The sequence below is a fragment of the Tamandua tetradactyla genome, chromosome 2, assembly GCF_023851605.1.
Source record: "Tamandua tetradactyla isolate mTamTet1 chromosome 2, mTamTet1.pri, whole genome shotgun sequence".
Taxonomy (NCBI): domain Eukaryota; kingdom Metazoa; phylum Chordata; class Mammalia; order Pilosa; family Myrmecophagidae; genus Tamandua; species Tamandua tetradactyla.
In genome coordinates, this window is record NC_135328.1 from 57,584,485 (window position 1) to 57,728,663 (window position 144,179).

The 144,179-nt window shown below is 40.9% G+C and overlaps 2 protein-coding genes across 9 annotated transcripts; one reads left to right on the forward strand and one right to left on the reverse strand.

Moving 5' to 3' along the window:
- The first annotated feature begins 415 nt into the window (after nucleotides 1-415).
- On the forward strand, nucleotides 416-98,196 carry FBXO10 (F-box protein 10). 6 transcript variants are annotated; one of them, XM_077147663.1, is made up of 12 exons: nucleotides 416-628; nucleotides 3,679-3,797; nucleotides 66,722-67,312; nucleotides 70,509-71,342; nucleotides 77,192-77,341; nucleotides 80,000-80,136; nucleotides 84,506-84,576; nucleotides 88,536-88,688; nucleotides 89,675-89,944; nucleotides 91,987-92,300; nucleotides 93,737-93,918; nucleotides 96,204-98,196. In XM_077147663.1, exons 2-12 carry the CDS (start codon nucleotides 3,723-3,725, stop codon nucleotides 96,376-96,378), a joined length of 2,952 nt encoding a protein of 983 aa, XP_077003778.1. In that variant the 5' UTR covers nucleotides 416-628; nucleotides 3,679-3,722; the 3' UTR covers nucleotides 96,379-98,196. The 6 variants fall into 6 exon arrangements, 5 of the variants coding, with proteins under 5 accessions (XP_077003778.1, XP_077003781.1, XP_077003782.1 ...); XM_077147666.1 differs by having other exon boundaries at nucleotides 70,509-71,054; XR_013170329.1 differs by lacking the exon at nucleotides 96,204-98,196 and having other exon boundaries at nucleotides 91,987-92,658; nucleotides 93,737-93,841.
- A 6,226-nt stretch (nucleotides 98,197-104,422) lies between these two features.
- On the reverse strand, nucleotides 104,423-139,108 carry POLR1E (RNA polymerase I subunit E). 3 transcript variants are annotated; one of them, XM_077147668.1, is made up of 12 exons: nucleotides 138,908-139,108; nucleotides 138,265-138,368; nucleotides 133,434-133,510; nucleotides 132,164-132,249; nucleotides 127,900-127,958; nucleotides 127,126-127,270; nucleotides 125,152-125,259; nucleotides 116,668-116,764; nucleotides 108,503-108,636; nucleotides 107,465-107,546; nucleotides 106,180-106,311; nucleotides 104,423-104,847 (listed from the first exon to the last, which is right to left on the reverse strand). In XM_077147668.1, the coding sequence occupies exons 1-12, from the start codon at nucleotides 138,981-138,983 to the stop codon at nucleotides 104,691-104,693; spliced, it is 1,257 nt and encodes a 418-aa protein (XP_077003783.1). In that variant the 5' UTR covers nucleotides 138,984-139,108; the 3' UTR covers nucleotides 104,423-104,690. The 3 variants fall into 3 exon arrangements, with proteins under 3 accessions (XP_077003783.1, XP_077003784.1, XP_077003785.1); XM_077147669.1 differs by lacking the exon at nucleotides 132,164-132,249 and having other exon boundaries at nucleotides 138,908-139,093; XM_077147670.1 differs by lacking the exons at nucleotides 132,164-132,249; nucleotides 133,434-133,510; nucleotides 138,265-138,368; nucleotides 138,908-139,108 and adding an exon at nucleotides 128,246-129,239.
- Between the last annotated feature and the right edge of the window lie 5,071 nt (nucleotides 139,109-144,179).

A 144,179-nucleotide genomic window follows, 5' to 3' on the forward strand; every position in this document is an offset into this window, starting at 1 on the left:
CCCATTTTGTAATTGGGTTGGCTGTCTTTTTGTTGTTGAGTTGGACAATCTCTTTATAAATTCTGGATACTAGACCTTTATCTGATATGTCCTTTCCAAACCTCCCTGCAATTTCCACCCACGGTTTCTATTTCTGCCGCTTCTTGGTCACACAATACAAGCCTTATTGGTCCATCCACAAGCTCGCCTTTACAGTATCTGAAGGCTGACCCGCCCCCGGGGCGTCTCCCCTGGTCCTCTCGGCTGCAGGACTGCCCCGTTAGCGTCTCTCCCGGTCCCCTCGGCTGCGGGACCGTCCCCCACTGGGGTTCCTTTTCCCCCGCGCAGTGCTATGAAGGCAGCACCGGTCCGCAAGCTCGTTTGGTAGGCGCGCGCCCGCCGCTCCCGACATCCCCCGCCCCGCGCGTCACGTGACGGCGCGCGTCCCCCACGAGCCCCCGGCAACTGTCCGTCCCCAGGGCGGGCGGGGCGGCGCTCTAGGTGAGTTCGCGGGTTCCGTGTCCCGGAGCCGCAGTCCCCTCAGCTCGGCAGCCGTTTCGCGGTGGCGGCGTGAGTAGCGGGCAGTTCTAGGATATCCGCGGCCGCCGCGGCCCGGACGCTGCTGCGAACGAGCGCGACCCCGTTCGAGGTAAGAGGCGGTCGGGCCCGCGGAGGTTGCGGGCGAACTTATTACGCCCGCCTCCCGGAGATGCCCGGGGTTCCGAGCACGGGGCGGGCCAGGAGGACGGGGCTTGAGCGCCTTGGGGCCGCCTCCCGAGGAGGTGCCCCTTGGTCCTGGCAAGGCATGAGCATCTGGTCCGGCTTCTGGAATGAGGATCCTGGCAGGACCGTGGGTGGTGGGGGTGGGGTGCCCTCAGGCCGCCCGCGACACCGAGCTCCCCTCGTTTGCTGGCACCTGGAGGGTTAGCCACTCTGTAGAACAGCCTGTGCCTTGGTTTCCCCTCTTGTAAAACCACCGGGCCGAGAGAGTGGAATTCCGCAGTTGCCTACAGTTCTGCGGTTTTGCGCTTAAGTGAAGTCGAAGAGGAAGAAGCAGATCTTTGGGATGAGATGAGTCTTCACCTGGGAATCCAGGAGTGAGTTGGGTCTGGTTTCCTTACCTGCTGAGTGTCTTGTGTATTTTGAACAAATCACAAGCCTCTGGGAGAATCAGTTTCTACGTCTTTAAAGATGTTAAGCCCTGCCTACCTCCCTCGTATGTCTACCGATGGGGAAGCCATTTGAAGAGCCAGAACTCTGGAGTCTTTAACAGACCTGGGTTCAAGTTATGATTTGGCTGCATACTAGCTTTATGACCTTGAACCTGATAGATTCCTCATCTGTTAAAAAGAGATAATAATAGTACTTAGCGTATGAGGTTGCTGTGAGGATTGAAGTATAAAGGGCTTAGCACGGTGTCAAGCACAGAAGTGCTCAATAAATAGTGCTGTTAATATTATAAGTATTTTTAAATTAACAGACTTGGCAGTGCTCCACATGAGGGTCTTTTAGTCAATAATAACATTTCAGCTTCTCTATATTTGGTTCTAAAAATAGTGCTGTTTAGGTTTTCTAAGATAGGGACCATAGGGCACCCTTCCCCCTTTTCTCTTTCTGGTCCCCCTTTGCCTTTTAAAATTGGCATGTGAACCTGTTGTTCCTAACAAATGAGTCAGGCAGGATAGGAACATTAATTTATTTGAGCAGATGGGTATCAGATTCCCTCTGAGGGAAAAGAAAAGTCCCAGGCATGTGCTGCAACCAAAAAAAGCACAGTACAGTGATTGACTGTCAGAGCTGGAAGATGCCTAGGAAACCATCTAATCCAACTACCTCCTTTTGCAAATGGAGAAAAATGGGCCCAGAATGAGAATGGGACTTTGATTTTGTCAGAACCCAACGAGGGTTGCAAGGGTAGTTCAGTGGTAGAATTATCACGTATCAAGCCAGAGACCCGGGTTTGATTCCCAGCCCATGCGCTTTCCAGAAACAAACAAGCAGAACCCAACAAAGCTTTGGTACTGGATAATGGAGAGAACACACATTTTACCAGGCACTGTGCTTTCCCTGAGTGCTGAGCTTAATTCTTCGTTTATTCAACATATCTTTATGGAGTACCTACTATGTGCTTGCACACCTACTAGGAGCTGGAGATAGACCTGTGAACAAGAAACACATGGTCCCTGCCCCATGTGGCTTTTCCCATAGCTAACTATGTTAGTTTGAGATTATATAACATATACATAATTACTCTGCTGATCCTCAGTACCTTTTTAATTTTTTTTGTATGCTGTATGGCAGAGTCATATTTCATTTTTTTTCATGTGAGTATCCCATTATTGTAGCATAATGTTAATTTTTTGTTTTTGTAGGTTTCTTTGTTTGTTTGTTTATGAAGTGCATGGGCCAGGAATTAAACCTGGGTCTCCCGCAAGGCAGGCGTGAATTCTACCACTAAACTACCCTGGCACCCCATTCAGTACATTTTATAATAACCATAAATTCCAGCTCCCAGTGAGGTTGCTGCATAACACCTGGCCCCAAGAAACAGAAACACACATAGAGACCTGAATTGTTTCAGAATCCTTCACAGCAGTTCCAGAACCTAGCTGAAGCCTAGTAAGATTTTAGAGACTGGAGAAAATGTTACTTTGTCAGGAGTTTTAGTAAAGGATTAACCTCTGGCCTAGAGCACTTGGATTCCTCAGTCTGGCTTCAGGTCTTTCATTGTTTTTAGATTTCTGAAAAAAGCTTCCCTCTCCCTAGTGCCTTCATTTTGGTTCCATGGTTATCAGGGAAATGGTATTTTTACTAGTACAAAGTAGCTGTTAATCAATAAGTGGTCATTCACATACCAGTTTGCTATGGATTTCTGTTTCCTGATAGTATTTTTCTTTCTTTTCAATTGCATTACAATGACATTGTCCTTCCTTCCTTCTTCCTTTCCTCCTTTCTTCCTTCCCTGCATTGGTACAAGCATTGGTAGAACCAAATATAGACTCTGGCCTTAAGGACCTCAGAATCCTTGAGGGGATAAAACAGAGGGCACGAACACATCTTTACTATGTACAAGAAGCACATCATTAGGGGCTTTAATGAAGGTGTACCTAGCCAGCCAGCAAGAGATCTCAGAGGTAGGAGAGATGGTGTCCTGTACAATCAAGATATCACATACCTTGCAAGATGCTTTTCAGAGATGTGGAAGAAACAAATTCCTTTTACATTTCTCAGTCACATAATAATTGGATGGAACAAGAAGCATTTTATTCCTTAAGTTTGCCTTAATGAATGAACCTTCTCAAGTTATACATCATGGGCTTTGTTTGAAATGTCTGCTAATTTTTCTCTTATTACCTTCTTTGTGATTTATTAGTTTCCTACTCAAATCTAAAGTATTTGATATTTGTGTGCCTAAAGGTACATATATAGAGACATTTGATTTAAGATTTTGTCAATTTCAGTTTAGATGTTTAACTTATGTGTCTCATTTCACAGGTTGGGTTCTAATATAGTCACATATTTCTTCCTTGTAACCTCCCAAGTCCCCTAATGCTCTTATTAGTGAGAATTCTGATACTTCCCTCTTCCAAGCCCCTAGAGACTTATACAGTCCAAAGGGGTCAGTCTTAATTCCACTCTCCAGAGGAGAGAGAACTGCGGAGTTTGAGTGGTCCACCCACATTGTTATTTCTGACACAGCTACATGGTATCACTGTTGAAGAGCTGGCCTGTATGGTTCAAGGATGTGTGGTCACTGCTGCTCAACGCCCTTGTTGGACCAGATCCCTGCCGGCATGATGCCATGCTTGGATTCCAAGGTTAGAGCTTTTTTAGTTTATTCTCCTATGCTTAGCAGTTTTTCCCAGACACCACACACTAGACCTTGTGTTGAACCTGTCACCAGATTGGGTTCCCGAGACTCCTGGTGAGTTCCCTCTTGAGGCATCCCTTTCCTCCTAGCCTTGGTCATAGTCCCTTCAGATTACCCAAAGTGTTTCCCTGTTTTCAACTCTTTTATCAGAATTTGGTGGCTCAATGCCTTTTCTCCTTTCTAACCCTAACGAAGTTTCTTTAATAAATTGGTTCCACTTCCTCTCCAGGATTTGCCTACCATGGATTCTCAGGAATGGCAGCTTTCAACAGCTACCTACTGTGGGACTTTGGATGCCTATTCCTTATGTTTCCATATGTAAGAGGAGTCTCCTCAGTGCCTCTTGGCAAAGCATAGATCTGCTCCCAGACTTTTTCTCCACCTGTGTTAGTCCCAAGTCCTAAGAGAAGTCCTTTTTTATTGTGAAATATAAGATATGTATATACAAATTCCAAGTACATTTTAACAGATGGTTATAGAGCAGATTTTAAAGTTTGGTATGGGTTACAGTTCCACAATTTTTCATTTTTTCTTCTAGCTGCTCCACAACACTGGAGACCATAAGAAATAGCAATATAATGATTCAGCAATCATACTCACTTTTAAATCCTGTCTTCTCTGGTATACTCCTCCTTCTCTTTTTTTTTTTCGTGAAATATAACATATATACAAAAAAGCAATATTTCAAAGTACATTGCAACATTTAGTTGTAGAACAGATTTCAGAGTTTGGTATGGGTTACGGTTCACACACATATAGCCCACACATGGTATACAGTCAGTGGCTAGCAGTATCATCACATAGTTGTGTATCTATCCACATGATCATTTTTAGAACATTTGCCGCATTCCAGAAAAAGAAGTAAAAAAGAAGAAACTTTGAATAGGGCATGAGATTTTTTCGGTTTGTCTAGGTTAGTGTGATGCCCTGATAAATCCCAGAGTGATTTGAACAGTGAATAAAGAAGTATTTGCAAAGTCCCCTTTTGCAAATACCGGGGGAATGGGGAGGAGGGGGGAAAGTTCAGCTTCTCCATTTGGAGAGTTCCAGATATTCACACAAACAGTGGGGACAACCAAATCAATAGGCCAAGGCTTCAATGTTGAGCTTTGCCCCTATGAAACTTATTCCTACAAAGGACAGGCTAAGCCAACTAAAAATTAGGCCCAAGAGTCACCCCGAGAGAACCTCTTTTGTTGCTCAGATTTGGCCTCTCTCTCTCTAAGCCAACTCCACATGTGAACTTACTGTCTTCCCCCCTACATGGGACGTGACTCCCAGGGCTACAAGTCTCCCTGGCAATGTGGGACAGAAAGGCTGGGATAAGCCAGCACATTGGTGTCAAGAAAGAGAAAGCCTTCTTGACCAAAAGGGGGAAGAGAGAAATGAGACAAAACAAAGTTTCAGTGACTGAGAGATTTCAAACAGAGTCCAGAGGTTATCCTGGAGGTTATTCTTATGCACTATATAGCTATCCCTTTTTAGTTTATGGTGTATTGGAGTGGCTAGGGGAAAATACCTGAAACTGTTGAGCTGTGTTCCAGTAGCCTAGATTCTTAAAGACAACTGTATAAAGATAAAATGTTTACAGTGTAACTGTGTGATTGTGAGAACCTTGTGTCTGATGCTCCTTGTATCCAGGGTATGGACAGGTGAATAAAAAATATGGATAAAAACAAATAAATAAATAATAGGAGGGACAAAGGATAAAATAAATTGGGTAGATGGAAACACTAGTGGTCAATGAGAGGGAGGGGTAAGGGGTATGGTAGGTATGAGTTTTTTCTTTTTATTTCTTTTGTTGGAGTGATACAAATGTTCAAAAAATGATCATGGTGATGAATATACAACTATGTGATGCTATTGCGAGCCATTGGTTGTACACATGTATGGAATGTTTTTATGTCAAGAATATAGTTTGTATGTTAAGTTTTTACAGTAAAAAATATTTTTAATGTTTTTGCATGAGGAAAGACAAAGGAATGTCATTACTGCAGGGTACTGAAAATAGATGGTAATTCATATTTAAAAATTTCAACTTATGTGTGAGACTAAAGCAAAAAATGGTTATTTGTTACAAAATTTTTAATTTGACTAGTGCATTTCCTAATATAAGTTATGTAGATAGCTTAATTGAACACCATAAGTACATGGAACCTTGAGTAGGACATGAGATTTTGTGGGTTTGTCCAGAGTGATGCCCCGATAAATCCCAGAGTGATTCAATCAGTGAGTGGAAAAGTATTTTCCAAATCCCCCTTTGGGGAATGGTGAGAATGGGGAGAAATTCAACTTCCCCAAGTTGAATTCTTGATATTCTCACAAGCAGTGTGGACAGTCAGAGTTGTAGGTTGAGCCCCCAGTCTTGGGGTTCGTTCATATGAAACTTAACCCTGCAAAGGATAGGTCAAGTCTACTTAAAATTTAGGCCTAAGAGTCACCTCCAAGAGCCTCTTTTGTTGCTCAGATGTGGCCTCTCTCTCCAGCCAACGCAACGAGCAATCTTACCACCCTCCCCCTGTCTACGTGGGACATGACTCCCAGGGGTGTGGACCTTCCTGGCAACGTGGGGCAGAAATCCTAGAATGAGCTGACACTCAGCATCAAGGGATTGAGAAAACCTTCTTGACCAAAAGGGGCAAGAGTGAAACGAGACAAAGTGTCAATGGCTGAGAGATTCCAAACAGAGTCTTCAAGAGGTTATCCTGGAGGTTATTCTTACACTTTAAATAGGTATCACCTTGTTAGTCAAGATGTAATGGAGAGGCTGGAGGAACTGCCTAAAAATGTAGAGCTGTGTTCCAGTAGCCATGTTTCTTGAAGATGATTATATAATGATAGAGCTTTCAGAATGTGACTGTGTGATTGTGAAAACCTTGTGTCTGATGCTCCTTTTATCTACTTTCTCAACAGATGAGTAGAACATATGGAATAAAAATAAATAATAGGGGGAACAAATGTTAAAATAAATTTAGTTTGAAATGCTAGTGATCAATGAAAGGGAGGGGTATGGGGTATGGTATGTATAATATTTTTGTGTGTGTTTTTGTTTTATTTCTTTTTCTGTTGTCTTTTTATTTCTTTTTCTGAATTGATGCAAATGTTCTAAGAAATGATCATGATGATGAATATGCAACTATGTGATGATATTGTGAATTACTGATTATGTATATAGAACGGAATGATCATATGTTAAGAATGTTTGTGTTTCTTTCTTGTCATTTTTTTAAAAAAATTTAAAAATTAATTAAAAATTTTTTTAAAGTTTTAGTCACGTATCATAAAAAATGTATGTATGTTAAAAAAAAGACTTAATTGTAAAAAAAAGGAAAAACTCATATATCCCATATCCCTTACCCTTCCCTCTCATTGACCACCAGATTTCAATCTACCCAATTTCTTACCCTTTACCCCCCCATTATTAATTTTATTTGTGTTTTTATCTTTTTACTCATCTGTTCATACCCTGCATAAAAGGAGCATTAGACACATGGTTTTCACAATCACACAGTCACATTGTAAAAGCTATATTATACAGTTGTCTTCAAGAATCAAGGCTGCTGATTCTTGAAGGATAACCTCTCAATTCTGTTGAAGTCTCTCAGCCACTGAAACTTTATTTTGTCTCATTTGTTTCTTTCCCCTTTTGGTCCGAACGCTTTCTCAATCCCATGATGCCAGGTTCTGGCTCATCCTGGAAACTCTGTTCCACATTGCCAGGGAGATTTACACCCCTGGGAGTCATGTCCCATGTAGTGGGGAGGGCAGTGAGTACACCTATTGAGTTTTCCCTTTTTTTTATTTGCCCTTTTTTTTGGAGGTGGGTGGGGTGGGGGTGGGGTGCCTGGTCCAGGAATTGAACCTGGATCTCTCACATGAAAGGTGAGCATTCTATCTTTTGCCCAATTTTAAACTGGATTCTTTCATCTTTTTGTTGTTGAGTTGTAGGATTTCTTTATATATTCTGGATATTAAATCTTTTTCAGATATATGGTCTCCAAATATTTTTTCCCATTCTGTAGGTTGTCTTTTTACTTTCATGACATAGTCCTTTGATAGACAAAAGTTTTTGTAATTTTGATAAGGTCCTTTTATCTAATTTTCCTATTGGTGCTTGAGCTTTGGGTATAAAGTCTAAGAAATCATTGCCTAACATAAGGTCCTGAAAGTACTTCCCTATATTTTTGTCTAGGAATTTTATAGTTCTGCTTCTTATATTTAGGTTTTTTATGAATTTTGAGCTGATTTTGTTTACGTTGTGATGTTGAGGTCCACCTTCATTCTCTTGCATATGGACATCCAGCTTTGCCAGCACCATTTGTGGAAGACACTTGTTGTAGTTTGCTAGCTGCCAGAATACAATATACCAGAAACAGAATGGCTTTTAAAACAGGAAATTTAATCAGATGCTAGTTTACAGTTCCAAGGCTGAGAAAAATGTTCCAATTAAAACAAATCTGTAGAAATGTACAATCTAAGGCATCCAGGGAAAAGATGCTTTGGTTCAAAAGGCCGATGAAGTTCAGGGTTTCTCTCTCAAGTGAGAAGGCACATGGAGAACACAGTCAGAGTTTCTCTCTCATCTGGAAAGGCACATGGTGAACACAGCCAGGGTTCCTCTCTCGTCTGGAAGGACACATGGTAAACATGACATCATCTGCTAGCTTCTTCTCCAGGCTTCCTGTTACATAAAGCTCCCCGGGAGATATTTTCCTTCATCTCCCAAGGTCGCTGGCTGGTGGACTCTGCTTCTTGTGGCTATGTTGTTCTGCTCTGCTCTCTGAATCTCTTCCATTCTCCAAAATGTTTCCTCTTTTATAGGACTCCAGAAACTTGTCAAGATCCACCCAAATGGGTGGAGACACACTGTCACCTAATCCAGTTTAACAACCACTCTTGATTAAATCACATCTCCAGGAAGATGATCTGATTATAGTTTCAAACATACAGTATTGAAAATGGATTATTCTGCCTTTATGAAATGGGATTTAGATTAAAAAATGGCTTTTGTAGGGGACATACCAGCACAACACTGTTCTTTTCCGATTGAGTGGACTTGACACCTTTGTCAAAAATCAGTTGGCCATAGATGTAAGGCTTTATTTCTGAGCTCAGTTTGTTTCCATTGGTCTATATGTCTTTGTGCCAGTACCATGCTGTTTTGTTTACTGTGGCTTTGTAGTAAGTTTTAAGATTGAGAAGTGTAAGTCCTCCAACTTTGTTTTTCTTTTTCGAGATGGCTTTGGCTGTTGAGAGCCCCTTACCCTTCCATGTAAATTTGATTATTGGCTTTTCCATTTCTGCAAAGAAGGCTGTTGGATTTTTTATTGAAATTGTGTTGAGTCTATAAATCACTTTCACTTGAATTAACATCTTAACAATATTTAGTCTTCCAGTCCATGAACATGGAATGTCCATTAATTTAGGTCTTTGATTTTTTTTTTCTTGTAATGTTTTGGAGTTTTCTGTGTATAAGTCCTATATATACCTAATTAGATTTATTCCTGGATATTTAATTTTCTTGGTTGCTATTTTAAATGGGATTTGTTTCTTAGTTTCCCTTTCTGATTGTTCATTACTAGTATATAGAAACACTACTTATTTTTGCATGTTAGGCTTATACCCCGCCACTTTGCTAAATTCATTTAATAGTTCTAGTAGCTTTTGTGGATTTTGCAGGATTATCTATATATGGGATCATGTCAACTACAAATAGGCAGAGCCTTACTTCTTCCTTTCCCATGTGGGTATCTTTTATTTCCTTTTCTCGCCTAATTGCTTTGGCTAGAAATTCCAGCACAATATTGAATCCTTGTTCCTAATCTTAGAGAGAATGTGAAGTGCAGGGTCCTCTTTATCTTATCTGAGCCAGTCCCCTTTTCCTGAACTTGGGCTTGGCTTGCTAGTGGCCTTAGGACTTCCCCTTGTACAGTTTACAGGAGTTGGAATGCCCCCTCTCCTCGCTGTGAAATAGACTTTAATATCATCCGGGGTGCTCTATTTTATAACTTAATTCAGGTAGCCCTTTGCCCCAGGCCATTTCCACCTAATTATTTCTTCTTACACTGCCTTGGCTGACTGTAAGCTATTTCTCTGCCCTCAGGACAGATTCTGGGAGGACAAGCCAGAGGAAGGTTTCCTAGTTCAGTCTTTCTGACTTGCACAGAATAGATTGGTTCTGACATATAGGTAGACATGCAGTGCACATAGGGGTTGCTTGCTCCCTGAAGGAAATGCTAAATCTATTTCTAAAAATTAAAAAGAAATTCTGTACCCTTTATCATATCTGCTATTATTTATTAGTATTTGATATTAAAGTCAGGATTAAATGGCAAGGTGCTTTTCCTAAAATAATAGGATGCTCAGTTTTTCCTATTCAGATTTTCAAAGGATAAGAAAGCAAAATTATTGTTATTCATGATATTGAGCCCTCCCAAATTTTCTGTTATGTGAAGACTCTACCAAGCAAATAAGAAAATCCCAGGGGATTAAAATTAATATATAGGTTTCTTCTGGTTTATTCATGCCCTGAGGGAGAGGGAGAGGGAGAGGGAGAGAACAAATTTATGCTAATAAACTAGACAATGTAGATGAAATGGATGACTTCCTAGAAAGGCGTGAATAACCAACATTACCTTGAGAAGAAACAGATGACCTCAACAAACCAATCACAAGTGAAGAAATTGAATTAGTCATTAAGAGGCTCACAAAAAAGAAAAGTCCAGGTCCAGATGGCTTCACATGTGAACTCTACCAAACATTCAAGAAAGAATTAGTGCCAATCTTGCTCAAACTCTTCAAAAAAACTGAAGAGGAGGGAAGGCTCCCTAACTCATTCTGTGAAGCCAACATCAGCCTCATAACAAAGCCAGACAAAGAAACTAAGAGAAAGGAAAATTGCAGACCAATCTGTCTAATGAATACAGATGCAAAAGTCCTCAACAAAACCTTGCAAATCAAATCCAGCAGCACATTAAAAGAATTATACACCATACCCAAGTAGGATTCATCCCAGGTATGCAAGGATGGTTCAATATAAGCAAATCAATTAATGTAGTACACCATATCAACAAATCAAAGCAGAAAAACTACATGATCATCTTGATTGATGCAGAAGAGGCTTTTGACAAAATTCAACATCCTTTCTTGTTGAGAACACTTCAAAGGATAGAAATAAAAGGGAATTTCCTCAACATAATAAAGGGAATATATGAAAAACCCACAGCTAACGTCATCTTCAATGGGGAAAAACTGAAAACGTTCTCACTAAGATCAGGAACAAGACAAGGACATCCACTGTCACTGCTGTTCTTCGACATTGCATTGGAAGTTCTAGCCAGAGCAATTAGACAAGAAAAAAATAATAAAAGGCATCAAAATTGGAAAGGAAGAAGCAAAACTCTCATTGTTTGCAGATGATGTGATACTATATGTTGAAAACCCTGGAAAATCCACAGCAAAACTCCTAGAGCTAATAAATGAGTACAGCAGAGTGGCGGGTACAAGATCAACACTCAAAAATCTGTAGTGCTTTTACACTAGTAATGAGCAATCTGAGGGTGAAATCAAGAAAAAAAATTCCATTTGTAATTACAACCAAAAGAATAAAATATTTAGGAATAAATTTAACTGAGGGTACAGAAGACCTATTCAAAGAAAACTATCAGAAATTGCTAAAAGAAATCACAGAAGACTTAAATAAATGGAAGGACATACCGTGTTCATGGATTGAAAGATTAAATATAGTTAAGATGTCAGTTCTACCTAAATTGATTTATAGATCCAATGCCATACCAATTGTTCTAGTTTGCTGGCTGCTGGAATGCAATATACCAGAAACAGAATGGCTTCTAAAAAGGGAAATTGAATAAGTTGCTCATTTATAGTTCTAAGGCTGAGATAATGTCCCAACTGCAGCAAGTCTATAGAAATGTCCAATCAAAGGTATCCAGGGAAAGATACTTTGGTTCAAGAAGACTGATGAAGTTCATGGTTTCTCTCTCAAGTGAGAAGGCACATGGTGAACACAGTTAGGGCTTCTCTCTCATCTGGAAGGGCACACATGGCAAGCACGGCATCATCTCCTAGCTTTCTGTCCTGGCTTCCGGTTTCATGAAGTTCCCTGGGAGGCGTTTTCCTTCTTTATCTCCAAAGGTCACTGGCCTGTGGACTCTGCTTAGTGGTGCTGCAGCATTCCTGCTCTCACCGAATCTCCCATTCTCCAAAATATTTCCTCTTTTATAGTACTCCAGTAAACCAATCAAGACCCACCCAAATGGGTGGAGACATGTCATCACCTAATCCAGTTAAACACTCTTGACTAAATCACATCATCCAGGGAGATTATCTGATTATGGTTTCAAACATACAGTATTTTATAAGGATTATTCTACCTTTATGAAATGGGACTTTGATTAAAACATGGCTTTCCTAGCAGGCATAAATCCTTTCAAGCCAGCACACCAATTAAAATCCTAAAAACTTACTTTGCAGAAACAGAAAATCCAATAACCAAAATTATCTGGAAGGGCAGTGTGCCCCGAATAGCTAAAAATATCCTAAGGAAGAAAAATGAAGTCGGAGGTCTCATACTACCTGACTTTAAGGTGTATTACGAAGCTACACTGGTCAAAAAAGCAAAAAAAAAAAAAAAAAATGGATATACTGACCAATGGAATTGAATAGAGTGTTCAGATATTGACCCTCTCATCTATGGACAATTGATCTTTGATAAGGCAGTCAAGCCGACTCACCTGAGACAGAGCAGTCTCTTCAATAAATGGTGCCTAGAGAACTGGATATCCACATGCAAAAGACTGAAAGAGGACCCATATCTCACACCCTATACAAAAATTAACTCAGAATGGGTCAAAAACCTAAACATTAGATCTACGACTATAAAACTTTTAGAAAAACATGTAGGGAAATGTCTAATAAATCTTATAAAAGGAGGCAGTTTCCTAGATCTTACATTCAAAGCACGAGCATTGAAGAAAGAAATAGATGAATGGAAACTCTTCAGAATTAAACACTTTTGTTTCAAATAACTTGTCAAGAAAGTAAAAAGACAGCCTACACAATGAGAGTCAATAATGGAAACGATATATCAGATAAGGGTCTAGTATCCAGAATATGTAGAGATTCTTCAACTCAACAACAAAAGGACAAACAAACCCATTTACAAAATGGGCAAAAGACATGAACAGACACTTCTTAGAAGAGGAAATACAAATAGCTAAAAGGCACATGAAAAGATGCTCAACTTCCCCGGCTATTAGGGAAATGCAGATCAAAACCACAATGAAATACCATGTCACATCCAACAGAATGGCCATTATCAATAAAACAGAAAATGTCAAGTGCTGGAGAGGATGTGGAGAAAGAGGCACAATTATCCACTGTTGGTGGGAATGTAAAATGGCACAATTGCTGTGGAAGGCAGTTTGGTGGTTCCTCAGGAAGCTAAATAGAGAATTGCCATATGATCCAGCAATACCATTGCTAGGTATCTACTCAGGGACATGAGGGCAAGGACACAAACAGAAACTTGCACACCAATGTTTATAACAGCATTATTTAGAGATGCCAAGAGATGGAAACAGCCCAAATGTCCATCAACAGACAAGTGGTTAAACAAACTGGTATATACATATGATGGAATATTATGCAGCTGTAAAGTAGAATAAAGTTATGAAGTAATGTAACAACGTGGATGGACCTTGAGGACATTATGCTGAGTGAGATTAGCCAGAAACTAAAGAACTAATACTGTTTGGTCTCTTATATGAACTAACATGAATGAATGAATGTGGGGAATTGCAGTCAAGAACAGAGACCTACAGGAGATAGAAATAGGGTAGATAGTGGTTAATTGGAGCTGAAAGGGATACAGATTTTGGAACAGGACTGATTGTAAAAATTCAGGAATGGATAGCACAGTACTACTTAACTGTAGTATAATAATGTTAGTACACTGTATGAAGCCGAATGTGAGAATGATGGAGGAGGTGTGGGGGTACAAATGAAATCAGAAGGAAAGCTGGATGATAAAGACTGGGATGGTATAATCTAGGAATGCCTAGAGTGTATAATGATAGTGACTAAATGTGCAAATTTAAAAATGTTTTTGAATGAGGAAGAACAAAGGGTTATCAGTACTGCAGGGTGTTGAAAATAGACGGTAATTAATATTTTAAAACTGGCTTATGTGTGAGACTAAAGCAAGAAATGTTTATTTGGGACTTCCTGGAAGATGGCGGCTTAGTAAGACGCGCGGATCTTAGTTTCTTCTCCAGGACACCTACTAGGGGAGTAGAAACGATACAGAAAGCGCCCAAAGCCACAACAGAGATAAAACAGACAGCGTACCCCATCCTGGAACGGCTGGCTGGCTGAGAGAAGCAGCTCGGGTGAGATCGCCGAGGCGCGCGGGCCTTACCGGGCGGGGTGGCAAGCGGCCGGAGTTACTCCCTTCCCCCTTCCCGGGCCGGCTGGGAGAATTGGAGAGGCGGTCCCCTGAAACAAAGACGGCTGGCGCCCACACCACGCACAGCCCCCGGACCAACTGAGAGAATTGGATCGGAAACCCCCAGGCCGCGGAGAACGGTGACGGGTGGGGGAGGCCCCTTCCAAACCCGTGACTCCCGGGGAACGTGCACTCTCTTGGGCGGGCCGCTGCCGCTGGCGCCCTCCCGCCACGCTTGTTGCCCAGGGCCGACTAGGAAATTCGGACGGGCTCTTTCCCTGGCTGCGGCGACCAGCAACCCTCCCTGCGTTCGGACCCCGGGCCGGCTCAAGCCGTTTCGGCTAGCGAACCCCCAGGAAGGCGAGAGTTTTCCAAAGTTTAAGGTCCCACAGCACCTTTTACTGGTGGGACCCGCAGACAAACGTGTGCCACGAGCGCCACCTACTGGGCAGGATAAGAAAAACAGAACCCAGAGATTTCACAGAAAAATATTACAACCTTGCTGGGTCCAACACCAAGAGAAATCTGAATAAATGCCCAGACGCCAGCAGCAGAAGATAACTGTCCACGCTCAAAAGATTGAGAATATGGCCCAGTCAAAGGAACAAACCAATAGCTCAAATGAGACACAAGAGCTGAGACAACTAATGCTGAATATACGAACAGAAATGGAAAACCTCTTCAAAAATGAAATCGATAAATTGAGGGAGGACATGAAGAGGACATGGGCTGAACATAAAGAAGAAATAGAAAAACTGAAAAAACAAATCGCAGAACTTATGGAAGTGAAGGATAAAGTAGCAAACATAGAAAAAATAATGGATAGCTACAATGATAGATTTAAAGAGACAGAAGATAGAATTAGTGATTTGGAGGATGGAACATCTGAATTCCAAAAAGAAACAGAAACTATCGGGAAAAGAATGGAAAAATTTGAACAGGGTATCAGGGAACTCAAGGACAATATGAACCGCACAAATATACGTGTTGTGGGTGTCCCAGAAGGAGAAGAGAAGGGAAAAGGAGGAGAAAAACTAATGGAAGAAATTATCACTGAAAATTTCCCAACTCTTATGAAAGACCTAAAATTACAGATCCAAGAAGTGCAGCGCACCCCAAAGAGATTAGACCCAAATAGGCGTTCTCCAAGACACTTACTAGTTAGAATGTCAGAGGTCAAAGAGAAAGAGAAGATCTTGAAAGCAGCAAGAGAAAAACAATCCATTACATACAAGGGAAACCCAATAAGACTTTGTGTAGATTTCTCAGCAGAAACCATGGAAGCTAGAAGACAGTGGGATGATATATTTAAAATACTAAAAGAGAAAAACTGCCAACCAAGACTCCTATATCCAGCAAAATTATCCTTCAAAAATGAGGGAGAAATTAAAACATTCTCAGACAAAAAGTCACTGAAAGAATTTGTGACCAAGAGACCAGCTCTGCAAGAAATACTAAAGGGAGCACTAGAGTCAGATACAAAAAGACAGAAGAGAGAGATATGGAAAAGAGTGTAGAAAGAAGGAAAATCAGATATGATATATATAATACAAAAGGCAAAATGTTAGAGGAAAATATTATCCAAACAGTAATAACACTAAATGTCAATGGACTGAATTCCCCAATCAAAAGACATAGATTGGCAGAATGGATTAAAAAACAGGATCCTTCTATATGCTGTCTACAGGAAACACATCTTAGACCCAAAGATAAACATAGGTTGAAAGTGAAAGGTTGGGAAAAGATATTTCATGCAAATAACAACCAGAAAAGAGCAGGAGTGGCTATACTAATATCCAACAAATTAGACTTCAAATGTAAAACAGTTAAAAGAGACAAAGAAGGACACTATATACTAATAAAAGGAACAATTAAACAAGAAGACATAACAATCATAAATATTTACGCACCGAATCAGAATGCCCCAAAATACGTGAGGAATATACTGCAAACACTGAAAAGGGAAATAGACTCATATACCATAATAGTTGGAGACTTCAACTCACCACTCTGATCAAGGGACAGAACATCTAGACAGAGGATCAACAAAGAAATAGAGAATCTGAATATTACTATAAATGAACTAGACTTAATAGACATTTATAGGACATTACATCCCACAACAGCAGGATACACCTTTTTCTCAAGTGCTCATGGATCATTCTCAAAGATAGACCATATGCTGGGTCACAAAGCAAGTCTTAACAAATTTAAAAAGATTGAAATCTTACACAACACTTTCTCGGACCATAAAGGAATGATGTTGGAAATCAATAATAGGCAGAGTGCCAGAAAATTCACAAATACGTGGAGGCTCAACAACACACTCCTAAACAACGACTGGGTCAAAGAAGAAATTGCAAGAGAAATTAGCAAATACCTCGAGGCGAATGAAAATGAAAACACAACATATCAAAACTTATGGGACGCAGCAAAGGCAGTGCTAAGAGGGAAATTTATTGCTCTAAATGCCTATATCAGAAAAGAAGAAAAGGCAAAAATTCAGGAATTAACTATCCATTTGGAAGAACTGGAGAAAGAACAGCAAGCTAACCCCAAAGCAAGCAAAAGGAAAGAAATAACAAAGATCAGAGCAGAAATAAATGAAATTGAAAACATGAAAACAATAGAGAAAATCAATAAGGCCAGAAGTTGGTTCTATGAGAAAATCAATAAGATTGATGGGCCCTTAGCAAGATTGACAAAAAGAAGAAGAGAGAGGATGCAAATAAATAAGATCAGAAATGGAAGAGGAGACATAACTACTGACCTCACAGAAATAAAGGAGGTAATAACAGGATACTATGAACAACTTTACGCTAATAAATACAACAATTTAGAGGAAATGGACGGGTTCCTGGAAAGACATGAACAACCAACTTTGACTCAAGAAGACATAGATGACCTCAACAAACCAATCACAAGTAAAGAAATTGAATTAGTCATTCAAAAGCTTCCTAAAAAGAAAAGTCCAGGACCAGACGGCTTCACATGTGAATTCTACCAAACGTTCCAGAAAGAATTAGTACCAATTCTCTTCAAACTCTTCAAAAAAATCGAAGTGGAGGGAAAACTACCTAATTCATTCTATGAAGCCAACATCACCCTCATACCAAAACCAGGCAAAGATATTACAAAAAAAGAAAACTACAGACCAATCTCTCTAATGAATACAGATGCAAAAATCCTCAATAAAATTCTAGCAAATTGTATCCAACAACACATTAAAAGAATTATACATCATGACCAAGTAGGATTCATCCCAGGTATGCAAGGATGGTTCAACATAAGAAAATCAATTAATGTAATACACCATATCAACAAATCAAAGCAGAAAAATCACATGATCATCTCAATTGATGCAGAGAAGGTATTCGACAAGATTCAACATCCTTTCCTGTTGAAAACACTTCAAAAGATAGGAATACAAGGGAACTTCCTTAAAATGATAGAGGGAATATATGAAAAACCCACAGCTAATATCATCCTCAATGGGGAAAAATTGAAAACTTTCCCTCTAAGATCAGGAACAAGACAAGGATGTCCACTATCACCACTATTATTCAACATTGTGTTGGAGGTTCTAGCCAGAGCAATTAGACAAGAAAAAGAAATACAAGGCATCAAAATTGGAAAGGAAGAAGTAAAACTATCACTGTTTGCAGACGATATGATACTATACGTCGAAAACCCGGAAAAATCCACAACAAAACTACTAGAGCTAATAAATGAGTACAGCAAAGTAGCAGGTTACAAGATCAACATTCAAAAATCTGTAGCATTTCTATACACTAGTAAGGAACAAGCTGAGGGGGAAATCAAGAAACGAATCCCATTCACAATTGCAACTAAAAGAATAAAATACCTAGGAATAAATTTAACTAAAGAGACAAAAAACCTATATAAAGAAAACTACAAAAAACTGCTAAAAGAAATCACAGAAGACCTAAATAGATGGAAGGGCATACCGTGTTCATGGATTGGAAGACTAAATATAGTTAAGATGTCAATCCTACCTAAATTGATTTACAGATTCAATGCAATACCAATCAAAATCCCAACAACTTATTTTTCAGAAATAGAAAAACCAATAAGCAAATTTATCTGGAAGGGCAGGGTGCCCCGAATTGCTAAAAACATCTTGAGGAAAAAAAACGAAGCTGGAGGTCTCGCGCTGCCTGACTTTAAGGCATATTATGAAGCCACAGTGGTCAAAACAGCATGGTATTGGCATAAAGATAGATATATCGACCAATGGAATCGAATAGAGTGCTCAGATATAGACCCTCTCATCTATGGACATTTGATCTTTGATAAGGCAGTCAAGCCAACTCACCTGGGACAGAACAGTCTCTTCAATAAATGGTGCCTAGAGAACTGGATATCCATATGCAAAAGAATGAAAGAAGACCCATCTCTCACACCCTATACAAAAGTTAACTCAAAATGGATCAAAGATCTAAACATTAGGTCTAAGACCATAAAACAGTTAGAGGAAAATGTAGGGAGATATCTTATGGATCTTACAACTGGAGGCGGTTTTATGGACCTTAAACCTAAAGCAAGAGCACTGAAGAAGTAAATAAATAAATGGGAACTCCTCAAAATTAAACACTTTTGTGCATCAAAGAACTTCATCAAGAAAGTAGAAAGACAGCCTACACAATGGGAATCAATATTTGGAAACGACATATCAGATAAAGGTCTAGTATCCAGAATTTATAATGAGATTGTTCATCTCAACAACAAAAAGACAGCCAACCCAATTACAAAATGGGAAAAAGACTTGAATAGACACCTCTCAGAAGAGGAAATACAAATGGCCAAAAGGCACATGAAGAGATGCTCAATGTCCCTGGCCATTAGAGAAATGCAAATCAAAACCACAATGAGATATCATCTCACACCCACCAGAATGGCCATTATCAACAAAACAGAAAATGACAAGTGCTGGAGAGGATGCGGAGAAAGAGGCACACTTATCCACTGTTGGTGGGAATGTCAAAGGGTGCAACCACTGTGGAAGGCAGTTTGGCGGTTCCTCAAAAAGCTGAATATAGAATTGCCATACGACCCAGCAATACCATTGCTAGGTATCTACTCAAAGGACTTAAGGGCAAAGACACAAACGGACATTTGCACACCAATGTTTATAGCAGCATTATTTACAATTGCAAAGAGGTGGAAACAGCCAAAATCTCCATCAACAGAAGAGTGGCTAAACAAACTGTGGTATATACATACGATGGAATATTATGCAGCTTTAAGACAAGATAAACTTATGAACCATGTAATAACATGGATGGACCTAGAGAATATTATGCTGAGTGAATCCAGCCAAAAACTAAAGGACAAATACTGTATGGTCCCACTGATGTGAACGGACATTCGAGAATAAACTTGAAATATGTCATTGGTAACAGAGTTCAGCAGGAGTTAGAAACAGGGTAAGACAATGGGTAATTGAAGCTGAAGGGATACAGACTGTGCAACAGAACTAGATACAAAAACTCAAAAATGGACAGCACAATAATACCTAATTGTAAAGTAATCATGTTAAAACACTGAATGAAGCTGCATCTGAGCTATAGGTTTTTGTTTTGTTTTGTGTTGTTTTGTTTTGATTTTACTATTATTACTTTTATTTTTTTCTCTATATTAACATTCTATATCTTTTTCGGTTATGTTGCTAGTTCTTCTAAACCAATGCAAATGTACTAAGAAATGATGATCATGCAGCTATGTGATGATGTTAAGAATTAATGATTGCATGTGTAGAATGGTATGATCTCTAAATGTTGGGTTAATTTCTTTTTTTCTGTTAATTAAAAAAAAAAAAAGAGAAGGGATAATTGGAGATGAAGGGATACAGACTGTACAACAGGACTGGATATAAAAACTCAGAAATGGACAGCACAATACTACCCAATTGTAATGCAATTATGTTAAAACACTGAATGAAGCTGCATGTAAGGTATAGGTTTTTTGTTTTTGTTTTTTTTTTTCTTTCTATTATTGTTTTAATTCTTATTCTGTTGTCTTTTTATTTCTTTTTCTAAATCGAAGCAAATGTACTAAGAAATGATGAATATGCAACTATGTGATGTTATTAAGAATTACTGATTGTACATGTACATTGAAATGATTTCTAATTGTTTTGTTAATTCTTTTTTTAATTAATAAAAAAAAAAAAAGAAATGTTTATTTGGTACAAAATTTGTATTTTGACTAGTACATTTCCTCATATAACTTATTAAACAGCTTAATCGAACACCATAGTGCACTTGGAGCCTTGAGTAGGGCCTGAAATTTTGTAGGTTTGTACAGAGTGATGCTCCAATAAATCCCAGAATGATGTGAACAGTGAATAAAAAAGTATTTGCAAAGTCCTCTTGGGGGAATGATGAGAAAGGGGGAAAATTCAACTCTCCCCAGTGGAGAATTCTTGATATTCTCTGAAGCAGTGGGGACAACCAAAGCAATAAGCTGAGCCCCCAATCTTGGGGTTTGTTCATATGAAACTTAACCCTGCAAAGGATAGGCTAAGTCTACTTAAAATTAGGCCTAAGAGTCACCCCCAAGAGAACCTCTTTTGTTATCAGATGTGGCCTCGCTTTCCAGCCAACACATAAACCTTCCTGGCAGTGTGGGACAAAAGTTCCAGAATGATCTGGGACTCAGCATCAAGGGATTGATAAAACCTTCTTGACCGAAAGGGGGAAGAGCGAAATAAGACAAAATAAAGTATCAATGTCTGAGAGATTCCAAACAGAGTCAAGAGGTTATCCAGGAGGTTATTCTTACACTTTAAATAGGTATCACCTTGTTAGTCAAGATGTAATGGAGAGGCTGGCGGAAACTGCCTGAAAATGTAGAACTGTGTTTCAGTAGCCATGTTTCTTGAAGATGATTGTATAATGATATAGCTTTCACAGTGTGACTGTGTGATTGTGAAAACCTTGTGTCTGATGCTCCTTTTATCTACCTTATCAACAGACGAGTAAAACATATGGCATAAAAATAAATAATGGGGGAACAAATGTTAAAATAAATTTAGATTGAAATGCTAGTGATCAATGAAAGAGTGGGAAAAGGGGTATGGTATGTATGAGTTTTTTTCTGTTGTCTTTTTATTTCTTTTTCTGAATTGATGCAAATGTTCTAAGAAGTGATCATGATGGTGAATATGCAACTGTGATGATATTGTGAATTACTGATTATATATGTAGAACGGAATGATCAAAAGTTAAGAATGTTTGCGTTTGTTTGTTGTTATATTTTTCTAAAAATTAAAAAATTAATAAAAAAGAAACCCATTCTACAGAGGAAGATAGCAAGACAAATTGTCTATTTAACTATGTCTCTGATAGTGGAGGGGTAAAATGAAATGTAGAACGAAATGATCGTAAGTTAAGAATATTTGAGTTTGTTGTCATATTTTTTTTAATTTAACAATTAATAGAAAAAAAAATAAAATTAAAAAAAATTCCCTTGAGGGAATGGTGAGAAAGGGGGAAAATTCAACTCTTCCAAGTGGAGAATATTGATATTCTCACAAGCAGTGGGGACAACCAAAGCAATAGGCTGATTCCCCAATCTTGCAGTTTGTTCATATGAAACTTAACCCCACAAAGGATAGGCTAACCCTACTTAAAATTAGGCCTAAGAGTTACCCCCAAGAGAACCTCTTTTGTTGTTCAGATGTGGCCTTTCTCTCTCAGCCAACACAAGCAAACTCACTGCACTCCCCGTCTCTACATGGAACATGACTCCCAGGAGTGTGGACCTTCCTGGCAACATGGGACAGAAATCCTAGAATGAGCTCGGACTCAGCACCAAGGAATTGAGAAAACCTTCTTGACCAAAAGGGGGAAGAGCAAAATGGAACAAAATAAGGTGTCAATGTCTGAGAGATTCCAAACAGAGTTGAGAGGTTATCCTGGAGGTTATTCTTATGCATTAAATAGATTATCACCTGTTTAGTGAGGGTATAAAGTAGAGGCTGGAGGGAACTGTCTGAAAATGTAGAGCTGTGCTCCAGTAGCCATGTATCTTGAAGATGATCATATAATGATATAGCTTTCGCAATGTGATTGTGAAAACCTTGCGTCTGATGCTCCTTTTAACTATTTTTTTGACAGCTGAGTAAAACATATGGATTAAAAATAAATAAATTATAGGGTGAACAAATATAAAATAAATTTAGTAGATTGAAATGCTGGTGATCAGTGAAAGGGAGGGGTAAGTAGTATGGTATGTATGAATTTTTTTCTGTTTTCTTTTTATTTCTTTTTCTGAATTGATGCAAATATTCTAGGAAATGATCATGATGATGAATATACAACTATATCATGATATTGTGAGTTATTGATTATACAACAAGAACAGAAAGATCATATAGTAAGAATGTTTATGTTTGTATGTAGTTATGTTTCATAAATTAAAAAAAAGAAATTAATAAGGCAGCCTACACAATGGGAGACAATATTTGGAAACGACATATCAGACAAGGGTCTAGTATCCAGGATATAGAAAGGGATTCTTCAACTCAACAACAAAAAGATCAACAACCCAATTAAAAAATGGGCAAATGGGTGGGCAACAGTGGCTCAGTTGCAGAGTTCTTGCCTGCCATGCCAGAGACCTGGGTTCGGTTCCTGGTGCCTGCCCATGTGAAAAAACATAAAAAGGGCAAAAGGCATGAACAGACACTTCTCAGAAGAGGAAACACAAATTTCTAAAAGGCATATGAAAAGATGCTCAACTTCCCTGGCTATTAGGGAAATGCAAATCAAAACCACAATGAAAGATCATCTCACTCCCACCATAATGGTCATTATTAATAAAACAGAAAATGACAAGTGCTGGAGAGGATGTGGAGAAAGAGGCACACTTATCCACTGTTGGTGGGAATGTAAAATAGTACAACCACTGTAGAAGGCAGTTTGGTGGTTCCTCAGGAAGCTAAACATAGAATTGCCATATAGGGCAGGCAGTGGTGGCACAGTGGCAGGGTTCTCACCTGCCATACCAGAGACCAGGGTTCAATTCCCGGTGCCTGCCATGCAAAGAAAAAAAACAAACAAACAAACAAAAAGAATTCCCATATGATTCAGCAATACCATTGCTAGGTGTCTGTTCAGAGGATATGAGGGCAGGGACAGAAACGGACATTTGTGCACCAATGTTTATAGCCAAGAAATGGAAACAGCCCAAATGTCCATCAACAGATGAGTGGCTAAACAAGTGTGGTATATACGTAGGATGGAATATTACACAGCTGTAAGACTGAATGAAGTCAGGAAGCATGTAACAATATGGGTGGTCCTTGAGGAAATTATAGTGAGATTAGCCAGAAACAAAAGGAGAAATGCTGTATGGCCTCGCTGATATGAACTAACATTAATGAATGAACGTGGAGAATTTCAGTTTAAAACAGAGGTCATCAGGAGGTAGAAATAGGATAGAGATTGGGTAATTAGAGCTGAAGGAATACAGATTGTGCAACAGGGGTGATTGTAAAAGTTCAGAAATAGATAACACAATACTACCTGTTGTAGCACAAAAATGTAAGTATGCTGAATGAAGCTGAATGTGAGAATGATAGAGGGAAGAGGGCTGGGGGCACATATGAAATCAGAAGGAAAGGTAGATGATAAAGACTGAGATGGTATAATCTAGGAATGCTTAGAGTGTACAATGAGAGTTACTAAATGTATAAATTTAAAGATGTTTTTTCATGAGGAAGAGCAAAGGAATGTCAATACAGTGGGGTGTTTGTATTTAAAACTTCAACTTCTGTGTGAGACTAAAATAAATGTTTATTTGATCAAAATTTATATTTTGACTAGTGCATTTCCTAATTTAACATATATGGACAGTTTAATTAAACACTATAAGTATATGGAAACTTTTTAAAAAAAATTTTATTAAAAAAATTACAAGAGACAAACATTCTCAACACATACACTCAGCAATTCACAATATCATCACATAGTTGCATATTCATCATCATGATCATTACCCAGAACATTAGCATCAATTCAGAAAAAGAAATAAAAAGACAACAGAAAAATAAAACAAACAGAAAAAAAAATTTTTTTACAGGCCATACCCCTTACTGATCCCTTTCATTGATCACTAGCATTTCAAACTAAATCTATTTTAACATTTGTTTCCCCTATTATTTATTTTTATTCCATATGTTCCTCTCATCTGTTGACAAGTTAGATAAAAGGAGCATCAGACACAAGGTTTTCACAATCACACAGTCACAGTCACATTGTGAAAGTTATATCATTATACAATCATCATCAAGAAACATGGCTACTGCAACACAGCTCCACATTTTCAGGCAGTTGCTTCCAGCCTCTCCATTACATCTTGGATAACAAGGTGGTATCTACTTAATGCATAAGTATAACCTCCAGGATAACCTCTCGACTCTGTTTGGAATCTCTCAGCCATTGACACTTTGTCTCATTTTACTCTTCCCCCTTTTGGTCGAGAAGGTTTTCTCAATCTCTTGATACTGGGTCTCAGCTCATTCTAGAGGTTTTCTCAAACCCTTGATACTGAATCTCAGTTCATTCTGGGGTTTCTGTCCCACGCTGCCAGGAAGATCCACACCCCTGGAAGTCATGTCCCACGTAGATGGGGTGAGGTGGTGAGTCTGCTTGCTGTGTTGGCTGGAGAGAGAGGTGACATCTGAGCAACAAAAGAGGTTCTCTTGGGGGTGACTCTTAGGCTTAATTTTAAGTAGGCTTGACCTATCCTTTGTGGGGTTAAGTTTCATATCAACAAACCCCAAGACTGGGGGCTCAGCCTATAGCTTTGGTTGTCCACACACTGCTTGTGAGAATATCAAGAATTCAACTTGGGGAAGTTGAGTTTTCCCCCATTCTCACCATTCCCCGAAGGGGACTTTGCAAATACTTTTCCACTCACTGATCAAATCACTCTGGGATTCATCAGGGCATCACCTGGACAAACCAACAAAATCTCATGTCCTATACAAAGTTCCATGTACTTAAGATGTTCAGTCAACTATCTACATAAGTTTTATTAGGAGATGCACTAGTCAAAGTATAGATTTGTAACAAATAAACATTTTTTGCTTTAGCCTCACACATTAGTTGAAATTTTAAAATATTAAAATAGTACCATCTATTTTCAGCACACCTGCAGTAATGACATTCTTTTGTTCTTCCTCATGCAAAAACATTTTTTAAATTTGTACATTTAGTCACTATCATTATACACTCTAGGCATTCCTACATTACACCATCTCAATCTTTATCGTCTATCTTTCTTTGTGATTTCATTTATGCCCGAGCCCTCCTCCCTCTATCATTCTCATATGTAGCTTCATTCAGTGTTTTAACATAATTGCATTACAGTTAGGTAATATTGTGCTGTCCATTTCTGAGTTTTTATATTCAGTCCTGTTGCACAATTGGTATCCCTTCAGCTCCAATTACCTAATATCTTACCCTATTTCTATCTCCTGATGGTCTTTGTTACCAAGGAAATATTCCAAGTTTGTTCTCTAATGTCAGTTCATTCACTGAGACCATACAGTATTTGTCCTTTTGTTTCTGGCTAATCACACTCAGCATAATGTCCTTAAGGTCCATTCATGTTACATATTTCATAACTTTATTCTGTCTTACAGCTGCATAATATTCCATCTTATGTAAATGTCACAGTTTGTTTAGCCAACTGTCTATTGATGGACATTTTGGCTGTTTCCATCTCTTGGTAATTGTTAATAATGCTGCTATAAACATTGGTGTGTAAATGTCCATTTGTGTCCTTGACCTCGTGTCCTTTGAGTAGAGACAGCATATAGATGGGTCCTGTTTTTTAATCCATTCTGCCAGACTATGTCTTTTGATTGGAGAGTTTAATCCATTAACATTCAGTGTTATTACTGCATGGGTAGTACTTTCTTCTACTATTGTGGCTTCTGGATTTTATCTGTCATATCTAATTTTCCTTCTTTTTACCTTTACTCTTAGTCTTCCTTTCTACACTCTTCTCCACACCTCTCTCTTCTGTCTTCATATCTGTCTCTAGTGTTCCCTTTAGTATTTCTTGCAGAGCTGGTCTCTTGGTCACAAATTCTCTCAGTGATTTTTTTGTCTGAAAATGTTTTAATTTCTCCCTCATTTTTGAAGGACAATTTTGCTGGATATAGAATTCTTGGTTGGCAGTTTTTCTCCTTTAATACTTTAAATATATCATCCCGCTGTCTTCTCGCCTCCATGGTTTCTGCCGAGGGATCTGCGCATAGTCTTATTGGACTTCCCTTGTATGTGATGGATTGTTTTTCTCTTGCTGCTTTCAAGATCCTCTCTTTCTCTTTGACCTCTGACATTCTGATTATTAAATGTCTTGGAGTATGTCTATTTGGATCTATTCTCTTTGGGGTATGCTGCACTTCTTGGATCTGTAATTTTAAGTCTTTCATAAGAGTTGGGAAATTTTCAGTGATAATTTCCTCCATTAGTTTTTCTCCTCCTTTTCCCTTCTCTTCTCTTCTGGGACACCCACAACACGTATATTTGTGTGCTTCATATTGTCTCTCAATTCCCTGAGTCCCTGCTCATATTTTTCCATTTTTTTTCCTATAGTTTCTGTTTCTTGTTGGATTTCAGATGTTCCGTCCTCCAGTTCATAAATCCTATGTTCTGTCTCTCGAAATCTACCATTGTAGGTTTCCATTGTTTTTTCCATCTCTTCTACTGTGTCTTTCATTCCCATAAGTTCTGTGATTTGTTTTTTCAGGCTTTCAGTTTGTTCTTTTTGTTCTTTACTTGCTTTCTTTATATCCTCCCTCCATTCAGTGATTTGGTTTTTGATGAGGTTTTCCATGTCTTTTCGTACATTCTGAATTAATTGTTTCAGCTCCTGTATCTCATTTGAATTGTTGGTTTGTTCCTTTGACTGGGCCATATCTTCAGTTTTCCTAGTGTGATTTGTTATTTTTTGTTGGCTTCTAGGCATTTAATTACCTTAATTAGTTTATTCTGGAGATTGCTTTCACTTCTTTTATCTTGCTGGATGAATTTGTTGTCTATCTGTTCTTTGATATTCCCTTCAGCTTTATCTGGACCTTTAGCTTAAGTTTTGTTTAACAGAGGAGAATTTTTCAGTTCTTGTTTTCTTGTTTCTTGCCCTGCTTGTGTGGTGCCTTTCCCCCACACACACTTAGGAGGGTCTACTTAGATATTATAGACCCCAGCCTTATTTTCCCAGACCAAACTGGCCTCCTATCAGGAGGAAAGAGTCACCTTCGTCGGTTTTCCCTGAGGTTGAGACCCAGCAGGTTGAAAGACTTTCCTGTGAAGTCTCTGGACTCTGTTTTTCTTATCCTGCCCAGTATGTGGTGCTTGTCTGCCTGCAGGTCCCACCAGCATAAGATGATATGGTACCTTTAACTTTGGCAGACTCCCTGCTGGGGGTGGGGGGGGGGTGTGGAGACAGAGGAGAGGTTGTAGGCTGATTTTAATGGCTTCAAATTACCAAGCCCTGGTGTCTGAATTCCTTGATGGAGGGATTCCACCTGGGTGGGGCTTCATCCCGCCCCTGGGGAAGGCACAAGCTCCAGATAAGCTCCCAAAAGAGCTCACTTCTGCCTATGCCTGGGGCATTTGCAGCCTGAAAAGTCCTACCACTGTATCTAGAGGCAGTCAAGCCTTTGTAGATACACAGCCACAAAAACCTCTGTTTCCTTCTTTTTTTTTTCCCCCCCTTTTTCTGTCAGTCCTGACCCCTTGGCACTGGGGCAAAAATGAGCAACCTCTGCTTTGATCAGGTTCACCTAAGCTGAGGGCCTATTTTTAGTAGTCAGAATTTGTTAATTAGTTCCACAATTGGCGTTTGATTGTGCCCAGTCCCTGCTGCTGGTAAAGTCCTTTCCTTTCCCCTCTGGGAAGTGGCCTGTGGAGGAGGGGCGCTGGCCACTGCAGCTTTGGGAACTCACTGTTCTGGGGGGTGCTTGCAGCCGGTCCAGCTGGTCCAGACTGGGGTATGCTGTGTGTCTGGTCAGTATCATGGCTCCGGGAGCCATTCTGTACTGTTTCTGGTTATTTAGTAGTTGTTCTGGAGGATGAACTAAAATGCGCATGTTGTTAAGCCACCATCTTGACCCGGAAGTCCAGTATATGGAACCTTGAATAGGGCATGAGATTTTGTAGGTTTGTCCAGGTTAATGTGATGCCCCGATAAATCCCAGAGTGATCTGAATGTGAATGAAGAAGTATTTGCAAAGTCCCCCAGGAAGAAGAAGGGAAAATTCAACTTCCCCATTTGGAGAATTCCTGATATTCTTGCAAGCAGTGGGGACAACCAGATCAATAGGCCAAGCACTCAGTCTTGGGGTTTGCCCTTATGAAATTTATTCCTGCAAAGGATAGGCTAAGCCTACTAAAAATTAGGTCTAAGAGTCACCCCCAGAGAATCTCTTTTGTTGCTCAGATGTGGCCTCTCTCTCTAAGCCAGCTCAGCATGTGAACTCACTACCTTCCCCCCCATGTGGGACATGACTCCTAGAGATGTAAATCTCCCTAGAAAGTGGGACAGAAAGCCTGGGATAAGCCAGGACATGGCATCAAGAGATCAAGAAAGTCTTCTTGACCGAAAAGGGGAAGAGAGAAATGAGACAAAGTCAAGTTTCAGTGGCTGAGAGATTTCAAACACAGTTGAGAGATTATCCTGGAGGTTATTATTATTTTTTAAATTTGTATTAATAAAACCAATCAAAACATATATGAACATTCTTTTTTTCATCACATAGTTGTATATTCATCATCATGATCATTTCTTAGAATATTGACATCAATTCAGAAAAAGAAATAAAAAGAAAAAAGAAAAACACTCATTCGTACCGTATCCCTTACCCCTCCCTTTCATTGATCACGAGTATTTCAATCTACTAAATTTATTTTAATATTTGTTCCCCCTATTATTTATTTATTTTTAATCCATAAATTTTACCCATCTGTCCATAAGGTAGATAAAAGAAGCATCAGACACAAGGTTTTCACAATCACACAGTCACATTGAGAAAGCTGTGTCATTATACAATCATCTTCAAGAAACGTGGCTGCTGGAACACAGCTCTATGTTTTCAGGCAGTTCCCTCCAGCCTCTCTGTTATGTCTTAACTAAGAAGGTAATATAAATAGATATTTAATGGATATTTAATGCGTAAGAATAACCTCCAGGATAACTTCCTGACTTTGTTTGGAATCTCAGCCATTGACACTTTATTTTGTCTCATTTCTCTCTTCCCCCTTTTGGTCGAGAAAGTTTTCTCAATTCCTTGGTGCTGAGTCCCAGCTCATTCTAGGATTTCTGTCCCACGTTACCAGGAAGGTCCACACCACTAGGAGTCATGTCCCACATAGAGAGGGGGAGGGTGGTGAGTTTGCTTGTTGTGTTGGCTGAAAGAGAGAGAGGCCACATCTGAGCAACAAAAGAGGTTCTCTTGGGGTGACTCTTAGGCCTAATTTTAAGTAGGGTTAGCCTTTCTTTTGCAGAGTTCAATTTCATATGAACAAACCCCAAGATTGGGGCTCAGCCTATTGCTTTGGTTATCCCCACTGCTTGTGAGAATATCACAAATTCCTGGAGGTTATTCTTATGCACTTATATAGATATCCCTTTTTAGTTCATAGTGTACTGGAGTGGCTAGGGGGAAATACCTGAAAGTCTTGAACAGTGTTCCAATAGTCTAGATTCTTAAAGACAAGTGTATAAAGATATAATATTTACAGTTGACTGTGTGATTGTGAGAACCTTGTGTCTGATGCTCCTTATATCCAGTGTATGGACAGGTGAGTAAAAAACATGGATAAAAACAAATAAATAATAAGGGGGACAAAGGATAAAATTAATTGGGTGGATGGAAACACCAGTAGTCAATGAATGGGAGGGGTGAGGGGTATTGTAGGTATAAGTTTTATTTCTTTTGCTGGAGTGATGCAGATATTCTAAGAAATGATCATTATGATGAATGTACAACTTTGTTATGATATTGTGAGCCGTTGATTGTACACCAAGTATGGAATGTCCGTATGTTAAGAATATTTGTATTTGTATGTTGTTTTTCAATAAAAATATATATTTTTTAAATAAAGTGCCAGCATGGCTCGAGGAGGCAAAATTTAAAACTTACTGGAGGGCGGGCCACTGTGGCTCAGCAGGCAGAGTTCTCACCTGCCATGCTGGAGACCCGAATTTGATTCCCGGTTCCTGCCCATGCAAAAAAAAAAAAACTTACTGGACCAAAGTTGGACATTACATCCAAGAACAGCCAATTCATAGGCCAATCACTGAACAGAGTTGTGACCCAGTCAGGAAAAAAATGCATAGCTCTCTCAGAAATTTGAGCTGAGGACTGCAGAAGGACTCTAAGCAACAGAAATTGAAGTGGAAATGAAGTGGAGAGAGAAGCCATGAGGTAGAGTCAGGGCTTTTGGCAATCTGGTATTAGGAGGAAGCCTGAACAATGAGAGAGCGAAAAGTTTGTGCGGACTCCGGGTATGGGAGAATGGAGCTGGCCCATGGAGAGTCCCTGAGATATGTAACGAGTGAAGGCCCTCAAACTCCAGCTGCTGAGGGCTGTGTGGCTGCTGTGGATCCATACCTCCCCTTCCAGACTCTGGGCAACCCCTTCGAATCTATGATCCTATTTGTGGATTTCTGTAAGATCCCATCATCTTTAAAAGCTCACATATCCGTTATGATAAGCCCTCCCTTGTTTGCACTTGTAATCCAAAAACCCACTAGAACAAAAAAGCTTAGAGCTTGTGGGTAGTTCCCGTGTGGGTCAATTTCTGTTGCTGCCTATACAGTCTTCATCATCCTGTTCTGAATAACTTACTCTCTGCTGTTGGATGGTCAGTACCTACAAACCTTGTTGGCTTAGTCGTAGTAAAGACCTCTACAACCTTTAGTTGGCCTAGTCCTCAGTTTTTGCAAGGGGTGTGGAGGGTAGGGGGATGGGCCATGAGTTCTACTCCCTCTGTGGTCTCCTTGTTTCCTACCTCAAAACAACAAAACCCTAATTTATTCACTATAATTAGTAATTTTTCCAGGATATGGAAAGTGTTGGTTCAAAATGGAAAAAAGAGAAAGAAAGAAATCTAGGAAAAGAAGAGAGACTAGGAGAGAAGGAATTCATTACCATTTATTGTTGTTTTTCTTTGTGTTAAGTCCTTTCCATTCAGTCTCTCATCCTCAAAACAACTCCCTGAAGTATTATTATCCCCAGTTTTATAGATGAGGAAGCTGAGACAAAGGATGATCTCACTCCGTTAAATATGTAATTTCTCATGTTAAATAACAGTCTGTTGGTGTGGTGCCTCAAGCTGAATCTGATTAAAGGAAAATGGTTAGGCAATATGTGGCCAAGTGGGAGGCAGAAGGTGGTGGGAAAGAGACCCTGATTATGATAGTTGCCTCTTCAGACCAGAAGGAGGAGGTCATAACTTCTGGATTGGTTGGGATCCACTTGAGGTCTGCATTTATTTTTGACTCAGGGTGATTGCTGTTCAACTGTTCCCTGCTGGCCAAGAGGTCTACTATCTGGTGGAGATGCCCTTGATTTTCACAATTCTGACTTGGAGTTCTGAATCTTTGGGCCAGACTTCTAACAGAGTACTGCTTTGTCATATCCAACTCAGTCATTGTGTGTTACTGTAGTGCATAATAATTGCAGAATAATTTTCATTCTTATTTCATCTGTCTATCTGTGACAATGAAATTAGAAGGCCCTACACAGTCATTTCAAAAGTGAGAAACCCCAGAACCCTGGGAAAGGAACAAGGAGACAGGTTGTTATAGTGGAAAGAGTAGAATTTGGGTTTAGCCCAGGTTAGGAAGCTCATCTGTGCTGCTTACTAAGTAAAAAAAACTAAACAATGTTTATTCCTGGAAAATGGGGGATAAGAATACTACTACCTCATACAGTGTGTGCATGGTGTGGTTGAGTGGTAGAATGCTTGCCTGCCATGTGGGAACCCGGGTTTGATTCCTGGCCCTTACACCAAAAAAAAAAAAAGAAGAGAAAAAAAGACTACTGCTATCTTATACAAATGGCTGATAAGCATATGGAAAGATGCTCAACATAACCCATTAGAGAAATGTGAATCAATACCATAAGATGCCACTTCACACCCACTAAAATAGTTATTTATTTATTTATTTTTATTTTGCATGGGCAGGCACCAGGAATCAAACCTGAGTCTCCGGCATGGCAGGTGAGAACTCTACCTGCTGAGCCACTGTGGCCCGCCCTAAGATAGTTATTATTTTTAAAGTAGAAAATAACAGGTGTCAATGAGGATGTGTAGAAATGGGAACCCTAATACATTGTTGGTGGAAACGTAAAATACTGCAGCAACTTTGAAAGATTGTTTGGCAATTCTTCAAAAAGTTAAAAATAGAATTACCATAGGGCAGCCCACGGTGGTTCAGCAGGCAGAGTTCTCGCCTGCCATGCAGGAGACCCAGATTTGATACACTAGTGTTCATGGCATCATTATTCACAATAGCCAGAAGATGGGAGCAATTCAAGTATCTATCCACAAATGAATGAATAAACAAAATTTGGTTATCCCTACAATGGAATATTATTCACTGTAAAAAACAATGAAGTGCTGATACATGCTACAAAGTGGATGAGCCTTGGAGCCATCATGTTAAGTAAAATAAGCCAGACACAAAAGGACAGATATGATTTCACTTGTATGAAATAACTAGATTATGGAAATTCATATAGATAGAGTAGATTACAGGTTACCTGGGGGCAGGGGGAAAATGGGAGTTTCTTCTTACTGGGTATGGAGTTTCTGTTTGGGGTTTCAGTACAAAAGTTTTTGGTAATGGATGGTGGCGATGATAGCACAATGTTTTGAATGCCACTGAATTGTATTCTTGAAATGGTTAAAATGGGAAATTTTGTTAAATATATTACCACAATTTAAAAAAATTAAATGGACTATAAAATGTAAAAAAAAAAAAAAAAAAAAGACTACTGCTACCTATTGGTTGTTGTAAGTGCTCATTGAAATGACATATAAAAAGCACCTAACAGTTACAAAATAAGCCTTCAGCACACCTACTCCACCCCCTCAAGGTCACCTAGTGAATTAGTGTTAATATCAGGACCAGAATTTAGGTCTTGGGATTCCCAGCCTTGTGCTCTCTCTTAAATGAACCACAGTGAAAGGGCACTGTATGGAAAGAGGGCATGTTCTGGCTTATGTCATCAAATTTCAAGGCTGGAAGTAAACAGATTTAAAAGAGCCATTTGAAGAAATGATGGAAAATCCAACTGAGAGTTTTTTCTTCTTCATAGTTTTAAGGTTCATCTCATTTCCAGCAGTGTACACATGTGTGTGTAGGTGTGCATTCATGGCTGTTTGCAGTTCACAATATTTCACTCTCTGTGCACTTTGGAATAATTTCAAAATAAAATCCGTTAAACTCTAGGGACGTTTACCAGAAAAATAATTTTTTCCTCTATCAGCACTAAATAGAGTTCTGAGCTGCTCTAGATCCTTTTATCCCTTTTTTATTAGGAAAAAATCCCTACCACTTTGATACTGATATGGCCTCCCTAAGAAGAAAATAAGTGTAATTTCTTCATTAATACATTGTATGTGAAAGGAGAGATGTTAAGTTCACCTCCTCTAACAATTGCCTACTAAAGGAGAGACAGAGCCCAAACTGGAATGCAAAGCCTGTTAGGTCCCCTTTGTCTGAATCATTTTGTCAAAAGTTTGGACCTTTTGTGGCTGGGACTCAAGGAACCTCCCCACTGCCTCCAAAATTAACTGGAAACTTTTCACCCTTGACTAAGAATGTTCCATGTGAACTGATCCAGCTAGCCTTTCTCACTGATCTCTTCAGACTCCCAGAGCTGTCGCCAGAATGAACTACTTACAGTGTCCCAAGCCCTGCTGGAGGTTTCCCACCTATGGGCTTTTGATGACACTTTCCTCTGCCTACAATCTCCTGTCCTCCCTTCTGTGGATGCCCAAATCCTCATCATGTTTCAGAGTCCAGCTCAGACGCCAACCCTTTACAAAGCTTGCCTTAATAGTTAAAAACACAGCCTTTGGAATCAGATTTAGCTTCTGAAGGTGGCTCTTCTGCTCTGTAGCAGAGTGATTTATGGCAACTGATTTGCAGGTAAGTTCTCTCAGGCTTTGTTTCTTCATCTGTAAAATGTAGACAATAATTCTTTAATGCTTTAAATCAGTGCTTCTCAAACATACTGTGCATACATGTTCCCTAGTGATAAAACGCTGATTCTGATCCAGCAGGTATGGCTGGTACCCAAGATTCGGCATTTCTGATAGGCTCCTTGGTCCTGGAAACACATTTTGAATTGCAAGTCATTGAAGAGTTGTTGAGATAATAAAATAATGTATGGTAAGTGCTTAATATTGTGCCTTTCAGATCGTAGTGCTAAATGAACAGTGGTGGCTGCTGTTTTTTGTTGCCTGCTATTGTTATTGGCTGATTTCCTAGTTGGAGGTCATATCTTTATTCTTTAAAGAGGGGCTTTCCCTCTTTTGTGGCACTGTTTTTCATGTTACACTGTGTTTTTTTGGCAGATATCTTTGTTTCTTACTAGACTTGATGGTAGGTCTTTGATTCCCCACTGATTCCCTTGCAGTACTTACCACACAGTCTTATGCAGAGTAAGTGTTGAATATATAAGTTAATGTTATTTGTTTTGTTTTTGGTCACAGGGATCTGTATTCTGTAGTTAATGATTTGAATATTTTTAGCTCTACTAATATATCAGATAATGATAATGGTGACTATTCATTCAGCAAATATTTATTGAGGATCTATTATGTACCAGGCATAGTTCTGGGTATGACACAAAGCAATGACAAAGGGCCCAGACAATAAATAAGGTAAAACAAATTATATAGAGAATCATAAGCTCCCCGAGACCAGTGGATGTGTGCAAATAATCAAAGTGAATTTGCTCAAAGTAGGTGTTCAGGCTCTGTTCCAGCTGACTCCTCTGCACTTGATCTTAGGAAAAAGACCGAGAAGCAATGCACCTGGCCCCTTAGCATCTATCTGCTGTCTCCCTTTTTGCATGCTTGGTCTGCATGTGTAACTCAGTACTTCCTCATGACCCTTTCACCCACCCCCTAAATCCATTCACACAAAATTATTAGTGGGCTATTTAGATGTTACTAGAGATATTCTGGGGGAGCCCAAGAAAAGGCTTCGCTTTACACCCCATAGGAAACAAAAGTCTGTATTAGATATTCCCTAAGTCCCTATTTGAGCATGTCAATCCCAAGGATTTCTCCTTCCAACGTACAGCTCTCGCAGCTGCTTAGGTCCCTACATTCCCTTCATCTTGACTCCCAACTTCATATTCTTTAGGAATCCTATTCCTGACCTTCAACTTACTTATGATGCTCAGCAAATTAAATAGCCCAAAGAACACACCCTTCTCATAAGCAGCGAGAGTATAGCCAGCAAAACAGAACAAAGCAGAAACTTGAATTTCAATGCCTTACATTTATTAGCATTTCTTACAGTTTTCTAAGGGTGTTCATTCCCATTTTCTTCCTTAATGAATCCTTTTCCATTTTATGCCCTTTAAATGTTAGACTGCCCTAGGGACTCGGTCATCATATCATTTCTGTCTCTCTACTCACTCACTAGATGATCTCATCCCATTCCATGACTTTAAATGTCATTCTGGTCTCTGTTCAAATGTCCCTTCCTCAGAGATCTCCCTTGTTTACCCTATCCAAAGTAGTGGATGCGTGCGTGTACATACACATGCACACACCTTAGACTGCTTTGTTTTTCTTCACATCATTTATGTTATTTTTTGTTTTTAAATTTATTGCCTGTCCCTGAAGGTGAGGACTTTGTCTTGTTCACTGCTTTTTGGTACTTATAGTAGTTGTGCTGGTGTGAAAGGATTTATGTACCTGTTCTAGTTTGCTAGCTGCTGGAATGCAACACACCAGAGTCACATTGGTTTTTAATAAAAGGGGGTTTATTTCATTAATTCTTCAGAGGAAGGGCAGCTAACTTTCAACTGAGGTTCTTTCTTACACAGGAAGGCACAGTGTGATCTCTGCTGGCCTTCTCTCCAGGCCTCTGGGTTCCAACAACTTTCCCCAGGGTGATTCCTTTCTGTATCTCCAAAGGCCTGGGTTGAGCTGCGGGTGCTGAGATGAGGTATGCTGAGCTGCTTGGGCTGTGCTATGTTGCGCTCTCACATTTAAACACCAGCAAATTAAGTCAGACATCATTCATTGCAGAAGGCACGCCTCCGAACCAACTGCAGATGTAATCAGCAGCAGGTGAGGTTCAAGTACCTTTGGCTCATGTCCACAGCAACAGAACTAGGTGCCTTCACCTGGCGAAGTTGACAGCTGAATCTAACTATTACAGTACTCTTGAAAAGCCATGTTTTGATCTTGATTTCAGTCTTGTGGAAGCAGCCATTTTTTTCATCCTGATTCAATAGTGTAGGTTGGAAACTTATTTAGATTATCTCAGTGGAGATTCGACACACCCAATTGCAGGTATTAACTTTTGATTAGATGGAGATGTGACTCCACCTATTCCAAATGGGTCTTGATTGGTTTCCTGGAATCTTTAGAAGAGGAAACCTTTTGGAGAGAGCTGTGAGAGAGAGCCACGCAGTCAGAGACCTTTGGAGATGAAGAAGGAATACGTCCCCAGGGGAACTTCATGAAACAGGAAGCCTAGGAAGAAAGCTAGCAGACGTCGCCATGTTTACCATGTGCCTTTCCAGTTGAGAGAGAAACCTTGAACTTCATTGGCCTTTCTTGAGTGAAGGTAACCTCTTGTTGATACCTTAGTTTGAATATATATTTTTTTATTTTTAGTTTTTGCATGGGCAGGCACTGGGAATCTAACCTGGGTCTCTGGCATGACAGGCGAGAATTCTGCCACTGAGCCACCGTTGCCCACCCAATTTGAAAATTTTTGTAGACTTACTTTAATTTGAACATTCTCATGGCCTTAGAACTGTAAATGTGCAACTTAATAATTCCTCCTTTTTGTTCCATTTCTAGTATGTCACATTCCGGCAGCTAGCAAACTAGAACAATAGTGAATTGAATAAATGAATTTTTCTCTTCAGAAATTCTCAAAATCTTCATGAAGTATACTATGATAGCCATCATTAGCCTCTGCTTACAGATGAGGAAATAGGCTCAGAGAGGTTAAAATATTTGCCTGAAGTCACAGGACTATAGGAAGCAGAGAGCCTACTTCTTGAGAGCCAAATCGTATTGGACTCATCTCCCAAGTGGGTGACTTCTACTTGTCCCACTGAGGCTGGGGACACCAGGTGGCCTAGAGGCATGTGGATATTACTTGTGGGAGTTGAGGAAGGTGCCGCATAGAAACCTGAGTTCTCACACCCTTGGGAACACATGAAAAATGAATCACTTGGGACCTACCTCGGGACCTCTCCCTCCAGTCTCGCCCATCCCAAACAAGTTCCCACTATTGTTTTTCCAGTTCTTCACAAGCATCACACTCCAGGTGCACAGGCCCTGGGGGACATGCATTACTTTTCATCTTAATTCCACTGCTCAGAGGCCCTAATGGCAAAAAAAGGGCCAAAACTTGAATACGTAAAAGTGTTACCTGGTTATAGAAATCCCTGTTGCTGCAAAGATCCCCATGGATTAACATGAAGAAGTAGTAAATAAAGCCAAACTGAAGAACAGGAAATTCAAATAAGAGGAAATTCTCATCTAATCTCAGAGAGGTGTTCTAAGTGGAGAATTGTCAACCTCATTCTAGATTCAGACTGCTAGGCTAGTGTTGCCTAGGGTTGGGAACATAGACGTGTCTGGAGAAAGGTAAGTGTTGAAGGATGGAAGATACCTTACTGGGAAATTCTCAGAATGAAAGCATCTTCCCCTGAGAACCCAGAGCCAGTGCCTTTCATTATGGCTTGGGATGCTTGTAAGCCCAAGAAAAGTGAAGCCCCTATAGTTGCTGCATCAGTCACAAACAATAGATGCCTTTGCCCCAAATCCCCTGAGAAACTCCCACATCATCCTGTGGGGAAGAAACTCCTATGCCATCCTGTAGGAAACTCCTACATCATCTTGAGGGAGAGAAATATTTAACATTTGTAAAATCATGAGTTTCTTCCCACACTCTCCCACCTAACATACCTCTTCTGGATCGCTCTCCTTAAAATATAGCTCTGGCCAGGCCTCTCCGCTCCTCAGAAACCCATAATAAATAGAACACAAGCATCTGAGCCTGGTATTCAAGGCCTTTACCCACTTGCTCAGAGGACCATCATGCATAAGTAGGCAGAACTCCAGTGTAAGTAGGCAGAACTCCAGTTCAGCAGAACAGAACTGAGACCAGCTGGTGGGGTAACTATGAGCTAGACCTCAGTTCAGGATTAGGAAGAATACTGAAATCCCTGCAGACCAGCCATAGAATGGGCAATCTCAGGGTGTCCAGGGGCTTAATAATAGTGCCATCCAGGTTTTCACAGTCTATGCTATAGTAACAAACAGTCCCCACATTCTTAGTGCCTTAACCCAAAAGAAAGGTTTGTTTTTTATTCGTGGTGTATGTCCATTTTGGATTGGCAGGGACACTCCCTTTATCCTAATCACTCCAGCACCAGGCTGACAGAGGTGCCACAATCACAAATGTAGAAGTTGCTGTGCTGGAGAAAAAAGAGAGCTCTGAAAGATCTTGCCTCAGCAGTTGAATGCTCCTGTCAAGAAGTAATACTTCTCTTTACTCCAACCCATTGGCTAGCATTAGTCATGTGGGAAGTCGTGGTTTGCCAGGGCTGCTATGATAAATACCACAAACTGGCTGGCTTAAACAATAGGACTTTGTGGTCTCATAGTTTTGGAGGTTAGAAGATTAGGCTGGCTTGCCTAAGTCCTTGGGGTTCCTTGGCTTGTGGATAGATATATCTTTGCCTTCAGCACATATAATACCTCTCTCCTTCTCTTGTTTCTTCTTCCTTGTTTAATTTTCTTTGCTTGTAAGGTCTTCAGCCATGTTGGATTAAGGCCCACTCTCGTTCAGTTTGGCCACACCTTAACTAATAACATTTTCTGAGGTCCTATTTACAAATAGGTTCACAACCATGTGTGGGGGACGTGTTCAATCCTGTACATGGTCCCACTCAGCAACAGGAGGAACCAGAGAGTGCAATCCTATGCCCAGAAGGAGGGAAAACTGGAAATGTTTGAAGAGTATTAATTACCAACACAATATGCAATAGACGTTTTAATCCTCACACAAATCTTTGGGCAGATATCAAGATCTCTAGTTCATATATGAGCAAACAGAGGCTTAGAGAGGTTACGTGACTTGCCCAAGGTCACCTATAATTTGAATCCAGTTTTTCTGACTTTGAGTTTATTAGTCTTTCTATGATACAGGGGCAGCCACATCACTGAAAGTGTTGAAGCAGGGAAGAGCCACTTATTGAGTATGTTGCATCAAAGTATGGTAGAGGCCATTTTCATCCCAGTCACCAGGAAGTTTGTTAAAAATGATAATTGATTCTACTCTAGAGATTCTGATTCTGGAGGTCTAAAGTGGAGCTAGGCTCTGGGTGATTCTGATATAGATGGTCAAAAGTCATATTTTGGACGGGCCACGGTGGCTCAGCAGGCAGAGTTCCGCCTTGCCATGCCGGAGACCCGAGTTTGATTCCCGGTGTCTGCCCATGCAAAAAAAAAAAAAAGAATCATGTTTTAAGAACCATGGCTGTAAGGGTGCACAGGTGGTTCAGTGGTAGAATGCTTGCTTTCCATGCAGAAGACACAGGTTTGATTCCTGTATCATGCACCCTCAAAAAAAAAGGAACCACTGTTATGGAAAATCCTACCAAATATGGATTAAAGATTTAAAAGATTTTCTTTCTTTTCAGTTCTGTAAGCTGCAATAGTGCTTAATTCCTTCTGTCCCATGTTAGGTTTAGCTGTGTCCATTTCCTATCACCTTTTTTCTTACCTCAGTATCTCCCACAGTCCCTAGAGGCTCAGTGTTTACAAAACAAATGAATTGAGAGAAGTAAAGATTTTTTTTTTCCCTTTAATTTCTTATTCATAATGGGACTTAGGAAGTCCTTTTAGATGCAGCTGTCTCGTGGTGAGGAAGGGGTTCCTTGAAGCTATGTTTATATAGTAAATTTACATGATGTGGAGGAAACATCAATTCTTCTAAACATTGGGGTGGGGGCATCATGGGGTTTCACCTCTGCACTATTATTAAAAACTTAGTTTGTGCTAGGTATGTTTGATTCTTGCTCTATTCTTTGAATTGTGGTGACCCAGGTATTCCTTATTGATGGGCTGCTATGGTAACTGGGAAACCCATCTGGGACAGAAATTGGCAGTGCTGGGTGCAGTGGGATATCACATGGCATGCACAGAGGTTTGGCTGGCTTTGCATCCTGTTATATAATGAACTAGGCTTGAGTTGGCTGTGAGGAAAGATGCAGTTGTCAGGTTGGTGGTTGTAATTTGGGTTGTGATTTGGGTCTCTTTTATACTCCTCCTGAGAATCGGAATAGTAACCATTAGCAACAGGTCTTAGGGAGGACGCTGACAGACTGTCACATGGAAGCCTCTCACCTGAAACTTAGACTGGGTTCCTTTAGGGTTAGCTGATTCACTCTTGCAATGCCTATCAGAGTTGTCCCTTGTAGAAGGAAGGCACATCATGAGTAAAGCATTTCAGAAAGTACACTGTAAGTAGTGCTCTCGGGAATAATCAGAGGAGTTAATAAATGGAAAAGCGGAAGGTGGGGACAAGGAGAACAAGGATTCTAAGAAGTGGGTCAAAGCTCTTAATGATGATCAAAAGATACTCTTTCCAGCTATAGCTGTTGGTCTTGTTTAAGATGAGATCACTCTCTGGAAAGACACATTTGATTAGTTGATAATTTGTATATTTTCATATGGGAAATTGTTAAAATGGTAGTAACTGTTCTTTTGGTGGTTTAAAATTGCAGTAGCAAAATAATACGGAAAAAGAAACAAAGACAGCTAGAAAAGTATTGTAAATGAGCTCCTTTTAGAGGTAGATAAAAATAGTTAGAAAGATAAATGTGCACTGTGTTGATCAGAGGAGCTGTCTGTTACGTGGGAGGAAGCTATGACTGAACTAGTTAGCAGAGAACTGTACTGGTCACCAAGACATTAAAGAAAGAAAGCAAAATCATGTTTTTTTTAATTATCTCATAAGCGAGGTGAGCCAAGAATAAAATTGGAGGAGAGGGTCTAACCAAGGCTGAACTGCATCTGCCCCCGCTCACAGTGACCCCAGCATCAGGGCTCCTTCCCTGTTCTCGTTTGCTAGCTGCTGGAATGCAACACACCAGAGACGGATTGGCTTTTAATGGAAGGAGGATTTATTTTGTTAGTTCTTCAGAAGAAAGGCAACTAACTTTCATCTGCGGTTCTTTCATCTGAGATTCTTTCTTATATGGGAAGGCTCCGCGTAATCTCTGCTGACCTTCTCTCCAGCCCTCTGGGTTCCAACAACTTTCCCTGGGATGATTCCTTTCTGCATCTCCAGAGGCCTGGGCTGAGCTGCAAGTGCTGAGACGAGGTATGCCGAGCTACGTTGTGCGCTCTCATTTAAGCACCTGCCAGTTAAGTTAAACGTCATTCATTGCAGCAGGCATGCCTCCTAGCGGACTGCAGATGTAATTAGCAGCAGATGAGGTTCACGTACCATTGGCTCATGTCCGAAACAACAGAACTAGGTGCCTTCACCTGGCCAAGTTGACAACTGAATTTAACTACCACATTCCCCATGTGAAAACATTGTGATGATAAAAGAAGCATTCAAATTAGGAAAAGGGTAGTTAGAGGCAGAGCCATCCATGGCCTGCAGAAAGGTCTGGGGAGAAGTTTGGGAAGGATTTTGAGTGCAACGGGATGCCTGGGACAAATGGACCTGGTATTAGAGTAAAATAGGTACCCCATGGTTTAGAATGTTCTCCCCATGGTCTGTTCTGAAGAGTTGAAGTGGAGAAATGGAGGTAGTGCCAGGTATTGAGTCTTCAGAGATAGAAATATCCAATTTCTACCCTAAAGGAGCCATTGCCTCGTGGAGGAGACAGAAGTAAACAAAGAGAATAAGTGTCAGAATGTGGTGATAGTATTGTGCTGACATAAGAATTGGCATATAGATAAATGAATCAGAAAAAAGAGCCTAGAAATAGACTCAGCTGTCATCGTTTCATTGTTGACAAAGGCACTAAAGCAATCCAATAGGGAAAGAAGAGTCTTTTAACAAATGGTGCTAAAATAATTGGATATCCACATAAAAAGAAATGAACCCCTACCTTACGTTTTAACAAAAATTAATTCAAGATGGACCATAGAATGAAACATAAAGGTTAAAACCACAAATCTTGTAGAAGAAAACATAGAATATCTTCATGTGTTGGGGAATAACAAAGGTTTCTCAGATAACCAAAAGCAGTAATCATAAAAGAAAAAAATTGGTAAATTAGACTTCATCAAAGTTGAAAATTTTCATCAAAAGATACCTTAAGATACTTTCATTAACAGTTAGCAAAGATACCATACCAATACTATCGGTCAGTGGGCAGGTGGGTGGGGGATAAGGGGTGTGGGAGGATTTAGGTTTTATTTTTTATTTTTATTTCCTTTCTGGAGTAATGAAAATATTCCAAAATTGATCATGGGATGTATGCACAACTGTGTGATCATACTGTGAGCCAGTGATTGTATACTTTTGGTCTGTATGATGTGTGAGTATGTCCCAATAAAACTGTATTTAACAAAAAAAAAGGAAAGATACCATTAAGAAAATGAAAAGGCAAGCCATAGACTGGGAGGAAATATTCACAGAATGTATGTCTTCCAAAGGAGAAAGAAAGAATTCCTACAATTTAATAACAAAAACATCCCAACTAAAAATGGACAAAATATTTCAACACAGAAATAAATGAATGGCTAATAAGCATATGAAAAGTGCTTATCATAGGCTATGAGGGAAATACAAATCAAAACCAAAATGAAAGATTTACAGAAGGGTTGCCACTGTCAAGCCAACACTTCCTGGCAGTCCAAGCACTTTTTTTGCCGCCTTGTTTGTATACCTACTGTCATGGTCAGGTTCATGCGTCAACTTGGCCAGGTGGTGGTCTTTGTTTGTCTGATTGGGCAAGTGCTGGCCTGTCTGTTGTGATGACGACATTTCATAGAATTAAATCATGATCATGTCAGCTGCATCCATGGCTGATTCCATTTGTAATCAGCCAAAGGGGAGTGTCTTCTGCAATGAGTTATGCTTAATCTAATCACTGGAAGCCTTTTAAGGAGGATTCAGAAGAACAGTCTTCCTTCCTGCTTCGGCTGGAGAGCCTCTCCTGTGGAGTTCGTTCAGACCCTCCATCAGAATTGTTGGCTTCACAGCCTACCCTGCGGATTTTGGACTCTGTTCCCGCAGTCACGTGAGACACTTTTATAAATTTTATATTTGCGAGTGTTCCCTGTTGATTCTGTTTCTCTAGAGAATCCTAACTAATATACCTATCATCTAGCCACCTTGATAAGTGCCATCTGAACTGCAGCCTTCTGGACTTCCACAGCCATCCGCCACCAGGATGACTTGAATGGCCTCAGCCATGAGGCTTTTAGAATTATTTCAAAGCAGAACTATGCATCAGAAGCAATCAAGGGAGCAGTTGTTGGTGTTGATTTGGGTACTACCAACTCCTGTGTGGCAGTTAAGGCAGTAAGCAATATGGAGAACGCTAAAGGTGCAAGAACCATGCCTCCAGTTATGGCCTTTACAGCAAATGGTGAGTATCTTGTTGGCATGCTGGCCAAGAGACAGACTGTCACCAACCCACACAACATATTCTATGCCACTAAGCATCTTACTGGTTGGTAATATGATGACCCTAAAGCACAGAAAAATATTGAACATGTTCGCTTCGAAATTGTCCATGCCTCCAATGGTGATGCCTGGGTTGAAGCTCATAGAAAACGCTGTTCTTCAAGTCAGATTGGAGCGTTTGTGTTGATGAAGATGAAGGAGACTGCAGAAAATTACTTGGGGCATACAGCAAAAAATGCTGTGATCACAATACCAGCTTATTTCAGTGACTCTCAGAGACAAGCCATTAAGGATGCATGTCAGATATCTGGACTAAATGTTCTTTGAGTGATTAATGAACCCACAGCTGCTGCTCGGGCCCATCGTCTAGACAAATCAGAAGATAAAATCATTGTTGTATGTGATTTAGGTAGTGGAACTTTCAATATTTCTATTCAGAAAGTACTGTTTTGAGGTAAAATCCACCAATGGAGGTGACTTTGACAAGGCCTTGCCAATTCTCAGAAGAATTCTTCTTCTGAGAAGAATTCAAGAGGGAGACGGGTTAATTTGACCAGAGACAATATGGCACAATATGCAGGAACCTGCTGAGAAGGCCATGTGTGAACTCTCTTCATCTGTACAGACTGACATCAACTTCCTTGGTGTCAGTGGATGCTTCTGGACCCAAGCATTTAAACATGAAGCTGACTGGGCTCAGTTTGAGGGAATTGTCACTGATCTAATCAAGATAACTATTGCTCCATGCCAAAAAGCCATGCAAGATACAGAAGTCAGCAAGAGCGACATAGAATAGATTCTTGTTGGTGGCGTGATAGGCTGCCCAAGGTTTAGCAGACAGTGCAGGATCTCTTTGGCCAAGCCCCAAGTAAAGCCCTCAATCCTGATGAGGCTGTGGCCATTGGAGCTGCCATCCAGGAAGTTGTGTTGGTGCTGGTGATGTCACAGATGTGTTGCTCATGAATGTCACTCCCCTGTCTCTGGGTACTGAGAGTCTGGGAGGCATTTTTACTGAACTTATTAACAGGAACACCACTCTTCCAACCAAGAAGAGTCAGGTAGTCTCTTCAACTGCTGATGGACAGACTAAAGTGGAGCTCAAAGTGTATCAAGGTAAGAGAGAAACTGCTGGAGACAACAGACTTCTTGGATAGTTTGCTTTGATTGGAATTCTTCCAGCCCCTCGTAAGTCCCTCACATTGGAGTTACATTTGACATTGATACCAGTGGGATCATTCATTTTTCTGCCAAAGATAAAGTCACAGGATGTGAGCAGCAGATTGTGATCCAGTCTTCTGGCGGGTTAAGCAAAGATGATATGGTTAAAAATGTAGAGAAGTATGCTGGGGAAGACTTGATAAAGAAGGAATCAGTTGAAGCAGTTAAGAAGGCTGAGGGAATCATTCATGATGCAAAGACAAAGATGGAAGAATTCAAGAATCAATTGCCTGCAGATGATGCAACAAGCTAAAAGAAGAGATTTCCAAGATGAGGGAGCTCCTGGCTCAAAAACAGGAGAAAACATAAGACCGTCTGCACCCTCCCTTCAGCAGGCATCGTTGAAGCGCTTTGAAATGACATACAAAAAGATGGCAACTAAGCGAGAAGGCCCTGGAAGTTCTGGATCTGGGGAACAAAAGTAAGATCAAAAAAATGAGAAATGGGTGGGCCACGGTGGTTCAGCAGGCAAGAATGCTTGCCTGCCATGCCAGAGGATCCGGGTTCGAGTCCGGTGCCTGCCCATGTAAAAAATAAATAATAAAAAAAGAAAGAGAAACAATAGTCACAGTAAACTTTGGAGCAGAAAGGAGAACATACTCTGACGCTTGGGAATGAAGGAACTTCCAGAGCAGAAATGGGCAAACTTCAGTCCTTACTGTGTTTTTGCAATATTCTATATATAGTTTCCTTAATGTGTAAATTTAGTGACCATTGGCTAATGATAATTTAATGAACGATAATTCCAACAGTATTCACAATGTTCTGTCCCTAGCCTATCATTTTCCAGCTACATGTAGAAGTGGAGAGGACAATGTATTAATCATTATAAAAACAACATTATCTTGTGCTGAAAAAAAGAAATGAGATACCACTGTATACCTACCAAAATGATAAAATTATGAAGACTAACAACAACAAACGTTGGTAAGGTTCTGGAGCCACTGGTTCTTTTATGAATTGTTGGTGGGAATGTAAAATAATACAACTTTTTGGAAAACGGACCAGCTTTTATACCCCTGTGTATTTACTCAAGAAAAATCAAAACATATGTCCACAAAAATCCTTATATATGAATGTTCACAGCAAAATTATTCATAATGACACAAAACTGAAAACAGTTCAGTTGTCCATCAATAGGAGAATTTTTAAAACTGTAATATATTAATAGATTATACAATGTAATATGACTCAGTAATTAAAAGGAATGAATTGCTGATACATGTGACAGCATGGATTGAATATCAAAAATATGATGATGAGCATGAGAAACCTTATACATACTGCATGAATCCATTTATATGAAATTCTAGAACACACTAAATCAATCTATAGTGGAAAAAAATTAGAATAGTGGATTCCTCTTGAAGTTGGAAGTAAGAATTAACTGAGAAGAGTCATAAGGAAATTTTCTGGAGTGACAGTAATAATCTGTTATTTGGTAGGAAATTGGATTACAAAGTCGAATGTATTTGTTAGAATTTTGCAAATATGCACTTTAATTTGTGTCTTTCTTTGAATAAAAATTTTACACTAAAAGAAAAAATGTAAACAAATACTGAACTCTAGTTAATGATATGCATTTGAAGTATTTAAGGGAAAGTGTGCTGATGTCTGCATTTTACTAGAAATGTGTCGAAAATTTCCAGCTAAAGAGATGAGTAGATGAATAAATATATAGTAAGCAAGTATAGTAAAATATTACTGGTAGGAGAAGATGGTGGCTTAGTAAGATGCGCGGGTCTTAGTTCCTCCTCCAGAAAAGCAACTAAAGAAACAGAAACAATACGAAACAGCTCCCGGAGCCACAACAGAGACCAAAAAGACAGCATACCCCATTCTGGAACGGCTGAATGGGAATCCGCTGCGGTGAGATACCCGAGGGGTGCGCGTTTTCCCGGCCGGGGCGGCTGGCGACTGGGGTCCCCTCCACGCATGTGGCTCCCCGGTCTGACTGGGAACGTTGGATAGCGGGGCCCTCCCGTCACGCTTGGCGTCTCGGGCCAGCTGGGCAATTAGGACCGGCACTCCCCCAAGCCATGGCGGCCAGCGACCCCCGCCTCCACGTGCGGTTTCCCGGCCGACTGCCCCGCAGACAGACGAGCGCCACGAGCGCCACCTACTGGGCAGGAAAAGAAAAACAGAGCCCAGAGATTTCACAGAAAAACCTTTCAACCTGCTGGGTCCCACACCCAGGGAAATCTGATCAAATGCCCAGACACCAGCAGAAAATAATGGATGACGCTCGGAAAATTGAAGATATGGCCCAGTCAAAGGAACAAACCAATAGTTCAAATGAGATACAGGAGCTGAGACAACTAATGCTGAATATACGAACAGAAATGGAAAAACTCTTCAAAAACCAAATCAATAAATTGAGGGAGGACATGAAAAAGACATGGGCTGAACAAAAAGAAGAAATAGAAAATCTGAAAAAACAAATCACAGAACTTATGGGAGTGAAGGACAAAGAAGAAAAAATGGAAAAAACAATGGATACCTACAATGGTAGATCTAAGGAGACAGAAGCTACAATTAGTGAACTGGAGGATGGAACATCTGAATTCCAAAAAGAAACAGAAACTATAGGGAAAAGAATGGAAAAACTTGAGCAGGGAATCAGGAAACTGAATGACAATATGAAGCGCACAAATATACGTGTTGTGGGTGTCCCAGAAGGAGAAGAGAAGGGAAAAGGAGGAGAAAAACTAATGGAAGAAATTATCACTGAAAATTTCCCAACTCTTATGAAAGACCTAAATTTACAGATCCAAGAAGTGCAGCGCACCCCAAAGAGAATAGACCCAAATAGGTGTTCTCCAAGACATTTACTAGTTAGAATGTCAGAGGTCAAAGAGAAAGAGAGGATCTTGAAAGCAGCAAGAGAAAAACAATCTGTCACATACAAGGGAAACCTAATAAGACTATGTGTAGATTTCTCAGCAGAAACCATGGAAGCTAGAAGACAGTGGGATGATATATTTAAATTACTAAAAGAGAAAAACTGCCAACCAAGACTCCTATATCCAGCAAAATTGTCCTTCAAAAATGAAGGAGAAATTAAAGCATTTATAGACAAAAAGTCACTGAGAGAATTTGTGACCAAGAGACCAGCTCTGCAAGAAATACTAAAGGGAGCACTAGAGTCAGATACGAAAAGACAGAAGAGAGAGGCATGGAGTAAAGTGTAGAAAGAAGGAAAATCCGATATGATATATATAATACAAAAGCCAAAAAGGTAGAGGAAAATATTATCCAAACAGTAATAACACTAAAAGTTAATGGACTGAATTTCCCAATCAAAGACATAGAATGGCAGAATGGATTACGACCCAGCAATACCACTGCTAGGTATCTACTCAAAGGACTTAAGGGCAAAGACACAGACGGACATTTGCACACCAGTGTTTATAGCAGCATTATCTACAATTGCAAAGAGATGGAAACAGCCAAAATGTCCATCAACAGAGGAGTGGCTAAACAAACTGTGGCATATACCTACGATGGAATATTATGCAGCTTTAAGACAGACTAAACTTATGAAGCATGTAATAACATGGATGGACCTAGAGAACATTATGCTGAGTGAGTCTAGCCCAAAACTAAAGGACAAATACTGTATGTTCCAACTGATGTGAACCGACATTCAAGAATCAGCTTGGAATATATCATTGGTAACAGAGACCAGCAGGAGTTAGAAACAGGGTAAGATAATGGGTAATTGGAGCTGAAGGGATACAGACTGTGCAACAGGACTAGATACAAAAACTCAAAAATGGACAGCACAATAATACCTAAGTGTAATGTAACTAGGTTGGAACACTGAATGAAGCTGCACCTGAAATATGGTTTTTTGTTTGTTTGTTTGTGTGTTTGTATCTTTTGTTTTTGTTTTTTTATTTTCCTTTTTATATATATATACTTTTTTTATTAGTATTATTATTTTAATTATCTTCTCTATATTAACATTCTATATCTTTTTCTGCTGTTTTGCTAGTTCTTTTCCTAAATCGATGCAAATGTACTAAGAAATGATGATCATACATCTATGTGATGATACTAAGAATTACTGAGTGCATGTGTAGAATGGAATGATTTCTAAATGTTGTGTTAATTTCTTTTCTTTTTTTTGATAAAAAAAAAGTTAAGAAAAAAAATATTACTGGTAGAAGAATATTGATAGTGTATGTGTGTGCTCACTATAAATTCTTTCAGCTTTGTAATATTTTGAAATTTTTATGATAAATGTTAGGAAAATATAGAGGAAAACTGAATTCATTTTTAAATGAGCAACAAAAAAACTTTGAAGGTCAAATCCCAAACAAAGTATAAGAAAAAAGAGAATTGGGAAGAGACTAATATCTGCACAGTCAGTGAAAACATTCCAGGAAGATATGCTCAAAAAACTAATCAGTTTTTGTATATATGTTATTTTTCACAAAGAAGAAAAAACATTTTTTTTATTAATTAACGGAAAAAAAGAAATTAACCCAACATTTAGAAATCATACCATTCTACATATGCAATCAGGAATTCTTAACATCATCACATAGATGCATGATCATCGTTTCTTAGTACATTTGCATCGGTTTAGAAGAACTAGCAACACAACTGAAAAAGATATAGAATGTTAATATAGAGAAAAAAATAAAAGTAATAATAGTAAAAACAAAACAAAACAAAAACCTATAGCTCAGATGCAGCTTCATTCAGTGTTTTAACATGATTACTTTACAATTAGGTATTATTGTGCTGTCCATTTTTGAGTTTTTGTATCTAGTCCTGTTGCACAGTCTGTATCCCATCAGCTCCAATTACCCATTATCTTACCCTGTTTCTAACTCCTGCTGAACTCTGTTACCAATGACATATTCCAAGTCTATTCTCAAATGTCGATTCACATCATTGGGACCATACAGTATTTGTCTTTTAGTTTTTGGCTAGACTCACTCAGCATAATGTTCTCTAGGTCCATCCATGTTATTACATGCTTCATAAGTTTATCCTGTCTTAAAGCTGCATAATATTCCATCGTATGTATATACCACAGTTTGTTTAGCCACTTGTCTGTTGATGGACATTTTGGCTGTTTCCATCTCTTTGCAATTGTAAATAACACTGCTATAAACATTGGTGTGCAAATGTCCGTTTGGGTTTTTGCCCTTAATTCCTTTGAGTAGATTCCCAGCAATGGTATTGCTGGGTCGTATGGCAATTCTATATTCAGCTTTTTGAGGAACCACCAAACTGCCTTCCACAGTGGTTGCACCATTTGACATTCCCACCAACAGTGGATAAGTGTGCCTCTTTCTCCGCATCCTCTCCAGCACTTGTCATTTTCTGTTTTGTTGATAATGGCCATTCTGGTGGGTGTGAAATGATATTTCATTGTGGTTTTGATTTGCGTTTCTCTAATGGCCAAGGACATTGAGCATCTCCTCATGTGCCTTTTGGCCATTTGTATTTCCTCTTCTGAGAGGTGTCTGTTCAAGTCTTTTTCTCATTTTGTAATTGGGTTGGCTGTCTATTTGTTGTTGAGTTGAACAATCTCTTTATAAATTCTGGATACTAGACCTTTATCTGATATGTCATTTCCAAATATTGTCTCCCATTGTGTAGGCTGTCTTTCTACTTTCTTGATGAAGTTCTTTGATGCACAAAAGTGTTTAATTTTGAGGAGCTCTCATTTATTTATTTCCTTCTTCAGTGCTCTTGCTTTAGGTTTAAGGTCCATAAAACTGCCTCCAATTGTAAGGTTCATAAGATATCTCCCTACATTTTCCTCTAACTGTTTTATGGTCTTAGACCTAATGTTTAGATCTTTGGTCCATTTTGAGTTAACTTTTGTATAGGGTGTGAGAGATGGGTCTTCTTTCATTCTTTTGCATATGGATATCCAGTTCTCTAGGCACCATTTATTGAAGAGACTGTTCTGTCCCAGGTGAGTTGGCTTGACTGCCTTATCAAAGATCAAATGTCCATAGATGAGAGGGTCTATATCTGAGCACTCTATTCGATTCCATTGGTCGATATATCTATCTTTATGCCAATACCATGCTGTTTTGACCACTGTGGCTTCATAATATGCCTTAAAGTCAGGCAGCGCGAGACCTCCAGCTTCGTTTTTTTTCCTCAAGATGTTTTTAGCAATTCGGGGCACCCTGCCCTTCCAGATAAATTTGCTTATTGGTTTTTCTATTTCTGAAAAATAAGTTGTTGGGATTTTGATTGGTATTGCATTGAATCTGTAAATCAATTTAGGTAGGATTGACATCTTAACTATATTTAGTCTTCCAATCCATGAACACGGTATGCCCTTCCATCTATTTAGGTCTTCTGTGATTTCTTTTAGCAGTTTTTTGTAGTTTTCTTTATATAGGTTTTTTGTCTCTTTAGTTAAATTTATTCCTAGGTATTTTATTCTTTTAGTTGCAATTGTGAATGGGATTCGTTTCTTGATTTCCCCCTCAGCTTGTTCCTTACTAGTGTATAGAAATGCTACAGATTTTTGAATGTTGATCTTGTAACCTGCTACTTTGCTGTACTCATTTATTAGCTCTAGTAGTTTTGTTGTGGATTTTTCCGGGTTTTCGACGTATAGTATCATATCGTCTGCAAACAGTGATAGTTTTACTTCTTCCTTTCCAATTTTGATGCCTTGTATTTCTTTTTCTTGTCTAATTGCTCTGGCTAGAACCTCCAACACAATGTTGAATAATAGTGGTGATAGTGGACATCCTTGTCTTGTTCCTGATCTTAGGGGGAAAGTTTTCAATTTTTCCCCATTGAGGATGATATTAGCTGTGGGTTTTTCATATATTCCCTCTATCATTTTAAGGAAGTTCCCTTGTATTCCTATCCTTTGAAGTGTTTTCAACAGGAAAGGATGTTGAATCTTGTCAAATGCCTTCTCTGCATCAATTGAGATAATCATGTGATTTTTCTGCTTTGATTTGTTGATGTGGTGTATTACATTAATTGATTTTCTTATGTTGAACCATCCTTGCATACCTGGGATGAATCCTACTTGGTCATGATGTATAATTCTTTTAATGTGTTGTTGGATACGATTTGCTAGAATTTTATTGAGGATTTTTGCATCTATATTCATTAGAGAGATTGACCTGTAGTTTTCTTTTTTTGTAATATCTTTGCCTGGTTTTGGTATGAGGGTGATGTTGGCTTCATAGAATGAATTAGGTAGTTTCCCCTCCGCTTCGATTTTTTTTGAAGAGTTTGTGGAGAGTTGGTACTAGTTCTTTCTGGAATGTTTGATAGAATTCACATGTGAAGCCGTCTGGTCCTGGACTTTTCTTTTTAGGAAGTTTTTGAATGACTAATTCAATTTCTTTACTTGTGACTGGTTTGTTGAGGTCATCTATTTCTTCTTGAGTCAAAGTTGGTTGTTCATGTCTTTCCAGGAACCCGTCCATTTCCTCTAAATTGTTGTATTTATTAGCGTAAAGTTGTTCATAGTATCCTGTTATTACCTCCTTTATTTCTGTGAGGTCAGTAGTTATGTCTCCTCTTCCATTTCTGATCTTATTTATTTGCATTCTCTCTCTTCTTCTTTTTGTCATTCTTGCTAAGGGCCCATCAATCTTATTGATTTTCTCATAGAACCAACTTCTGGCCTTATTGATTTTCTCTATTGTTTTCATGTTTTCAATTTCATTTATTTCTGCTCTGATCTTTGTTATTTCTTTCCTTTTGCTTGCTTTGGGATTAGTTTGCTGTTCTTTCTCCAGTTCTTCCAAGTGGACAGTTAATTCCTGAATTTTTGCCTTTTCTTCTTTTCTGATATAGGCATTTAGGGCAATAAATTTCCCTCTTAGCACTGCCTTTGCTGTGTCCCATAAGTTTTGATATGTTGTGTTTTCATTTTCATTCGCCTTGAGGTATTTGCTAATTTCTCTAGCAATTTCTTCTTTGACCCAGTCATTGTTTAGGAGTGTGTTGTTGAGCCTCCATGTATTTGTGAATTTTCTGGCACTCTGCCTATTATTGATTTCCAACTTCATTCCTTTATGATCCGAGAAAGTGTTGTGTATGATTTCAATCTTTTTAAGTTTGTTAAGACTTGCTTTGTGACCCAGCATATGGTCTATCTTTGAGAATGATCCATGAGCACTTGAGAAAAAGGTGTATTCTGCTGTTGTGGGATGTAATGTCCTATAAATGTCTGTTAAGTCTAGCTCATTTATAGTAATATTCAGATTCTCTATTTCTTTATTGATCCTCTGTCTAGATGTTCTGTCCATTGATCAGAGTGGGGAATTGAAGTCTCCAACTATTATGGTATATGAGTCTATTTCCCTTTTCAGTGTTTGCAGTGTATTCCTCACGTATTTTGGGGCATTCTGGTTCGGTGCATAAATATTTATGATTGTTATGTCTTCTTGTTTAACTGTTCCTTTTATTAGTATATAGTGTCCTTCTTTGTCTCTTTTAACTGTTTTACATTTGAAGTCTAATTTGTTGGATATTAGTATAGCCACTCCTGCTCTTTTCTGGTTGTTATTTGCATGAAATATCTTTTCCCAACCTTTCACTTTCAACCTATGTTTATCTTTGGGTCTAAGATGTGTTTCCTGTAGACAGCATATAGAAGGATCCTGTTTTTTAATCCATTCTGCCAATCTATGTCTTTTGATTGGGGAATTCAGTCCATTAACATTTAGTGTTATTACTGTTTGGATAATATTTTCCTCTACCATTTTGCCTTTTGTATTATATATATCATATCTGACTTTCCTTCTTTCTACACTCTTCTCCATACCTCTCTCTTCTGTCTTTTTGTATCTGACTCTAGTGCTCCCTTTAGTATTTTTTGCAGAGCTGATCTCTTGGTCACAAATTCTCCCAGTGACTTTTTATCTGAGAATGTTTTAATTTGTCCCTCATTTTTGAAGGACAATTTTGCTGGATATAGGAGTCTTGGTTGGCAGTTTTTCTCTTTTAGTAATTTAAGTATATCATCCCACTGTCTTCTAGCTTCCATGGTTTCTGCTGAGAAATCTACACATAGTCTTATTGGGTTTCCCTTGTATGTGATGGATTGTTTTTCTCTTGCTGCTTTCAAGATCCTCTCTTTCTCTTTGACCTCTGACATTCTAACTAGTAAATGTCTTGGAGAACGCCTATTTGGGTCTAATCTCTTTGGGGTGCGCTGCACTTCTTGGATCTGTAATTTTAGGTCTTTCATAAGAGTTGGGAAATTTTCAGTGATAATTTCTTCCATTAGTTTTTCTCCTCCTTTTCCCTTCTCTTCTCCTTCTGGGACACCCACAACACGTATATTTGTGCGGTTCATATTGTCCTTGAGTTCCTGGATACCCTGTTCAAATTTTTCCATTCTTTCCCCGATACTTTCTGTTTCTTTTTGGAATTCAGATGTTCCATCCTCCAAATCACTAATTCTATCTTCTGTCTCTTTAAATCTATCATTGTAGGTATCCATTGTTTTTTCCATCTTTTCTACTTTATCCTTCACTTCCATAAGTTCTGTGATTTCTTTTTTCAGTTTTTCTATTTCTTCTTTTTGTTCAGCCCATGTCTTCTTCATGTCCTCCCTCAATTTATCGATTTCATTTTTGAAGAGGTTTTCCATTTCTGTTTGTATATTCAGCCTTAGTTGTCTCAGCTCCTGTATCTCATTTGAACTATTGGTTTGTTCCTTTGACTGGGCCATATTCTCAGTCTTCTGTGCGTGGACCGTTATCTTCTGCTGGCGTCTGGGCATTTAGTCAGATTTCCCTGGGTGTTGGACCCAACAAGGTTGTAAGATTTTTCTGTGAAATCTCTGGGTTCTGTTTTTCTTATCCTGCCCAGTAGGTGGCGCTCGTGGCACACGTTTGTCTCACGTATTTGGAAGGGATCCCCCTGGTCACTGTTCTCCGCAGCCTGGGGATTTCTGATCCAATTCTCTCAGTTGGTCCGGGGGGCCGCGCGTGGTGGGGGCGTCAGCCGCCGCGGCTTGAGAGGACCCTGTGGCTTCTTTATTAATTCCCCTATTGGTGTCTGGTTGGACCCAGTCCCTGCCACTGTCGGAACTTCCCTCCTCTTCCTGGAGGGGTGTCGGTCGCCGGCCGCATCGGCCCGGGGAATTCGCCACCGGACCAGGAAGCCGCCCACGGGAGAGGGGCGTCGGTCGCCGGCCGCTGCGGCCTGGGGAATTCGCCACCGGACCAGTAAGCCGCCCGCAGGGGAGGGGCATTGGTCGCCGATCACCGCGGCCTGGGGAATTCGCCACCGGACCAGGAAGCCGCCCGCGGGGGAGGGCCACCGCGGCTTGGGTAGCCCTCTGATCTGAGACTTGTAGCCAGTCCAGGAAGCCACCCGCAAAAGAAGGGCGCCGGCCGCCGCGGCTTTTGAAAACTTGCCTCTCCGAGACTCTCAGCTGGCCCGGGAAGGAGGGAGGGAGGAGCTCCGGCCGCCACAGCTGTCGCTGCTCGGGGAATCGCGTGCCGCTCGGGGATCTCACCGCAGCAGAGTCTCGCAGTCAGACTAGCCAGTCCAGACTGGGGTACGCTGTGTGTCCATTCCCTGCCGTGGCCCCGGGAGCTGTTCTGCACTGTTTCTGTTCACCTAGTAGTTGCTCTGGAGGAGGAACTGTCTGTTCTTGCCACAGTTGGAGATGGACTTGCTGAAAGCAGAGAATGACAGGCTGAAGGTAGCCCCAGGTCCCTCATCAGGCTCCACTCCAGGGCAGGTCCCTGGATCATCTGCTTTATCATCCCCTCGCCGCTCCCTGGGTCTTGCACTCACCCATTCTTTCAGCCCAAGTCTCACAGATACAGGTACTCTAGAGGAAGTCTCCTTTTGCAAGTGCTCTCTCCTGGCCAGCCACTTTCCAATTTTGAAATTGGGCTAATCTAAGCATGAGACTTTAGAAAAGTCGCTAATGGCCCTAAGACTCTCTTTCCACATAAATCCGAAGTGATGCTCACAGAAGGTGCTATCTGCCAGAAAAAAAACATTTTTTCTAGCCTCCTGTGTTTTGGAGCAGCTAGAAGGAAAAATCTGAAATAATGAAATGGTAACCCATAACAAGTCTGTTCTGTATCTACTTGTTGAAGTCCACTTTGAAAATCACTGCTTTTTCATTCTTTTCTGTGTATATGTTATATTTAACAATAAAAAACATTTAAAAATAAAAGAGTATAAACAGCCCCAAACTTAAGCTTATAGTATTCAAAAATGATGTGATTTCCACCAGTAAATAGGATTTTACCAGAAACATACTGTTAGTGTGGCTTTGCTTAGTGGCGCAGCTTGCTACTTTGAACATTTGTTGTTAACACAGCTGAGGAGGAAGAGAACTGTAACATACTATTTCCAGATTATCTGAAAGACATTTATAAAATGATACAACATGATAGAACAACATAAGTGAGAATTAGAAAACCTTAGAAAGAAGATGGCAGAACTGAAGAAAGAATTAAAGACAACCAACCCAACAGAAATAAGTATCTCTAATACCCGGATTGTGGTCTTGAAATAGTGCTTTCATTAAAAGAAACCAGTTCAGGGCGGTGCAATGGTGACTCAGTGGCAGAATTCTTGCTTGCCATGCCAGAGACCCTGGTTTGATTCCTGATGCCTGCCCATGCAAAAAAAAAAAAAAAAACAGAAAGAAACCAATACAAAAATTTGCTCAAAATGATGACCTTTTCAACAGATAGTGCTAGGACAATTACATATCCAGAGGGGGGGAAAAATGACTTCAGCTGAAAACTTATACCTTGCTCAGTTGACTCAAAATTAATCATATAAAATGTAAAACTATAAAACTTTTAGGGAAAAAAAACAGTTGAAATCTTTGCAATCTAGGGTAGACAACTCTGAGGTTGCAAAGGTCTTTTCCTGTCTTTACTTCTCATAGCTTTCATCTTTAAGTCTACAATCTATCTGGAGTTAATGTTTGTGTATGGCGTGAAGTATGAGTTTAGGTTCATATTTTTTCTCCATATAGATATCAAATTGTTCTGGAACCATTTCATGAAAAGGCTTTTCTTTATCCATTGATTTTTACTGATACTTTGTCAAAAATCAATTGACTAAGGTAGAGACAGAAAGTAGAGTACAGATTACCAGGGTCAGGGGAGAAGAAATGAGGAATTAATGCTTAATGAGTGTGAGGTTTCTGTTTGGAGTGATGGAAACGTTCTGTTCATGAGGGTAGTACAACATTGTGAATTTTATCAACACTACTGAATAGTTTACTTAGGTGTGATTCAGATGAACATAGTTACACTGTATTAATGTCTCCATGATTTAAAAAAAAGAGATACTAAGCAGAATGGCAATTGAATGTATTACATGATTTTGGACTAGATGTAATAATGGAGGAGAAAAGTCTCAAAAGGACATTACTGGGACATATGAAAAAACTGAATCATGAACTTTGTATCCTTGTTCTTAGAAAATGTACATGGAATCACTAAGTGTTTAAGGAGCATCAAGTATATAACCCATCCTAAAATAGATAGATGGATGGATGGATACATAGAATAAAGGGCAAATTTGTCAAAATTCAAGTTGGTGGATCTGGGTATCTGGGAGGAGGGGGTATGTTGGAGATCTCTGTTTTTGTATTACTATTTTAAAAAAATTTTTTATTAATAAAACCAACATACAACACAAACATTGTTCTCTTTTTTAATTTAATTTTTTAATTTTTTTTAAAACATACAAAAGCTAACATTCTTACCATATGATAGTTCTGTTCTTGGTACAATCAGTAACTCACAATATCATGCCCTACTCAAGGTCCCATGTACTTTAGGTGTTCAATTGAACTGTCCACATAATTTCTATTAGAAAATGCACTAGTCAAAATATAAATTTTGTACCAAATAAACATTTCTTGCTTTAGTCTCACATAGAAGTTGAAGTTTAAAAATATGAATTACCCTTCAATATTGACATTCCTTTGTTCTTCCTCATGCAAAAACATTTTTAAATTTGTACATTTAGTCACTATCATTGTACACTCTAGGCATTCCTAGATTATACCATCTTAGTCTTTATTGTCTATCTTTCCTTCTGATTTCATTTGTGTCCCCAGGCCTCCTCCCTCTATCATTCTCACATTCGGCTTCATACAGTATACTAACATTATTGTATTACAGTTAGGTAGTATTGTGTATCCATTCCTGAATTTTTACAACCAGTCCTGTTGTACAATCTGTATCCCTTCAGCTCCAATTACCCAATATCTACCCTATTTCTATCTCCTGTGGTTAACTGAAATTCCGCATGTTCATTCATTAATGTTAGTTCGTATCAGTGAGACCATACAGCATTTGTTCTTTAGTTTCTGGCTAATCTCACTCAGCATAATGTCCTCAAGATCCATCCATATTGTTACATACTTCATAACTTTATTCTGTCTTACAGCTGCATAATATTCCATCGTATGTATGTAACCACAGTTTGTTTAGCCATTCGTCTGTTGATAGACATTTGGGCTGTTTCATTTCTTGGCAATTGTAAATAATGCTGTTATAAACATTGGTGTACAAGTGTCTGTCTGTGTCCTTGCCCTCATGTCCTCTGAGTAGATACCTAGCAGTGGTATTGCTGGATCATATGGCAATTCTATACTTAGCTTCCTGAAGAACCACCAAACTGCCTTCCAGAGCAGTTGTACCATTTTACATTCCCACCAACAGTGGATAAGTGTGCCTCTTTCTCCACATGCTCTCCAGCACTTGTCATTTTCTGTTTTATTGATAATGGCCATTTTCACTGTTTGCAGATGATACGATACTATATGTTGAAACCTCGAAAAATCCACAGCAAAACTACTAGAACTAATAAATGAGTACAGCAAAGTGGCAGGTTACAAGATCAACACTCAAAAATCTGTAGTGTTTCTATACACTGGTAATGAACAATCTGAGGGGGAAATCAAGAAACGAATTCCATTTATAATTGCAACCAAAAGAATAAAATATTTAGGAATAAATTTAACTAAAGAGACAAAAGAATTATACAAAGAAAGCTACAAGAAATTGTTTAAAGAAATCCCAGAAGACCTAAATAAATGGAAGGGCCATACCATGTTCATGGCTTGGAAGATTAAATATAGTTAAGATGTCAATTCTCCCTAAATTGATTTACAGATTCAGTGCAGTACCAATCAAAATCCCAACAACTTACTTTTCAGAAATAGAAAAACCAGTAAGCAAATTTATCTGGAAGGGCAGGGTGTCCCAAATTGCTAAAAGTATCCTGAGGAAAAAAAAAATGAAGCCAGAGGTCTCACGCGGCCTGACTTTAAGGCATATTATGAAGCTACAGTGGTCAAAACAGCATGGTACTGGCATAAAGATAGATATATTGACCAATGGAATAGAATAGAGTGTTCAGATATAGACCCTCTCATCTATGGACAATTGATCTTTGATAAGGCAGTCAAGCCAGCTCTCCTGGGACAGAACAGTCTCTTCAATAAATGGTGCCTAGAGAACTGAATATCCATATGCAAAAGAGTGAAAGAGGACCCATATCTCACACCCTATACAAAAGTTAGCTCAAAATGGATCAAAGATCTAAACATTAGGTCTAAGACCATAAAACTGTTAGAAGAAAATGTAGGGAAATACCTTATAAACTTATACTTGGAGGCAGTTTTATAGACCTTATACCCAAAGGAAGAGCATTGAAGAAAGAAAGAAAGAAATGGAAACTCCTCAAAATTAAACACTTTTGCGCATCAAAGAACTCCATCAAGAAAGTAAAAAGGCAGCCTACACAATGGAAGACAATATTTGGAAACGACATATCAGATAAAGGTCTGGTATCCAGAATTTATAAAGAGATTGTTCAACTCAACAACAAAAAGACAGCCAATCCAACTACAAAATGGGAAAAAGACTTGAACAGATGCTTCTCAGAAGAGGAAATACAAATGGCCAAAAGGCACATGAAGAGATGCTCAACTTCCCTGGCCATTAGAGAAATGCAAATCAAAACCACAATGAGATATCATCTCACACCCACCAGAATGGCCATTATCAACAAAACAGAAAATGACAAGTGCTGGAGACGATGTGGAGCAAGAGGCACACTTATCCACTGTTGGTGGGAATGTCAAATGGTGCAACCACTGTGGAAGGCAGTTTGGCAGTTCCTCAAAAAGCTGAATATAGAATTGCCATATGACCTGGCAATATCATTGCTGGGAATATACTCAAAGGACTTAAGGGCAATAACACAAACAGACATTTGCACACCAGTGTTTATAGCAGCATTATTTACAGTTGTAAAGAGATGGAAACAGCCAAAATGTCCATCAACAGTCGAGTGGCTAAACAAACTGTGGTATATACATATGATGGAATATTATGCAGCTTTAAGACAGAATAAAGTTATGAAGTACTTAACAACATGGATGGACTTTGAGGATATTATGCTGAGTGAGATTAGCCAAAAACAAAAGGACAAATACTGTATGGTCTCACTGATATGAACTGACATTAGTGAATAAACTTGGGATATTTCGTTGGTAACAGAGACCATCAAGAGATTGAAATAGGGTAAGATATTTGGTAATTGGAACTGAAGGGATACAGATTGTGCAACAGGACTGAATATAAAAACTCAGAAATGAACAGCACAATACTACCTAATAGTAATACAATTATGTTAAAACACTGAATGAAACTGCATGTGAGAATGATAAAGGGAGGAGGGTTGGGGGCATAAATGGAATCCGAAAGAAAGATAGACGATAAAGATTGAGATGGTATAATCTAGGAATGCCTAGAGTGTATAATGATAATGACTAAATGTACAAATTTAAAAAATGTTTGTGCATGAGGATGGTCAAAGGAATGTCATTACTGCAGGGTGCTGAAAATAGATGGTAATATTTTGAAATTTCAACTCATGTGTGAGACTAAAGCAAAAAATATTTATTTGGTACAAAATTTATGTTTTGACTAGTGCATCTCCTAACGTAACTTATGTTGATAGCTTGATTGAACACCATAAGTACTTGGAATCTTGGGTAGGACATGAGATTTTGTTGGTTTGTCCAGAGTAATGCCCCGATGAATCCCAGAGTGATTTGATCAGTGAGTGGAAAAGTATTTGCGAAGTCCCCTTCAGGGAGTGGTGAGAATGGGGAGAAATTCACCTTCCCCAAGTCGAATTCTTGATATTCTCACAGGCAGTGTGGACAACCAAAGCTATAGGCTGAGCCCCCAGTCTTGGGGTTCATTCATATGAAACTTAACCCTGCAAAGGATAGGTCAAGTCTACTTAAAATTTAGGCCTATGAGTCACCCCCAGGAGAGCCTCTTTTATTGCTCAGATGTGGCCTCTCTCTCCAGCCAACACAACATGCAAATTCACCACCCTTCCCCTGTCTATGTGGGACATGACTCCCAGGGGTGTGGACCTTCCTGGCAACGTGGGACAGAAATCCTAGAATGAGCTGAGACTCAGTATCAAGGGATTGAGAAAAACCCTAGAATGAGCTGAGACTCAGCATCAAGAGATTGAGAAAACCTTCTTGACCAAAAGGGAGAAGAGGGAAATGAGACAAAGTGTCAATGGTTGAGAGATTCCAAACAGGGTCTAGAGGTTATCCTGGAGGTTACTCTTACACATTAAGTAGATATCACCTTGTTACTCAAAATGTGGTGGAGAGGCTGGAGGGAACTGCCTGAAAATGTAGAGCTGTGTTCCAGTAGCCATGTTTCTTGATGATGAGTGAATAATGATATAGCTTTCACAGTGTGAGTGCATGATTGTGAAAACCTTGTGTCTGATGCTCCTTTTTTCTTCCATGTCAACAGACGAGTATAACATATGGAATAAAAATAAGGAATAGGGGGAACAAATGTTAAAATAAATTTAGTTTGAAATGCTAGTGATAAATGAAAGCGAGGGATAAGGGGTATAGTATGTATAATCTTTTTTTTTTGTTATCATTTTATTTCTTTTTCGGTTGTCTTTTTCTTTTTCTGAATTGATGCAAGTGTTCTAAGAAATGATGAATATGCAACTATGTGATGATATTGAGAATTACTGATTATGTATGTAGAATGGAATGATATGTTAATGTTTTTGTTCTTAATTTTTTAAATTAATAAATTAAAAAGTTTAAGTTTCTCAGCTGAGCATCCTTATGCATTCACTCATATGATTTTTCATATGATTATGTAAAATCCTTAATATTCTGAGTCTGCTTTTATTGACTAACTTTTTTTTTAACTGTGGGTCTTATTTTCTTGCTTCTTCATATGTCTAATACTGTTTGATCCTATGCAGAACATTGTGGGTGATAGGTTGAGAGTCTAAATTATGTTGTTTTTTTTTTAAAAAAAAAAAAAAAGTTGAGTTTTATTCTAACAGGCAGTTAAATTACTGGCAGAACATTTTGATGCTATTAGACTTGTTTTTAGTCTTCAAATTTGAAATTTCTGACATACTCTTCTGAGTGTCATTGTGAGCACTGTATTATCTAGCCTGGAACTCCAAAATCTCACAGCTGTGCATGATCTCTAGCATCATCTCTTAGCTCTCGGTCTCACAGCAGGTGATCTCTGCTAGATATGATGGATGAAATCTTGCCCTATGTATGTGCAGACCAGCCCTCAGCCAGGAAACTGCCCACCTACCCCTGCCCCACTTTGTGCCCCTCTCTCCATTCCAGCTCTTTAGCAGCACAGGATTCAAATATGCCTGCTCAGTGAAACTACCACTCTGCTTGAACTCCACTTCCCTATATCCTAGTGGGCACCGTCCTCCAGAACAAAAGCTAGAGCAGTCATGGTGCTCACATCCTGTGTTCCTTTTCTTGTAAGATTGCAGTTGCACACAGCTTGTTCAGTACATGAAAGCAGTTGCCGCATGTATTTTATCCAGCTTTATAATTGTTTATAAGTAGAATCCAGTTCCAGTTATTCTGGCATGGTCTTGAAGTGGAAGTCAGGGTTCAATTTTAAACGTGAATTTTTGGTATCTGTGGAACATCAAAGTAGAAATGCCCAGCAGGCAATTGGCTAGTCACATATGGAGCTTAGAAGAGTCTAGTGGAGCTGGAGATTCAGATTTTGTAGTAATGCTTTTATAGTGATATTTGAAGCCAAGGGAATGGATGTGATCATTCAGCTAGAGAATAGGTAGGTAATGAGTAGAAGAACCTTTTTTCTCTTAAAAAGTCTGAGAAGGGGTCACTAAAGAAGTAGGGGAATAGCTAGTAGACATCAATGTCACAGAAACCACCATGAATAAATGAAGGAGATAAAATGGAGTTCATTTGTGGTTAAAATGTCAGGAGCCCAGCTTTTCTCTGTAATGTTTAACAGTCCAGAGCTCAGCTTTTCCCAATGCTGCTGAGAGCTCATTAAATTCTTAATGGCCTTGAAAGTTCACATTTCATATTTGTATGAATGTATGTTTACACATAGCAACATGACCCTTTCCTGCTTTCACTCTGAAAAACAACTTAAAATATTTCAATTTGAAGCTCTTAATATATTTCAACTCCAAACCTACTCAATAAAATTAAATTGCAAAAAAAAAAAAAACCTTCTTATTGGGTAATCATTATAGAAAATCTACATACCTGGGCTCCAATACTAATTTGTAGAATTAAAACCATACCAGCCTTGAGGAAACTCAGAATTTCTTCCAGACATAATCACATGTCTGTGCTTCTTTTCTTTTGAGAGCTCAGATAACTGACAGGTATGATCATCATTTTCATAGAATTGATAGAAAACTTCCTGTAGCCTTGATTCTTGAAGATGACTGTATAACTATATAACTTTTACATTTTGATTGTGTGATTGTGAAAACCTTGTGTCTGATGCTTCTTTTATCCAGGGTATGGACAGATGGAGTAATAAATAAATAAACAAATAAGGATAAAAATAAATAATAGGGGGAGATAAAGGATAAAAATTGGGTAGATTGAAATACTGTGGGTCAATGAGAGGGAGGGGTAGGGGGTATGTGATGTATAAGTTCTTTTTTTTTTTTCTTTTTGTTTCTTTCTGGAGTGGTGCAAAAATCCTAAAAATGATCATGATGAAGAATACACAACTATGTGATATTGTGAGCCATTGATTGTATAATATGGTTGGACTTTACATGTGTAGATATTTCTTCAGCAAAAAATGTTTTTAAAAAGAAAAGAATGGAAACACTAAAAAAAAAAAAAATTGAGAGGAAAACCAAGGCCCTAGAGAGGTTAACAACTTCTTAATCAAAGTCAGTTGTGGAGTCTCCCCTGTTTCTATTTGGTATGTCTAGAGACTTTATACTATTTCAGACTTGGAAGTTGCTCTAGATCATCTAGCTCAACCCTACATGGTTTTTAGGTGGGGGATCTGAGATTATAAAGAAGTTGTAAGTAGGTTAAATAATGGAAATTCAGTGAAGTTAGCTTAATTAGAAAACAGAATTTATTATAATACTGTAGAGATATCTGATGGTATTCAAAGGGCAAGCAAGTGTGCCAGTTTGAAAGGATTTATGTACCCTAGAAGAGCCATGTTTTAATCCTAATCAGTCTTGTGGGAGCAACAGTTTCTTCCAATTCTTATTTAGTACTATAGGTTGGAAAGTTGATTAGGTTATCTCACGGCGATGTGACTCAATCACTTGTGCGTATTAAACTTGATTATATGGAGGCGTGTCTCTACCCATTCTATGTGGGTCTTGATTAGTTTACTGGAATCCTATAAAAGAAGACATTTTGGAGAGAGTTCCTTTTGAGAACAAGGACAGAGCTGCAGAACCACAACAGAATGACGAGATACAGAATGACAGAGTCTACAGTCAGAGACCTTTGGAGATGAAGAAGGAAAACACCCCTGGGGGAGTTTCATGAAACAAGAAGCCGGAAGAGAAAGCTAACAGACTTTACCATGTGTCCTTCCAGCCGAGAGAGAAACCGTGAACTTCATCAGCCTTCTAGAACCAAGGTATTTTTCCCTGGATGCCTTGGATTGGACATTTCTATAGACTTTCTTTACTTGGTCTTAGAACTGTAAACTTGCGAGTTATTAAATTCCCCTTTTTAAAAGCCATTCTGTTTCTGGTATATTGCATTCAGGCAGCTAGCAAACTAGAACAGCAAGTATAAAGCTAAGCTTCCAAACTAGACTGGAGCACTGTAGATCAAGATTCCCTTGGCTTAGCCCTTTCCTCCTCTGTGTCTCTTATTCATTCTCTCAATGTAGAACAGCTTCTTCAGTCTGCGCCCAACCCCAATCCAGGGAGAAATGGTTACCAGCAACTATTTCTGCATTTACAGTTTGCTCTTCCACTCAAGAATTCAGCCTGATTCTAGAATCGAAACTCATATTTCCCTGGAAAAAGTCTCCATGACCCAGTTGGAACCATTCAGAATATAATTAATTGAAGCCAAGGGAATGGGCTAACTTGATTCTACATACACGGCTGATGGGAGCCCCACTTCTGTAATCATGGTGTAAATCATTGATAGGAGAAGCAAGGCTGCAGATGGCCAAGCAGCAAGCCCAGTAAACTTTTAGGATACTAGGGTTATAGCGATAACCAGTGACAGAGCCAGGACCAAAACCCATAGCGCCTGACCCAGCAGCAGTCTTTCCAGGGTCTGTACATATGGTGGAATAGTGGTAATTATTTGATCTGGAAACATGGGAAAACAGACAGATGAAACACTCACTGCCTTGGTTCTCATTCCTTTTGATGTGAAGAGAGAAGTCCCTTTCTTGAAGTCTAGAGGATTGAGCTACAGCCAGCCAAAGGTAGGTCCCCTCTGTATTAGTCCAAACTCTTTAAGTTACAGGTGACAGAAACCCAAATCAAGCCATCTTAAGCAAAAAGAGAATTTATTGGAAAGCCAATGCGATAGCTCACAGACTTGAAGAAGAACTGCAGATACCACCTTCAGGAATCAGTACCACGAAGGCACACCTGTGCACATATATTTTCTTTCTCTTTTTCACTTTAAATCTTTCATCTCTGTTTCTGCTTGACTGAAAAAACCTCAAGGTTTTTTCCACAAGGGAACCTGGCTACCAGCAGCTCTGGGATCATGTCCTTATGGTATCTAACCAAAGAGAAAAGAGAGTTTTCCCTGCTAATTCCAGGGGAAAAGATCCCAGAAAAGGATTCTGAATGAGGGGATAGAGTACTCTGATTGGCTGGGCTTGTTCACTTTCTCATCCCTGGGAGATGCCCAGCGATGTGTTAAAGAAGGGAGACTGGAAGCAGGGCAGACAACAAACCTTTTTTATTTTGTGTTTGTCTCACAGGTGATCATGGAAGCTGGCGGCCTCCCCCTGGAGCTGTGGCGCATGATCTTAGCCTACCTGCACCTTCCTGACCTGGGGCGCTGCAGCCTGGTATGCAGAGCCTGGTATGAACTGATTCTTAGTCTCGACAGCACCCGCTGGCGGCAGCTGTGTCTGGGCTGCACCGAGTGCCGCCACCCCAACTGGCCCAACCAGCCTAATGTGGAGCCTGAATCTTGGAGGGAGGCCTTCAAACAGCACTACCTTGCCTCCAAGACATGGACCAAGAATGCCTTGGACTTGGAGTCCTCTGTCTGCTTTTCTCTGTTTCGCCGGAGAAGAGAACGGCGTACCCTGAGTGTCGGGCCAGGCCATGAGTTTGACAGCCTGGGAAGTGCCTTAGTCATGGCCAGCCTATATGACCGAATTGTGCTGTTCCCAGGTGTGTACGAAGAGCAAGGTGAAATCATTCTGAAAGTGCCCGTGGAGATCATAGGCCGTGGGAAGCTGGGTGAGGTGGCCCTGCTAGCCAGCATTGACCAGCACTGCTCAACCACACGCTTCTGCAACCTCATCTTCATGCCGGCCTGGTTCTCACCTATCATGTATAAGGTGGGTGTGTCTGCATCCGATGGATGGCTTTTACAGCCCTGGGCCCTCACCCCAGGCGCTTGGTCCCCTCTCGATGGGCTTGTAATCCCTTGTTTGTTGGAATTGAAAATTTGGTAATTACTCTAATATGTACACTCTTGAGTTCTGAACAACTGAAAAATAGACACAGAGTTCAGTAGAGATCACAATGTTCTCCTTTATTCTTGGCAAAGCTGGATTAAAAATTAGGCTTAGACTCAAGGCTAAAATTGCTTCTTTCTTCTTCTTTTATAAACTGGACCAGCAGCCATAGGTGGAGCAGCTAGGTGGGAAAGTCAGGTTCAGGGATCAGAAAACACAGGGGCTCCTCATGGCAGTCCTGGCCAGAGGGTGAGCCAAAGAGAGGAAAGGCCGTGCAGGGCCAATGACCTTCAGTATGGGACTCTTCCCTGGGGAAGAGTCAAGGAAAATCAGGCTTTTACCAGGATTAGTCACCCCTGAAGCGGTGACTGGAGAGAGTGTCAGGAAATATTAGTACAACATCACTCCTTCCAGAGCAGAGGTTATATTGAGGTATAGGTGGCTGCTGGCATATCAGTCCACAGCTTACATTGCCTGGATTATGATCCTAGTCATAAGAAGTATATTGCCACCACTACTACCAGTAACAACTTAATTGTCTCCCATTTTTGTAATAATCATCACACCACCAGTCATTTGTTATTCACTTGGTATGTGTCAGGTCTATGCTGTATAGCTGCCATCTCCCTCTATCCCCATGAGACGGATAGTGCTGTCTGATTTTATAGATATGGAAAAAGGCTCTGCAAGATTAAGTGACAAGAGTTAGAGAATAGAGCCAGAACCCAAAACCTGTATTCATAACCTACGTAACTTCTCATCTGTGACCTCATTTGATCCTCACAACAAACATTTGTGGTAGAAAGTGTAGATGAGGTATATAAGGGGGAACTGAAGCTCAGAGACCAGCATTAAGTAACTTTCTCAAGTGGGTAGTTAGTGAGGTTAGGACTCAAAGTCCAGATCTTCTAATTCTAAGTTCTTTTAAATTACATCATGCTGGCTGCCTTGAAAGCTTAGAAGCCTGCTTTTTCATCCTAGAATGTTGAGCTTCTTTTGAACTGTCCTCTGGACTAAAAAGTAGATTTTGTTTCTAGAAAAAGCACTCTCCTAGACCCTTCAGCTTTCAGTGCACATTTATTGTTAGGGAGAGATATTAATTTCAGCCCTTACTTTTCCCCCAGAAGTGAAGCCATAGATCTTCAAGGGATAGAGCCTGGCCTTAGATGTATGTGTAGCTTGGTGTTTGGCGTTTATTAGTGCTCAGACCATAATTGCCTTTGTTTTTTATTGTTTATTTTTTATTGATATATATATACATATACCATGTACTCATCCACAGGGTACAATCAGTGGCTCATAGTATGATCAGATAGCTGTGCATTTATCATAATCAACTTTTTTTTTTCATTTTTTTGTGAAGACTAACATATATACAAAAAAGCAATAGATTTTAAAGCACAGCACAACAATTAGTTATAAAACAAATTTCAGAATTTGGTGTGGGTTACAATTCCACATTTTTACTTCTAGCTGCTCTAAGATACTGGAGACTAAAAGAAATATCAATATAATGATTCAGCAATTATACTCAATTGTTAAACCCTGCCTTCTCTGTGTAACTCCAGCATCGCCTTTGATCTCTCTCCCACTCTTTAGAGGTATTTGGGTTATGCCCATTCTTTTTCATGTTGGAAAGGGCTGTCAATAATATGGGATAGGGGGATGAAACTAGTTGATGTTCTAGAGAGGCTGGCCCCTCTGCATTTCAGGACTTACCTGGTCCAGGGCTCCACATAATTGCCTTTTCACTAAAAATTATTAAAGAAATGAAAACTAGTGAATCTTTGGAGAAAACATAGGGGCCTTTCTTGTAGTTTCACAGCAATATCTAGTGACTTCTAAGGAGAACCCTAGCAGTGGCTGTATCTCCAGAAAGCTGACTTTTATCTACAGAGGACCAAGTAAGAGAAAATGGCCTTCAATTGCAGCAAGAAAAATTTAGGTTATCCATAAAGAAGAACTTAGAGAGGGTAAGGGGAGTTAAATTCTGAAACAAACTATCAAAGGATTTTACTGGTAGAGAATTTTTAAAATTGTTCAAGGAGTAGATACATCTGGATTATTAAATGGAATTTTGAGATACTTCCTTATTCTCTGGTTCAAATACATCTGATGGTGATGTGAAAGCCAGAAATAGTTTTGTTTTTGTTTTTTTTTTCAGGAATATGGAATGACTGGGTCTCACCAACCTCTGCTTCTTGGTCAGACCCAGATTCCTGAGGAGATTGGATGAGCTCTGTTGTGGGGTTCAGGATTCTCCAGTCCATCAGGACAGCAGCTTCTGCTGTGGGCCAGTTTGATGGCGTTCTGGTGGCCTTGGACTCTAGCATTTCCCTGATCTGGGTGCTTGATTCAGGTCCCAACTGTTTCTAAGCTCCAGCTGTGCCCGACTCTTGCAGGGTCTGTGGGCAAACTGACACTGTCTTTCTTGTAAGTTTTGCTCACCAGCCAAATACTACAAGTACCCACATAACAGCCATCCCTGACAGAATGTGACAGGGGTAAGGAAATGAGTGATAGGGAGCTCAGAGGAAGGAAGAATTGCTTGTGGCTGTGGGGAAGAGGTCAGAAAAGGCCTAACTTTTTAAGAAGTTTAATGTTAGGATTATCTGGGGGAGCTATCCCTGGCTCACTCCTTGCCTCTGAGGTGTCTTTCCCCCACCCCCTCATAGCTGGCACCAGAGACACTTTGTATCTAAGCCTGCCAAAAGGTAGAAAGGGGCCAGGTTTGTTTCAGTCCTGGTTGCTGCAATGTCTCCCAGCCTACTCTCTGGGTCCCCAAGACCCTGTTTACATAACCTACTCAGTCACTTAGAACATCCCCCACCCCTGTAATAGATTTCTGAGGGTTGTCTGCTGCTTATGATCCTGACCCCAGATGGGAGACGCTAAGCTTTATTGAGTGCCTGGCACTGTGCTTTGTTAACTAGTTAAGCCCCATGTTTTAGACACAGAAACTGCAGCTCTGAAATCCTTTATCCAGGGTAACTTTTCTTTGAGAACATCGGGAGTACTGACCAGCAAAATGAATCTTATCCTTGTTATATCCATTTTCTCCTATTTTATTCCCCAGACAACATCAGGTCATGTCCAGTTTGACAACTGCAACTTTGAGAATGGGCACATCCAGGTCCATGGCCCGGGCACCTGCCAAGTGAAGTTTTGCACCTTCAAAAACACCCATATTTTCCTGCACAGCGTACCCTTGTGTGTCCTGGAAAACTGCGAATTTGTGGGCAGTGAAAATAACTCTGTGACTGTTGAGGGCCATCCATCTGCAGATAAGAACTGGGCTTACAAGCATCTGCTGGGGCTTATCAAGTCCTCTCCCAGTTTGCTTCCCACAGAAGACACTGACTCTTTAATGTCTCTGGACCTACAGAGCAGGGACCAGGCCTGGAGCCCAAGGACCTGTGACATTGTCATCGAGGGCAGCCAGAGTCCTACCAGCCCAGCCTCTAGCTCCCCAAAGCCAGGCTCCAAGTCTGGCTCACAGGAGGGAGAGGTGGGCAGCGATGGTGAAAGGGTGGCCCAGACCCCAGACAGCAGTGATGGAGGCCTGAGTCCCAGTGGTGAGGAAGAGGATGAGGACCAGCTCACTTACAGACTGTCCTACCAGGTACAGGGTCCACGCCCTGTCCTGGGGGGCTCCTTTCTGGGCCCACCACTGCCAGGAGCATCCATTCAGCTACCCAGTTGCCTAGTGCTGAACTCACTGCAGCAGGAGCTGCAGAAGGACAAGGAGGCTATGGCACTGGCTAGCTCTGTGCAGGGCTGCCTCATCCGCAAGTGCCTCTTCCGAGATGGGAAGGGAGGTGTCTTCGTCTGCTCCTATGGCCGAGCCAAGATGGAAGGAAACATCTTCCGGAACCTGACTTATGCAGTGCGATGTATACATAATAGCAAGGTGCTGTTATAGGGGCTTTCTCTGCAGACCCGTGAGACCTTACTGGGTCACCAGGAGCATGATTTTTGATTGGTGAGAGGGCTCATGGGGCTATATGCAGGAAGGGTTTGAGGGGCTATTTTGCCTTTTTTAAAATTCATCTTTTTTTTTAAGCTTGCTAAGACATACTTCCTTTCATGTCTATCATCTGATTTGGACAGGACAAAAGCAGTTCTTTTCACAGAAGAGGAAGAAAAAGGCCCACAGAGGGAAGGTGACTTACTCAGGGTCTCACAGCAAGTTAGAGGCTCAACTGGGACTAGAATCCAAGTCTTCTGCCTCCTTTCACTGTACTATACCGCTTCTCAAACATCTCACCCAAGCCCTAGTAGAAGGAACAAGGGCCTTTTTAGCTGAATGAGAGAAAATTGGGAGAAACATGATCACTGCTTTCAGTCCAAACTTTGGTGAGGTGTTTGGCAAGGCTTCCCGGAGAAAAAGATGTCACAGCTGAGTAGGTTGAGAACATAGTAAGTCGGGCAAACAGACATAACATAGTTATTAAGAGTGTGGCTTATGAGTCACCTTCTGCCTCTGCTTCCTTGGGACTGTTGGTTCTACCTATCTCCAAGGTGTGGTTAGGATCAACCAAGGTCATAGATGCAAAGTGCCTAGCAATATGCCTTCTACATAGTGAGTGCTCAGTAAATGGTAACTTAAAGAAAATAATAATAATCCAGTGAGAGGTGTTAGAAGAGAGGTATGCATATCCATGGATATCATAGGAGCCCAGAAAAAGGTACACAGGACCCAGCCTCGAGGAAACAGGGAAGGTTTACTGGAGGAATGGTGCCTGGCCAAGCAATGCAAGAGGAGTAGGCAAGGTGAGGCAAGTGTGAAGGCTCAGAAGTAAGGATAACAGCATATTCAGGGAGTTCTGAGAAAGTCGGTATGTCCAGAAAATGAGGTGTGAGGATTAGGATGACATGAGGAGGTGGAATAGTTGGCAGGAGGTAGGTTCCAAAGCCTTGCCAAATCTCTTTCATTTGCCTCGAGAGCAATAGGAACTCACTGAAAGATTTTAAGCAGAGAAGAGCTGCATTTTAGAATGCTCATTCTTAGAGCTTGGTAAAGAATGCAATGGAGGGGAACCAAGGCTGGAGGCAAGGAGATGAGTGAGAAGCAGTGGATGATTACAGCGGCTGAGGAGAGAATGGGGCTGGACAGTCTGAAGAGACAGAAAGGAGGACCTGGGAAGGGAATAGTTGAGGATGTGGAGCCCAGGTTCCTGGCCTTGGAGGCCCGGGTAATTGTAGGAGCGTGGGAGAAGAACAAGGCGTGGTGGGAGTGATGCTGAGTTCAATACTGGGCACGCTCAGTTGGGAGCATCTGGGTGACATTTGGCAGAGGTGCCTGGTAGGTACTTGACTTCCTGGGTCTGGACCTTTGGAGAGAGATTTGCCCTAACATGCAGACTTGGGAGCTGTCATTGTGTAGGTTGCAGTTTGGAGTCATTATTGGTCATTTGAGAAGGAAAGTTATATAGCTTTAGTTGTAGCCCTCTTGCATATCAGTTGCTTCCCTGGAACTTCAGGCAGGAATTGTGCATCCAACAATTCCTAGTGAGTCTGTCTCTGGCAAGGAACCTAAAAACTGATATACGGAGTTTTTGACTAAAATAAGATGAATGGTGCCCTCAGTACCCAGCATTAGGAGCAATTATATGTGGCGTGGCATTAATACAAGGCTGTTTGTGAGAGTACACAGCTTTGAATTCGTTCCTGTGCCCGATCCAGTGGCCACAGGGCAGTCTTTCTGTTTCTGCCCTGAGAACCTCTCCAGGAGGGTCAAAGCTGGTAGCAGGAGCCTGGTGACTTGAGGTTCTAAGAAGAAAAGTATTACTGTTACAGAGGAAACATGATACCTTCCCTAGTAGCTCAGGGAAGCCCGCTTAGATGGGCTTTTTGGCCTCAGTTGCTGCTGAGATTTAGGCTGTTGGGGAGAGCAGCAGTGGAGATGGACTCAGAATCCTAGAATGGCTTTGCCCACATCAGGGCCCTTCTAGATCACTGATTTTACCTACCTCCTTCTACAGATAGTAATGATAGTTAACAATGTTTATCATTTCTTGTCTTAACTAAAGTGGGGGGCTGACCTAAGTACTTTATTCATCATAACTCATTTCGTCCTCAGTAGCACTATTGTAGGTATTACTATTTCTACTTTACAAGAGAGGAAACTGAGTTCTAGAGATATTAACTAACTTGTCCAAGGTCACACAGATGGAAGTAATAAGAACTGCCATCCAAACCTAAGCAGTTTGTCTCCAGAATCTAGTCTGGCCCAGCTGAGAGTGTAACCGCTAGAGCTCCATTGACCCACACTAGCTCTGAGACTGGAACACTGTGGCCCAGACAAGGGAGGAGACTGGCCCAAAGTTACATAACAATTTTAAGTAGCTGGGACTTGAACTCAGCTCTCTTAACATCATCTTATGTTGTTTCTAGGCATCATAGCTAACTGAATAAAGAATGAAAAAGATCTCATATTCCTGTGGCATTCAGATACCAAACTGCACATCCTCTGATACGTGTGGAATCAGAATTCACTCACCTTGAACTGTTTTCCCAGATGCAGTTAAATCTGCCTTTTTATTACTTACTCCTCATGTTTTCAAAACCATCAGCTCTCAGAACTGCAAATCTTTCTGACCCCAAGCAGAATCTTCTTTATGGATATTAATGGTTCTTCCAAATCTGTATAAGTATATTGAGTCATTTGATAGTTCATAAAACAGGTTATGGTGTTCTGTAAAGTTAGTATCTTTGAAAAAAATCAGGCAACTTACCTAATCATGTAAATATAAAATGTTCAGATGCCAGGAGATTGAGGTTATTATACCTGTTTGGCAATCAGCAGATTCATCCTTTCCACTCATTTGTTCAACTTATATGTATGGAGAGCTTACTATATGCTGGATGCACTTCAAGGCCTCAGGAATACTGAGTGAGAAAGTGAGGTGTTCTGGATCCCACCCCTGGGTCTATCACTGATAAGTCCTGAGACCTTGGAAAGCTCACATCCCCTCCGTGGCCCCCATTTCCTCATTTGTAAAATGAGGGAGATGAATTAGATCACAGATCTTCCAATAATTGTGTTTGCATGTTCTCTAAAAGATTTTTGAAATACTATGCATCTCATCAGTCATTTTTAAGTTGGCATCTAAGATTTTCATCATAAGTTTGAATAACTGCAAAGGGTATAATTTCTGCTGTTTTTAAGCACTGGCATTTAAAAATAAAATGGTTACCATCACTCTTTTAAAAGTATCTGTTAGAACTAAAATACTGTAACAATTTTCATTATTATTTTTTTATTGAGATATAATTCATGTACCATGAAATTTGCCGTTTTGAAGTGTAAAGTTGAGATGTAGTTAGTATATTCACAGAGTGGTGCAGCCATCTCCACTGTCTAATTCCAGAACATTTTTATCACCCTTAAAAGAAACTGCGTACCCATTAGCAATCACTCCCCATTCCCACCACCCTCGCTAGCACCCCTGTCTCTATGACTTTGCTTATTCTAAGTATTTTATATAAGAGAACTCATACAGTATTTGTCCGTTTGTGTCTGGCTTAATTTCACTCAATGCTGTCTTCAAGGTTCATCCATGTTGTAACACGTACCAGCATTTCACTTCTTTTTACGGCTGAGTAATATTACATTGTGTGGCTATACCACATTTTTTTAATCCATTCAGTATTTGAGTTGTTTCCGCTTGGAGGCTATTATGAATAATACTGCCATGAATATTTGTATACATGTTTTTGTACGTACATGCTTTCATTTCTCTGAGATTTATACCTAGGAGTGGAATTACTAAGTCACATGGACTTTTTGTACAGAACTGCCAACTGTTTTCCAAAGCAGATGCACCATTTTACATTCCTACCACCAGGATTTGAGGGTCCCAGTTTCTTCATACCCTCACCAACACTTGTTACTGTGTCTTTTTTTATTGTAGCTATCCTAATGGGTGTGATGTGTCATATCCATTTTTCTTAAGTTATTATTTTGAAATAGTTACAAATGTACAGAAAACATACAAGAATAGTATGAAGAACTCCCAGACATCTTTCACCCATATTCTTCAATTGGTAACATTCTTCATTTGCATATTCTGTATATAGTTGCATTTATTCATTTTTATGAATCATTTGAGAAAAAATTACAGACATGACACCCCATTATACCTTAGTACTTCGATGAATTATTTCCTAAAGGCAAAGGAAATTTCATAAATAACTTCCTAAATAGAATCAGGAAACTAACATTGATATAACACTATCAATTCCAAAGATCCCATTCAGATTTTGCCAGTTGTCCCAATAATGTCTTTCTTTATATGTCCAGGATCACCCATTGCATTTATTTGTCATGTCTCCTTAGTATCCTTTATTTTGGAGCAGTTCCTCAGTCCTGTCATATCTTTCATGACCTTGACATAATTTGAGGAATTCAGGCCAGTTACTTATAGAATGTCCCTCAATTTGGGTTTGTCTAATGTTTCATTATGATTAAATTGATGTTGTGTATTTTGAGCAGGAAAACCACAAAGTAATACTGTGTTCTTAGTCTGTTATATCAGGAGGCAAATGACGTCAATTTGTCCTTTTTTACTGGAGTTGTTAACATTGATCCCTTGGTTAAGATGGTATCTTCCACATTTCTCCACTGTAAATTTAGTAAGTATTTTGTGAGAAGAAGCTTTGAGTCTCTGTGACTATTAACTTTTCCTGTTAATAGTTCCTCACTAACTTTTCACCAGCTAGGTTTAGTGCCTCCTTGAATAGTCTTGCCTGAAATTGGTTATTACTATATTGGTTGCCAAATAGTGATTTTCTAATTCTGTCACTCTTTCTACATTTCTTAATTAGCATTCTCTTGTAAGGAAGGGATTTCCCTTCTTCTCCTCCCTTATCACGTATGTATTTATTAATTCAGTAAGAACTAATGGATTCCTGTTTTAATCAATGGATTATAATCCATTATTAAAATTATTTATTTTGATGCTCAGATTATCCCAGATATGTCCAATCAGAGCCCCATCACACTGGCTTCTGTGCCTTTTGATTTTTCCTTATTATTATTTGAACACTTCTTTAATATCTAGAACAATAAGATGTTCTAGGCTCATTTGTACTTTCCCTGCCCCAATCCTGAAATCACCTCTTTCTCCATTGAGGTGTGGTTCCTTTTAATGGAGAATATATTTAGAAACCAAGATCCAGTGCTAGGTGTGAAGTGCCATTGTTCCTGGGTCCTCTCAGCAGATAGAACTAGTAAGTGGGAGAGGAGAACCTGCATGGTAGCTTAACCTTGGGTGTTCTCACAGGCAGGTGAATTTTAGCAAAGTGCATGTACTGAAGTGTTAGATCTGGAAATTGATTCCATTAAAATTAACTATGCCCTTGATCCATGGCAAAATGTTCATATAACCCCAGTTGTGGTTTGAAGACCACCACATCTCATCCTCTCTCAAGGTTTTTTTCCATTCCGTCATCCAGTTGCTGTGCTTGCAGGTTCTGAACATGGATGATAGGACCAAGCTTTCATCCAGATTATATTAAGTGAACAATGTATAGCTCATAAAGAGCCTGCAGGGCAGTCAGGGAGAGAATGGGAGGTGGCCCAAGTAGGAGAGTGGGTGGGCCAGCATTGTGGTGCTCCCCTTGACCATGTTTTGAGCAGAACCATACCAGGAACAGCATGGGCCAGAGGGTAAGGAAAAGACTCGGTGTTCCTCTGAGAAGGTTTAAAAAAGTCTTTGTGGCATGAAAATAAAAGTCTTTCTCTTTTCTGCTTAGATTGTCATGCTCAGGAATGACATTTACCGCTGCAGAGCATCAGGCATCTTTCTTCGCTTGGAGGGCGGAGGTTTGATTGCTGGGAACAATATTTACCACAATGCAGAGGCTGGTGTGGATATCCGGAAAAAGTCTAACCCGCTCATACTGGTACTTTTTTCTGCCTTTGCTTCATTCCCTTTTCAGAGTGGCTCTTGGTTTTCAAAAACTTTTTCTGAGGCTATTTAAATAAATGTTGCCGTCTTGAATTTATATTGCTTCCTGTTTGCTAGTGGTTCCTACCTTTTTCTCTGTGTGTCTAGTGACTCTGTATCTCTCTTTTTCCAAATATTAGTAGTGATTTTAGATAAGTCGTTTGCCTGCAGTCGCCCCATCAGTAAGGAAGAGGACCAGATAGGGAAATTTCACGGGGCCCACCCTTAGCCCTGATATGCTGTGGTTGGCGTTGAGTTTGTTAAGAATAAAGATATAATGTCTGCCCCAAAAGACACTTGGATAAAAAAAGAATATATGCTGTTATTTCAGTATTTTCTACAAAAATTATATTTAAGATATTTAATTCTGTCTGAAGATTGTTTCATGGATATAGTGAGGCCACAGAGAAACTGGTTTGAAAGTCACTTAAAATGCTGGAATGTTAGGTAATAGAAGGGATGTGAGAGACTAGCCCCCCTTTTCCACTACGACCTTCCCTAAGAGTCAGATTTCCTAGGCATTGGGAAACATGAGGGAATTTGTATGGGTTTACAAAAATAATAATAATAGTAATAATGTTTCAGTTTGCTAAAGCTGTAGGAACCCAATATACCAGAAGTAAATTGGCCTTTCTAAAGGGAATTTATTAAGTTAAAAATTACAAGTTGCAATTCTAAGGCTCAGAAAATGTCCAAATTAAAGCACCAACAAGAGGATACCTTCTCCAAGAAAAGGCAGCATCTGGGTCTCCCCTGTCAGCTGGGAAGACACGAGGTTGTCATTTGAGATACTTGTTCCTGGTTGGTTGCTTCCACCTTCTGATTCCAGTAGCTTTCACTCTAAGTGTCTGTGGGTCCTCACTTAGCTTCTCTGGGGCAAACTCTGGATTTCAATTCTTAGTTTACCATCTCCAAATATCCATGTCTAGGCATCAGCTCTCTGTGTCAAATCTTCAGACGTCTCCAAATGTCTGTATCTTTGTTGGCTCTGAGCTCTTTTTCTCTCTCTGAGTCCTTTTAAGGGTACTAATAAACTATTAAGACCCACTTTGAGTGGACCAGGTCACATCTCCATGGAAACAACCTAATTGAAAGGTCAGACCCAAACAATAGATCTGCTCCCACAAGATTGGGTTAGGATTAAAAGAATATAACTTTTCTGGGATATATAATAATTTCAGACTAGCACAGGTATACTACGTATTGTGCCGTATTCTCTTCTAAGCACTTCAAATATATTAATTTAATCCTCATTTCATCCTTATACAACCTTGTGAGATTTGCTTATTACTACCTCCATTTTATAGATAAAGAACCTGAGTTACTAAGAATCTTGACCAAAATCATACAGTTAGCAACAGAGCTGGGATTTGAATCCAAGCAGTCTGAGACAAGGGTTGATATTATTAACCCAGTATCCCTAGACTGTCCTTGTAGATGTGAGAAAAGGAAAACTCTTGACTATATTTAAAAGGACATCCCTGACCAGATTCTCCTGCCAGTCCCCTTCCCCTCCCTGTCTTTCTGCCAGGTAGCTGGTATTTGATGAACGACCTTGGCTTGAGAAAGTGGCCTGTTGCCATGGTTGCCAAAGTGATGAGAGGAGTTTGCCCTCCCATGGGCAGAGGAGGACAAGCCAGATTAACAAGTGGAAGGGGGACAGGGGGTGTTAGGTTTCAGTCCCAGTTTTTTTAGAGAGTGCAGGGTGAAAATGCCATTGCTTGTACCTCTCTGAGTTTTTCAGCCCTGTGAGGGATTTCTGTGAGGCAAGTCTGCCAGACTCTTCAGGAAAAAATCTGGAGAGTGGGTAAGACTGTGAAGTTGGATTTTGGCTATAAATTAACAGTTAAATAATTTTATTATAAATGTATTATAATCTAAAATGTATAACTTGCTGTAAAAGCAACTGGACTGGGAGACAAAAGAAACTAGGTTTCAAATCTGGCTATCCCACACTCTTGCTACATAACCCTGGGCCTGTTTCTCCATTTCTGCAAGAGTATTAGAAATGAATAACCTCTAAGGGCCCTTAGAGCTTGTATACCTTCTATGTACTTATTCCCCATGGGGAAGCTAAGCTCCCCAGAACCTGTACCTTTCCAGACACCCTCCCCTCAACAAGAAGTAAGTGCTAGAATTTCTCACCCTTCTCTGGATGTGGCCCCCTTCAGATTGTTCTTGGCCAGGAATCTTTGTGCTCAGGTGCTGCCAGTCCCTGAGAGGTGGGCTCTCTGGATCCTGGGAAGTGTGGCTCTGGCTCTGGACAAATAATTGTGTTTGGGAGACTCTGTAGAGGTTCAGAAACTTTTGGTAGTCTGCCTTGGTGATGAAAAGCAAGAGGTCTCAGCAGTAATTTCCAGCTTAACTACATCCTAAGAGGGGGAAGTGAAGACTGCTATATTTGTGTTTTCCCTTGTATATGTTGAGGTGTGCACCTGTGCAGGAAGGACAGGCAGCAGCATGGCCCACTCACTTTGTCGTGAGGTTGGGATCTCAGTGGAGCTGTTTCCCCCACTCAGCTCCTCCTGGCCTAGTTGTGTGGGAGTGGTTGAGCCCTCTGCTGCTTGCCGGTGTGACTGATCCACCTCCTGTGGTGTTTCATCTTCACTTGCAGTGTAACCAGATCCACCATGGCCTTCGCTCTGGCATTGTCGTCCTCGGCAATGGAAAAGGTATCATCCGGAATAATCAAATATTTTCAAATAAGGAAGCTGGCATTTACATCCTATACCATGGAAATCCAGTTGTGAGGTATGCACCACTGTACCATGCCCAGACCATCTCTCTTACCATGGCTTCTTGACTCTCTTGTCTCTCTGTTTCCCCTCTCCCTGTCTTTCTTCCATTTGAAAACATTTTTGTTTATTGAAACACCATCCAAATACAAGCAAAGGCTCATCTGTATTGCCACCATAATAGCACAACTGCTTTCAAGTTTCTGTCATCCCTTCCAATTAATTATGTGTTGGTGGCATTCTATTCAGCAGACATAATTGAGTACTCATGACAAGGGATAACAAAGATATAATAAGGGCAAACTCTGCTCCCAAGGGGCTTACACTAGGAAGAGTGACATGCATGGAAATAACTCTTAAGACAGAGATGGCATAGAGATTTCAACTGATCATTCAATTGGTAGTGGTACTTGCAGTGCTGGGTTAAGTTCCTGAAGCTACATCTAGCTACAGCATGACGACATGCCATGATCTTTTAGTGATGTCTGCCACAAGTAGAAAGGGACACTGACAGTTCTGGGGCCGTGTGCCTGCCGTCTTTGCTATAGTACGGGGCAGACTGTATAAACGCTGTTATTCCATTTGTACGTCTCCATATTGTTGCATGGCCTTTATCACTTTGGAAAGTTTGAAAAGAGTATTTTTTTAATATTCCATAATTTTTAAGCCAGTCCTATTGCTATTGGGCATCTGCTTTTTCACTGGTGTAGAGAGCTTACCGTAAACATTTCTGGTTATAAAGCTCTTTTTCCTTCTTTGGATTAGTCCATAAGAGAAGACTATGTATCTATATGTGTGTGTGTTATTTAAGGCATATTTAAGCGCTTACTCTTATCTAAGGAGACAGGGCTATAAAAAATATGTAAGAACATCGCCGGCTACATGGAGTTTACAGTCGCATCCTAGAAATACATACACATACACGGATACCCAGAGTCACTGAGGCAGGTGTTTAACTGGATCTTCATGCACAGTGCCAAAAAAGCCCAGCTACAGATGGGTACAACTGAACACATTAGGGAAGGGCTTATGTGGAGATGACATTTGAATTGTGCTTGAAGGGTAAATTGGAATATATTGCCATAGAAAAGGATTCTGGGCCCAGGGGCAGTGAGATTCAGGGTATGACTGGGAAAATTGTGAGATATGTGGTGAGTCTGGGCACAAAATGCCACAGGGGATAGAGTAAAAGGTCATCATAAAGAGGCAGGTTTGTACTGGAACATGAAGGACGATGAATGCCAATTGTACTAAGAATAATGGCTCTCCAAAGATGTCCACGTGGTAATCCCTGGAACTTATGAATATGGTACATCATATGGCAAAATAGACTTTGAGCGTGTGTTAGGACTTAGGGATGGAGAGATTTTCCTGGTTTGTCTGCATGGGCTCATATTAATCACAATGTTCCATATAAGAAGGAAGCAGGAGGGTCAGAGTCAGAGAGAAGGTACCATAATGATAGAAGCAGAAGTTAGAGTAACGAGGCTACAGGCCAAGGAATGTGGGCAGTCTATAGGAGGTGAAAAAGTCAAGGAATAGATTCTCCCCCAGAAACTTTCAAAGGAATGCAGGTCTGTTGATATCTTGGTTTTAGCCTTGTAAGGCCCATTTCAGACTCCTGGCCTCTAAAATGAAAGATAATAAATTTCAGGCTACTGTGGCTCAGCAGGCAAGAATGTTTGCCTGCCATGCCAGAGGACCCAGGTTCGATTTCCGGTGCCTGCCCATGTAAAAAAAAAAAGGATAATAAATTTCTATTGTTTTAAGTTACTATGTTTTTTACAATTTGTTACAGTAGCAATAGAAAACTAATATACCCAGCTAAGAAGTTTGGGCATTACTTTATAGGTGCTAGGGAACCATTAAAGGTTTTAAGCAAGGAATATCATAATTGGATCCTGTTTGGAGTTTTTAAAACATAGTTGCCTTGAAAACCTTTGTTATGCAGTTTTCCTTTATATTTCTCTGTGATAGGATGTAGGAATCTGGGGGAGGGTACAGAGTAAATTTTTAGATCTCTATATTGGCCTGAATGAGGCAAACCATAGTGTGTTTTTTTAGCTGGTGAGAGTTGTATAACCTATCGTGCTTCTCTTTTCACCTTGGCTGCCAGGAGGTGTGGGCCTAAATCTGTGCTCATCTGTAAAAAAATACCCCTTTCTGTCAGCAGACTGGTACAGCGGACTGTCCCCCTTCTAAATGATTTGATACCTCTTTATCTGTATTCTGTCTGCCCTGTGTACACACAAGCATGTTTCTCCAAACAGCTATGGATCCTTTCTGGAGACAAGTGAGGTTTGTGTTAAAGGTTCCCTCCATGCATTTGCTGCCTGTGGCACAGTTGTCAGAGATATGGGTAGGGCACGCCCAAGCCCGGGGACCGGTTCTGACTGTGAATTCTTTAAACCCACAGTAATCACCAGCTGACTGAACTGTAACCAGAACAAAGCATCCTCTTCAAATCGGTCTGAGGGAAACAATAGGAGCATTTTTTTTAAACAGATAATTTCACTCCAAAATGTCAACTCCAAAATGTATAATATGGTTGGAGATGACATTTGGCTTTTCTAGCGTCAACATAAATTATTGTTTTGTTTTGTTTTTTTCCTCAAGGAAATTAGCCAGTTGGACCCTGTCCTAGGAGGTGGGTAAACGTAATCATCAGTCCCTAATCACTGATGTTCTAAGAGGGTCCAGGTCCTGTGTTAGGCTCAGAAGGGCCCGTATGAATATTGGGATCTGAATCCTCAGATGCATGAGGAGAAGTAGGAGGGCTTTCTCTGAGCGAGGGGGACGATGCCCTTCCGGTAAGGAAGGAGAGCACAGCGTGCCTCTCAGTAAATTTACAGTAAACCTGCAGAGGTGACCCCATTCTGCTAACGTCTTGGTGTGTCTGATTTTTTTATAGGGAGTGAATGTAAAGTGGAGAGATTAGAAAGAGACATATGTCCTTGATCATGCTCATTTGTGTGACTTTGAGGAACTCATCCGCAAGGATTTTATGTGGCAGTAAGAGTTGTGCGTTTCTCTTAGCAGGAGCATGGTTTCATGTATCTTCCATCTGTGGCTGACCCAACCCCTGAAGTTTCACATTTGTGTTGTTACTTTGAAATGAGGAAAATGGCTGTATTTAAGTGGTATATGTTTCCATTTAATTCTCTTTCTCAAGTTCTTGAAACCCCCTTTTCAAATATTTTAAGGTATGTCATTATTTTATGTTGTTATTTATTGGATCAGTGATAAAGTTGAAAATACAGTAAAGAGCTGCTGTTGGATACAAACAAAAGATTGTCTGCTCATTACAGCAGTGTGTCTAGCTCAGGATATGGACACACATCACTAGTAAGCAAGCTTAAAATGGAATCCTAGGGAGTGCACGGGTGTTTCACTGGTAGAATGCTCACCTTCCATGTGGGAGACCTGGGTTCGAATCCCAGACCATGCACCCAAAACAAACAAAAAAATGAGTCCTATATACCAAGACCAAGTACTTTACCTGTGACCTGTACATCATAATATCTGTTTAGAATGTTGTTTTACATGTGGATGATAGTTAATGTTTTAATTTGTAAGCTGCTGGAATGCAATATACCAGAAATGAAAAGGCTTTTAAAAAGGGAATTTATTAAGTTGCAAGTTTATAGTTCTAAGACCATGAAAATGTCCACATTAAGGCACCAAGAAGAGGTTACCTTCACTCAAAGAATGCTGATGCTGTTGAGAACCCCTCTGTCAGCTGGGAAGGTACCTGGCTGGCATCTGCTGGGGTCTCTGGCTTCTGGACACCTCTCTCAGCTGGGAGAGCACATGACAACATTTGCTAGCTTTTTCTTCTCATTTCATAAGGCTTCTGCAGGGGCGTTTTCTGTCTACATTTCCAAATATCTCTGGCTGTGTGGGCTCTGTTGGCTCTGTGGCCTCTAAAGCTTTTTCACAAATAGTTTCGTCTTAAAGGGCTTCAGTAAGCAACCCCATCTTGAATGGGTGAGACACACCTCCATGGAAACCATCTAATCAGAAGTTACCACCCACGATTGAGTGGGTCCCATCTCCATGGAAACAATAAAAAAGATCCCACCCAGCAATATTGAATGAGGATTAAAGAGCATGGCTTTTCTGGGGTACATGATAGCATCAAACCGGCACAGTAGAGAAAGGCCACAGAGAAGTGGATATCATTGTGCTTATACGGCATAGTATGGGTTTAATTTTTGGTTAGCTTGGCTCAATGATAGCTAAAGACTTCAAATATTGTATGCCCCTGTGGACTCGAGCCATCTAGGGACGCCCACAGAGGAAGGCAGTAGCCGTGGGTGGGGCATTGTCTTTGAAGCATGACATTTGGGGCCTTACCTCTTTGTCTTGTTCTCCTTCTATTTTAGTGGGAACCATATTTTCAAGGGCCGTGCTGCTGGCATAGCAGTGAACGAGAACGGCAAGGGCCTCATTACAGGTATGGGATGGACAGTACCTGGAGCTGGGGCTGGCCAAGACACTGGTAGAGAGGCCCCAGGCTTTAAATATACCCCTTGGCTGCATCCCCACCCAGCTGCAGAACCGTACACCGCTCACTTAACCTTGCCAGACTGTTGGCTCCTCTGAATGATAGGCTAGCACCAGGATCCCAGCCCCTTGCACTGGCTGTGCTTATTAGGAGGAAGGCCAAGCCTGGAGGGAGTGTCTGCTTTTTACCAGGCCCAGTGCTCACATGATCTCATTAGGTGGTTCATATAACACTTTCAAAACACATTTGTGCCCAACAACTGTCTGAATCCCTCCTCTCAGCTTTTGTACGGACTTCTGCCTACTCCAGAAATCCACCCCACTCTCCCTTTGCCTTGCTATCTCCGTGTATCCTGAAGAATCTCAGCTTTAATGTCACTTCCTCCAGAGAGCCTTCCTTGACCTCCCTATTATACACATATATATACCCATTTTCCCAGTATGCCTCCTCTGTAGGACAAATTTGCTTAATTTCTTGGTGATTTGTTTAATGTCAGCCTTCTCTGCCATAAGGCAGTAAATTTGATGAGGCAAGTATCAAGTCTGTCTGGTACCTCAATAAGGCCTCAGTGCAGAGGATTGCCACACCTCAGCAGCACAGAGCATTGCACATGGGAGGTACAGTGAATTCCTCTGTCTGAATCCAGCTACTCATTTGTCAAACATATATTGAGTACCTGTCATATACAGGCAGTGTTCCAGGAGCAGGGATACAACAGTGAGCAAAGCAGATACCATCCCTGCTCTCAGGAACTGATATTTTAGGATGGAAAGATAAATAAATAAATAAAAGCATATGTAGTATATAGATAAGCAAGAAAAATCATATATGGATGTGATGAGTGCCCTAAAGATAATTTTTTTTTTTAATTTCCTCCCAGGTCTCTCTTTCCTTTTTCTTTTTCTTTTTTAAATTTTTAAAGACATGCACTCTCTTTTCTACCCATCTCTCCCTCCCCTCCTCCAGTAACCTCTAATCTGCTTTTGCTTATTTCTGGTTATCTCTTATAGTGATATCATATAAGTTTTGTCCTTAATGTATCTTGCTTGTTTCACTGAGCATAGTATTTTCAAGTCTCTTCCTTATTGCAGCAGGTCTCATAACTTCATTTTATCTTAATGGCAGAATAATATTCCATTGTGTATATGTACCACATTCTGTTTATTCATTTGTTGATGGACTCTGGTTGTTTCCAACTTTTGATTATTGCAAATAATGCTGTTCTAAACATTGGTGTACAAGAATCTTATCTGACTCTGTTTTCACTGTAAAGATAATTAAAATAAGGTGATAGAGGAATTGCACCAGTATTTAAGATTGAGTTATCCAGCCAGGCCTCCCTGAGAAGGTTAGCATGTATGCTAGAACCTAAATGACAGGGAGGGCCCTGAGGGAAAAACCTTCCATTGCAGCACCACCTGTGGGAACAGACTTGACATGCTTGAGGAGTGGAGAGATCACTTGTATGAGCATGGGTGGGTGATAATGAAGTGGAGCCATAGAGGCAGGTAGGGCCAGTCACCTAGGCCTTTTAGGAGCCAATATACTTGGTCCCAGAAGGACAAGAGTAAGCCCTGCCACATGGCTGGGGGCAACAATGTCCCGGGATCACCCCTTCTGATTCATTAGGTGATGGCTCCCAAGGAGAGAGAAAAGAAAAAGTATGGTCAGAATACAGAGCTGAGGCTGAGAAGGACACCCTAGGCTTGTGGTGAAATGGTAGCTTCAGCCCTGAGCCCTCCCTGAACAGACATTACAACAAACATCTCCTGTCTTCCTTGGTCCAGGAACCCTAAAGCCAGTTTATGCTTTTTTTTTTCAATTTTCAAGTAGTCTTTTATGGAAAATGAGGTTATTTTAAAGATTATCATTAAAACAAAATCATGAGGGCGGGCCACGGTGGCTCATGCTGGAGACCTGGGTTCGATTCCCAGTGCCTGGCCATGCAAAAAGAAAAACAGGAAAAGAAAACAAAATCATGAAAAGTTTTATCTTTTTAACATTTTTTATTGTAGAATATATACAAAAAAGCAATATATTTCAAAGTACATTGTTACAAGTAGTTACAGAACAGATTTCAGAGTTTGATTGTATTTCATTTCCACAATTTTAGGTTTTTCCTTCTGGCTCCTCCTTCTCCTTTGAGCCTTTTCCCAGTCTTCAGGAGTATTTGGGCTTTGCCCATCTAACTTTTTCATCATGGAAAGGGGTGTTGATAATATGGAATAGGGGATGGAACTAGTTGATGTTCTTGTGGAAGCTGGCCCCTCTGGATCTCAGGACTTATCTGGCCTAGGAACCCATCTAGAGTTTGTAGGTTTCTGGAAAGTAATCTTATGGCATGAAACTTTTGTAGAATCTCAGATAAAACCCTAGTGTCCTTTAGGGTTGACAAGAATGGTTTTGGTTGAGGTTTGGCAAACCCTGATAATTAGTAATAATGAGCATAGGCGTATCTTCCAGAATAGCCTCTTGACTCTTTTCGAACTCTCTTCACCACTGATACATTAATTTGTTACATTTCTTTTCCCCCTTTTGGCCAGGAAGGCGTTGTCCATCCCATGGGTGCCAGGGCAAGGCTCACCCCTGGGAGTCATGTCCCACATTGCCAAGAAGACGTTTGCCCCTGGATGTCATGTCCTATGTAGCAGGGAGGGTAATGATTTTACTTGCAGCGTTGGGCTTAGAGAGGCCACATCTGAGCAACAAAAGAGGTATTCTGGAAGTAACTCTTAAGGCATAGCTATAGGTAGACTTAGCTTCTCCACTACAGAGATAGGCTTCACAAGGGCAAGTCTCAAGATTAAGGGTTTGGCTTATTGACACAGGAGTCCCTAATGTTTGAGTCTGTATCAGGGGTTTCCTCAATGGTGAAGTTAATAGTTCCATATTTTTTCTCCCATCCCTCAAGGGAATTTGCCAATACTTTTTATTTTGTCTCTTCAACATGCTCTGGGATTACATTAAGCCATACAGGATTACAAGCCCTTGCTCCCATTCTGGGCTCCAGTATTTGGGTTGTTTAAATGTTCTATCCAGACAGATTGAGTTAGATTATGTGCTACAGAAAATTTAGATTTTGGATAACCTAAATCTCTCTTCCTTTGGTCTCATACAGTAGGTGAAGTTCTAAAAGGCCAACAGTGTCACCCTTAACCGTGTATTCTGATTTACCTGAGTCCCGACCCAGTCGGCTTCGTTCTTATCTCTAATTGAAGGCTGATCTCTTTTTAGGTGTCTTTAACAGTTTTTTATGTAGCAATGCTGACTTTGACGGCTGCAGAACTCCAGAACTGAGTCTTAGGTGTTACATAGGTAGCCAAAGTTCCAGAGAGATACCGGGTTACACGTTTATAGCACTGCATCTCAAAATCTAGAAATTTACAGCTCTGGACTAAATGTGGCTGCTGTAAGAACTTACAGTCTAGGCCCCAATTTTCTTATGAGTGTTTTCTGCAAGCGACTGTACAATATTTGTTCTTTTGTTTCTGGCTTATTTTGTGCCATATAACGCCCCCACGGTTCATTCACCTTGTTGCTTGCCTCGCGACCTCATTCCTTTCTGTCACTGCACAATATTCTACCGTGTGTGTACCCCACAGTTCGCCATTTCACTTCTCAGTCAATGTCAGTTTATTCTTAATCATCAGCTCTCAAGGCCATTGGGTACACTGGGAATTAGGGATAGAGGAATGCCAAGATGGACACAAACCTTGCCCTCGGGGCCAGCATCCAGCAGACAAGTCCCTGAAACATCAAACACCAGACAAGCCTTGGGGTGCTGACTGCTGACAAGCTAAGGCCTGGGCTTCTCAGTCGAGGCTTTCCTTTTTCTCAGCTGTCCAAATCCTCATTGTCTCCCTTATGGTAGCCCTTGGGGATTGACCTTTTTCTGCTTCTCTCCATAGAAAACGTCATCCGTGAAAACCAGTGGGGTGGTGTGGACATCCGCCGCGGAGGGGTCCCCGTCCTCAGGAGCAACCTCATCTGCTTTGGCTATTCTGATGGTGTGGTGGTGGGAGATGAAGGCAAAGGGCTGATAGAAGGAAATACCATCTATGGTGAGGAGCCTATTCCCAGGGAGAAGGGCTTTGGGAGGCGGGAAGATGGGTTCCAGTCTAAATTCTGCCTACAGCTTGTGGGTCCTGAGAAAGTCGCCACCTTTCCCTGGCCCTCAGGATCTTCCTCTGAAGAGCAGGAGCAGTCTCTGGTCACAGTCCCACAGCCCCTCCCAGAATACAAGAGCCTCTCTCATAAATTATCCAGTAACCCTCAGATTGACCCTGTGGGATCAGCAGGGCAGAGAGCTTTATCCCCTATTTAAAATAGCAAAGCACAGAAACTGGATCATGTCTCAGGATAGGGCCATTTAAACTGAAAATACGAGGGGGGAAATCTGTTCTTACTCTGTGACTTCAGGCAAAACCTTAGTGTTTCTGGACTACGTCTATGATGAACGTGATGATGATGATGATGATAGTAATAATAATAGCTAATATTTTTGTGAGGCCTGACTCTCTGCTAGGCTCCTTATATGCATTATCACATTTGATCCTTATGACTGCCTTCTCATTTGGGTACAATTATTAACCTTGTTTTAAAGATGAGGAAACTGAGGGACAGAGAGATTCAGTACTCTGCTCAAGGTCACACAGCTAGGAAGTGGTAGGGTTGATAGTCAAACTGAGACATTGTGGCCCACGTGCTAGCACTGCTTTCTTCTCTGACAGCAGAGGTTGAGCTATTTGAACCTTGAGGGTCCCTTTGGTGCTGTCACTACAGGCTTATGCATCTGATCTGGAGGTGTGGTCCAGAGCACTTGTACACGCTGTGGAATCGTCTGGCTTGGGAGATTGACCGGATTATTATTCTCCTTATATAAAGAAGAAGCCTACAGCCACAGTCATGAAGTGATTCGTCTCAGGCCTCTTAGCAAATAGGGCCTTTGTCTCCCAGCCACAACCTGGGACTGGCCGGTCATGGGGAGACACTGGGTACTATATCCCCGGGGTTGGGTGTCCATGACCAGCTCTTTTTGTTGTCGCAGCTAACAAAGGCTGTGGTGTGTGGATGATGTCATCCAGCCTGCCTCACGTTACCAGCAACCATGTCAGCTACAATGGTCTTTATGGAGTGGCAGTGTTTAGCCAGAAAGATGGCCCCAGTGAGTTTCCTGGAGGTCATGGGGCCCAGGAGAACTTCAGCGAGGACGGGGATGCCATCCTCTGGGAGACAGAGCTGGAGAAGGATGATGACCCACTGCGCCGGCCCATAACTGTGGCTCTTGTTGAGTCTAACAGTATCAACCACAGTGGAGGTGAGTACACTGCCCCCCACAGGCCCTGCCCTACAGCCTTCAAGGCTTTTCATGGGTTACTCCCAACCTGCCCTTCTTCATCAGTTACTTCTTTCTATACTTACCCAATGCCCCAAATCCTTGGTCTTCATGTTCCCTGAGCTTGAATCCATTCTTCCCCAACCCTTTGGCTTTGCCCATGCTGAGATTCTCTTTCTTCCATCCACATGTCCCAAACCAACTTGAACATCAAAGCCCCTTGTGAACACACCTCTCCACCCTTTCCTTCTTTGAGCTGTGCTCTCCCTACCACTCCCAGCAGCACTTGTTGTGGGGCCCCTTGACTGTATTTATTTCTGTGGTGGTTTCATCAATTCCATTAAGCTGCAAACTTGAAGTAAGGAGCTGAATCTCACTCATCTGGGTGCCTCCTGCCCCAAGTTTGGTAATGCTCCTGCAGTTCCAAATCCCACACCTGGTAGGCACATTTTTAATCTATATTGTAAGACACACTTTTCACATTTTAACATCTCTGATGGTTTAATAGGTGGTAGTTTTTCTTTCTTTGAGGAACAGGAAATGAGTGTTATCTTAAACTTGATACAAAATGGTAGTAGGTATTTGATATTTATTGAATTGAAAAAATATATATTGTGGAGTTCAACCAAAGTCAGTGATCCCAAATCTGACTGATTATCATAATCACTGGGGAAGAGAGGGAGCTTGTTTAAAATGTAGATTCCTGGGTCCTGTCCACAAATTCTTCAATAGAGCTGATAGGATAGGGAACCAGAAATCTCAACTTCTACAAAACTCCCCAGTAATCTAGATGATTAACAAGGTTTGGTAAACCCTTGCCTTTGGCCTGCGTTGTCTTTCATAGATGGCTATCCATTCCTTTCCATGGAAAGACATCTGGAAAAGTAGCTTTGTCCCAGGTAAGCCCATTCTTTGGGAAGTAGAGGAAGACAGGAGATCAGTAGCCAGCAGCCCTAGCCCACTTACTCTGAAAATGAGTTCTGTCACCTCCGAATACAGATTTGCTCCATGTAGTTATACTGTGTAGTAGGACAGGCTAAGCTGCATAAATTCACAAATAGTTGATTTGTTTTTGCTGTTCTCAACCAAGCATGGAGAAGCAATATGCAGGTGCCACCCAAGAGGTTGTTAACTTAGAGGCCCACTGCACAGACTACTCCCATTATTATCTAGTCATTGTCCTCACACAGGCGCCTCCCAATGTACCCCATTCCTCTGGCTCTTGTTGGAACTGCAGACCCCTCCTCCTCACTCCTGCTCTGGCTGGCAAGCATTCTTTCTGACCAAGTCATGCTCTAATTCTGCTGATTTTTTTTTTCTATTAACACATAGTGACTCTAAGCATATACAACCTCAAACGCCTTTTTTCCCTTTCTAACATTTGTAATACTTTTTTTTTTAACATGGGCAGGCACCGGGAATCAAACCTGGGTCCTCTGGCATGGCAGGTGAGAACCCTGCCTGATGACCCATCATGGCCTGCCCTGTAATACATTTTTGATACATAATACCTGGCTTAATAAAATTTTCTTTTCAAAAATATGGAATTTACCTTATGAAGAAAATTTCCCAAAGCATTAGAGAGGCAGGTTCCAACTCAGTATGGGAAGTAAAACGAAACAACTTTGTTTCAGGCAGCTGTCTCTCCAGAGGTAGAACAGATACCCTTGATAGAGTGATGAGCTCCCCGCCACAAGAGGTGCACGTAGCAGTAGGATGACTGATGTCATGGGGGCATGCGAGCACAGGATGAGGGCTCGGACCAGATGACCATCTAAGCCTGGAGTCTTTTAGCACTATTTCCCTGACTGTGCTTAATAAGGAACCGTTTTCTTGATGGTCCTGTAGACTGCTCTGTCATCAGCTCGGAAGATGCAAACCCAAGGGCTGGTTCTGAGTGTTTCTACCTCTTCATCTCCACCTCTTTCCTGAGGTGTACGATTTAGGGAAGCCTCTTCCCGACCGATGTTGTCAGGGCTGACCCTGGGACCACTGTATACTTTCCCTGCTCCCTACTTCCACAGCTTCGGGACTCTATGTCCAGAGCACTGAGGCACTGCATGTCATCACCAACGTGATCCACGCTAATGGGGACAGAGGCATCACTGTGGCTCAGAGCAGCCAGCTCACCCGTGTGGCCAACAACAGCATCTCCTGCAACCGCCAGAGTGGGGTAAAGGTCGAAGCACAGTGCAAGGTGGAGCTCCGAGGCAATGGTATCTATGACAATAGAGGCCACGGCATCATCACCAAGGGCGACAGCACTGTTGTCATCGAAAATGACATCATTGGCAACCGGGGCAGCGGGCTGCAGCTGCTGCCTAGGTCCGACACAAAGGTGTGTGTATGTGCGTGTGTGTGTGACATGGTGCCAACACAGTGCATGGCCCTAGGAGAATCCTTGTGCTCTCTCTGCTGTGTGGAACCTCAAGAGCTCGGGGATGCCTGGGACATCTGCCTCCTGCCAAAACCCAGCCTGGGAGATGTAGGTGGGACTTCACACAAGAGGGGATATATGACCTGAATCCTGAAGGATGCGTAGGAGTTCACTAGGAGGAAGCCGTGGGTGAGGGGGCAATCCTAGATTCATGGTGTTGAGAGCCACATGAGGTATCTTCGTGGTCTCCAGGTCAAGATTGGGGCTATCTCAGCTCTCTCTAACAGAATAATCTTCCACAGGACCTGCAACGCAGAAGGTACTTAAAGAGGGGAGAAGTCTTGCTATGTGGCCTTGGCATACATTATTCCTTCTATTAGGAATTCTCCTTTTTCCCCTTTGTCTACCCCAGTCCTATACCTTAGCTGTCACTTTGTACAGGAAGTTCGTCTTGATCCCCCAGGCTCTTTGAGGTGCCCCTTTCTTGGGTTTCCATGGTTCCCATGCCCGTTCCTGCTTTGGAGCATTTCCTGCAGTGCTTTGTATCTCTTCCCTAACCCATTTACCCTTTGCATCTTTCCCACAAGACTGTGAACTCTGACTACCTTTTTGTTGTTGTTGTTGTTGTTTTATTGTAACATTTATACAACCTAAAATATCCCATTTTATCCACTTTCAAGTATACAAATCATTGGCATTAATTACATTCACCATATTTTGCTGCTATTACCACCACCAATTACCAAAACTTTTCTGTCACCCCAAACAGAATCTCTGTATCCATTTAACATTTACTCTGCACCTGACCCTTCCCTGGTCTCCGGTAACCTGTAACCTACTTTGTTTCTATGAAATCTAAGCACTCACTTTATGTGTAGTAATGTGTTAGGGGCTAGGCCTCCAGTATTGAACCAAACAGATCCAGTATCTGCCCTTGTGGAATTACGATCCCAAAGGCTATTTTCACTCTGTGGCTTCCTGAGTCAGTGACTTAGACAAGGAGTAAAGTGATTTGACTTTGTATCTGCGCATTGTGGGAACAGAGGAAGGGAAAGAGGTGGACTCTGTTGCCTCAGGTTGTCACCAGTGACCCTGGCTTCTGGCACGCCCCCTTCCTCTCTCCCAGGCCTTTTCACGTTGTTTCCTTCTTCCTGAAACACCTCTTCCTTGCTCTGTACCTGGTAAAACTCCTACAGTTTAGCTGTCATCTCCAGGAAGCCTTCCTTGCCCCCCACCCCACCAGGCTGGTCTCCATATCTCTTTTCAGCTCCTGTGGTTGTATGCTGACCTACTCAGCATATTCTTTCCCTTCAGTTTAATAACCAATGGTTTACTTGTCTGGCTCCCCCACCAGTCTGGGAGCTCCTGAGGGATAACAGCTCTGGCTCCTCTCCCAGGTGATAAAGAACCGGATCCATTCATTCCGGGCCTATGGCATTGCAGTGCGGGGCCGTGCCAAGGCCCTGGTGCAGGAAAACATCATCTTCCAGGGCAAGACCAACAAGACCATCTTTCAACAGATTTCAAACAATCGAGAATGCACAATACAAAACAACAAGTTCCTGGTCTTCAAGAAAAAGTAAGTGCCTGGGGTTGCCTGAACCGGCCTTCTGGAATCACAGTGAGGTCAATGGGGAAGCCAGACCCAGGCCTGATGATTGTGACTGCCCTTGTTACCTGCTATCCTGCCAGTTTCTGGTCAGATAAAGGCCCGTGCTTGTGCTTTGGGTCAGGCCTGGGCTAAGGCCAATGTCTGACTCCCTGGGAGGGATGAGATTTAAGAGTCAGGGATTTATGGTTTAAAATCTCAGCTCTGCCAGTTACTGGCTGTGTGTGGCCTTTACCAAGTTACATAACATCTCTGAGTCTTAGTAAAATCCAATTCAGGATGAAATAAGATCGTGTAACCTACCAGAGTGTGTGTGAGTTATTATAAAAAATGTTAGTTACTGCTGCTGCTGCAATTGTTTGAGTACCTCTGCCACCGTGTGCCACAGATTCCACGCACTCATCTTCACCAGTCCTTTTTCTTCGTTCCCCATTTCAGTGATATCACCATTCACCCACTGTTCTGACAGCAAAACCTTTGCTTTTTCCTTCTCCCAGGTCCTCGTAACTCTGCTTCTAAAGTGTACTTGTATCTGACCCCTTCTTTCACCCACTGCCACTGCCCTAGTTCAAGTCTGAGCACCTCTCACCCTGACCTACAGCTTTCATTACGAGTAAGGCTGTTCCAGTTGTTTCTGGATGGACTCTGTTCTGATTGGTTGGTGTTATGCTATACCAGTTGTAAAAAATAGCAATTATTGTTTGTGTTTGTGTTAATATCAGACCTGTCCTGCTATAGTAGCCTCCTGCCTGTTCTCCCTCCTCATCCAAATCTCCACTGTTTTTAAGAGCACCCTTTGACTTGAACACTGTTCCAAACAAAATCAGTTTCTTGGAGAGCGCTTCAGAGCGCTGTCTTCTTATGACTGGTATCTCCCCCTGGGCAAAATCTCTGAGCCACTACTCTGGAGCTGGGGATGGAGACAGTAGCTGCTTCTCTTAGAGGGACACCTTGCTTTATGTACAGGGTGTTAGGTGGGGGTGGTGGCCTTTGGTCTACTTAGCTTGGTTCTCCTGTGTGGAACTTCCTGTAAATGAGGTGGGAGCAAGGGCAGTCAGGGGTCCAGTATTTCTGACCTGCTCTTCCTGGGGCAGAGCCTCTGCCCTGTAGTTGGGAGCTGGGTAAAGGAAGGGAGCTCCTGACCTCTCAGCTGCACGTGCCTAGAATTTAGCCTCTGCAACATGGAGCTTATAACCTGCTTTCTTCGGGTGAGGCAGGGAAGAGGTGGGTTCAAGTGGTACAGACTCTCACTCTTCTTATCAAGATTTAGTAAATTTTCTTGAATTTTCCTTATTTGCTGTATGCTCATAGGACAATTTCCAGAGACTATAAATGGTTGCCTTTTAAATAATTTTCACAAGTTTGACAGTTTTGCTGGGGAACAGGCCCACAGGGTTCCTCATACCACCATTTCAGGATTCATTCTTACCTTTCTCACATATTAGGCTTCTGAATAAAATTATCCTTGACAAATGAGTTTATAAGTCTATTTTAATATAGGTATAACTCACATACAATAAAGTTCACCTTTTTTAGTGGACAGTTAACATATATTTTGACCAACATATATATATAGTCATGTAACCACCACCAAACTGATAATACAGAATAGCTTCATCAACCTCCCCCCCCCAAATCCCCTCATCCCAGCCTCTGGAAACTATTGGTCTGTTCTCCACCCCATTAGATTCACATTTTCCAGAAATTCATATAAAAGAAAACATACAGCATGTAACCTTTTGAGTCTGGCTTCTTTCATTTAGCCTACTGCACCTGAGATCCGTCCATTGTACTCCATTGTATGAATGTACCACAGATTTTACCCATTCATCAATTTAAGGACATTTAGGTAGTTTCTAGTTTTGGGCAACTATGCATAAAGCTGCTATAAGCATTCATGGTCATACAGCTAAAAAATAATAAAGGTAAAGGCAAGAAAAAATATAAAGGTAAAGAAAGCCACTGATCTCACCCAGCTCCCTATTTAAAGATGGGGGAAATGAGGCCCATAAGATAAGTTGTCTGAGGTTACATGCTGAGTCGAAGGCGGAGCCAGAACTAGAATGTGGGACTTCTGTCCCTTAGTCTCACACGTGTCTCCCCAACTTGGGCTATCCACTAACTTGGGAGACAAAGCCTATACTGTTTTAAACATGTAGGGCCAACGATAATGAACCAAAGATATGATTGTACAGTGTATTCAGCAAGTGCTCTAGACCTCTCAGCAAGTTCATACTATCATTTTGCACCTCCAGGTCTGATACGTGGCGCCTGGTGAACCCGCCGGCACGGCCTCACCTTGAAAACTCTCTGAGAGGCCCCTCTGCGGCCCACAGCGGGCAGAAGGTAGCAGCCATGGCAACTAGAATCACAGCCCGTGTGGAAGGTGGCTACCACAGCAACCGCAGCATCTTCTGCACCATCCTGTAAGGATGGAACTGCCCCAGCTCAGGCCAAGAGGACTTCCAGAGCAGGAGCCACACTCCCTGCTCTCAGCCCTGGGCCTGGCAGGAGCTCAGAAGAGCAGAGAGGTGAAGTCCTTCAGATGGAAGCAGTGCCCAAGAAGACGCCAGGCCCCTCTCCCTCCTCTTACTCATCAGTTCCCCACAGCCTCACCTAAGACAGGCTCCTGGGCCTCTAGTCCACCTGGAGACTAAGAACAGAGTACTTCCAAGACCCTTCCACTCCCCAGTGCTTAGCAGGGAGGAACTTGGAAATGCTTTACAACAAGTAAGCAACAAAAGTTGGTGGGTTTCCAGTCACTCAGGCTCTTGTAGCAGTTATGAAGAGTCAGGGAAAATCAAATACCTGAGGCTTTGGTCAGGGTTTTCTGTTGTTTGGTTTACAAGTAACTACTTGTTAAACACCAAACACAGATGCTTCTCAGGGAAGAGCAGATTTACTCCAGAGAGAAGGAAATGATTCTGGATTCTGGTGAGGTGGGAGGAAACAGCTGCCCCAGAATTTTCCCCTTTCCTTGACCTTCCAAGGATACCGCCACTCCCTTCCAGCTGCCTTTGTCTGGCTTATGCAAAGGGACGTTTCTCTTACACTTGAACTTAGACCTGAGAGAGAGGAAGAGACTTGAGACAGGGACACCCTTTTGAAAGACTACCCCAGTGACGAAAGGAGGGGTGCTGGCAGAAGACTTCCTTCAAGCAGCTCAGGAGTCCAGGCAGGCACCGGGCCAGGAGGATGCAGTGATAGATGCAATCCTTCACCCTCAAGCACCTTCCAGACTCAGGAGGGTAGCAGCTCTGTGCTTGCCACAGAGGGAAGATTCAAATCCCATGTAAGAGCATCCACACCAGCTACCCTTTCTGGGCCCCAGCTTTACGGACTAGTCCAGATGGAGGGTCCCTAGTATATATCCATGTCCTTTCATGGATAATCACCTGACTTTACTGACCCTTCCATGTTTTCCCACTCTGTGCCTTGGCTTATGCTACTTCCTCCTCCTGGCATGCCCTTTTATCCATGTCCAGATCCCACCCACTCTTTAAGGTTTAACTCAGACACTGCCATCTCCATAGAGCTCACCGCTCCCTCCAAATAACAATGTTCTTTCCCTTCTCTTGAGCCCCAGTAGCATTTTCTGTCCTCCCTCTCAGGGTTCTAGGCACTCTCTGCCTTGTTTTGAAACTATCCAGGGCCATCCCTTGTCCCTGAGAGTAGGGCTATTTCTTGCTGTTTGTGTCCCCATCACCAGCCCAGGGCTGGGGAAGGGGTGGTGGTGTGAGTGAGGAGGGGAAGGCTTGCTGCCAAAACTTTACTGAACTGTACTGTGAATCTGTTAAGGTTCCTGAGCCAAATGGCTTGGACCCCGATTGCCCAAGGAAGTAGGCTGGATGCAGGAGCCGCTCAGCTTGATCAGGCCCCTCCCACGCCCCTCCCTCTCGGCCTTCCACGCAGAGCCTTTTCCTTTTCCATCCTGTGAGGACTGCTGTCATGCTCTTTACCGGATGGCTTCCCAGGCTGGTCCTGTCAGGCCCTAGGTGCTGCCTGCTGGGTGGGCTGGTTGGAGAGTCAGAAGGAGCCAGGAGCTCTGGCTTCTTCCTAACGTCCTTGGGCGCAACAGCACTGCCCCCTCCCAGCCCCAGCACTGTCCTTCGCACTTCTTTTTGGTGGCCCCATTGTGAGTCGCTGTAAAAAATGCTGCCTTTATTATTCTGTAAGACAACTTTTTTGTGAACCAAGCGCTTATGAAAACTTCAATAACCAAAATAAAGTGCTATATTTTAAAAGAGACATTTAAGGTGGAGGGGGGTCTGGGTAAGCACTTAAGTTCCCAGGCAGGCTGGATGCAGGCATAGCACCGCCTCCTTCCCCCGAGTTACCAGTGCTTCCCCTGAAGGGGACAGGCAGATCCTGGGGGACCATCTTGTCCATTCGGCTTGTTCCCAAAGCATTCCAGGTTCAAGACTGGAGGAGCTGCATTTCTCAGGGTCTCAGGGATGGGATGTGTCAGTCGGGATTGTAACTCCAGCCCTGCCTGCCCATGGGGCTTTGTGAAGATCAATAAGAATCCATCCGTGGGGATCACCTGACAGTCTGCAGTGGGTTTTCATACCCATTTACAGTATTTCCCCAACTTCATCACCTACCCAGCATCTTCAACTTTTGCTATATCTACATCTCACTTGAGGGGAAATTTAATAATTTTTTTGTCTACTTATCTTTTTTTTAATTAATAGACTTTGTTTTTTTAAATAGTTTTAAAGACAAATTTCGTACAGAGAATTCTCTTAAACCACCATCTCCTCATCCCCCAGTTTCCCTCTTACCAATACCTTACCTTAGTATGGTACATTAGTTATAACTAATGAACCAATATTGATAACGTTTTTATTAAAGTCCACAGTTTCTTCAGATTTCCTTCATTTTCACCTAATATCCTATTTCTGTTCCAGTATCTTACCCAGGAACACATCTTTTTAGAAATATATTAAAAAAACAAACTTACCTCACTGCTATAAATGAAAGATGAGTGTTTTCTAACACACATTAAAATACACACCAATTGTGATAGATTATGGTTTAAAATATTTGCTGCCCCTCTGGTGAGAATTACATGCTCCCACCCTACTGACATCAAGAGTAGCCACGTAAATTGATTTGCCTAATGAACCTGGACAGAAGTGTAAGGTTGTGTCCCTGGAAGAAGCTTTCAGAGCCAATAAGTGCTTGCCCTCATCTCCACCGCCCACCCACGCCTGCACCTGGAGACCAGCAAGAGTCAGACGGGATTGCTCCCATCAGCCTGGCTCCGATGTGAAGGCGACTCAGAGCAGAGCCACAGCTGTGGACATGTACCACAAGCAAGTAAACCTTTGCTGAAACCAGACATTTGGGGGACATTTGTTACCATAGTGTAGCATAGCCAGCAGAACCTCATCTAGCATGATACATCCACGTGCCACCTAAAATCATCTTTTGTACCATCAGTAGCATATTAAACATTGACTTGTGAGGTTGTGACCCCCATTTTAAACAAAGGAATTGAGGCTCCGAGTGGTGATGCTTCCTCTTTCACCAGTAGGTGAAAGTTGGCAGTAAAATGTTAGGAGCTTTAGGCAGGAGAGGTGTGAGTAAGGCTGTTATTTAGGGCTTTGGTAGCAGGAAAAGGAACAGCTAGGTTACACACAGAGGCCCACCTGCCCACCTACCAGTCATTTGTTAGCAGAGATGGGAGGAACACAGCACCCATCCCAGCTCTTTTGTGTTCAGGAAGTGAGACTGTTTTGCAGTAGCCATGTTGGTTGAAGGGACAAGGCTCGCTCTCCCACATAACAAGCTGGACCTGACCAAAATAGCCTAGTCCACCTAATAAATTTTTCCATAATTGAGCCAAATTCTCTCTCCTTAGCTAAATCCTACTCATCCTTCAGGGTCTTCCATAGTCCTCACTACTGTGGAATACCACCTCTGATCTCCATGCCCAGCTCCATGTTCCCCTTCCCACTCCACCCTCCCCACATTGCCAATGGTGGTCCTGAATCCTCTGCATGGGAACTGTTTGCCGATTTATCTGCTCCTGCCCCCACCCCCTCCATGCCTTGTGAGAGCAGTGACCTTGCCCATCCTGCTAACTGTTGGTTGAATGGGTGGCCAGGTGGATGAATAAAGAAACAAACCCAACCCCATTCGCAGTACCTCTATCTTCTAGAGCCTCAATTTTCTTCCCTCTGCCCTGTGACAACTCTTCAGAGATTTGGTGTCTTCATCTCCCTGGGACCTGCCCTGCTCCTGGGTTCCTCTCCTCTATGGCAGTCTGCATATTCTTCCACCATCCTGGTCCTCTTTAGACCCAATCCAGTGGCCTAGAGGGGTCTGGGAGAACCCAAAGAAAGCAAAGTTTAGGAGTCCTGTCCTGCATTTCAGGAGTTAAGTTCCAGCATTAGTACAGCACTTGGGGCCATTTGCTTTCATTCTGCAGTAACCAGAGCTCCTTCACGGTGACATAGCTCACAGGAGGTCCTGCCACTCTGGACCTAGCAGCTTATACGGTGCCCTTCCTGGCCTTCCCTGCTGTCCAGGCTGGCCCATTCATGCCTGCTGATGGGAGTGTACAAGGACACTGAGGACCAACACAGCATCATCCAGGCTTCCAGGTCCTTTTGAGGTCACTGCCCTAGCAGCCTGAGGAGGTCCTGAGTACAGGGAATGGTGGATACTGTGTGGTCAGACAAGACAAGAGCTAGGGTTCAGTCTTGGAAAAACACGTGAATCTATACTGTCCTGAACGACAGCTTCAGGGCCTACCTTCCTTCCTTCTCCTACCAGCACACAGAGAAAGGCTTCTCTCCAAATGGTTCCTCATGGTGGGCTCACATGGAGCCTGCTGGGCTTACTCCAACATGGGGATATTCACCCCATTAGTATCTTTTCACTACCAATCCAGAACTTGATAAGATACAGTTATAGTTGGGATCCTGAGCCCATCTACCAGTTAACCTCTTTTTTAAAGTGAAGTTAAGACTGAGATAGCTCCCCTGGATCAGTCTAAGCTCTTCAGGACTGTCACCTCTACTCTCTTAGAACCTAGTTCTTACGTGAGTAAAGCTGGATATCTCATTTGCCTATTTGTGAGGACTGTGTTTCATTTCTTGATGGGCCCATCATTCAAAATGTCATCTACCATACCCCAATAAAAGGGCCAGGATCCTTGAAGAAAAAGCTGATTTCAGGGCTGAGGCAGAGAAAGTACAACATGGGCCTGGGATATCTTGTGCCAGGGAGTAAGGAAAAACCCTCAAATTATGGGAATATAGGAGCTAGCCAAATCTGAGCATCGAAATAATGATAGTAACAATATACATGGAATAAAATAAGAACATATAAGTCCATACTGAAAACTAAATGAAACATTTTTATAATGGAGAAGAAAGGAAAGTGCTCCCTTGGAATACGAAAGATAAATGTAAGAGGAATGACAGAGTTAGAAGATCACTATGGGGCAACCATCTTGGTAACTGATTCAGCAAGAATCATGTATGGAGGCTGAAACGAAGTGGGTGAAAGTTGAACAAGGAACAGGATATTTCCATTGTCTCAAAGTATCCCTCCACAGATTTCTTATTAATTACAAAATGAAAATAGTCACTTCACAGTGGTGTGAACACATCATAACCAAGTAGTGAAAGTTAACATCAGCAATAGATGAACACCAAGAAGATCCATTTGAGAGACATCACTTCTGTGACATTCCTGCCAAAAACGGGTAACCTGAATCTAACCATAAGGAAACAGTAAATCCATTTTGAGGGATACCTTACAAAATAAAGACCTTATTCTTCTAAATGTCAAGGTCAAGAAAGACAAAGGCCAAGGCACTGTTTCAAAAATAAACAAGACTAAAGAGACAAGATGATCAGCAAAATTTGACTATGAACTGTGGACTAGATAATACTTTGATGTCATTGTTATATTTCCTGCTTTGGGTAAATGTTCTGTGATTATGTAAGAGAAAGTCCTTACTCTTGGGATATACTCACTGCTTATAGTCAGAAGGGTATGATGTCCACAAATTATCTCATGTTTCAGAAATTACATAAATATATAAAACAAATGATAAAGAAATGAAGAATTAATAGTTGGAAAGTCTGGGTAAAGGATATACAGAAGTTCTTTGTACTATTCTTAAAATTTTCCCTAGTGTGAAATTGTATTAAAATAAAGTTTTTTTAAAAAATGGAAACAAGCAAAAAAAGTCACCTAATTAGCTCTTTCCAGGTTAGGGTCACCTGCAAATATGTTAAATAAACTATCTTTGATCTCATGCCAACAGGGTCCAACAGGTCAGGGCTACAGGCAGAGACTTCCCCTCAATGAACTGACGTTATTCTGTTTGTTAATCAACATCCACAGGCTATGGCTATCCAATTGTATTACAGGTACAAGCATCCAGCCTACAGTCTCCCTTTCTTTGAAAAGGATATCAGGAGACATTTTGACAAATAACTTGGTAGGCCAAGATCTCCTCTGTGCATGTATTGGTAAATAAATGTTTTTTTAGAGCCAGAAGAAACCTAGGACAGTTTCATTATTCTACAAATGTTTGCTGCCTAATAACCCTGCCAAGGAAAGAAAACGTAGTTCATTTACTAGGACTCATTCAACAGATACTGGCCACTTCTATGTCAAGCACTGTGCCAGATGTTTTCACAAAACTTGTTCACTTTGAACAAGGGTCCTCTTCTGAGCCTTTTCTAAGGACCGGCAAACCTCTTGTGATACAGAAATCTGCTTTAAGTCAGCCTAATGTAGTGACGCATAATGTAATGCGTCGCTACATTAGGAGGTATATCTGCTGTCTAGATTCTCCAGCCAATACCACCCCTCTTTGCGTGAGTGACTGAAGATAGGCTGCTTCTCCACTGGAATGGAGGTGGTTGTTCAGCAGGGCCTACTCACATGCTGTGGTCCAGCCAGTCCTGGAAATAAAGGCTTAAAGTGTCAAACCCATCAGAATCTGGAAAGTATTCATGAAAACACATTCTACCCTATAAGCATATTAGGATTCCTTTCCCTAGAGATAAATAAGAATATTTTTACAATACAGTCACAGAATTGATTTTCATAGCAGTTTCAATAAAAGAAAAACTAAAAGGTATTTAGATTTCCTGTCCACACCTCTGCTGGAGAAAGGTAAGGTATGCCACAGCCAAAATCAGGGACAGATGGAGACAAAGCACAGAGCATGGTAAATATGCACTTTACACATGGCCTTGCCACAGAAGTGGCTCCAAATACAGCATTCCATAACTAAAATATGAAAGAAGCCCCTAGCCCAATTCTCATTGTTCATCCAAGACCCATTTTCACCATTTCTTCCTTAACAGATGGCCCAGCTGTTGTGTAAATTTCTTCCTTTCTCATTTTCAGTGAGAGCTGAGCTCTGCTTCTCTTCCTTCCCTGATCCTAGTCCTTCAGCACTGAGCACCAGACATCTGTTCCCGTTACCTTGGAAGAGCCTTGGAGAGCTGAGCCTGAGTGCTGGCCACGTACCTAAGTCTCCCTATGTCAACATTCCTGACCTCTCGGCTCGCCTCTGAATACCATTTCTCCACCTCCCCAGCAGCAGATAAACTTGGTTGGCAGTCACCATCCATTCTCATCTCCTTCTCATGTGCCATTCAGTAACTGCATACAAGTTACTGAAATAACACGTATTATTTCAAGACTCCCTTGCTGCTAGTATTCTAGATGCAAATTAGGTTCCCTTCTATGTACTCACACAAGAAGGAAGAGGGAAGCCAGTATCCTGGTCTTCAGGCTATTGGTACTGAAAAGCAAAGGGATAGAAATGTGGATATTGAAAACTTGGGTGGCTGAACTGTGCATTCTGGAGTAAAGTCACCAGTTTCACAAATTCGAGAATTCGTAGTAGCATAGCTTCTGGATCTGTGCTAGGCAATTCAGTGTGTTCTTGAATTCAGTAATTCTAGTGGCAACCTCCTGATTCCCACTCTTCTTGCCCTTCCAACAATTTAATAGCCCTTACTACAATTTAAATCTCTTTCTTCTTACGATACCTACAATTGTTTTTTGTACTGAACCCTGACTGATTCATGCCACTCCAAAGCGTGGCTTTCAGAGCTGGCCCCTGCCTCCTAACAAGGACTTAGCCATGGAGAGTCACTGGGATAATCACTTCCTTTGATCTGGCTCCACCCTGGTAGGGCAGCCTCAATCTAAATCAGCCTGCTTGGGCAACCCCAGCACACTGGTGACCTCAGTGAGCTATTTCCTCTTCCAGCCCTACTAGGCTACATCCTCCCAACAAGTCCCTCCAGACCTACAAATGCACTTCACATTCCTCTTTTTTTTTTTTTTTTTTATTTATTTATTTATTTTTTTTTCACATTCCTCTTTATGACCTTCATCTGTTAGGTCTGGCCCAGGTTCAGCCTGGTGAAATGTTTTAACTGAGTTCCCCAAGCCCCATCCTCTCAAATCCACACGTGAGCCAACATGAGCAAAACATGTCATTTATAATCACAGCCACACCAGTGCAGGGAGGAAATCCGACCTGGTGGTCACTTTATAGTTCTGCTTACGACAGACACAACTGGGAAAAAAAAAAAAGGAAAAAACAAAGACAGGAACAACTGAGATCCTAGGTGCTGGCTTCATAGGCACACCAAAGTAAAGCATCATTTTTCCTTTCTTTTCAAAAATAAAAATGGAAATGAAGCAGAGGATACCACATGGGGAAAATGCTCTGTGTGAAAAGCACACATCTAGGTAATTCTCCTCCGCTTTGACTGGTCTGCAGTCTGGGCTGAAGGCAGTGGGATGGACAGAGTGCCCAGTTTGTGATCCTCTTCCATGTCGGGTGCCACTACCACTCTTCTTTTAGATATCTTCAGCCTCAATGCTTTCGCTATCTCAATTATCCTAAGGAAGAAACAAACAAAACAAATGAAGAGACACCCCTCGACATGACTGCTCAGTGAGGTTCAGCAAGAGAGAGTGCTCCAGACAGCAATGGCAGAGCAGGCAAGAGGGGCTGTCAGAAGCAGAGCCCCTACAGAGAGGCAGACACGGTCCCCTGGAGCCATCACACGGACATTTTCATTTTAATGTGCTCCCATTAGACACTAAATATGTAGGTGATAGAAAATCAGGTTATCTAAATCACTATTTAATAACTTTCTTTACCGTCTCTAGCCAAGCACTTTTAGAATTTTGCTAGAGTTTACATTATCAAGTATCTGTTCTCTTTTGTTTTTTAACCTGTTGTTCTCTTTCATTTTTCAACCTCACTGCCTGTGAGAACACCATTTGTGGACAGCCCTCAGAATAACCATTCCAAGGACTGCTACAGCATCCAGACAAGGGTGTTTTTATAGGCTCTCTTGGAAATCCATCAGCATTCTTGCAGGTCTGGTGCCCCTAAACCACTGACAAGGACCAACTGACCCCACAGTTCAGAATCCTGGGAAGTTCTGCTCCTTACACAGTCTGAATCCCTTCTAACACAGCTAGAAGGGGCCTTACAGGACAACTCTGCCAACTTTCCCAAACCAGGTATGGAAGCCCAAACATGCCAGAAAGGGTTTCATCTTGCCTTTTAACACTTCCCCTGGCAGTCTCTTCCATCTGGCTCTGAGAAAGTCCTTTTTGCTAAGCTAAAGGTGGGTTTTCTTACAACTTACACGCATGGGTTCTACCTCTCAGGACCACATACCTCTCCCAGTGACAACAATTCAGAGAATGGAGGCCATTAGGTTACAAAGAAACAGTATGCTCAGGGAAGATTTATTCTGAAGCCCAACTATTCCCCATCTTGGTTGTGTGACCTTGGGAAACTCATTCACTTCTCTGAACTGTTGATTTTTCAATTGATTTTTTAAGGAAATCAATGAGAAAATATGATAGAATTTAATTCCATGCCTAGCCCAGAGAAGGTAATCAGTAATGTCTGGGTGCTCATTCATTCAATCATTCATTCACTGAAAACTGTCCTCTGGTCCCAAGTCTTTTCCATATTAAATGCACCCAGTTCCCTGCACGGTGCCTTGTGCTCTCCACTGGTACTAGAAATACATTATACTAAGTAACCACTCTACACAAAACAAATAGAGATATTTTTGCACATTACCCAAACAAGCTCCTTAAGGTGTATGAACAAATAAATGCAAAGCCACGGAGATTAGCACAAAGACCAAATCATGGTTTAGGAATGACAAGGCATCCTACAGGAAGCTTTTTATTCTGTGTGCTCACCTTTTCTCACTGAGCTTCAAGTCCCTCTGTAACATTGTCAGGTCAATCTGGAAGTCATTTATGTGCAAGGCAAGTATGATTACATAGGCTGTGATCTTTGCCTTCATTGAATCTGAAATTAAGTTCCGTAAACTGCAAAATCAATAGTAGTATAAGAGAAACAAAATTAAACACTAAGATAACTCTCCAAAAACAAAATAAAAACATCCAAACTTGACGCGGTATACATGCATGCCTTCCCATCTTGGGGAAAGAAAAGGGAATTCACCTTTACACACAACAGAGCAGTAAGCCAATCCCAGTGTCCCCGTCTAAGAGTGACACAGAAAGCTGTGCCTGTACTTCTTCCAGGCACAATTAGTTTCTACCTGGTGAGGACCTTCTAGGTCTCTGTCCCTGCCTGCCCAGCAGGGCTGCTTTTGAAAACAGTTATCCTAAATTCAGCTGCTGCTGAGTCTTCGAAGCACACTCTGGAGTAAGAAGCACAAACCAAGCAAACAGCAGGAAGCAGGCCAAAAGGTGCCACTTGGGGTTCTTCCCCCGAAGTCATCACATTAGCCTGTTCCTTTCTGTAACTCTACCTTACCAGAGAACACTAAGGAGTGGGTAAGGTGAAGGACTTCACAGAGCCTTTAATATTCCCCGAATATATTTTATCTCTCTCCAAGGGTGTGATGGTTAGATTCATGTGTCAACTTGACCAGGTAATGGTGTCCACCTATTGGATCAAGCAAGCACTGTCCTATCTGTTACTGTGAGGACATTTCATAGGCTTAAATCATGAGCATGCTGGTTGCATCCATGGCTGATTACATCTGCAGTCAGCTAAGGGGAGTGTCTTCTGCAATGAGTGACACTTAATCTAATCAGCTGAAAGCTTTTAAGGAGAATTTAGAAGAGAGAACCTCCCTCTCTGCATCAGACAGCCTGCCTCTCCTGGGGAGTTCATTGAGGACTTTCACTGGAGCTACCAGCTCACCGCCTGCCCTACAGATCTTTCATTCCGATGGTTGCGTGAGACACTTTTATAAATCTCATATTTACAGAAATGTCCTGTTGGTTCTGTTTCCCTGAGAACCCTAACTAATACAAAGGGTGATATAATATATAGTGTTTCCCAAACTAACTTGACCCCAGAGCCCCTGCCCAAATAGCAGTAATCTCTTCTGCACTGTATCTCTGTGAATATGGGTCAGGCACCTAGCCCATCCTCCCCAATCTCACACCTATCCCCGACAAGCTTTCTCATTCACAGGCAGAAACTACGGAAATCAAGCCCCCTGACCTGCCATTGTTGTAAGCCAAGCAGGTAAAGTGCTTCAGGAGTTTGGTGCTGATGATGTGTGGAACACCAGGTCCCAGGGCATCTACAACACAAAATTGAGATGGACTAAGATTGATTATTTTCTTTTAAACCCCTCAGGCCACACCTCCTCCTTGAGCTGGTGGAAGAAACCAACATCTGGGCCACTGTTATGAACAGAAACGTGGTTAGAGAAGCAGGAGCCCATGAAATAGAGTGGCCACCTTAAAATGAAAAGATGCTCAGTTGTACTTCAGCCTGCAGACCATACATACACAAGGGCTGTATGTGACTGTGTGGGGATAAGAAAGAAAAACAAACTTAAATGAGGTCTAAAGAACAGAATTAATAAGATGTTAGAAAGCAAAATAGGTTGTGGAGAATGCCTAGGGGAGAGTGAGAGTGGGAGGGGAGACTGCAATGTGAAAACAATGCAAATAATGAAAATGGACTCCTGGGTCCCCAGTTACAGAAACAATGATCAAGATCTGTCTTGTGCCTAAAACCACAGATATCTCCTGCTAGGTTTCCAACTTTGGATGGATGAGAATGCATGAATGCCATCCCTGGCCCTATCCATAGGTGAAACTGACTCCTCACTCCCTTAGTCAGAAATAAGCTGACAACAACACAAACCTGCCACAAGCCTTTATGAGCAACGTCAAATTTTTTCTCCCTATGTAAGTGATATTTGTTCTAACAAGTCCTTTAAATTTTGCTTTTGATTTGACCTGGATACTATAGTTTCCCTAATGCAGAATAGAAGTAGTGAATCTTAGCTCTGGAACGGCCCTGACCAATCAAACAATCCAACCTGTCTCCATTTTCCAAATGAGGAAATGGAAACCCAGAAAGAAGAAAGGGCCTGGCAAGTCCTCTTGGCAGGTCCCTAGTACCAATAGGAGTCTCACTGTTCACAGTTAAAAACAAACACTTGTACAGACAAACCCCTTTGTGGTCTAAGAACTGGACAGATAATGGACAAGAAATAACTAGAATAAAGATTTATCATGGGCTTACTTTTCCGCTTAATCACTTTCTGAGCTCGAAATTTGATGAGGGTGTCCAGAAACCATATGCATCGGGCCTGGTGATCTCGGCTCTCCTCATTTGATGGCAAAGATTTCAGTGCTTCTATGACAAAGGAGCAGTGGCTAAAACAAGGAAGAGAAAGAGAGAAAGATGTCAAGGTAAGAAGGACTACTGGAAACCATTCACCCCCTCACAATGGAACAGCAGATACTTTACACACCTGAGACAGTGTGGCGTTCCTGAAGGGCCACCACACTCATCACTTATAACAGGTGCATGCTTCAGTGCAGGGGGTGGAAAAGAGCTATTCAGTGAATATTTTTAGGCTTAAGTGTGTCATATGTCTCTGTTACCAAATTCCAAAAACTGCACAAAAGCAGCCATCGGCAATATGTAAATAAATGAGTATGGTTGTGTTGCAATAAAACTTTAATTACAGGCAGCAGGCCAGACTTGGCACATGGGCTGTAATTTGCCTACCCTTGATTTAGTGGTCTCAAACACAAGCACTGGAGTCAGAATTCCCCTTTCTGACATTTACTAGCTTGGGCAAATTTCTTTACATCCAAATATAGAAAGTGGATTAGAGGTTACAAGGGAATTAGGGAAGGAGAGAAAGGGGAGCTTTTGAATGGTGGGTATAGTGTTTAGAAAGAAAAACTAACTATAAGCTTTTTTTTTTAAGTTTCTTTACATTTCTGGGCCTTGATTTCTTCACCTATAAACTTCACCTATATACTTAATATTTTAAGTATATTTCCTCTTAGGGGATTTTTGTGGATTAAAAAGAACAATGCAAATAAAAGGTTTTAAAAAGCACACAATGAGAGTTCAATCAATGACAGCTATTACTATTATCAGTACTAACAGATTAAAAAAAAAAGACTCCTTTAAGATAAGTTTGTAGTGGTCCCATTTTAAAGGCAGAGGAAAAGACATACAGAAAGTCATGACAAAGCTCAGGGCCTCAGTTCTCCAGACTTTCAGGCCAGAGTTCATTCCCTGCACTTCCCCCTGCTCCCAATCATATTATTATATCATATTAAGATAATTAAGAATCAATCATGGGCTCTTTTTTAGGGCATGAACCTTTGGAACCAAAAATGCATTTTCCAAGGCTTTGGATTTCAATGACCAATAGTATTTCAAAACAAAGATGGGGGTAACCAACCTAGGGCTGCTAAGTTTTTATTTTCTTAAGATATTACTAACAGAAAATAATCAAAAGCAAAAAACCCACCATCAGCATAAAAGGAAAAAAATAAAAAAAGGGGACAATCTCTGAATAATGACAGTACTTGAAATTTAACTTCAAAAAAACCCACCTAGACTTCCTGGAAGATGGCGGCTTAGTAAGACGCGCGGATCTTAGTTTCTTCTCCAGGACACCTACTAGGGGAGTAGAAACGATACAGAAAGCGCCCAAAGCCACAACAGAGATAAAAAAGACAGCGTACCCCATCCTGGAACGGCTGGCTGGCTGAGAGAAGCAGCTCGGGTGAGATCGCCGAGGCGCGCGGGCCTTACCGGGCGGGGTGGCAAGCGGCCGGAGTTACTCCCTTCCCCCTTCCCGGGCCGGCTGGGAGAATTGGAGAGGCGGTCCCCTGAAACAAAGACGGCTGGCGCCCACACCACGCGCAGCCCCCGGACCAACTGAGAGAATTGGATCGGAAACCCCCAGGCCGCGGAGAACGGTGACGGGTGGGGGAGGCCCCTTCCAAACCCGTGACTCCCGGGGAACGTGCACTCTCTCGGGCGGGCCGCTGCCGCTGGCGCCCTCCCGCCACGCTTGTTGCCCAGGGCCGACTAGGAAATTCGGACGGGCTCTTTCCCTGGCTGCGGCAACCAGCAACCCTCCCTGCGTTCGGACCCCGGGCCGGCTCAGGCCGTTTCGGCTAGCGAACCCTCAGGACGGCGAGAGTTTTCCAAAGTTTAAGGTCCCACAGCACCTTTTACTGGTGGGACCCGCAGACAAACGGGTGCCACGAGCGCCACCTGCTGGGCAGGATAAGAAAAACAGAACCCAGAGATTTCACAGAAAAATATTACAACCTTGCTGGGTCCAACCCCAAGAGAAATCTGAATAAATGCCCAGACGCCAGCAGCAGAAGATAACTGTCCACGCTCAAAAGATTGAGAATATGGCTCAGTCAAAGGAACAAACCAATAGCTCAAATGAGACACAAGAGCTGAGACAACTAATGCTGAATATACAAACAGAAATGGAAAACCTCTTCAAAAATGAAATCGATAAATTGAGGGAGGACATGAAGAGGACATGGGCTGAACATAAAGAAGAAATAGAAAAACTGAAAAAACAAATCACAGAACTTATGGAAGTGAAGGATAAAGTAGCAAACATAGAAAAAATAATGGATAGCTACAATGATAGATTTAAAGAGACAGAAGATAGAATTAGTGATTTGGAGGATGGAACATCTGAATTCCAAAAAGAAACAGAAACTATAGGGAAAAGAATGGAAAAATTTGAACAGGGTATCAGGGAACTCAAGGACAATATGAACCGCACAAATATACGTGTTGTGGGTGTCCCAGAAGGAGAAGAGAAGGGAAAAGGAGGAGAAAAACTAATGGAAGAAATTATCACTGAAAATTTCCCAACTCTTATGAAAGACCTAAAATTACAGATCCAAGAAGTGCAGCGCACCCCAAAGAGATTAGACCCAAATAGGCGTTCTCCAAGACACTTACTAGTTAGAATGTCAGAGGTCAAAGAGAAAGAGAAGATCTTGAAAGCAGCAAGAGAAAAACAATCCATTACATACAAGGGAAACCCAATAAGATTTTGTGTAGATTTCTCAGCAGAAACCATGGAAGCTAGAAGACAGTGGGATGATATATTTAAAATACTAAAAGAGAAAAACTGCCAACCAAGACTCCTATATCCAGCAAAATTATCCTTCAAAAATGAGGGAGAAATTAAAACATTCTCAGACAAAAAGTCACTGAAAGAATTTGTGACCAAGAGACCAGCTCTGCAAGAAATACTAAAGGGAGCACTAGAGTCAGATACAAAAAGACAGAAGAGAGAGATATGGAAAAGAGTGTAGAAAGAAGGAAAATCAGATATGATATATATAATACAAAAGGCAAAATGGTAGAGGAAAATATTATCCAAACAGTAATAACACTAAATGTCAATGGACTGAATTCCCCAATCAAAAGACATAGATTGGCAGAATGGATTAAAAAACAGGATCCTTCGATATGCTGTCTACAGGAAACACATCTTAGACCCAAAGATAAACATAGGTTGAAAGTGAAAGGTTGGGAAAAGATATTTCATGCAAATAACAACCAGAAAAGAGCAGGAGTGGCTATACTAATATCCAACAAATTAGACTTCAAATGTAAAACAGTTAAAAGAGACAAAGAAGGACACTATATACTAATAAAAGGAACAATTAAACAAGAAGACATAACAATCATAAATATTTACGCACCGAATCAGAATGCCCCAAAATACGTGAGGAATATACTGCAAACACTGAAAAGGGAAATAGACTCATATACCATAATAGTTGGAGACTTCAACTCACCACTCTCATCAAGGGACAGAACATCTAGACAGAGGATCAACAAAGAAATAGAGAATCTGAATATTACTATAAATGAACTAGACTTAATAGACATTTATAGGACATTACATCCCACAACAGCAGGATACACCTTTTTCTCAAGTGCTCATGGATCATTCTCAAAGATAGACCATATGCTGGGTCACAAAGCAAGTCTCAACAAATTTAAAAAGATTGAAATCTTACACAACACTTTCTCGGACCATAAAGGAATGATGTTGGAAATCAATAATAGGCAGAGTGCCAGAAAATTCACAAATACGTGGAGGCTCAACAACACACTCCTAAACAACGACTGGGTCAAAGAAGAAATTGCAAGAGAAATTAGCAAATACCTCGAGGCGAATGAAAATGAAAACACAACATATCAAAACTTATGGGACGCAGCAAAGGCAGTGCTAAGAGGGAAATTTATTGCTCTAAATGCCTATATCAGAAAAGAAGAAAAGGCAAAAATTCAGGAATTAACTATCCATTTGGAAGAACTGGAGAAAGAACAGCAAGCTAACCCCAAAGCAAGCAAAAGGAAAGAAATAACAAAGATTAGAGCACAAATAAATGAAATTGAAAACATGAAAACAATAGAGAAAATCAATAAGGCCAGAAGTTGGTTCTATGAGAAAATCAATAAGATTGATGGGCCCTTAGCAAGATTGACAAAAAGAAGAAGAGAGAGGATGCAAATAAATAAGATCAGAAATGGAAGAGGAGACATAACTACTGACCTCACAGAAATAAAGGAGGTAATAACAGGATACTATGAACAACTTTACGCTAATAAATACAACAATTTAGAGGAAATGGACGGGTTCCTGGAAAGACATGAACAACCAACTTTGACTCAAGAAGACATAGATGACCTCAACAAACCAATCACAAGTAAAGAAATTGAATTAGTCATTCAAAAGCTTCCTAAAAAGAAAAGTCCAGGACCAGATGGCTTCACATGTGAATTCTACCAAACGTTCCAGAAAGAATTAGTACCAATTCTCTTCAAACTCTTCAAAAAAATCGAAGTGGAGGGAAAGCTACCTAATTCATTCTATGAAGCCAACATCACCCTCATACCAAAACCAGGCAAAGATATTACAAAAAAAGAAAACTACAGACCAATCTCTCTAATGAATACAGATGCAAAAATCGTCAATAAAATTCTAGCAAATCGTATCCAACAGCACATTAAAAGAATTATACATCATGACCAAGTAGGATTCATCCCAGGTATGCAAGGATGGTTCAACATAAGAAAATCAATTAATGTAATACACCATATCAACAAATCAAAGCAGAAAAATCACATGATCATCTCAATTGATGCAGAGAAGGCATTTGACAAGATTCAACATCCTTTCCTGTTGAAAACACTTCAAAAGATAGGAATACAAGGGAACTTCCTTAAAATGATAGAGGGAATATATGAAAAACCCACAGCTAATATCATCCTTAATGGGGAAAAATTGAAAACTTTCCCCCTAAGATCAGGAACAAGACAAGGATGTCCACTATCACCACTATTATTCAACATTGTGTTGGAGGTTCTAGCCAGAGCAATTAGACAAGAAAAAGAAATACAAGGCATCAAAATTGGAAAGGAAGAAGTAAAACTATCACTGTTTGCAGACGATATGATACTATACGTCGAAAACCCGGAAAAATCCACAACAAAACTACTAGAGCTAATAAATGAGTACAGCAAAGTAGCAGGTTACAAGATCAACATTCAAAAATCTGTAGCATTTCTATACACTAGTAATGAACAAGCTGAGGGGGAAATCAAGAAACGAATCCCATTTACAATTGCAACTAAAAGAATAAAATACCTAGGAATAAATTTAACTAAAGAGACAAAAAACCTATATAAAGAAAACTACAAAAAACTGCTAAAAGAAATCACAGAAGACCTAAATAGATGGAAGGGCATACCGTGTTCATGGATTGGAAGACTAAATATAGTTAAGATGTCAATCCTACCTAAATTGATTTACAGATTCAATGCAATACCAATCAAAATCCCAACAACTTATTTTTCAGAAATAGAAAAACCAATAAGCAAATTTATCTGGAAGGGCAGGGTGCCCCGAATTGCTAAAAACATCTTGAGGAAAAAAAACGAAGCTGGAGGTCTCGCGCTGCCTGACTTTAAGGCATATTATGAAGCCACAGTGGTCAAAACAGCATGGTATTGGCATAAAGATAGATATATCGACCAATGGAATCGAATAGAGTGCTCAGATATAGACCCTCTCATCTATGGACATTTGATCTTTGATAAGGCAGTCAAGCCAACTCACCTGGGACAGAGCAGTCTCTTCAATAAATGGTGCCTAGAGAACTGGATATCCATATGCAAAAGAATGAAAGAAGACCCATCTCTCACACCCTATACAAAAGTTAACTCAAAATGGATCAAAGATCTAAACATTAGGTCTAAGACCATAAAACAGTTAGAGGAAAATGTTGGGAGATATCTTATGGATCTTACAACTGGAGGCGGTTTTATGGACCTTAAACCTAAAGCAAGAGCACTGAAGAAGGAAATAAATAAATGGGAACTCCTCAAAATTAAACACTTTTGCGCATCAAAGAACTTCATCAAGAAAGTAGAAAGACAGCCTTCACAATGGGAGACAATATTTGGAAATGATATATCAGATAAAGGTCTAGTATCCAGAATTTATAAAGAGATTGTTCATCTCAACAACAAAAAGACAGCCAACCCAATTACAAAATGGGAAAAAGACTTGAACAGACACCTCTCAGAAGAGGAAATACAGATGGCCAAGAGGCACATGAAGAGATGCTCAATGTCCCTGGCCATTAGAGAAATGCAAATCAAAACCACAATGAGATATCATCTCACACCCACCAGAATGGCCATTATCAACAAAACAGAAAATGACAAGTGCTGGAGAGGATGCGGAGAAAGAGGCACACTTATCCACTGTTGGTGGGAATGTCAAAGGGTGCAACCACTGTGGAAGGCAGTTTGGCGGTTCCTCAAAAAGCTGAATATAGAACTGCCATACGACCCAGCAATACCATTGCTAGGTATCTACTCAAAGGACTTAAGGGCAAAGACACAAACGGACATTTGCACACCAATGTTTATAGCAGCATTATTTACAATTGCAAAGAGATGGAAACAGCCAAAATCTCCATCAACAGAAGAGTGGCTAAACAAACTGTGGTATATACATACGATGGAATATTATGCAGCTTTAAGACAAGATAAACTTATGAACCATGTAATAACATGGATGGACCTAGAGAATATTATGCTGAGTGAATCCAGCCAAAAACTAAAGGACAAATACTGTATGGTCCCACTGATGTGAACGGACATTCGAGAATAAACTTGAAATATGTCATTGGTAACAGAGTTCAGCAGGAGTTAGAAACAGGGTAAGACAATGGGTAATTGAAGCTGAAGGGATACAGACTGTGCAACAGGACTAGATACAAAAACTCAAAAATGGACAGCACAATAATACCTAATTGTAAAGTAATCATGTTAAAACACTGAATGAAGCTGCATCTGAGCTATAGGTTTTTGTTTTGTTTTGTGTTGTTTTGTTTTGATTTTACTATTATTACTTTTATTTTTTTTCTCTATATTAACATTCTATATCTTTTTCGGTTATGTTGCTAGTTCTTCTAAACCAATGCAAATGTACTAAGAAAGGATGATCATGCATCTATGTGATGATGTTAAGAATTAATGATTGCATGTGTAGAATGGTCTATGATCTCTAAATGTTGGGTTAATTTCTTTTTTTCCGTTAATTAAAAAAAAAAAAAAAAGAAGGGATAATTGGAGATGAAGGGATACAGACTGTACAACGGGACTGGATATAAAAACTCAGAAATGGACAGCACAATACTACCCAATTGTAATGCAATTATGTTAAAACACTGAATGAAGCTGCATGTGAGGTATAGGTTTTTTGTTTTTGTTTTTTTTGTTTTTTTTCTTTCTATTATTGTTTTAATTCTTATTCTGTTGTCTTTTTATTTCTTTTTCTAAATCGATGCAAATGTACTAAGAAATGATGAATATGCAACTATGTGATGTTATTAAGAATTACTGATTGTACATGTAGATTGGAATGATTTCTAATTGTTTTGTTAATTCTTTTTTTAATTAATAAAAAAAAAAAAGCAAAAAAAAAAAAAAAAAAAAAAAAAAAAAAAAAAAAACCCACCTAGCCCATCAGAGGGAAACCATCTCCTCAGCTGGCACCAGTTCCCAGGCCAGCTTCTGGGCTCCACTAGGAACAATCAGTGTCAGCACAACACTGGAGACATATGCCAGGTCTCACGCTCAGCCGGACTACAACACCTTACCACCCTTCTGTCCAGGTCCAGAGGCCAACTCTGTCTCCTGAATACCACCTATAACCTTGGGACTCAGGCCCCAAGGCCCAAATACTCAATGCTGTCAACTGCTGACAGACCTGCTCCTGTCTGCCTGACACCCGAAGGACGCACTGCAGGTCTGACTGCTGCTGTGTCCCGACACCATTCTCCCAGATTCCACTGCCCACGTGGGGGTACCTGTGCTCGTCAATCATCTTCAGTATGTCTTCTGACTTGACACTCCTGAAAGTTTCAGATGGGCTCTGAAGAGCTTCGTACTCCGCGGGGGAAAGAACTCGTTGCAGTCAAGAACACATAATCCGACCAAAATGGAAATAATCAACTAGTGCTTCCCACATCCCCTTAGCCGTTTTCCAGTTTTGCTTTGCTTTTTCCTTTTTTTACATATAGCCAACTATTTGCTGTAGAGGTTGTCCTGTTCCTCAGGCAGGGAATTCTACTTCCTTACATTTACAGTTCAAAGAGCTTTCATATTCATTCCCTCATTTGAGCGTCAGGGTAACTCATTAAGGAGGCAAGACAGGAATTTCTAGCATCATTTTTTTCAGTTCAGAAATCGGAGGATTTAGAGAGGTTAAGATGCTGGCCCAAGGGAAGCAGTTGGCAAATGGCAGAGCTTAGTCAGGTCAGGGACCTCCAGCCCTTAGGACTGCACGGGCCTAGGCAGCTCCTGGGAAGCAGCTCTGTAGGGACCCCATTAACTCTGCATGAATATGCTTTTAGGAAATTCCAAGCCCTGGTAAGCAGGTATTAAGTTCTTCAATACTCTTTTTTGTTTGTTTGTTTGCATGGCAGGCACCGGGAATCAATAATCTTTTGAATACTGTCTTCTTAGTCCATCCTAACTGCCATTTCTTCGGGCAGAAAGAGATAACATTTAAGAACAAAAAGTGCTGTTCTTTGTTCAGCACTTGGTTTAGCTGATGGGAACAGCTCTGACCCAGGAATCCACACATCTGGTCCTAGTCCTTGGCCTGTCACTAATCTTTAATCCCTGGAGCAAGATACTTCTCCTCAAACTCAGCTCCTCATCAGTTACAGGGGCTACAACAGGAGTGGGGCGCCTCAGCGCCATCTGCCATGGAAGCTTTGAATGACCAGCAGAAACTGGCAGAAACACGTTTCGCAAAACTCCAGAAAAGAGTGAAAGGACAGGACTATACTAACAGGGCGGGTGCCAAATCAAGAAAAAGGCTACTTAAAAGCAGTAGGGTCTTGTGGCACCCTGACTGGTGCCCCCCACTCCCCTCACCAGCTGAGTGTGGAGCTGGCCCATGTTCCCAGTGTGAAGTCCTGGTCCTGGGGGCAGAATAACCCTCCCGCACGTTCTGAGAGCTTGTGTGTCAGGCCCAGATGGCCTGGTGATGGCCTGAAAGTCACAATGTCCCAGAACTCACCCTGCATGGGGAGGGGGCTCATAGAGCTCTCCCACAGCCACGCTGCCTTACACAAGGATTTACTGGCTATAGGATATACAGTGCAGTGCCTAGGACCATGAAGAAATTGTTTCCTAGGGAAGAGGGAAAATTTGTATCCATAAAACAGGGGAATTCCAAGAGCCACATGCACAAGCTCAAGACAAGATGCATGTGTAAAGGGAATTAGTGAGGCTCCTACACTTGGCTGTGAGCTATTCTTTGAATTCAGTGTATGGATAAGCCCTGTAGGAGAGCACTTGCACAGATCAATCTGCAAACTAGGATGTTTTCTTTTTTTTACTTTCTTCCCCCTCTTTTTTTTTTATGATTACATCTTTTTTTATTAATTTATTATTTTTATTTTTGATACATAACCACATACAAACCAACATTCTTATCATACGATCATTCCGTCCTTGTTATATAATCAATAGCTCACACTATCATCACATAGTTGTATGAAAAAGCAATAAAAAGAAAACAGAAAAAAAATTCATACATACCATACCTCTTACCCCTCCCCTTCACCGATCACCAGCATTGCAAGCTACTAAATTTGTTTTAACATTTGTTCCTATTATTTATTTATTTTTAATCTATATGTTTTACTTCTCTGTCGATAAGGTAGACAAAAGGAGCATCAGACACAAGGCTCTCACAACCACACAGTCACACTAAGACAGCCATATCATCATACAATCATCCTGAAGAAACATGGCCACCGGAGCACAGCTCCACATTTTCAGGCAGTTCCCTCCAGCCTCTCTGTTATGCCTTAACTGAAAAGGTGATGTCTATTTAATGTGTAAGAATAACCTCCAGGATAACCTCTCAACTCTGATTGGAATCTCTCAGCCATTGATACTTTATTTAGTCTCATTTCACTCTTCCTCCTTTTGGTCAAGATTTTCTCAATCCCTTGATGCTAATTCTAGGACACCCCTGGGAGTCATGTCCCATATAGACAGGGGGAGGGCAGTGGGTTTGCTTGCTGTGTCGGCTGAGAGAGAGAGGCCATATCTGAGCAACAGAAGAGGTTCTCTTGGGGGTGACTCTTAGGCCTAATTTTAAGTAGGTTTAGCCTATCCTTTGTGGGGATAAGTCTCAGAGTATTATACTCTGAAGTCTCAGAGTATAAATTCCACCAATAACACATTAAAATATCAATGAGTTCCAGCTCATTCTAGGATTTCTGTCCCACACTGCCAGGAAGGTCCACACCCTTGGGAGTCATGTCCCATATAGACAGGGGGAGGGCAGTGGGTTTGCTTGCTGTGTCGGCTGAGAGAGAGAGGCCATATCTGAGCAACAGAAGAGGTTCTCTTGGGGGTGACTCTTAGGCCTAATTTTAAGTAGGTTTAGCCTATCCTTTGTGGGGATAAGTTTCATATGAACAAACCCCAAGATTGGAGGCTCAACTTATTGCTTTGGCTGTGTCCCCACTGCCTGCCTCTTTTTTTTTATTAGCTCCTGCCATTCAAGAAAAGCTCTGTCCTAACACTAGCTGAATGTTCTTAAGGAACAGAAGTCTCAGAGTATAAATTCCACCAATAACACATTAAAATATCAATTTCAACAAAAGATTATAAAACATACAAAGCAACAGGAAGTGATGGCCCAGGCAAAGAAGATTAAAGCATTAGAAACCATCAATGAGGAGGACTAGAATTGGGACATACCAGTCATATCCAAGACGCTCAACAAACCCCAAACAGTAAAATCCCAAATAGAAACATGCCTCAACATTTTAAAATCAAACTGTCAAATGCCAAAGAGAAAGAGAATTCTGAAAACTGCAAGAGAGAAACAACATGTCACGTACAAGGGAGCCTCAATAAGATTAAATGCTGATTTCTCATTGGAAACCATGGAAACCAGTGGGATGACATATTTAAAATGCTGAGAGGAAAAAAAACTGTCAATCAAAAATTCTCTATCAGACCAAACTGTCTTTCAAAAAGGGGAGAAAAAATAAGACATTCTCAGACAAACAAAAGCTGAGGAACTTCATACCACTAGACAGGTTCTACAGCTAAAGAGACTTCTACAGGTGAAAGAAAAAGACAGCAGATTGAAGCTGCCTGAAGAAATAAATATCTCCACTGATGGTAATGACAGGGGTTGACGTAAAAACCAGCACCACTGTACTCCGGATTCCTAACTCCATTTTTTACTTCCTACAAGTTCTAAAAAGCAGATGCATAAAACGTTATGAAAAATCAGTGGTTTGGCACTCATAACGTATAAAAGTAATTTGTGACAAGAACTACATAAAGGTAGGAGGATGGAGGGAAATAGTAATATAATTTGTACATATTATTGAAGTCAAATTTAAGCCCCATGGTAACTACAAAGGAAATAATCATAGAGACAGATTAGAATATTTCCAGGAGTAGGGAGACAGGTGGAATGGGGAGTAAATGCATAATGTTTGAAGCAACAGGAACATTTTAGGAATGGAAGGTGGTAAAGGTGATGCATCATTATGAATACGATTAATCCCACTGAATGATGTGTTTGGGAATGATTTGATAGTAAAGTTTATGTTGCATATATGTTCCCACATACTGAAAATAAGAAAAAGAACATCAGAATGATAATTAAACTCAGTACATATCCTGTACAGGATTTAACCAGGGAGGAGAAAGGCTCCAAGGGGCATTATGGGGGCATGTGAAAACACTGGAACACAGACTATAAGCTTTACACCAATGTCATATTTCTCAAACTTGATACCTGCACGTAAAGTGGCTACATGTGAATATCCCCGTCCTTAGGAAAGGGAAAAGGCAGCAACAAGTGTTCAAGGAGAATGATGCAGACAACCTACACGAAAGTGTTTAGAAAATGGATTAATAGAAAGATAGATAGATAGATGGATAGATAGAATGATAGGGCAAATGTGGCAAAATAAGAAAATTGTTGAATCTGGGTATCTGGTGAGGGGTAAGTTAGAGTTCTCTGTATGAAGTTTGTATTATTTTTGTAACTGTCCTGTATATTTGAAGTATTTCAAACAAAAGTTAAAAAAAAAAAAGGGATAAGACATAAATTCATAGACAGATGAGACATTACAGGTTACCAACGGAAGAGGGGGATGACGGAAAGGGGGATGTGCTGGTTTCAAAATATCATGTACCCTGGAAAATTCATGTCTTAATCCTGATTCAATTCTTTTTTTGGGGGGAGGGGGGTGCGGCAGTCATTTCTTTTAATCCCGAATCAATACTGTAGGTTGGAAACTTTTGATTAGATTTTTTCCACAGAGATGTGGCACACCCAATTTTGGATGTGACCTTTTGATTAAATGGAGATGTGACTCCACCCATTCAAGGTGGGTCCTGATTAGTTTAAAAGAGGAAACAAAATGTGAGAATGATAGAGGGAGGCGGCCTGGGGGCACAAATGAAATCAGAAGGAAAGATATACAATAAAGACTGAGATGGTATAATCTAGGAATGCCTAGGGTGTATAATGATAGTGACTAAAAGTACAAATTTAAAAATGTTTTGCATGAGGAAGAACAAAGGAATGTCAATAATGCAGGGTGTTGGAAATAGATGGTAATTTTAAAACTTTAACTTATGTGTGAGACTAAAGCAAAAAATATTTATTTGGTACAAAATTTATGTTTTGATTATTGCATTTCCTCATATAACTTAAGTGGACAGCTTAATTGAACACCATGAATACATGGAACCTTGAGTTGGGCATAAGATTTTGTAGGTTTGTCCAGAGTGATGCCTCAATAAATCCCAGAAGGATTTGAACAGTGAATAAAAAAATATTTGCAAAGTCCCTTTGAGGGAATGGTGAGAAAGGGGGAAAACTCAACTTCCCCAAGTGGAGAATTCCTGATATTCTCACAAGCAGTGGGAACAACCAAAGCAATGGGCTGAGCCCCAAATCTTGGGGTTTGTTCATATGAAACTTAACCCCACAAAGGGTGAGCTAAACCTACTAAAAATTAGGCCTTAGAGTCACCCCCAAGAGAACGTCTTTTGTTGCTCAGATGTGGCCTCTCTCTCTCAGCCAACACAACAAGCAAACTCACTGCCCTCCCCCTCTCTATGTGGGACATGACTCCCAAGGGGTGTGGACCTTCCTGGCAACGTGGGACAGAAATCCTAGAATGAGCTGGGACTCAGCACCAAGGGATTGAGAAAACCTTCTCAACCGAAACGGGAAGAGAGAAATCAGACAAAATAAAGTGTCAATGGCTGAGAGATTCCAAACAGAGTTGAGAGGTTATTCTGGAGGTTATTCTTATCCATTAAATAGACATCACCTTTTCAGTTAAGGCGTAAGAGAGAGGCTGGAGGGAACTGCCTGAAAATGTAGAGCTGTGTTCCAGTAGCCATGGTTCTTCAAGATGATTGTATAATGATATAGCTTTCACAGTGTGACCGTGTGATTGTCAAAACCTTGTGTCTGATGCTCCTTTTATCTACCTTATCAACAGATGAGTAAAACATATGGATAAAAATAAATAATAGGGGGAACAAATGTTAAAATAAATTTAGATTGAAATGCTAGTGATCAATGAAAAGGAGGGGTAAAGGGTATGGTATGTATGAATTTTTTGTTGTTGTCTTTTTATTTCTTTTTCTGAATTGATGCAAATGTTCTAAGAAATGATCATGATGATGAATATACAACTATGTGATTAAAAAGGAAGTTCATATTGTATTTTGATTAGTTTCATTAATAAAAATTTAAAAAATAAATAAATAAAGAGGAAACATTTTGAAGAGTTAGAAATGAAAGAAATGTTGGTTGAGCCAATAGAAACTTCAGAGCAGAGGTGACATAGATGTTGACATTTGAAGAACACAGACTCGGATGTTTGGTGATGCTTGGAGCCCAGTAGACATTGCCATGAGATGTTAAGCAAGGCAGAACTTGGAGAAAGCCAAGGGAAATCAAGAGATGAAAGCCAGCCCTGGAGAAGCAAAGTGAGGAGCCCCTACAGGAAGAGAGGCTGAAAGCAGTGAAGCCCAGGAGCAAGGTACCAGCAGATGCCAGCCACGTGACTTCCCAGATGACAGAGGTGTTTCTGACCCAATGGCCTTCCATGAATTAAGGTGTCTTTCCCTGGATGCCTTAGTTTGAACAATTTTATAGGCTTAGAACTGTAAACCTGTAACTTATTAAATTCCCGTTTTTGTTCCAGTTCTCGTATATCGCATTCCAGCAGCTTGCAAACTAACAAAGGGAAATTACTATTTAATGGGTGGAGAGTTTCTGTTCAAGATGATGAAAATGTTTGGGTAACAGATGGTGGTTATGGTAGCACAATATTGTAACTGTAATTAATACCATTGAATTGTTCACTTAAAAGTGGTAAAAATAAGAAATTTTTGGTTGTGTGTGTTACTACAATAAAAATTTTTTTTAAATAAGGCATTTATCCAACAAGTACATGAAAAGATGCTTGACATCATTAGTCATCAAAGACATGCAAATCAGAACTATAATGAGATGCAACTTCACACGCATGAGGATGGCTGCAATAAAAAAGACAATAACAAGTGTTGGTGAGGATGTGGGGAAAATGGAACCCTTAAACATTGTTGAAGGGAATGCAAAATGGTGCAGTTGCTTTTGAAAACACTCTGGAAGTTCATCAAAAGGTTATACATAAACTTATCATATGATGCAGCAATTCCACCCCTAGCTATATGAAATGAAGACAAATATCCACATAAACTTGTTCATGAAGGTTCACAGCAGCATTATCCATAATAGCCATAAAGTAAAAACAACCCAAATATGGAACAGATGAATGGATAAATAAAATTTGGTAGATCCATACAATGGAATATTATTCAGCCATAAAAAGAATTGAAGTTCTGATACGTGCTACAAAATGCTAAATGAGAGAAGCCAGTCGCAAAGAACCACATATTTTGCAATTCCATTTCTATGAAATGTACAGAACAGGTAAATACAAACAGCGAGAAAGTAGATTAGTGGTTGCCAGGAACTAGAAGTGGTGGCATGAAATAGGGAATGACAGTTAATGGGTACAAAATTCCTTTTGGGGGAAAGAAAATACTCTGATGTTAGACTGTGGTGATGGTTGCACAACTCTATGAAAATATTAAAAAACAATTCAATTCTATATAAGAACTGGGAGAATTGTATGGTATGTGAATATCTCAATAAGACTGTCAAAAGAATGCAAAGAAAAGGGTAAGGGAAGAGGAATCGCGCCTTCCTGAGCTCATCAAGGGAGACCAAACAGAAGAATTTTGTAAAAGTGATTTGCAAACTATAAATATCATGCAGAAGGAATTATTATTACTGGTGCAATTGCTATCATGGGTAAAGATTGTGAAGTAGCTAAGTTTAAAGTGAATTTAAAACTGTCCTTATAAACATGATTAGATGTATCATAAGATGTATCATAAAATAAGGATTATAATTAATCTGAAAAACCATGATTAGATGTATCACAAAATGAGAATTATGATTAGTCTGGTTAATCTGATTCTGTTCACCTGAGATCATAAAAGGAAAACTGTCCTTAAACATAATACAAAGAGGATGCTGAGACTCTCCTATTCCGACAGTCAGGAAAGGAGAAAGGAGTAGATTGTCACAAGAATAGTATTTGAATGAAAACAAAACAAAACAAAACAAGATCTTAGTAACATGCACTGGAGGAACTCTGCTCTTTTGATGACTCTGGGACAATTTTTTCCTTTCTCAGTGGACAGGCTGTTAACCGCAAAACAAGTGAACAAGTTAACTACTGTGAAGTGAACAAACTGCAAAGTGAGCAGCTAGCTATCAAATGTCTGAAGAGTTCTGCCTTCTCTTCCTTATCACAAAGCCACTGCAGGCATTTTGCCCCTGCATAAGCTCCTCAAGAAATGAAACTCTAAGATCCAATCCCTCCTTTTACAGATTCAGTCTGCCCTAGACTTTGGGCACTGGCAGACTGGAAAGTCACACTCTTGAGTGTTCATGGAGCCCACAGGTCTGCCCACAGGAGCTGCGGGCGCTAGGCATTTTGCTGAAGAACGGGTCTGAATCCCAGGGGCTGAGAGGCTGGTGCTGGAACAGGTCCCTCAGCTAGTGAGGAAGCCTAGAGGACCTCCCAGCAATAGTGCTAGGACAAGTGCAAAAGTTTCAAAGTAGCCTTTGTGAATGACATGGGACTATGCACACTCTCAGAGAGCTAGGCTGTGCCATTCACTTGGGGAATAAGACAACTTTTTTACCACAAAAAGGATACGATCTTCAAATTTATAAACGTCTTCAGGCCTGGCTGCATCAGCATAGCAGGGAGGGAGATAGACGGAGTTATCTTGCGAGTCATCGTGGATGGCGTCACTGACCAGAGCTTTCAATTAAGGGAAGAATCAGTGTCAGTATCTCCCTGTTTACCTTCAGGTTCCCCAACACTCCTCACAACCTGTGCGCCCAAGACTACAATCAGCCTAGAAACCATCAGTCTGAATGTTTCTGCCAAGCTGACCCAGCCTCCCCATCAGGCTGACTGCTTCCAGAACTACCATATTCACCCATGAAATAAACACTAACCATGCACCGGAGAAGGTGAATACAGCATGGTTCCCCCTTAAGTAACTTGTGGTATATGGAGAGACAGATGGGCTCACAAATATTTACAGTACAATATGAGAAAAGCTAAAAATGAGGGCTATTCAAAGCAACCTTTAATGGCTTAACTTCAAGGAAATTTTTCCACATCTAGTGGGAGTGGGAAAAAACATTATAACTACCCCTATGAGAACAGCCCTATGAGCACTAAGTATGCATACAGACAAGGACGGAGAGAGAGAGGAAAATTACAACAGTTGGTCTGGGAGAATGATGGGAATATGGATAATTTAGTTTTCTTTTTAAATGTCCTTCAATAACTGAGAATAAACTTAAAAATTTCTAAAATCTACTTAGAGATGTAAGTGTGTCTTTGAAATAAATGAAGAGACCTACTTCTATGTTCTTTGGATGGGAAAAGATAATATCGTAAAGATATTGACACTTTCATTATTAATCCCAATTGGATTTTGAGGAAACGTAACAAAATTTCTTAAGATCATCTGGAAGAAAAAAGCATTCTAAAATAGCCAATACATTTGCGAAACGCAGGGATAAATAGGGATAAATAGGGATGACAGATTTGCCCTGTGAGACAATAAACAAGATGAAAAGGCTACTAGATTATAACCAAAAAAGCCTGGTGCTGCTACAAGAATGACCAACCAGAACAATGAACCAGAACACTACTGAGTGGTTTCAGATTGCACTAAAATGATAAAGATGACTTTTAAATTGTCTTTTTTAAAAGGTAAGGATGGAGTTGGGGACAGCTGGCTAAATCATTTGAAAAATTTTAAATTAGACCTCTATCTCCTATCATATGCCAAAAAAATTTCATTGTGCTACAATTTAAATGTAAAAACTAAAATTATGAAAGTATTAAAAGAAAACAAAGGAAAATATTTACATAATCATAGGATCTGGATTTTCTAAAAATTACTAAAATTTCATTCTTAATAGAAAAACTGTCCTTATATATGATGGTATGGTAGCCCATGACAAACTCTGGTGTCTCTCCTGTAACTACTTGTTGAAGAGTGCTTTGAAAACTACTGCTTTTTCCTTTCTTTGCTTTCTACATATGTTATTTTATACAATAAAAAAACTTAAAAACAAAACTGCTCCTATATAAACTCTCTTATGTTCTTATAATGCATTTTAACAATAAATACATTTTTAAAAGGTACAATTAGACAGTCAAGATGCCTAGGAATTTAGGGCCAGAAATACATTCTAAAACAGCTCCTGCACTGTCCACTGACCCCAAAGCAAAATACCTGCTCTAGTGGTTCAATCATCATTACATCAAGTGGTTTTTCCCCAAAGCCTCCCGGAAACGCACAGAGAACTGAGGCCTCTTGTGCCCACACCTGTGCCCTGTGGGTGGTCATCCTGCTACCAGGAACACAGCAGGCCTGTATCCATTCACATGGGTCTCCTGAACTTGACTCTCTGCTTGCTGAGGGTAGTGCCATGGCTGATGCTTATTACTCTAAAGTACGGTTGCAAGAAAGTCCTTAGTGAGAGGAAGGAAGGAATCCAGCCACTAGCTTCCAGCATTGCCATCTGTCAGGTGAGCAAAAGATCTCGGAGAAACAGTAATCTCTTTATGAAATGATGCTTATCCCAAGTTCCAACTGCTTACCAGTCACACCCTTTGAGTCAATGATATTCTCTGCAGCTTTAGCTACTGCAAGATTCAAAGATTCACTGCCAACTTTGTTCATTCTTCTGGAGTTCAGAGCTCGCTTCTGTTTGGTGGTGCCAAAGGCTTCGATGCAAGAATCCATCTGTGAAAGCACAAATTTGGTTACTGGGGGCATTAATAGCATCTTCATCTGTAAAACGAAAAGATTTTACTAGAATTAAGGTTGGTAAATCTGTGGTGCACTCCTCTCCCATCCTATACCCATAACAGGCATTGTCAATAGACCACATCACCCTTCTCCAAGTTAAAGGCAGCCTTACACCCCTTCTTAACACAACATTCTAGGCAGCATTGCAAAGTCATTCAATTTGCCACCTGGGGATGAAAGTAACCTCTGAAAAAATACTTTTACATTGAAAATCATAAGGTTTCCTTTGTTTTAATGTGAACATTTCTAGGCTAAAACCAATTACTTTCTGAAACCTGGAAACAAATCCTAAAAACAAGTGCTAAGCTATACCTCTATCAGCCCAGAGAACTGGTTCTAAACACTGGCACACAGCCACATACAGCTGCCCCAGGTGGGAGCAGGACCAGTCTGGCAGGCCAAGGAGGCCTCTGCAGATAAAACCATCCCAAGAACCATAGACTAAATGAGCTGGGAGCAACCAGCAAGACCCCTGAGTTCCATCAACTCATTTTGCTGATAGAGAAACCCAAGGCCTAGAAGGAACTTGCTTAAGGTCACAATCTTAGTTCTGTCACACTTACCTTTTCTCTGAAAGTTTTGGTTTGATTCTCTGATACAAGTTCACTCTCTATTGATTCATCTACAAAAAAAAAAACAAAGGGGAAAAAGCAAAATAAAAACTGTAAGGCCTACAAATAGAAAGAGTATTTAATATTTATTTGCATAACAACTAATCTAAGAAAAACACTTCTTTATTACAGAATTTCCCAGAGTTTAACACAGTAGTGTGTATTGTGAATATGTAGTTTTAGAATACAGTTAGAAAATTTAGAGAATAAATTAAGAAGGCAACTGAAGGGATCACCTGATGATCACCTTGCTCATTCTACAAACTAGGAAAATGAGCCCTCCAGATGAAATTAATGCCCAAAGTTATGGGGAGTGGCAGAGATAAGATTAGAAACCAAGTCCTCAATTCTTTCCAGTACAGTTTTGCCCTCCTTTTAAAAGAGTTAAAAACTATCATGAATGTGAGGTTTGTATCATTTACATGAAGATCCCTAGCCTATCACAAAATATCCATATAAGGAGCAATGTACTACAATGAACAGTGTAAGTACAAGCTTTGGAGTGACCACACTTCATTCCCAGCTCTTATTAGCAGTATTTTTCCACCAAAGTCATTTATCTTTTGTGCCTCAGTTTTACCACCTGTGAAAAATGGAAAACTAGTACCAATCTCATACTTGTTCAAAGAATTAAGTGATGTAGTATATTAAAAGTGCTTAGAACAGTGCCTACAACCTAATAAGGGCCCAATAAATGTTGGCCATATATATACTAGCTAGAATGAATGAATATTTACGAAATGTTTTACATATTAAAACAAACTTTCGTTTAATCAACGAATTAACAATTTCCCTTATTTCCTTGGAATTTAGAAGAGCTTTTGGAGGACAATTTACATGTAGTTACATTTGTTTGCAGAGCAGGGAATTCTTAAAGTCTATGAATCCTAGGAATTCACAGATGGGCTCTGTGGTAGTTAGATTCAGTTGTCAACTTGGCCAGGTGAAGGCACCTAGTTCTGCTGCTGTGGACATGAGCCAATGGTACGTGAATGTCATCTGTTGCTGATTACATCTGCAGTCAGCTAGGAGGCGTGCCTGCTGCAAGGAATGATGTTTGACTTAATTGACTGGTGCTTAAATGAGAGAGCAAAACATAGCACAGCCCAAGCAGCTCAGCATTCCTCATCTCAGCACTTGCAGCTCAGCCCAGCCCTTCGGAGGTGCAGAAAGGAATCATCCTGGGGAAAGTTGTTGGAACCCAGAGGCCTGGAGAGAAGGCCAGCAGAGACCACCCTGTGCCTTCCCACGTAAGAAAGAACCTCAGTTGAAAGTCAGCTGCCTTTCCTCTGAAGAACTAACAAAATAAGTCCCCATTTATTAAAAGCCAATCTGTCTCTGGTGTGTTGCATTCTGGCAGCTAGCAAACTAGAACAGATTTCGAGACTCAATTCCTTTAAAATTTTATGCATTGGGATGCACAGGTGGTTCAGTGGTAGAATGCTCGCCTTTATGTGGAAGACACGGGTTCGATTCCCAGACCATGCACCTCCCCCCCCAAAAATAAAAAGATTATATGCAAAATCTCATGTGCTTTTATATTTCTGGGAAGTAGATCCAGATAATTATTAGATTCTCCAAAGGAGTGGAACCACTTCTTTGAGGGAATAAATCAGAACTAAGCGTCACAATGATTCTAACAATCTTTCCTTATCTAGCATACCCCACCCCCACCCCACGTGGTTCTTACAAATTTCTGTGACCCTTCAGGACTGGACCTACCTGAAAACAGCATCACTAAGGACTCAAGTTTTGAGATGAGGGAAATAAAAGCCCCTTGAATCTGATCTATTATTCATCATTTCTGAAGAGATCACACTCTAGTCCTAAGCATTCCTAAGATGCCAAAGCAGGGAAGCAATGCAACTTTTTCCACTAGATTAAGGGGAAAATAGATTTCCTCCCATAGCAAACAGTGTCAAGATTTTTCATTAAAATGAAAGTTACTGTATAAGCTATAAGCAACTTCCATCACCTACCAGAGATTCTGAAACTGTCCACCCTAACTGAAACAGTTAAGAATTAAGAAAGGAAGGGGGAGAGAGAAATGAGGCAAAACAAAGTATCAATGGCTGAGAGATTATAGAGTCGAGAGGTTATCCTGGAGGTTATTCTTATGCATTATATAGATATCACCTTTTTAGTTAGGGTATAATGGAGAGGCTGGAGGGAACTACCTGAAAATGTGGAGCTGTGTTCCAGTAGCCATGTTTCTTGATGATGACGGTATAATGATACAGCTTTCACAATGTGACTGTGTGATTGTGAAAACCTTGTGTCTGATGCTCCTTTTATCCACCTTACAGACAACTGAGTAAAACATATGTATTAAAAATAAATACATAGGGGCAACAAACGTTAAAACAAATTTAGTAGATTAAAATGCTAGTGATCAATGAAAGGGAGGGGTAAGGGGTATGGTATGAATAAATTTTTCTTTTTTCTATTTCTTTTTCTGAATTGATGCAAATGTTCCAAGAAATGTGATGATATTGTGAGTTACTGATTACATATCAAGAATGGAATGATCATATGGTAAGAATGTTTGTGTTTGTATGTTGTTATGTTTAATAAATAAATAAACAAAAGGTAAAGAGACAGCCAACTCAATGAGAGAAAATATTTGGAAACCATGTATTGGATAAAGGCTTGATATCCTTGGTACATAAAGAAATTATACAACTCAACAAGAAAAGAACAAACAACCCAATTATAAAATGGGCAGTGGAAATGAACAGATACTTTTCTGAAGCGCAAATGGAAATGGCTAAAATGCACATGAAGAGCTGCTCATCTTCACTGGCTATAAGGGAAATGCAAATTAAGAAGACAATGAGATATCCTCTCACACCTATAAGAATGGCTGCTATTAAATAAACAGGAAACTACAAATGTTGGAGAAAGAATGTGGAGAAATTGTAATACTTATTCACTGTTGGTAGGAATATAAAATGGTTTAGACGAGGGCAGGCAATGGCCTGCCATGCCAGAGACCCATGTTCGATTCCCAGTGCCTGCCCATGCAAAAAAAAAAATAAAAAAAAAAGGTTTAGCCGCTGTGTGAAAAAAAAAAAGAATTAAGAAAGGTCTTCACATCTATGTGATGATGTTAAGAATTACTGAATGCATATGTAGAATGGTATGATTTCTAAATGTTGGGTTAATTTCTTTTTTTCCATTAATTAATAAAAAAAAATTTTTTTAAATTAAAAAAAAAGAAAGGTCTTCAACGGAAAATAATCTGATATCTGACATGCTCTGTAATATTCAGCTTTTATTGCACAACTTGGGATTTCTGATTCTCAAGTCTGTCAAGACTGTGAGGACAGGATCTGCGTGTGTCTTGCTTGCGTCCATAGCCCCTAGCTCACTGCCTGGTAACAGTAGATCATCAATAAATATTTCCTGAACTTTTTCAAATTAAAAAAACATGGCAGAAAGACATCCTTTAAAAAAATGACTGAAAGTGCTATGCTGGTTTGAAAGGAAGTATGCCCCCTAAGAAAAGCCATGTTTTAATATAAATCCCATTTCATAAAGGTAGAATAATCCCTATTCAATACTGTATATTTGAAACTGTAATGAGATCATCTCCCTGGTTGATGTGATTTAGTCAAGAATGGTTGTTAAACTGGATTAGGGATGACATGTCTCCACCCATTTGAGTGGGTCATGACTGGTTTATTGGAGTCCTATAAAAGGAAATATTTTGGAGAATGAGAGATTCAAAGAGAGTGACACTACGAAGCAGAGAGTCCACCAGCCAGCGACCTCTGGAGATAAAGAAGGAAGACGCCTCCCGGGGAGCTTCACGAAACAGGAAGCCAGGAGAAGAGGCTAGCAGATGACGCTGTGTTCGCCATGTGCCCTTCCAGCTGAGAGAAGCCCTGACTGTGTTCACCATGTGCCTTCTCACTTGAGAGAGAGACCCTGAACTCCATCGGCCTTCTTGAACCAAGGTATCTTTCCCTGGATGCCTTTGATTGGACATTACTATAGACTTGTTTTAACTGGGACATTTTCTCGGCCTTAGAACAGTAAACCAGCAACTCATTAAATTCTGCCTTTTAAAAGCCATTCCGTTTCTGGTATATTGCATTCCAGCAGCTGGCAAACTAGAACAAGTGCTTTGGAAATCAAAAATTCAGACCAACTCATTCAGCAAACCCTGAACAGTGCTTATAAGTGTCTATGACCCTTCATGACCGGGGCCTACCTGAAAACAGTGGCTGCATATTGAACAACTCGGCATCATATACTTCCATCTGACCAGAGGTCTTGTTCAAAACCCCCACAAAATGTCTGAAGAAAGAAAGTACAATATCAGCAACAGTGGATTATTCCAAAGATGATTGTTTAAAAAGAAAAAGAACCAAAAAGATGTTGTTTGTAACAATTTCTCTTTCTCCTGTTAAAAGCCCTCAACCTTCTTTCTTCCCCAGTACATGTGAGAAACACATCTCTTGCCCGTGAGTAGCGATGAATCCCCAATAGCAGCACTTCTTTATGTTGGGAGCGGGGAGTGGAAAAGAAGAGGAGAGGATATGACTAGGTTTTGGAAAAACACCTGGACTCCCTGCTATGACAGGAAATCCTTTTGGGTATTAGAATCTAGAATTACACTAAAATTTTTATTGCACATATAATCTTTTCTTTTTTTTTTTTTTTTTTTTGGCATGGGCAGGCTCTGGGAATCGAACCTGGATCTCTGGCATGGCAGGCGAGAATTCTGCCACTGAGCCACCGCTGCACCGCCCCACACATAAATTTTAAGGTGGCAAATACAAATCCAGTCTGGTTAATCATGGGGAGAAGAGCTTTCTGAATTAGAGAATTTTTGTGAGGCATATAGTGTTAATACTCATAAGCATACATGCCTCAATCTCAATTCTATTAGGGTATGATGGGGCAGGGCCTTGTTTGTGGTTTACTGTTGGGTATATCACAAGACTCTGTCTCAATTACGCCCGCCCTTGAGAGTTATGGACTGTTGAGTCCACACAGTCTTCATTGCACAGAGGGAGAGGCTGGGGGTCAGTGAAGGGCAGGGTTTCCCAGGGTCACTCAGTCAGTCAGTGGAATAGCTAAATGAAAGCCTGGAGCTTCCCTTTCCCAGCCCAGAGCTTTCAACCCTACCAAAGCCTTTTCTAGCAGTTAGTACCAAGGCAAACACGAGGCAAATTTTGGCCTACTGCGCACACATTCCAAATTAGTGGAGAGCACTACCTTTTGAAATATAGGATATAAATAAAGAACCTTACAAGTTAATGAAGTTTAAAGAAAGTCAACAAATAGAAATCATCATTCCGTTTCAGGAATGTCTGCAGGTTGGTATGAGGACCCCTAGATGTGGGGACACAGGGATATGGTAAACCTCCCAAGATTTCTCCCACAGTTCATAGGATAAAGACCAAGAACAAGAGTGCCAGTGCTGTCACCGCCACCCTGCTCCCCACCTCTCCCGTTACCCCTTCTCCCCACGCTACCTGCATAGAGTGTTGCATTTGAGGGCTCCAGTTCCAAAATTGTTTCCCACATAGGAAAGTCTATCTGTTTCAGCTGCCTAAAAGGTAAAGGGGAAAAAAGCTCCATTTATGACCAACGTTGAAAGATATTAAGCAAAGGGTCTCCTTTTTCTACATTTACAAAAGCTTTAGGATAACACTCCCTGACTTTAAAAGATTAACACTCCCTTACTTTAAAACCTATTATAAAGCCACAGTGGTCAAAACAGCATGGTACTGGCACAAAGACAGAAGCATTGACCAGTGGAATCGAATCAAGAGTGCAGAAATAGACCACCAAATCTATGGTCAACTGATTCTTGACAAGGCCCCCAAATCCTCTGAAATGGGACAAAATAGTCTTTTCAATAATTGGGCATGGAAGAACTGGATATCAATAGCCAAAAGAATGAAAGAGGACCCCCATCTTACACCCTACACAAAAAATAACTCAAAGTGGATCAAACACCTAAATATAAGAACTAGCACCATAAGGCTTCTAGAAGAAAATGTAGGTAAACATCTTTAAGACCTAGTAACAGGACGTAGCTTCCTAAGCACAAGCAACAAAAGAAAACATAGATAAATGGAAACGCAAGATCAAATGCTTCTGCAACTCAAAAGACTTTATCAAAAAGGTGAAGAGGAAAAAAAATATATGGATAAGAAATAAACAAATAATAGGGGGAACAAAGGTTAAAACAAATTGGGTAGATGGAAATATTATGGTCAGTGAGAGGGAGGGATAAGGCATGTATGAGTTTTTTCTTTTTTCTTTCTTTTTCTTGGGTAATGCAAATGTTCAAAAAAATGATCATGGTGATGAATCGACAACTATGTGATGATATGTGAGCCACTGATTGTACACCATGTATGGAATGTTTGTATGTTAAGAATGTTTATATGTTTTATATTGTTCTATCAATAAAAATATAGAAAAGTCAAAAAAAAAAAAGGTGAAGAGGCAGCCAACTCAGTGGGAGAAAATATTTAGAAATCACATACGGAAAAGTTTTGATTTCCTGTATATACAAAAAAATCATACAATTCAACAACAAAAGAACAAACAACCCAATTATAAAATGTGCTAAAGATATGAATTGCTTTTTTATTTCTTTGCTTTGTATATATGTTATACTATACAGTAAAAAAGTAAAAAAAAAAAAAAAAAATGGTTTAGAATCCAGAACCTCTAGGATTAGAACTAGAGGGCTTCTGGGAGATAGTCCAGCCCCACTATGTGAATCTGGGTTATTCCCGGGGGCAAAAGGTATGAATAGAATAGACATTTTTCCAAAGAGCAAATACAAATGCCTAAAAAGCACATGAAGAAATGCTCACCTTCATTTTCTATAAGGGAAATGCAAATAAAAAATACGAGATATCATCTCACACCTATTAAACAAACAGGAAACTACAAATGTTGGAGAGGACTAGAGAAACTGGAACACTTATTCAATGCTGGTGAGAAGGTATAATGGTACAGCTGCTATGGACGACAGTTTGGTGGTTCCTTAGAAAACTAAATATCGAGCTGTCCTACAACTAGGCAATATCAACCCTAGGTATATATCCAGAAGAGCTGAAAGCAGTGGCAGACATTTGTACACCAATGTTCATAGCAGCACTATTCATAATTGCCAAAAGATGGAGAGAATCCAAGTGCCTACCACCTAATGAGCAGATAAACAAAACATGGCATATACACATGATGGAATATTATGCATCAAGATGAAGCATGGTCCTGAAGCATATGGATAACACGGATGAACCTAGAGGCTATAATGCTGAGTGAAATAATTCAGCCACAGAAGGATAGATATAGTATGATTTCACTATTACGACTCTGGTAAAGAGAGCAAACTACAAATCACATGGCCCAGGAATTCTGTACTCATTTATAGAAATGAACTAGATATTGCATCTCTGCAGCTAGAGTATGTAAATGACTTCATAAGTAACGACTTCCAAATGCTTCACATTTTTAACACTGAAAATAAAAAAATAAAAAATAAAGACCCATGGGAAAAAAATTCACATGCAGGAAAGCAGTTACAGAAGAATGTGTATATGATACAATATATATAAAAATTTAAAACATAAAAGAATACTATTTTTTATGGATGCAAACATATAGCAATAATTTAAAAACATGAACAAAAGGATATATGACAAAGAAAGAATAAATTATGTGTTGTCTCTGATTCAACCTTGTATAATATGATAAGAAACTAGGTCTAAATCATAATGACATTATCCAGAAATCTTGAGAACTGTAAATCTTTGGCCTTGCTAGAATTTTTTTTTTTTACATCCTTACTTTTCCTGGACTTTTTGCATCATGTTTTCCTATTATTATATTCTCTATCCTTAAGCTCTTTTCTGCCTTAATTCTGAGTATCCCTCATCTTTGTTCTCCAATTCCTCCCTCTATCATTAGTCCTGACTTTCACATTTCTCCAGTTTTCCTTTTAAAGCTGGTTCTCTTCTCCTGTACACTTGCTTCCTAGGCATTCTTATCCATTCCCCCATTTTGACCTATCACATATAATACATTGTTCCCAAATCCAGCTCTCCAGTCAGAACCTCTTTCCTGGTGCAATTTTTTTAATGAATGTATTTAATGGTGGTAAAATATACATAACATAAAAATAATTTAAAAATTAAAACAAAAAAAGTTCTTGGAGGAGTTGCACACAGTTGGTTTAGAAGCCCTGCACTCCCCAGCCCATATACGCATGCAACAAGGTGATTCTGCAAGCAACTTCTTTGGCTGGAAGTCAAATTTCTTTTTTTTTTTTTAATAGTGCAGAAGATCTTTATGTTGCTTTATTAAACAAAGCTAAGATACCGAAAGAAAATTTACTGAGTAAAAATACATCTCCCCTCACCTCCCAGTGTGCTGCCAGGGGCACCTGGCCACCACAGCACATTCTGTGTCCTCTGCCTCCCCCTGCCCTGGATGGGGAGGTTGGAAATTGTGGCATCTCTGAATTTTAGTGACCTCTCTAGCACCACCACTGCTCGTCCCCTGCAGTTCCCTTCCCACCCCACTGGCCTACCAAGGGTCGGCTGCTGTCTTGTGTTCCCAAGTGTGCCCTGTGCATTTAGCTACCTGCCCCCTCTCCCTGGAGCTCAGGACAGCCTCAGTAGGACCACCTGAGCTATCCTCAGGAAGGCAGTTAAAGCTCAAGTGATGTTCAATCCCTTCTTTATCCCTTTTTCTCCTATGACTATTCTATATACTCTCAGGACATTGAAAATGGCTGATTTACTCCCCAGTCACAGCCACTGCATTTCTCCTTGCTATGCTCTTCACTTGAAATACCACACCTCAGCTGTCAAGCCCTCCTCAATCCTTCAGGGCTAACTGTAATATACTCTCCTCCAGGCAGGTATTCTGCCAAGCAGAGAGCTCTCCTCCTCTTCCAAAACTTACCCTGCCCTGTAGCTCTTTCTCTCTAAAGCCCTGAGCTTTGTCCTATATGAGTGTCCTTCACATCCAGGTCTCACCTCTCCCTCTAGAGCAATGGTTCTAGGTGAGGCATTTTTTTTTTAACCTACTGTGCCAGTTTGAAAAGGTTTATGTACCCTAGAAAAGCCATGTTTTAATTCTAATCAACCTTGTGAGAGCAATGGTTTCTTCTAATCCCTATTCAGTAACGTTGGAAACTTGAATTAGCTTATCTCCATGGAGTTGTGACTCAATTAAATGTGCGTATTAAACTCGATTAAGTGGAGACACGTCTTCACCCATTCCAGGTGAGTTTTTAATTGGTTTTACTGGAAGAAGCACTTTGGAAAAAGCTAGAGAACAAGAGAGCAGAGAACACTGCAGAACCACAAAGCAGAGAGTGCACCAGCCAGTGACTTTTGGAGATGAAGAAGGAAAATGCGTCCCAGAGTGCTGGAGAGGAAGCTAGCAGATGACGCTATGTTCACCATATGGCTTTCCAGATGCGAGAGAAATTCTGACTGTGTTCACCATGTACCTTTCCACTTGAGAGAGAAACCCGGAACTTCATCGGTCTTCCTTTTTTTTTTCTTTTTTCACATGGGCAGGCACTGGGAAATAAACCCGGGTCCTCTGGCATGGCAGGCAAGCATCCTTGCCTGCTGAGCCACTGTGGCCCGCCCTCATCGGTCTTCTTGAATCAAGGTATCTTTCCTTGGATGCCTTAGATTGGACATTTCTATTGACTTGCTTTAATTGGGACATTTTCTCAGCCTCAGAACTGTAAACTAACAACTTACTAAATTCTTTTTAAAAGCCATTCCATTTCTGGTATATTGCATTCTGTCAGCTAGCAAACTAGAACACCTACCTTCACCCCAGAGGACATTTGGCTATGTCTAACATTTTCGGCTATCACAATGGAGGTGGAGAGGGGGGTGTTGTTACTGTTACTTAGTGGGTAGAAGTCAAGGATGCTACCACCCAAGCAAGGAAGGACAGTTCTCAACAACAAAGAATTATGTGGCCCACAATGTCAATAGTGCAGAGGTTGTGAAACTCTGCTCTATATTATTAGTTCCCTTCAAGTGGGGCAAGGTCTGATTTAGCACAAGGCTGTAGCGGGTGTTCAAAAAAACCTATTGAACAAACAAATGAATGGTCATCACTTCACCAAAAGTACTAAACCTAGGTTACCAAGCCTGTCCCCACACCCCAAGTAGCTAGGGCTAAGAATTCTTCAAAGGCCCAATTGCTGTTCCTTGTTTTTTCTCCCCTCATTCCCTCCCACAACCACCCACATCCAAGGGGCCTCCTAAAGTCTGCAGAGGACAGGCAATTGGCAAGTGCCATACTCACCAGGATCCGATGATGAGTCTTCCTGGGATTTGTGGAATCTTTGCTCTTGTACAAGGTAAAGCGCAGGCTGCCTGGACTCCGCAGCTTCCCATTAGTGAACTGGACTGTAAGATTGTAGCCCAAGAACGGGGTGAGAACAGAAGGACCCACATGAGAGGAGGAACTGGGATGTCATTTGGGAGTGACTGGAGGAACAGGGATGGCAGGGGAGCCCAGGCCCCGACCTAAAGGGAACTGAAGGAGATCCCAGCACAGTTGGGAAGAGGGGATAAGGAGGTGAAGGGAGCTCTGGGGAGGGTCTGTGACAGGAGAGAATATCTCCCTGGGGAGAGGAAGGTGACAGCAGAAGCCTGGTCCAGACCTAGAGAGATAGAGAAAATCCCCGCCCAGAGCAAAGAGGGAAATGGGGCAGATGAGTGAGGTGTCTGGGTTTTGGATACAGCCCTGGGCAGGGAGCAAATGGATTGACTTCATCCAGCTGGAAGGCCGGGACAGAGGACGGCTGGATGACAGACCCCAGGTAACGATGAAGATTTGAGGGGTCCTGGTCAAGATGGGAGGGGGCCCGTACAGCAGGCAGTAGGACTAGACAGATACCGAAAGCCGGAAGGAGGGGGTCTTGCTCTGGCTCCTCAGTCTTTACCTAGTACAGCTCTCTGGCTTTCGTTGCGATCCCCACAATACATCCACCTCGCACCTGGCAACACCTCCGCCGCCATCAGCCCGTCGGATCACCAAACCTGAAGTTGAGACACCCGGAGCCAACCAACACGTTGGTTCACAAGCAAGAGGTGAGGCGGTGCGGCATCCCGGAAGAGGCGTGGCCTCGCCAGGCACCGTCCCCCGCGCGCGGCGCACGTAGGCTACAGCCCCAGCAGACCCCGCCCACCTCCAGCTCCTCCCCCAAGCGTTGAGACGCTCCGTCCCGCCCACCCTTCGCCCCACCCCTCCGCGCTGAAGGCGGTCTCCCCGCGGTCTCCATCCACGCAGTTCCGCGCTCCCTCCCTGGCCCGCCCTCCGCGAGCTGCAGCTCCTCACTACTCCGGGATTCAGTAGGTTTAGGAGTTTCGTGGGACTCGGGAAGGCGGTTCCTAAAATGCCTACGTTTTGTATGCGGGTTTTTCCTGCTCAGCAACGTCTAGAAAAAATATGATCTCTCTTTCCTCCTTTAACAGATAGTGCTTCCTGAAACCTGAAAATCCAGGTTCAAATTTAGAATTCTCTGACTGTAATTCTTTCAGCCCCAGCTAAACGGGTAGCGATCAAGAGAGCCAACCCCTTCTCTAGGGTCTCCCATCCATGCATGTGGACATCCAGACCTAGCTCAAAACTCCGTCCACAATTCCGCAAACACCACTCATTGTGATCACTCTTCCCGCCTGGGTTGCACACACCTGCAGCCCAATCCACCCTGGGAGGGTGGGAATTCTGGGGTGGTCTCGAAGCACGAAGCCTGCTCTGATGGACATGTCCCTTTGTCCCTTCGGTTTCAAAAGTCACCGCTTCCCATGGGGAGTTACTTGAACAGGAAAAGGGACAAAACGGCCTCTAAAGCTTGGACCTAGGATGGGATCCCTTTTGCCCAGATGAAGGGCAAGAACTCTGTACCCTAAATTGCTTTCTCTCAGGACTTGGTTCAGGATTTACCCTTGGGAAACCTTCCCCAACATCTCTCTCTCACACACACACAGCAATCAGTCTCCTCCAAATAACCCTAGCACCTAAGTTCCCCTTTTCCTGAGCACTTGTCATGCTTTTCTAATTACCCAATATCAAACTTAGAGAAACAATTTTTTTTGGCTTTATAAAGGTACAAATTTAGAGCTGTTTGAAAGATCATCTGGATCTTTCTGTCACATGGGAAGGCACAAGGTGATGCAAGCTTCTCTCTCAGCTTCTTAGTTTCAATGGCTTTCCCCAGGGCAGTTCCTTTCTCCAAACATCTGAGTCTGAGCTGGCTCTGAGCTGAGGTGTGCTGGGCTTGTCTGAGCTCTGCTGGGTTGTACTGAGCTGTTTGTCTAGCTTCTGACTTCTTTTAAGCCTCGGGCTAATTAAGTTAACCGTCACTCATTGCGGAAGGCACTCCTCTTATCCAATAGCAGATGCAGTCAGCCATGGATGAATTTCACATGCTGATGATTTACATCCACAGCAACAGAAGAACAGGGCACCATTATCTGGCCAAGATGACACCTGAACCTAACTACTGGAGTAGTTGATATATATATAGTCTCTCCATTTTGTAAACATTTGAACTTTTCCACAGTAAAACATAAAAATATATAGAAGAGGCATCAACTTTTCCAGCTTCCCAGCACTCTGATTCTGCCACTGCTCATAGGGTCCCAGGCACATTGCTTCTGCAAAAGTTTAAAAGTCACCTTCTCTGGAAACCTTCCAGCACCTCAGCAGACAGAGCTGTGCCCCTAATCGACCTTCACTGCACTTTGTACACACTGCAAAAACACACACCTCACACATATACACACCTACACCCCCAATACACACACACACACACCTCACACACATATATGCACACACACCACACACCCATGCACACACACCCACACACTAAAGGAATTACTTTATTAAATTTAGTCTTTTAAAAAGAGCTACTACTAATTGAGCCTTTAATTTGGATCACACATTATATCTACATTAGCTCAATTACTTCTTCCAGCAGCTCTGAGAAGGCTTCTTTGCCACCATTTATAGATGTGGAAGCTGAATCTAAAGCGATTAAATAACTTGCCCAACCTACTTCTTTCTTTTTTATTTCCTCAATCAAATATATCATTTTTGGGCAGGCCATGGTGGCTCAGCAGGTAAGAATGCTTGTCTGCCATGCCACAGGACCCGGGTTCAATTCCCAGTGCCTGCCCAAGTTAAAAAAAAAAAAAAAAAAAAAAAAAAAATATATATATATATATATATATATATATATATATATATATCATTTTCTCAATGACTATTTTCAGATAAATAGATGTGAATGTGATTATTACAAAACCTGATACGCACGCTCAAATCTAAAAAAGAAAGCATCACCTGTATGGATGAAGGCTCCCAAGAGAAGAGGAGCAGAGGCTCTGGGTCATAGCCTGAATTGAGCTTCCTTGGGAGATTTGCAAGTGCCCCTCTGGGGAAGCCAGTGGCCTAGGCCAGCCAGAGTCTTAGGAAACAGCCAGGTCCCAGCGCTCAGGACACCTGGCGCTCTTAGGGCAGGTCACCCAGCAGGATTATGGTCTGGAAACGGGCTGCTTTGTACTTCCTATTTCTCTGTCTACCTCCAGCTTTCGGGAGAGGGCAAAGCACAACTCTCTTGGGGTGAAAGGAGTGGCAAGCTGACCCTGGCTATAGCAGGGGGAACTTCATTAGTATATGATTGAAGTAGGCCAGATACAGATAAGAATCTGGGTCAGACTTATCCAAAATTTTGTCCTCAAGATAAGTTTGGTGACATCAGATTCCTTGCCGCTGACCATCCTCACTGGTCTGTCTCTTGAGTCATACCACTACACTTTGGACTAGTTGCCCTCCATGTCACATGAACCTCCTCTTTTTGGCCTCTCTCCTGAGTCAGACCCCTTACTCCTGCATTTCAGATACTCCAGTTTCTTGTTTCGTGCTGTATTTGGGTACAGCATGTCTTCAGGAGCTTTTGGGATGCATGGGAGATAGTGTCTCTTTGAGAACTTGAGTCTTTGAAAATTTCTTTATTTTAGTTTGGCTGGGTATGAAATTCTACGTTGGAAATCATTTCCTCTCAGAACTTTCAAGGTGTCACCCCAAATAATTTATTTTTGCTCTGAATTCTTTTTTGCCCCTAACCTGACACTCTACCACCCCTGAAGACTGCAGTATTCCTTACAGATAAGGCATTTCCAGAATAACTACAATACAGCCATCAAAATCAGGAAATTATTGTCATATAATCCTCATACCTCACTTAAATTCACCAATTGTCTCAATATTTTTTATAAGAAAAGGATACTGTCCAGAATCACATGTTGCATTTGGTTGTCAAGGCTCTTTAGTCTCCTTTAATCTGGAGCAGTTCCTCAGTCTTACTTTGACTTGTAACGAGATATTAGGATTTAGGGGATGATTATGATTACTGAAACCTTATATAGATATTCCTTCTTAACCTTCTGGTATATTAGAGTAGACAGAGGAAAATATCTGAAATCTCTAAACTGTAATCCAGCTGCCTTGATTGCTAATAATAATTGTATAGCCTTTATCATATGCCCTTATGATTAAAACCTTGTGACTGACCCTCAATTGTACCCATTTATCTGATTTTTCAACTTTAGAGTCTTATGATCATTATAGACAGCCCCTCATGTTTATTAGTGAAGGGCCTGGAATCAGTGCAGAACTAACCATTAACTTGGTTCTAGCACAGTTCCATTTCTTTACATTTCTAAATTGTTTCTGCCTATACTTGCTGTTGAGATGGTAACGACTCCATCTCCCTTTATTTGAATCCATAAATTTGAGGACAATGCAACAGTGGCTCAATGGCAGAATTCTTTCTTGCCATGCCAGAGACCTGGGTTTAATTGCTGAAACCTGCCCATGCCAAAGACAAAAACAAAAACAAATCCTTGAATGCCTTAGATTCAGGGAGACAGATTATTTTTAGGCCCATAGACATCTGATCACCTGCTTTCTGCCTAGCAATAAACTCTTTTTCTCTTTAAACCTCCCATGTCATGGACTGGCTGTTATACACTTTGGGCAGAGAGCTCATCATTTTTGTATCAGAATTTCATAATTTTGACAATTCATTTTACAGGCCAGTTATTTTGTAGAATGTTACTAAATCTGAGTTTATTTAATGTTTCCAAATCAGCTTCAGGTTATGCATCTTTGACAGGAATATCACAGGTATAATGCTGTGTTCTGCTCACTGTATACTCTCAGGTGGCACACAATTTCAATTTGTCCCATTTCAATTTGTTACTCATAATATTAACTCTGCTCACTTAAGATGGTGTCAACCAGTCTCCTCTACTGTAAAGTTATTTCATTTTCCATTTGCAATTTAAAAGTATTTTGTGGGGAGATACTTAGAAAGTACGTAAAGATCCATTCATCATATTTTCAATTGAATCATTTATTTATACCAGTTTGGACTTATGGGTTCTTATTTTATTCAAAAAATTAGAATTTGCTATTATCATTATGTTCCAGCCCAGCACAACCCTGAGACCAAAGAACACACCGGACAAAAAATTAGACATGGGTTTTAATTACGGATTTACAGACAGGAGAATAATTTTTCCCAATGGTAGACGGTTGGGAAATGGAAGTTTGCACTCTGTCCAAAACCAAGAGGTGGGGAGAGGTGTGCCAAGATAGTGGCTTATAGAGCTTAACAAAACTTGGGAAATTCGGTTACAATGGAGTTTCAGGAGACTTTCATGAGATTCAATTCAGCAGAGTCTCACAAGAGTTGGTTACCAGCAGTGATTTGGGGATAAGTGTTTTGCATTCTTGACCTTTAATATCTTTCCCCTTCATGTAGGCAGTTTCATGCAGTGATTTGCTCTTAAAATGGAGGAGGGCGCAGGGCCAGGGCCCTAGTTCTTTACACACTATTTACTTTTATATTCAAAATTTCCCAGATTGGGCCAGTGGGAACCCCATCAAGGTGACTTCTGTGTCCTTTTGACATATTCTCATCTTATTTCTTTTTAATTTGTGTGCCGGCTTGAAAAGATTATATGCCCTAGGAAAGCCATGGTTTAATCCTGATCCAATCTCGTGGGAGCAACCACTTCTTTTAATCCCACCCAGCACCATAGGATGGAACTTGATTAGATTATCTTCTCAGAGATGTGGCTCCACCCATTCCAGGTGGGTCTTGATTAGTTTACTGAAAATCCTTTAAAAGAGGAAACATTCTG

Coding starts and splice junctions, on each gene's coding strand:
- FBXO10 (XM_077147663.1), top strand. CDS start 3,723: ATGTGTGGTCACTGCTGCTCAACGCCCTTGTTGGACCAGATCCCTGCC. Junction 77,342..79,999: donor AGTCTAACCCGCTCATACTG/GTACTTTTTTCT, acceptor CTTCACTTGCAG/TGTAACCAGATCCACCATGG. Junction 80,137..84,505: donor CATGGAAATCCAGTTGTGAG/GTATGCACCACT, acceptor CTTCTATTTTAG/TGGGAACCATATTTTCAAGG.
- POLR1E (XM_077147668.1), bottom strand. CDS start 138,983: ATGGCGGCGGAGGTGTTGCCAGGTGCGAGGTGGATGTATTGTGGGGAT. Junction 125,260..127,125: donor TGACTCAAAGGGTGTGACTG/GTAAGCAGTTGG, acceptor CTTAATTGAAAG/CTCTGGTCAGTGACGCCATC. Junction 108,637..116,667: donor AAGATGATTGACGAGCACAG/GTACCCCCACGT, acceptor TCCTTGTTTTAG/CCACTGCTCCTTTGTCATAG.